Source organism: Elgaria multicarinata, chromosome 5, assembly GCF_023053635.1.
Source record: "Elgaria multicarinata webbii isolate HBS135686 ecotype San Diego chromosome 5, rElgMul1.1.pri, whole genome shotgun sequence".
NCBI classification, from domain to species: domain Eukaryota; kingdom Metazoa; phylum Chordata; class Lepidosauria; order Squamata; family Anguidae; genus Elgaria; species Elgaria multicarinata.
The window spans coordinates 132,415,861-132,560,039 of NC_086175.1; the positions used below are offsets into that span (position 1 = coordinate 132,415,861).

Consider the following 144,179-nt stretch of genomic DNA (forward strand, 5'->3'; position numbering starts at 1 on the left):
GCTTTTTATTATTTTTTTAAAGAGTCCTTGCTGCTGAATCGTGAGGGTTTAATTTCGTTCTGCAACGAGAACATCTCAGAAACCTGTCAAGGAAAATCTAGTTCATAACAGAACACACTGTACTGGTATCAAGTCAAGAGAAAGTCCATCAGTTTGAGGTTCATGCCTAGCCTGCTAGTTGACAGCGAACACAACAGATTTTTAAAATGCGCTATTATTTAAAATATTTATTTATACTGCCATTGAGAATTAGCGCTCTGTTAAATTGGTACAGCTGGTGACGGTTTTCTACTGCTTACTTCATAGTAGCTTCTGTTACTTAATGACTGTCTTAAGTTTCAAAATCAAAGGAAGTCTTCCCCACAAAATTGTAGCCCGATGGTAAACAGCTGTAATTTGGGGATGATGGAATGGAATATATTTTCAAAGTCTGCTAGGTGTTAACTCCAAGGAGATGCAAAGAGACCATACTTTCCTGTGTGAATTGGATAGCCCATATCTGAGGAAATGGCACTAGGAGAATGAGAAAACAATTAGGCAGGCTGTCTGCTGAAGAGACACTGTTCTGGTTAGAATCATAGATTTGGAAGGGACCTCAGAGGTCATCCACTCCAGCCCCCTGCTCATCAGTGCAGGATCTGCAATGAAGGATGCAACTACAATGCCCCTGCCAGATGGCCTCTGCTTATATATCTCCAGAGTTAAGCAGTGTGGTGACTCTTCTTTACTAGACGCATAAGGGATGTTCATTTTATATGCTCAATGAATAGGGAAAGAGTTTGTGTAGGTTCAATTATTCTGAAGCATGTACTGGGCAGATGTTTCACTGTGCAAGATGTTTGTCGTAAAGTTTTATGCCTGTTTTGACTTCTATTTTTGGCAAGAGCTGTAAATAAAGGGGACGAGTGGTCTCTTTGCGTCTCCTTGGAGTCAATGCTTTGCGGACTGAAGCCGGGAGTGTGTCTCCTTGAAGAGGGCTTTCCAAATATCCATACCAATCTCTGACAAAGGTGACCGTGACAATAAATGACGAACGCTGTCATTTGAGCAACTGAGCAAGTCTGTCTTTGGGTTTCGCTTAACAGCTGCCTATATCTGAGCTGAGAAATTAAGGTGCATCCGCTGGGAACGGCTCTTTCCGCCGGCCGCATCTTCATAGCAAATCTCTGGAACATCATGTTGACAAACCAACTTCATGCCCCACTTGGTTTTGCACCTCCGTGGAACAGAGGTGATATCTCTGTAACAAGGGCGCTGAACCTTCCTATGAGATCCCTTGTTCACATTTTAGCTCATCTGCCTCTCTCTCTCTCTCTCTCTGATGGGGATTCTCTCTTGTTGAAATGGCTCTACATTCCTAAATTATAATCACTGTTATTATTCTTTGATACGTGTGCGCAGATTGATGGAGAGCAATTAGACAGTGCTTACAGTCCAAAATAGGGGTGCAGACCCTCTCTCAGCCTGAGGGCTGGGTTCCATTTTGGAAAAGCTCTCAAGGGTTGCATTCCAGTGCCCAGTGGGGCCAAAGGCCAAAAGGGTCCAAATACCATCCTATTTTAGCTTAAATCTCTTACAGCCAGCAACTAAGGCTGTTTCTACACCTGCCTTTTCCCCCGGGATCGTCCCGATGCATCCAAATGACACACAGGGGATACTGGGAGCAGGCAGGGACAACCCATTTGCTGGGATAATCCTTAGGTGTGGAAAGGGCCTAAGGCTTAGGAGAGTTATTTCAAACTTTTAGAATGGGAGGAGGGAACTGCACGAGAGCTGGGGTGGATTTGGATGCCGCATGGGCCAGATTTTGCCTGCAGGCCCAAGACTGAAACCCCCACCCACCCCGGTCTAAAATGGGACACAGAAGAAGAGGCGTCCGATTCAACTGCACATACTGAAGCTGAGTTAGTGGAAGCTGGTGACTCCAGTTTCGTAAGGCCGCGGATCCATTCAATGTTTTAGTCAGAACTGTCATGGTATTTGAATAATTTGCAGAGTGCGTAGCAACCGCGAATAGCTGGAAACACACAGTTACTGGCTAGAGCAGCCTTCCTCAACCTGGGGCACTCCAGATGTGTTGGACTACAACTCCCGGAATGCCCCAGGCGATGCAGTCCAACACATCTGGAGCGCCCCAGGTTGAGGAAGGCTGGGCTAGAGAGTCTTACTTGAGGAAGAAAATCAATACTCACTTCGCTTTGTCAGTAAGAAAATAACTTTACTGAAACAAACTTTCCTTTACATATGGGCATAGATATATACAGCATACTTCACCAACGACAATGACAACAGCAACCTGACAAAGACAACTTGACAACAACTTGACAACAAGATGCCTTTAAACACGGACATCTTAAATACATTTTCCCTTTGGCTCAATTAACCAGTTGTCTCTACTCCAGGTCTTGCACGTAGGCCAAAACTGCCAGGCTCCGGTCTGAACACCTGCTGCAGTCCAGAGACAAATCTGCCAGGCAATTTAACTCTATAAAGTCCTTTCTTTCCTCTGTGGAGAAAATTCATCACAATTGAGAGGCAGAACTCTCAAGAGCTGTCCAAGGTACTGAACCTCGTTTGCAGATAGGGTTCAGCACCTTGGACAGTTCTTTTTAGGGCTTCACCTGGTTCTGACTAAAACCCTGAATGGATTCACAGCCCTACCAAAATTGGAGCTGCCAGCCCCCACTGCACAAAGGCATCATAATATTAGCAACAACAATCACCGACTGATATAAGATAGAAGATGCATGGCAGCATAAAGAGACCAACTGGAATATTATATTTATTTATTTATTACATTTCTGTACCACCCCATAGCCGAAGCTCTCTCGGCAGTTTACAAAGATGAAAAAAGTTTGGATTAAAAAGACTGAACTTAAAAAATCAATATACAAAAATTAAAAACATAAAAAACAGTTAACATTTAAAACAAATTTTAAACACTCAGCCAGGCCAACGCTATTGGAGTCAGTTAAAACTCAACATATGCTGTTGAATGCCTGGGAGAAAAGGAAAGTCATAACCTAGCACTGAAAAGATAACAATGTTGGCACCACGCGGGCCTCATCGGGGAGATCATTCCATAATTGGGGGGCCACCGCAGAAAAGGCCCTCTCTCATGTTGCCATCCTCCAAACTTCCCTCGGAGTAGGGACCCAGAGGAGGACCTTAGATGTTGAGCACAGTGTACGGGTAGGTTCATGTTGGGAGAGGCGTTGCATCAGGTATTGTGGTCCCAAGCTGTCTAAGGCTTTAGTTAAAACCAGCACCTTGAATCGGGCTCGGAAATGTACAGGCTGCCAATGCAAGCAGGCCAGAGTGGATCTTGTATCTTTGAATCTTCTGGTCACTGCTATCACTCTGGCTGCTGCATTTTGCACACGCTGCAGCTTCCAAACCGTCTTCAAAGGCAGCCCCACATAGAGTGCATTGCAGTAATCTAACTTGGAGGTTAGAAATGGTATAGAGGTTGGCAAATCTCGTTCAATAATAATAATAATAATTCTTGCCCGCCTCTCCATTTTGATCGAGGCTGGGAACAACAATAAACGATAAAATACATAATACTCAATTAAAACATAATATACATTGTTAAAAACATCCTAAAAAACATCCTAAAAACATTTTTAAAACCTTAAAATTCTACTGGATAGGCCTGCCGGAGGAGATCAGTCTTTATAGCTTTCTTGAATGCTAGTAGACCGTTAAGTTGACAAGTCTCCTCCGGCAGGCCATTCCACAGTGCATGAATTTCCATGAATTTCAGGGAACAATGCTCACCTTAATTTCATTTCATTTGTTTCTTTGTGTACTTATTTATTTATTTATTTGATTTGTATCCCGCCGTTCATCCAAGAAAAATGGCACTCAAAGTGGCATACAACCATAAATAAAAATTCACTAGGACAATAAAACAAATGCATTAAAGCACGAATAAAAACACAACAATAACAGAATAAAAACAACATCCAGCCCACAGGTCTTCTCCATTACGGCCCTCCTGCTTGACTGCATTTCTATGTTGAATGAATGAAACTTTATTGAATAAGTCTTCCGACCATTTTAAAAGATCACGTCATCGTTAAAAACATACAGGCATTAATTAAAATTCACAATTTAAAACAATATACAGTTCCTATATGATACATTATTTAAGACGAACAGTTAATAAAATCCCTTGTGTTGCAAGATTTAATAAAATCTACTTATTAAGCCATTTTTCTAATTCTTTTTTCCTTATGCTGGCTGCTTTAAGAGCAAAAAGGGCAACCCTCTGAGTCACGAAATAATTGGAACCACGTAGGAGGGAGGACAATTTATCCTTCACTGTCCAGTTTCTCATCCGTATTAAAAACATAGATAGATTTCTCTACCTTTTGAATACAGACATTCAAGTAAATAGTGAGCTAGATCTTCAATAGCAGAAATGCCACATATACACCATCTATCTTTTGATGGGATGCCTAGAAATCTACTATTATTATTATTATTATTATTATTATTATTTATTTATTTATATAGCACCATCAATGTACATGGTGCTGTACAGAGTAAAACAGTAAATAGCAAGACCCTGCCGCATAGGCTTACAATCTAATAAAATCATAGTAAAACAATAAGGAGGGGAAGAGAATGCACCAAACAGGCATAGGGTAGGGTAAGCAGGCACAGGGTAGGGTAAAACTAACAGTATAAAGTCTGCACAACATCAAGTTTTAAAAGCTTTAGGAAAAAGAAAAGTTTTTAGTTGAGCTTTAAAAGCTGCGATTGAACTTGTAGTTCTCAAATGTTCTGGAAGAGCGTATCATTGTATTCATCAGCTCGAGATGAAGCCGAGTAAAGGCTACTCTATGAACCCGTTTCATATCGAAGAACAGGTATTTTTTTCTTCTTTAAAATGGACTTTAGATGTTGCTAGCCATTTCACGGCCCTTGAATTTGCCACTGTGGCTATATCACTCTGACTTCTAATATCTTCTAATATGTTAGATTTGGTCTTATTTAGAATAGTTTCGCTTCCTGTTGGCTCTTTGTTTCTGTGTTACAATGATAGAGTTGCTGCATTTTAATCTTTTAGTAAAGTTATAGCAACTTTTCCCTGGACCGCAAGATGCTAGAGCGTGTTCAGAGGAGGGCAACCAGGGTGATCAGGGGTCTGGAAACAAAGCCCTATGAAGAGAGACTGAAAGAACTGGGCATGTTTAGCCTGGAGAAGAGAAGATGGCGGGGAGACATGAGAGCACTCTTCAAATACTTAAAAGGTTCTCACACAGAGGAGGGCCACAATCTCTTCTCAATCCTCCCAGAGTGCAGGACACTGAATAACGGGCTCAAGTGAAAGGAAGCCAGATTCCAGCTGGACATCAGGCAAAACTTCCTGACTGTTAGAGCAGTACAACAATGGAACCAGTTACCTGGGGAGGTGGTGGGCTCTCCCACCCTAGAGGCCTTAAAGAGGCAGCTGGACAACCTTCTGTCAGGGATGCTTTAGGGTGGATTCCTGCATTGAGCAGAGGGTTGGACTCGATGGCCTTGTAGGCTCCTTCCAACTATGCGATTCTATGTAGCTAGGCTGTCCAGGAGAACGGACCTGAAGGGCTCAGCCAGAGACAACCCCATCCGCCCTGCCCCCCTCAGTGTTCCTTGCCTCTGTCCCATCCATGTCTGGGCTTCGGATTCATTTGGGAACAGCTGGTCTTTGGAGGATCCTCTTAATCTACGAAAAGAGCATCTGTCAGTGTTTTCAGGGGGGAATTAAACATTACAAGCCGACAAGGGTCATTTTTATTAGATTAATGTAGAGCTTTTGAAAAGGAGGTCAGTTGACCCTGGAGAGAGAGGGGGGCAGCTGGAGCTGAGGGGGGGGAGCAGCAGTGAGGGAGGCAGCTGTTGCTCTACCTTCAACACGCACACACAGTTTACACGGGTGACCCAAGCTACTTGAAAGAAGAAAGGTGCTATCATTTTGGTTGAGTGGAACAAGGGCTAGATGTACGGGTGTGTTAAAAATATTAGACACAGAGTAAGACCTCTGGAAAGCAATGGGGGCTGTTATGACTTAGTTACCTGGAGTTTCCCAAAATCAACCTATACCATAGAGTTGTAGTTGGAAGGGATATCAAAGGTCATGGAGTCCAAACTCCCACCAGCCAGATTCTAGTCACAAACTAGGACCTCCATCAGACGAGCGTTTTCTTGCACATGCGTTACTGGGCACTCACGGATTTTCGCGGGTCCCTCTCAGGATGTCGTCTACCTCCTGCTTCTTCTAGCCTTCCTCACACCACAAAAACACACCCCAGTAAGTCCGACTTATTTTTAAAGACAGAAGTTGCTGCCACCTCCTGCTGTGTTGCAGGAGAAGCAGCGCGATCAGAACGGGCCACGTGCACGTGGTTTACTTCCTCTTTCGAAAGATGAAGTAATGAGGGACAATCGTGTTAGTGGAGAAGCGACAGTAAGGAAGTCAATTTCCCCGCACATGAGGACGCTCTAGAAGACAACCCACCCCAGGGTGCTTACATGAGCAAAGTAAACGTTTCAAGGCAAAAACCCTTACCTACAGTTTTGGAGGAGGCACACAAGGGTTGTCTCTGCAGAGGCCACCAGTGAGGGAGGAAGCAGCAGCCAGGCACCTCTCCACCGTGCCTGGGTCCAGCTCCAGCTGAGAGCCCCCTCCCTCCTGCTACCAACTGTCTCTGCAGAGGCCACCAGTGAGGGAGGAAGCAGCAGCCAGGCACCTCTCCACCGTGCCTGGGTCCAGCTCCAGCTGAGAGCCCCCTCCCTCCTGCTACCAACTGTCTCTGCAGAGGCCACCAGTGAGGGAGGAAGCAGCAGCCAGGCACCTCTCCACCGTGCCTGGGTCCAGCTCCAGCTGAGAGCCCCCTCCCTCCTGCTGTCACCTGTAACTGCTGAACTTTCCAACTAAGATTGTAGTGCCTGAGTTTGCTTTCCTTTCCTCCTCCCTGCCAATCCCCTTTCCTTTTGTGTCATGTCTTTTAGATTGTAAGCCTGTGGGCAGGGACTGTCAAGAAATACTTTTGTAAGCCGCCATGAGAGCCTTTTTTGGCTGAATGGCGGCATAAAAATCCTTAAATAAATAAATAAATAAATAAATAAAAAAGGGGCAGCTTAGCCAACCCATGGGATCCGTGACTCTTGCATTGGAAGGGACAGGATCCAAGAGCCCTCTTGTTATGGCTTCCTGAGGCTCTTACTTACACAGTTGGAAAAGGGAGGCAGGAAAGAAGTCACAAGCATTATATGTGAGGAAATGGTCATTTAATGGCCAGATTGGGTAACCTCTGCCAGCCCCAAGGGCTGAGTTCAATTTGACGGAGGCTCAAAAGGACCATGCTTGAATTGTGGGTGGAGCCAAAGGCAAGGGGCGGGGCTAAAAGCAAAAGAGGTGTGGCCAAAAACAACAACCCCAAAACAGCTTGTTGTAGGTTAAAGCTCTTAAGTGCCGCTAACTGAGCAGCATTTAACCCTTTAGAATAGAGGAAAAAACTGCACAAAGGTCAGGGAACCATCCAACATGGCAGGGGGTGGCTTTGCCTGTCACCTCAGGCAGAAAACAATTGTCTGGTCGCTGCATGGGAAGCAAAATGCAAAGGAGGACAGGGCTCCTGCATCTTTAAGTTGCATAGGAAAGGCAACGTACATAATCCTCCTCCTCCTCCTCCTCACCATTTAATCCTCACAACAACAACCCTGTGAGGTGGGTTGGGCTGAGAGTCCGTGACTGGCCCAAAGTCACCCAGTGGGTTTCCAAGGCCGAGTGGGGATTAGAACCCGGACCTCCAACACTCTAACCACTACTCCCTATTGGCTCCCTCCATCCCTCTCTTGAGATTTATTTATTACATACGTATATCCAAAAAAAAAAGAGTGCAGTGGCTCTAAGCATTAACTAAAAAGTTAAAATCCACTGATTTGGTACAGAAGACAATGGCATTTAAATTACTCCAGGAAACATGTTTTGCATCATCTGTTTCCCAAATGAGCTCATGCCTTCACAACACAGTCAGGGGATGGAAAGTCTCCTGAAATCTTATGTGCAGAGTCTTAATATTTAAGGGGCACAGAAGCCGGTGTCTTGAGGTCCAACACTTTCCCAAGAATAATCACAACGATAAAGTCAATCAGCTAAGACGTGGACCTCAGTGAAGGTTGTGGATAATTGTCCCGTCCCCCCACCAGCAAAGCAACAGGACCTGCTTTGGAATATTATTACCGAGATTATCCTGAATTCTTTGTTCAGCAAGGGGACGAAACGTGGTTGCGAACAGGACAAAGCAAACCGACGTGCGTTCCGTCGCTGCGGTTTACGTAAGGCAATCCACGAGGCAGATGTGTCGCCGAGCGCCAAAGGAAAGGGTTAATGAGGATGAAGGCATCCTTAGATAATCCCGCTCTGCCCTCCGGATCACTGCCTGGCCAATAAGCTGCCCTAATGATGTCATAATCGTGGCCTGTGTGTCACCGGCCGGCCGTATTCTTACTTAACAATCTGACGAGCGCCGAGTGAGTTTGGCAGGTCTCGAAGGGGATGTGCGTTGCTTCGTAGGCAGCAGTCAAGGTGATCTTGCTCCATCACATCTTTTTACAAGCCTAACAAGGAAGTTCTCCCCAGGGCGAAGGGTGCCCAACGGGGCAGGCCAGGGCAGCGTCAATTTGAACAGCGAGGCCGGGCGCCTGGCTTCGCTCGACAGCATCCCTTGGCAGTCTGAATGGTTGATCTGCTAGAACTGATTTCCCCCAATCGCTACAAACGGGACACAGGGATTAGTTCATTAACTAAATCACGGCCGCGGCAGCATTTTTCAGAGCGTGCACGTGCCAGGGAGAGGACAGGAATGTTCACGGGAAACGTGATAAAGGCAGCCCTTTGGGCAAGTCCATTGGGATATGAGATGGTGGAAGCTGGAATGGTGCCAAGAACGTCGTCACATACTGGGGGAAATCTCATTTCCTTACCATCGTTTCTCCGCCCGCGCGTTTGGCCCTCATTACTTCCTCTTTTGAAAGAGGAAGTAAACCACGTGCACGTGGGCCATTCTGATCGTGCTGCTTCTCCTACACACAGGAGAGAGTGGCAACTTCCATCTTTAAAAATAAGTTGGACTTACTGGGGTGTGGTTTTTTGTGGCACTGTCATGTAAATTTGGTTAATTTCCAATTATTCCCTTCGTCCATTTCTCCCGTTCCCTTCTTCTCCACAAAACCCTCCTTCCCCGCCTCGAATTACCATCTTTTGGTTTTAGATGAGTAGAGTAGACCCTCTACTCCCAGGTAGGGAAGAAAAGCCCCATTTACCTATTTGGGTAAGGTCGCTTACTCAAGTGTAAGGGATGAGTCCTAGCTGCTGGTTAAAATCGCCAGGCGCTTGCTTGCACAGCTGGCATACACACACATACCTCTTTTTCCTTTCCCCACGGCTCGGCAGGAAACCAGGGAGAGAAATAAGAGGTGGGAAACTCGCCCATCAAAAGGAATGTCAGGCGTCATTCCTTTCCACACACTCCGGCAGGAATTTGGGAAGGGATAGTGAATACTGATTGGATGGGGGGGAGGTGAAGCGGGAAAGTTTCTGCCATGTAGGCAAGGTGGGACAGAAATGTCCCAGGGGACATTGCGAAGGGGGTTGGGCAGGAAGGGAGACTAGGCAGAATTAACCCTTTCCCTTCCCAGCTTGCATGTCCGTGACGTAAGAGGTGATGATTTGGGCTAGCAGCCAATTGTATGTGTACAAATGGTTCTCTCTGTATAAAGCAAGAAGTAAACTTCCGTTCTGGGCCCTTTCCCCTCTAAATTGGCACAGGAGAGGGGACCTTTGCGCAAAGAGATATCTTGGTACCTGAAGTGGAAAATAAAGCTTTTTCTTTGAACCCGAAACGACGCATCCGGATTGCTTTTATTGGATTTCATTGGGTTGTAATCCACAGTTTTTGTAACAGCACAAAGAAGGCCAGAAGGGGCAGGAGGCAGATAACGTCCTGAGAGGGACCTGCGAAAATCTGTGAGTGCGCAGTAATGAGCGTGCAAGAAAACGCTCATCTGATGGTGCTCCTAGTTGGACGAGGCATGGACTGAGTCGCAAAACAGAAGCGCCCAGAGAGCTTCGGCTATTGGGCGGTATAGAAATGTAATAAATAAATAAATAAATAAATAAATAAATAAATTCAAAGAGAAGAGAACCTCTCCATAAGGCCTGTTGAATCTTAGGCCCGTAGGTCAAATCTGCCCCAACTGGGGTCCCAATCCAGCCCTTCCCGTGGCCCCACTTCTCCCTCCCTGACCACCAATTTTTTTAGTGGTTTAAGTGTGGACTTTCCCCCCATTCTAAATGGCTGAAATGTCTCTCGTAAAGTTACTGGCAGTTAAGAGCGTTAAGCTACAATGTGCTTGTGTTTGGTAGGGTGACCCTATGAAAAGGAGGACAGGGCTCCTGTATCTTTAACAGTTGTATTGAAAAGGGAATTTCAGCAGGTGTCATTTGTATATATGGGGAACCTGGGGAAATTCCCTCTTCATCACAACAGTTAAAGCTGCAGGTGCCCTGCCCTCTTTTAAATCTGGTCACTCTAGTATAGCTCCTGCAGCTTTAACCGTTGTGATGAAGCGGGGATTTCACCAGGTTCTCCGTATATACAAATTACACCTGCTGAACTTCCCTTTTCTATGCAACTGTTAAAGATACAGGAGCCCGGTCCTCCTTTTCATATGGTCACCCTAGTGTTTGTATTTGGCCTCCTTTGCCTGCCTCCTTTGCCTTCCTCCCCGCCCACTACTGGAATATAGTCTCTCCCCCACCCCCCGGTGAGCTCTCCTATGAAATGGAATTCAGCCCTTGCATGAAGAGATTCAGCACCGCTGCTCTATATCTTCCTGTGGGTTCCAGCGCCCTTCTTGCACCCTCCACAGAAGGGGCGTAGCTCAGTGATAGAAGTACATGATTTGATAGGGTGACCCTATGAGAAGGAGGACAGGGCTCCTGTATCTTTGACAGCTGCACAGAAAAGGGAATTTCAGCAGCTGTCATTTGTGTGAATGAAATTCCCTCTTCATCACAACAGTGAAAGCTGCAGGAGCCTTGCCCTCTTTTGCATTTGGTCATGCTAGGCAGGGCTCCTGCAGCTTTAACTGTTATGATGAAGAGGGAATTTCATCCGGTGCTGCATGCATACCAATGACACCTTTCTATGCAACTGTTAAAGATACAGGAGCCCTGTCCCCGCTTCCATAGGGTCACCCTAACTTTGCAAGTAAAAGGCTCCAAGTCCCATCACTGGCACCGCCAGGTAGGGCTGGAAAGGGTCCTGGCCTGAAATCCCCGAGAGAGCCACTGCCAAGCAATGGATTCAATACCAACTTAGATAGAATAATGAAGTAACTCTGCATAAAGACACTTCCTATATAAACCATTCCTTAATTTAGAACCATAAGGACTAGAGTCTTTATTTTTAGGGGAAGGCCCATAGGATAGTGACAGAGCACATACTGCGCAAGCAGAAAGGCCTCCATTCCTGGCCTCTCCAGACAGAGCTGTTCGTAGATGACAGTGGGGTGTAAGTAGCACCTGTCCCAAAATACTGCAATGTATTATCTTTTCTTAATAGTCATAGGAATACCAACAAAACTCATAGCTTCTCTAAACAAAACAAAAAATGAACAAAAAACATAAATGAACCACCACCACTGCCGTTTTCTGCTTCCGTTTTCATTCTGCGGTTGCAATCAGCTCAATTACACGGGCGGCCACAGGTGGCCACGGCAGCCATGCGATTTGGACTGAATATTTTCCATCCCTATGTTTTCCATTCAACTCAATAAAACACCGCCATCTAGTGGCAAAATTATAGCACAATGCCACCAATACGCGTGGTGATTTTGTGGATTATTATTTTTAAAACGCTGATTAACTCTTGTCTTTTCTGACAGTGGGATAAGGGGGCAGATAGAATCATAGAATAGCAGAGTTGGAAGGGGCCTACAAGGCCATCGAGTCCAACCCCCTGCTCCATGCAGGAATCCACCCTAAAGCATCCTTGACAGATGGTTGTCCAGCTGCCTCTTGAAGGCCTCCAGTGTGGGAGAGCCCACAACCTCACCAGGCAACTGATTCCATTGTCGTACTGCTCTAACAGTCAGGAAGTTTTTCCTGATGTCCAGCTGGAATCTGGCTTCCTTTAACTTGGGCCCGTTATTTTGTGTCCTGCACTCTGGGAGGATCGAGAAGAGATCTTGGCCCTCCTCTGTGTGACAACCTTTTAAGTATTAAAATAGCGCAGGAGACATCCTGGCTGTTCACAACATCATGTAATCGGCCCGCAAACTTCCATGAGCGGCCAGTCATGAGCGTGCTGTGAATTTAGAGAAGCCTTCAGAACTGCATGGTTTGTAAATCAGATCTATTACGCTCATTCTTCCTGAATGCGCTCCGGGTTTCAGTAAGAACTGCCTCACACCTTGGACACCTCCTTTAGAGTTCTGACTGAAACCCAGAGCGGATTCACTGCCTCACTGATGTCGGAGCCACCAGACTCTATTGAGGGGGTTGCAGGTTGAGATGCGGTAGGTTTTAGAAGGTGGGGGATTGTGCCAAAGGCTTCATGGAAAAGTTAGGCTAAGAGGAGGATTGGAACGAAGGAAGGAACCTTTTTCAGGGGGGAATTCCAAAGTGGCGGCTTTTGACCTTTTATGCTCTACCTGGCATAAGGCCTGCAGATGAGGGTCACCTCGCCCAGGACAGCTGTACCTGTTGAGGTGCAGAGGCCCACTTTTCAGCTGTAAGGTTTTTTGGTTTCGGTTTGCATCTGGCTGATTTTATTTCATTTTTTGCAAGCTGATGCTGGTTTTAAGTAACAGGTTGGGTGAGTTTATTGTGCTGTCCTATGTTCTGTTGGGGCACAGTGACATCAGGTGCACTGTGATGGGAACTACAAGTGAAATCAGACAGAGTGATGCTGATCTAATATGTCCTCAGGCATTCTGTTTAAATTTTAAATGTATGTATTTGCTTTAAGATTAAAGTATTTTCTACTAATATGATTTTATTGTAATAAGTATAGTTATACCTAATTTGATATATTGTTTGGGTCAGTTTTCTTAAACTTCCTTGGTTTTCAGGTTTGGTTTTGGTTTAAGATAGCACTTTTTCACATTTCTCTCAGGCATTTTTAAACCAAATTTTTGAAAAGGTGGATGCTGCAAATGTGTTTGTTCATTTGTTTTGATCATTAAGTGTTTTATAGCTTGGTTCTAGTCCATTCGATATCTAGTATAGAACCATGATTTCTCACAATCTATTCTGTTTTGGTCAGATGACCTCACCTGGAGTACCGTGTCCAGTTCTGGGCACCCCAGTTTAAGAAGGATATTGAGTCAAAAACTGAAACATGTCTAGAGGAAGGTGATGAAAATGGTATGGGGCCTGGAATTGAAATACCATGAGGAAACATTGAAAGCACTGGTTATGCTTTAGCCTGGAGAAGAAACAATTAAGGATCAATATAACATCCATCTTCAAATAAATGAAGTGATGTCATATAGATGATGGAACACATGCTGCATTCTGCTGCTCCTAATGGTAGAGCCTAATCCAGTCATTTCAAATTACAAGAAAGATTTTTGAAGAACTTCCTGGAGCTACAAGCTGTTCCACAGTGGAACAGCAACATTACCAATATGGGAAGAAGAAAATGCAAACATGACATCTAAGGAATGGCGTTCATTAGGGCTGTGCACGGACCCCCCGATCCGCTTCGTGGCCCAATCCGGAACTTCCGAATCAGGCCCGATCCGCCCGTCCCCCGCTCCGCTCCATGGACCGAGATCCAGCTCCACTGCCGCCGTCACTGCCAGGTAAGCCAACCTCCCCACCCCCTTACCTGTGTCCATTATCGTGGGCTTCAATTGAGGCCCCGGCTTGAAGCCGGAAGAAGCCGCGGCCTTCACTTCCGGCTTCAACTGGGGCCTCAATTGAAGCCCGTGACAGACCGCGATGGACGTAGGTAAGCCTCCCTCCTCTCTGCCCCCTCACCTGATGGCAGCGCCAGGTAGGCCAACCCCCCCTTACCTGCGTCTGTCGGGGGCTTCAATTGAGGCCCCAGCTTCAAGCGGAAGAGGACTCTTCCACTTGAAGCCGGGGCCTCAATTGAAGCCAGTGACGGACCACGAGGGACACAGATAAGCCTCCCTCCTCTCTGCCCCCTTACCTGGCTCCATCGCCGTCGCCGCAGGGACTGCAGCGGTGGCGCCAGCACCAGATGAGTCCCCCCCCACTTAGCATCTGGAGCTCCGGATTGAGGCAATCCTCTTCGCCTCGATCTGCAGGCCCCCTCGAACCGACCCGCCTCCACCTTTTCCGGAGGCGAATCAGGCTGCCTCGCTATTGCTTCTCCGATCCGAAGCGGAGCACAGCCCTAGTGTTCATGCTGGTGGTTCAAGTAATGATACGATTTCCAATTATTCCGGTCCATTTATTTTATTTGGTCCATCTTGGCAAATGTCAGCAAATGTCAAAAGGCATGAGCATGCTGCAATCTGGGCGGGCAGAGTGTGAGGGGATGCTGTTGCTTGGATGTGACAAATATGCTGTTTCTGACACAGGGAGGGTCACTCGTTCTCCTTCTGGCTTGGATTCCTCCGTTGAACATCACCTGGGGGCAGCCATTCCATCAGGCTGTAGCTGAGGGAGAGACAGGAAGCACGACCACTCCGTCGGCTCAGCTGAGGGACCAGCAAATTGTGTCTCCTCCTCTCCTTGAACTGTTTTAATTGCAGCTGGTCATTATAAGAACTTGGTAACTTAAGAACTCGTACCTGGGTTTGTTTTTCCCCTCCTCCCTCCCAATCCCCTTTTCTTGTGTGTGGTCTTTTAGGTTGTAAGAGTTCTCGATCTTTGTAAGCTGCTCTGGGAGCCATTGTTTGCCTGAAGAACAGAGTAAAAATACTTCATAACAACTGGCCTGCTTCACTGCATAGTCTCTCAATTTCTCGTTGCACTGGGATCAGAAGCTTAAAGCAATTTCCGCAAATGGCAGCTATTCCATTCTGGCTGGGACAGAAGGGCTATTTTGCATGGAGCCCTTTGGCAGCCTTAGGTCTTCTAAAGTGCTCCAAGCACAGGCAAAATGGCAGTCCCATTGGGACGGGGGTCTTCACCACTCTTGGGGCCCACCAAAGCCCAAATTCACCATCCTTTGACACCAGAGAGAAGGTTTATTCAAGAGTACAGTTCACGAGGTTTCAAAAGCGGCCCGGTCCCTCCCCGAAAAGTCTACCCTATTTTCATAGCTTTCTGCCAACTTTGCTTAGCTTAGATTAACTTGAATTTTGAATTTATATATTTATTGCAAAACACACGCAATCCTGAATATAGGGACAGATGTTACTGCCATGGAGTTGTCTCCCCACCCCAATTCTTTTTAGAAGGCTCAACTTAGAATCAGGACAGAGGAATGCTCCTATTCCCTTTCCCCACTTAAATGATAGAGCCATGGAGGTATTTTGCTTTCCTCTAGGACAGTAGCCGTTAGAATGATCTTACAGGAAGCTGAACAAACAAGACTTGGAAGTACACTCTATGAAGAGAATGTTTTATTAACTTAACACTTCATTCAACTAAATCCATGTCATAATCCAGACACAAAAATACTTCCAACAGAATAAAAGTGCAATTTTTCAGTCCACACTTATAATACACCCATTGTCTCTTAGGCAGAAAAGCACATTTGAAAGTACAGAAGGACAACAAACAGTTTCTCAGGAACAAACTCTTAAAAAATTTAGTTGAAGAGTAGGCTGAGACTGTAATAATTTGCTCATCCTGGAAAATATATATATATATATATCCACCAATGCACTAAAAAGCATGTTGCAGATTGGATGGTGCAGGAATTAAGTGAACCCCCACATTTCAAGCTAAGAGAGTTACAAAATGAATGTGGAGAATGATTATGTTATTAACATAATAGAGGAAGTCTTACTTTGTCTTTTATACACTGTATTTTGTAGTTGGGTACGTGCACTACACACCCCATTACAAATGAAGGGAGCATGTGTGTGTAAACTTAGCCAGGAGTATTTTTTTTTTTTTTAACAGAGAACCCATTAAGCAAAGCTACATCCGTCACAAGGCGTAGCTTGCGACAAGACAAACAGCTTCTTCTCCATTTGACAGAGGGAGCCCAACTGCACAAATGACCATTTTGAAGCAGCAACAGCCAACGCCTCCATTCTGCGTAACGGAACCCTCCTTGGGCAAGGTGCTTGAGGGTCCAGCCAAAATGCCATCGTCAACACACACACACACGCCACCCCTGCAAACACTTTGGCCCAAAAATGGTTCAGCTCCCCAGGCTGAAGGAGTCACAGGCGCCCTTCCCAGCACAAAGGGAAGCTGGCTGGTTAGCAGGGCTGCCAAGGACCAATGGCTCATGGGAGAATCCTGCACGCCACTGCCAGACCTGGCACCGGCAGGGTCTGGAAGGAATTGGAGCAGAAGGCCGGATTCAGCCTGCCGGTTTCAGGTGCTTATTTCCAGACACACTTGTTGATGTGAGTGAAAAGCTTAGTGTGACTTGGAGCCCCAAGTATAGAGGAGACTCCTGTACCCCCTACAGCAGAAGGTGTTTTCTCCGGCCACCATTTCCTTGCACATGAGGACCTCCTCTACTGCACATCACCCACCAGTGCAAGTGTTCACTAAGAGACCGTCTACTGCATAATAGAGAAACTGGAGTTTAGCTTTCTGGTCATTGGTATGATGAGAGAGAGAGAGAAGGCTGACAGCAGAGTAAAGACAAGGAGACCCATTAAGACATTTTCTTATTGAGTGGGAAAGTGGACATCCGCTCAAACTAAGCTCAAGTAAAGCAAATCGCCAAGGTGTATTATAAATATTCTCAACCTGCAAGCATTGGGTGTGGGGTTTATGTTTTTTAAGTCAGTTTTCCTAACCACATGGAGATCAATAGGAACCTATGCTACAGAATTTCATGAGACAAAAGATTGTCTTAACAGTCCGGGAAAAGAATATTAAAACAAATAACGGCAAGTTTTAAGAACAGCCACCCAGTCAATTGTCATCATTACATCAAACTGGTAAAACCACTCCACACCAACATCTTAGAAAAGAAGAGGCATCATCAACAAACCACAATGCCTTTCTGGCGTCGTAGCTTCAAAGAACGTTGTCCTTCATGCCAGGTTGTAAGTATTCCTGCCATCAAACAAGGAGGGCAATGGGCACACAGGGCCAAAGGGCTCCCATGCTGCTCATCACTGAGGTAAGAGGACGATACGATTTCACAGTCAGGGGCCAGGGGGCAGGGAGAGGAGGAAAACAGCTTTCCCCAAATGGAATCGGATGGATTTTCAAGCATTCTGATCCGTGGAAAACACACCAACAGCAGCGGTTAACTGCTGCCATTACTAAGCCCTTAACCAGTCAGCTTGGGACACTAAACGAAACTGCGCCCACGTTCCTCCTTCCCGCACAAGGGGAGGACGGGTGTCATTCTGCCTATATTAAACCATTGTCCCAGGAAAGAGCTGAGCTGCATGCGATAGTGAATCCACCTCACCCTGTTATGTGAGCTAAGAGGACCTGGGCTCAATAGCAGCCTTCCCCAACCTGGTGCCCTCCAGATGTGCTGGACTGCAACTCCCATCATTCCCAATCACCACTGGCTGGGGAACTGGGGAAGTTGTAATCTCGCACATCTGGAGGGCACCAGGTTGGGGTAGGCTGCTCTACAGAGCTTAACAAGAAAACAAAAAAAAAGGAAGTTCTTCCGTTACATTTATTTGTTCAAATTGCATTAGAGAATGTTCTTTTCCAAAATTAGTAAGAGATCCAGAAAGAGCCTGAAAGATTCTGCTTCCTCTATACCTAAACCCCATGTTTTAACGAGATGGGAATCAGGTCTTTAAAAGTGAAAACAGAACTTCCAAGAGGCAAAGATTTACCCCAAATTTCTTTGGATGCCTCCCAGGATCTAAACTGAGGCCGCCATGTCTGGCTTCCTCAGAATTTCTCTTCTCTACATTGCAGCAGTTTCAAATATACAGTAAATGAAAAAGGAAAACAAAGAGTAAAAAAACAAGGCTTTAACATACAATACATTTCCCACAAATGTATGGACAATCTGGAAGGCATTGAGCTTTAAATAAAAATAAGAAATAAATAAACATTGCATGTAAATCAAGGACAAAATCCACCAGGAACATCCCTTGCACGTGCCCCACTGAAATGTCAAGGGAAGGTTCCTGCTGAACAGTGCCCCAAAAGTCTCGTGCAATACCAGCAATTCCGTGCCCTCCACATACAGTACATTCAGATACAGCGAAGGTACCTTCATGAGGCCAGAGCAAGCGCTCCAATCGGCATCAAATCCCGCCTTCACCCCCAAAGCCCCACCCAGGTGTACAAGAAACTGGCAGCATTCGCACATAACGCTAAGCCAGAATTGCTGGGCTATCTTGGTTTACTGTGAACAATTAGCATGCTGATCCCTGATGCTCATTTGCTGAGGCTTCACTTCTCCCTTTGCATGAGAGTGTGAAACAAACAAGAACTGGGAACCTGTGCATGATGTCCAAACCCAGCTTCCTGGCTTGTCACTCCCAAACAAGCCCGGCTTGCGAGTCAAGAATAAGCCAAGGGTTACAAATCCTGGTTTGTTTGGGAGCCCAGGTTCTCGCATCATGCAAAGCTTCCGATTTCTGGTTTGTTTACCTGGTTGTGCAAAGGGAGGACTGACGCTCACATCCGGTGTGCACCAGGATGCTGCTCGTTCACAGGAAATCCAGCTAAGCCGGCAATTCTGACTTACTGTCACGTGTGAACGCAGCCACTGAGTTCCTGGTCCCGATGGCCTTGCTGGGTCATCAGTACAGAAGTTATCACCTTCAGCTGAAAAAGGGTAGAAGGAAGCAGAGGAGGATGCAGTCAAACGATAGTGGCAAGGCTAAACTGGGATGCCTAACTCCACTTTCACACTGTGCCTGCTCAGAAGAGGCTTGACCTGAAATAAGCCTCTTGATTTGAAAGTTATACTTCGGAGACATTTGTAGTGCCGGACTAGGAAGTTTTCTAGAATTCTCCCTAACCCAAGGGTAGCCCAGACACAGGTTTTACCACTTCACTTCAGTAACAACTGGGCACAGTTCTAAGTATTATTTTCAAAGGATTGGCATAAATCAAGCATGAACAATGGAATAAAGTAGGTTAAATCCAAGCATAAGCACAATTTGCCAGACACCCGTAGAGGCTGCATCTTGACCTATCTTCTCTATCTTCTCAGACTCCGGTCTTGAACTGCAGCTAAGTCTCCCCTCGCCTGTCTCTCATATCCTGGATGGTATGTCACCAAGGTGCAGCCTGGTACCACGGAATCTTTGCCACTGCAAAAGGACTCAAAGTCGCATGCATGTGAAGCAGCACACGGATTGGGGTCTACTTTCACTGGGCCTTTCTGGAGTCTGAGTCTGCAAAGATTCTGCAGTTGAACCAGGCGGCCCCATCATTTCCAGGCCTTCTTCCAGTGGTGGCCAAGGAGCAACACTCTGTGCTAGATTGAAAAATGCACTCAGCTATGGCATACTCAACTAGAAAATGAGGAAACAGGCTCTATCAGATAGTTTGTTAAGGCCTTGATCCATAGCCTTCGCCCCTCCACACCACACACCGTCTTCTGGAGGCTCTTAGCCCAAGAAGAGATCTTCTACTCTGTCCTTCAAAAGGAGCCTTCCTCAACCTGGGGCGCTCCAGATGTGTTGGACTGCATCTCCCAGAATGCCCCAGCCAACAGAGCTGCATTCTGGGAGATGCAGTCCAACACATCTGGAGCGCCCCAGGTTGAGGGAGGCTGTTCAAAAGCTTTGCCTCTCAATTTACAGTGCAGCAAGAGTGATTAAGGTCTCCGAGATCCTGAAAGCAGTCAAAGTATGATCTTACGAAGCACACACATTGACATGTATCGCTGGGAAAACCTAATATAACACACTGCAGGAAGAGAAGCTTAAAGAAACTACTGCTGAAGCACAGCTTCTTCATTTTAACAAGCAATTAACAATATCCATTACTAGTTATTTTAATTATTGTACAACTTTAACTACTGTTGGAGACAGAGATGGCTGTAAATATTTGCAAATAAACGAAGAAGGGAGTCTCTCTGTGGATGCAATCCAAAAATCAAACAATGGAAATTGGCTTATCATAACTGTCTGAACTGAAGGGTCTTTCATGGAGGTGAGCGAAGGCAAAATTGGCACAACGACATTCCGCAATCCTAACGTAGTCTGCATCCCCTAGACCCAAAAAGCCTGCATGCCGGCTCGTTTTGTTGTAGCCCAAAAGCCCAGCGGGCCCAGCACTCTCAGGGCCAAGAGAGACAGGAGGTGGGCAATTGTGCCTGGTTTTGCCCTGAGATGTCAAACCTCAAGTTACGTTGCTTGCCACTATGGTTTAACCATTGAGTAAACTTCAGTAAATATACACACAGATAAGAATTCAATGCACAAAGAGCACCTTTTAGAATAGGAGATTTAAATAGCAGGAACCATTATGACTACTAAACCACTTGGACTGAACTAGAAAGTCCTAAGTACTGGATTCTACTGAACAGACCGATAAAAATTAAGACTCAACAGTACAGTAAAGATTCCGACACTCAAAACAGCTACAAAGAAGCAGGACCCTTTGTCAGTCCAAAACAATCATCCGTTTCCCCCATGAGGCAGTTTTCCAGCTGCCAAGGGCCTACGCACATCAAAGAATTTAGATACCAGACATCCAAGATGCAGCCTGTGAAAATTCACTGGGTTTGTGTTTGTTAAGAAGCGTGCCGGTGGCACAAACTGGTACCCCTATCAGCTGGCGATTTTTTTAGAATCTGTCCTACCCCCTTTAGGAGACCCTAGCCCTTTCAAAGAGCTGCCTAGTAATCTATTTACCACTTTGGAAAGAAAGCTGACAAAACAATACTGCTTCCATATAGGTACGCTGGCTAGGGAACACACACGCGCGCGCACACACACACACACATTAAATTAATGCAAACAGAAGTTCTCATCTTGGTTCCTTTGTTCCACATGACACAGTGCATGGAGTGACATCTCTAACAGCCAATGGCAAGAGGAAGGCTACACCGAGCGCCAGATTAGTCCATTTTTACTGGGCTCCAGGAAATCCTCCACGAGGGCTTCAATGAGCTTCCGCAGGTCCTCTTCCAGGAAAGCTGTGTCACTGAAGAGCAGAGAAGTCAAGAGTCAGGAAGAGATCCCAACACAATCCAGAATGCCAACCCTCATTCTGAAACAAGCGCTGCGCCAGCGTCCGTGAATTGCTCCTTATTCCCAGAGTTTCTTTGCTATCAAGCCAGCGCGATGCTCCAAGCTGCTGGGCTTTGCAGGAAGGAAGTGAGATGGGGTAGGGAAGCCAGGTTTCAGCCTGCTTCTAAGGGCCAAAGGGCCCCCCTGCCTCGTATATTTCCACCCATTTCAGACACAAAACAGAATCCGTTTAGGCACAAGCCTTAAGAGGCATGATGTGGCTGCGCTGACTGAAAAGCTTAGCCACCGTCAGCGTAAAGGACAAGATGAAAGAGAGAGTTATCGGCCAGTCTGTGGTGGCAGTTAGGGGTGCTGGTCTTAGACCAGGGAAACCCACGTTCCCTGCTCAGCCATTGTTTCGTAGGTGGCCTTGGGTCAGTCACTCTTCCCTGAACTAACCCACCTCACAAGTTCTTGCTATGATTCTATAGGGATGCTATAGGGGTTCTATGATTCTATAGGGATGCTTTAGGGTGGATTCCTGCATTGAGCAGGGGGGGTTGGACTCGATGGCCTTGTAGGCCCCTTCCAGCTCTGCTCTTCTATGATTCTATGATCATAACATAAGAAGCACCATACTGGATCAGACCAAGGGTCCGTCTAGTCCAGCACCCTGTTCACACAGTGGCCACGGACCCACAAAGCAGGACACGGTGCAACAGCACCCTCCCACCCATGTTCCCCAGCAACTGGTGCACACAGGCTTACTGCCTCGGATTCTGGAGATCGCACATAACCATCAGGGCTAGTAGCCATGGATAGCCTTCGCCTCCAGGAATTGATCCAACCCCCATTTAAAGCCATCCAAATGGGTGGCCATTATTACCACATCTTGTGGAAGTGAGTTCCATAATTTAACTATGCGCTGTGTGAAGTGCTTCCTTTTATTTTTCCTGAATCTCCCACCAAACAACTTCATGGGATGAGCCCACTGGGTTCTAGTATTTTGAGAGAGGAAGAAAAATGTCTCCCTGTCCACAGTCTCCGCACCATGCATCATTTTGCACACCTCTATCATGTCTCCCCTTAGCCTCCTTTTTCCATGCTAAACAATCCCAGTTGATGTAACCTTCCCTCGTAGGGGAGATGCTCCAGCCCCTTGATAATTTCAGTTGCCCTTTTCTGCACTTCTTCCAGCTCTATAATATCCTTTTTTAGGTGTGGGGGGAGGCAGGAGGAGAGACCCTGTTTGTTGCCCTGAGCTCCTTAAAGGAAAGGAGGGATTTTTAAAAAGGAGTAAGGAAGGGTGGCCACCTGCTGCCCTGCCATTTGGCTAAGAGCCATCCAGCATTTTCCAGCCTCAGGGTATCTGGTTCAAACCAACCATTCTCTGGACCAGAGGCAGGCACTGAACCCAGCCCACCCAAGGGACGACGCAAAAAAAGGGGGGCCCACCTCTGTTCTGGCGGCGCACACATCTCTGCATAATATTTGATCTTTGGTTCAGTTCCACTTGTCCGAAGAGTGGCAACACAGCCATTTTGAAAGGTGAAGGTGATCATCTGACTGGTTTTACTCACAGGCAGCACCTGCCGGAAAAACAGCAGCAAGAGGATTTAAACCCAGGTATTGAGGTTACATCTCCCACCTTGTTCTCTGTGTGTGCCTGCTAGAAAAGCAAATTATTTAGAAGTTATTCATCGTCTTTATGGCCAGCAACCTATATGTTCTCTCTGGAAAATGAGGAGACAGGCTGGGCAGTTTCACACTAGCTTTGCAGGGGCATTGGCAGCTGCCAACTTCACTAGATGCACTGAAACGCTTTTACTGGACATATAATAGAAGTAGTAACTGCCAATGTTTCCGCAAACAGCATTGGTAAGCAGCACGTTTCTAGGGTAGAAGAACATGTTGGTCTTCAGCAAAAAGCCTGCCCCGTCCCTACATATGTGTGTGTGTGTGTGAGAGAGAGAGAGAGGGGGGAGGGAGAGAAAGAAAGGGGGGACATAATATAGAGAACAGATGTGCATCACCGTTGTTCCACCCCCAAGTGTACATTTTCTGCTTTATTTCTTTAAAGTGCCACATGAACATTGACACATAAAAGTTTTTTAAATGGGAACTTTCATTAAAAAGCAAAATTGCTCAAGGGAGGCACGGTGACCTCACTGGGTGGAGGGACGACCAATCAGCACTGTGCACAGCCAGCTTCTGCTTCAAAAGAACTCAACCCTGGAGAGGAACAGGTATGGCTGGATTGAACGCAGTCAGGGTTCTTCCAGAACACCTTTTGTCTTCAGTTGTTTTGCCTTTGGCCACACCTGCCCAGGCCTTAGTCCTCCTGCCCAAGCCCCATGCAACAGGAAGTCAGGCTACAGGAACATGGGAATAGCACAGAGGCTCCTGCAGACCATGAATTAAACATCAAGTGCACCTCTTTAAGTGGCTTTCTGTGAAAAGCTGCAATCTCCCCGATGAGGCTCGCCGGGCGCCAACATTGTTATGTTTTCGGCGCCAGGTTAAGACCTTTCTCTTCTCCCTGGCAGTTAACAGCATTTAACAACATGAGCTGAGTTTGTTTGTTTTTAATGGTCCCCAGAATAGATGTTTTTATGCTTTTTATGTTTTTAAACTTCGTATATTTGTTTTTAATGTTCACTGTTTTTAACTTTTGTAAACCGCCCAGAGAGCTTCAGCTATGGCGCGGTATATAAATGCAATAAACAAATAAATGCTGAAAGTAGCTTTAGGATATTATTATTAATATTATATTTATATCCCGCCTTTTGCCCAATGCTGGGCCTCAAGGCGGCCTTACAAAGCTTAAAATATACATGGGGTGGGTGGGAAACAAACCCATAAACATTTAAAATACACAAGAAAATTATAAGACAATAACATAGATGGAGGGCCAGATTATTCTCCAAAGGCCTGCTGGAACAAAAAAGTTTTAGTCTGCTTCCGAAAGCCCATCAAGGAGGGAGCCAGCCTAGCTTCCCCGGGAAGAGAGTTCCAGAGCACCGGAGCAGCCACCGAGAAGGCCCTCTTCTCCCACGTTCCCACCAAGCGTGCCTGTGAAGAAGGTGGGACTGAAAGAAGGGCTTCTCCAGAAGATCTCAAAGCACGGGCAGGCTCATAAGGGAGAATACGTTCTTTCAAATTAAAAACGTATGGATCTGAATACACTCTGTAAAGCCCGACGCACACGGATGATGCCATGTAAACGTTTGTTATGTCTTGCACATTCAGAAACATCAATTCCGAAATGCAGTTGGACCTTGTTCAAAGTAAAGACAGCAGTATTTGTCAACTGCAGTTTGTTTGCAGAAAGGTTCCACCGACCCTCAATTTAGGACGGACTGTGCTGTTTCCTAAACTCTGTAAGAGCGGGCCTGCTAATGGATGGTCAAATTCAGTTAGCATGATCTGTATCAGCCTTCTGCAACTTGTTACCCTTCAGATGGTTTAGGCTACAAGTCCCGTCAGCCCCAAGTCAGGGATGATGGGAGCTGTAGTCCAAAATATCTACAGGGTGCCATGTTGGGGGATGCAACTTTATATACTGCTATATTGCTTGTTTTTTTTAAAAAAATGTTTACCACTGCGTTTTCCATGTTTTAGCTGCTTTAATGGCTATTTCTTTTATAAACTACTTTCAATTATTGCTGCTGCTTTTAAATTAATTTACATTATTTTAATGTGTTTGTCATTGCTTTTATTGCATTTGTTTTTTTAAATCTAATAAATAGCAATAATAAAATAATACTGGTTAATAATCTGTATTCTATTAGGAGTTTCAGAACTGTTGTTTTTTTAAATGGATACTGTTGTTTTTATGCTGTTGTTTTTATGTTTCTGATGGTTTTTAAAGTTTGTATACTTTTTAATGTTTACTGTTTTAACTTTTGTGAACTACCCAGAGAGCTTCGGCTGTGGGGCGGTATATAAATGGAATAAATAAATAAATAAATAGCAGCTACTTTTGAGACAGGCTGAATCTAGATAGGAACTCGGGGTTTGCTGGGGAAATACAGGGCACTCATTCAATTTTAACATGCAAGTTGAATGATAAAAATGAATGATTTTGAAGCAATATGGAAACAGTTTTTAGACTTTGTATTATTAAAGGGGAGAGGGAAAACACCTCCAGAGGAATTAATGAGATTTTGGAAATCAGAATAAGATCCCAGGGTTGGGGGGAGCACGTTAATGTTAATCAATGATTATATTAAATGGAATTAAGTTAAAATAGATGTTTATTAATTTGTTTAGTATGTACTATGGGGTAGTGTTTTATACTGTATTGTTTGTATTGTTTGGAAGTTTAGAAAAATTATAAAAAACAAAACAAAAAACATGCAAGTTGAAAGCTGACTTGTGTTTTCCAAACCAGGATAAAAATCTGAAGCAAAAATGTAGAAAACTCTGCAGTGTATTTCTCCGCAAAGCTGATGAAGTTCATTGCTAAGGGGGTCTTTTAGAAGTGTCCACCCATAAGCACAAAACCCAGTTGCTGTGAATTCAAGATGTCAGAGGGAATGAACCCACCTTTTCTTTCAAGCCTACAAACCTATCTTTGATTTCACCTTCTCTGGTGAGAAGCTTGAAGAACAAATGACGCCTCCTGAAAACTCTGCAAATGGCTGCAAGTCAAAAGGGTTCAGGTGGAAGCTATCAAACAGATCGGCAAAGGTTCCCACACACTACTCACCGACTTCTTATTCAGCTGGCTGCTGTCGTACCCAGTGGTAACATCCCGGACATCCAATATACTGTAAGTGCCGCAAAACGTGGGGTAAGAATTAGGCAAGTCAAAGTTCCGGAGCCTTTCAAATATCCTTTTGATGGTAGAAGGATCATAACACAAGAAATAGGAGGTCTTCGAAATGTGATAACCATACCTGCACAAAGACAAGATACACTTAGTGGCAGAACTCTAGAACTTTGGTACGTGGAATGTACCAAATCTCTTCTCGATCCTCCCAGAGTGCAGGACACGGAATAATCATGATCAGGGGTCTAGAAACAAAGCCCTATGAGGAGAGACTGAAAGAACTGGGCATGTTTAGCCTGGAGAAGAGAAGATGGAGGGGAGACATGATAGCACTCTTCCAATACGTAAAAGGTTGTCACACAGAGGAGGGCCAGGATCTCTTCTCGATCCTCCAGAGTACAGGACATGGAATAACGGGATCAAGTTAAAGGAAGCCAGATTCCAGCTGGACATCAGGAAAAACTTCCTGACTGTTAGAGCAGTACGACAATGGAATCAGTTGCCTGGTGAAGTTGTTGCCTCTCCCACACGAGAGGCCTTCAAGAGGCAGCTGGACAACCATCTGTCAGGGATGCTTTAGGGTGGATTCCTTCATTGAGCAGGGGGTTGGACTCGATGGCCTTGTAGGGCCCTTCCAACTCTGCTATTCTATGATTCTATGAATGCTGTCACTAGAAAAGCCCACGGGGAATGAATAACACCCATACACAAAAAACTTACAATGCTCTAAAATGCCCGGGTAAACCAAAAGCAATCACTGACATCTTGAATAGGGCCGGGGAACAAGCAGGCAGCTCACAGAGTTCCTTCAAAGTTGGTGATATATACATTAACCTGGCTGTGACAGCCAACAATCTGGTGGCTGCATCCTGCAGTAGCTGAAGCTCTAAAGCCCTTTTCAAGGGCAACCCCGTGCATTGCAATCATCCAACCAAAATGTTAACAGAGCATGAACAGATTATCCCTGTTATGAAATGGCTAAAGGCACTCCATGCCACTAAGGCTACCTGGGCCTCTAGTGACACAGCCCCAGCCAAAACAGGATAACCACTAATTTTTCTGATCTAAGAACCAGCTATTCAGTGTCTCTCTGTTATCAGGCTTCAGGTTCATCCAGTCTTTTATCTTATCCAGGCACGAGTTCAGCAGCTTCACACACTCCCCTGACTCACAAAAAACAGGAGAAGTAGAGCTGAGAGTCAACATAGTGGTGACACCTCATTCCAAAACCCCATAAGGTCTTCTCCCAGAGGCTTCACAAAGATCACACATGGACAATCCACAGGTCATATGCGGCACTAGCTACTGCCCTGAAGGTCCTCTCATTAACCTACCATATTTCTTCGATTCTAAGACACACTTTTTTCCCATATAAACATCTCTAAAAAACAGGGTGCGTCTTAGAATCGCGGGTGCGATTATTATTCTTAGAATCAAAGCTTTTTTTCTGTTGGTAGTACTGAAATTAGTGTGCGTCTTACAATCGATGGCATCTTACAATCGAAGATATACAGTATTTGTAATTGCTACTGATTCTGCAGGCGGTTCCTGGGATCCTCTCTGAGCCCTGTTCAAGGACCAACCAGAGAGAGCGCAACTGCTAGAGCGTCATTCTCTCCAGGGAGAATCCCAGTAGCAGTCACTACCTGCAAAACCAGGGGAATTAGTGAGAGGGGTAGGGAGGAGGTTGTCTGTCTGCTCCAACAAGATAATAAAAAAATGACTTCACTGTCCGCAATTCAGGGATCCAACCTCCACAGGTAAAGCACAGGACTTACGTTTTATATATTTCCGTCAGTTGTTGTGCCAGCGTTTGGCTTTTGGTGTCTAGGTACGCAGCCATTTCCGCTATCACCACAGCTGCGCTCACACCATCTTTGTCCAACACAGAAGTGCCACACATGAAACCTGGAAACCAGAAGACGTTCTCATTCTAAGAACAGCATTGCAATTTTGTACATTTTGTGCATATGTCAGCTTAAATCCAACTTCTCACTCCTGTACACTATGGTCGAAAAAAGAAAGCTAGGAAATGAAACCAGTGTAAAAGAGCGGGATTTTGGGGGGGGGGGTTTCCTAACAGCAGCTCCACTTTCTGCCTGGCATAAGCGACAGGTGGAGTATATGGCTTTGGACTCCGATCTACCACTATCCAGACCAGCATTAAGGAGGAAATTCACATGCCCACTGCGCCCCATCAAGAGATTATTTTTTAGCAGCCATCACTACTAATGATTTCCCACAAAAACACAGCCCAGTTTCTTGTGATGCATGTATGTGTGTGTGCCGGGGGGGGGGGGGAGGCATTGACTGAAAGACATCTATCCCCAGTGTACAGTCCCATGTAATGGCAATGCTGCAAAAGGGCAAGGCTCGGACCATTTGAGCTGAGGCCTTAGAATTATCTAGCTGTGCCCCAGGTGTGAGCCAAAGGCACCACTCACTTTCCCCAATAATCTCCTAAGCCATTTGCAAGGTCCACCAGTGGCTCTACTTAAAATTAAGCTCAATATTTAGTATCACCACTGCTTTCGGTGGTCTAGCCTAGAAGGCTACGCCCGTATCGTAGCTTGGGTCTGCCATCTGCTCCAAGTTCCTGTGCAAGTTCACTGAAAGGAAAGGGGGTTGGGTTGGACGCCGATGCGCTCTCATACGGGCCCCCACTTTAATTCAATGCAAGAGCACACAGGAGTGTTTCCCACTGCCCTCCACTAAGTGTCAGCCTTTTTGAAGGCCCATATTAATAAATCAAAACAGGAAGGAGGCAGGTATTAAAGATTCTAAACATCTGGGAGAAATTCAACACTCATTTGCACTGCAACAGCACCACCCAGTGGTGAGGTCTGCACCTCTGCCCAAGCTGTGACTGTGCTTACCAATGGACTCTTCAAAGGCAAAGAGAACTTCTTTGCCGTTGTCCAGGAGGTCTTTAACTCTACTGCCAATCCATTTGAAGCCAGGGAGTGTATCCTGAAACAAAATGGGAAGGTGGCTCCTCTTAATATCGATCGCCTTTGTGGTGGAAGCTGACTGCAAGCAAATTTCAGTAAGGTGTTCGCTCCGGGAGCCCTTTGGGTGGCAAAACTCTAGCGTGCAACCCTATTATTATTATTATTATTATTATTATTATTATTATTATTATTATTATTTATATAGCACCATCTATGTACATGGTGCTGTACAGAGTAAAACAGTAAATCGCAAGACCCTGCCGCATAGGCTTACATTCTAATAAAATCATAGTAAAGCAATAAGGAGGGGAAGAGAATGCAAACAGGCACTGGGTAGGGTAAAACTAACAGTATAGAGTCCAAACAACATCAGGTTTTAAAAGCTTTAGGAAAAAGAAAAGTTTTTAGCTGAGCTTTAAAAGCTGCGATTGAATTTGTGGATCTCAGATGTTCTGGAAGAGCGTTCCAGGCGTAAGGGGCAGCAGAAGAAAATGGACGAAGCCGAGCAAGGGAAGTAGAGACCCTTGGGCAGGTGAGAAGCATGGCATCAGAGGAACGAAGAGCATGAGCGGGGCAATAGTGTGAGATGAGAGAGGAGAGATAGGAAGGAGCTAGACCGTGAAAAGCTTTGAAGGTCAACAGGAGAAGTTTATATTGGATTCTGAAGTGAATTGGAAGCCAATGAAGAGATTTCAGAAGTGGAGTAACATGATCAGAGCGGCGAGCCAAGAAGATAATCTTAGCGGCAGAGTGGTGGACCGAGACCAACGGACTGATGTGAGAAGAAGGAAGGCCAGTGAGAAGAAGGTTGCAGAACCCTAAAGGGGCTTCGAATGGCACTTGTGCGTCCAAGCCACTGCAAGTTTACTCAGAAACAAGTCCCACCAAGTTCAATGAGGCCCATTCCAAGTGAGTGGGCATGATGGGTGGGGAAGATTTTTCAGCCCAAGGGCCACAGTCTCTTGTGGCTAGCCTTCCCAGGGCCACCTACCAGTAGTGGGTGGGGCTAATATAAAAGGTGGGCAGGGTCACCTCACTCTCTCTCTCATACACAACTGCACACATGCACAATCATTCCTATACATCACACACACACACACTGCACACATCATATGCCAAACCGCCCTCCATCGCTACGCAATTTGGCTTGAAGAAAAGCCTGCCACTAGAGCCAAGGAGGTTCAAACTTAACTACTGGCTGGAGGAAGGATGACCTTTGTCAGCATTAGAACATGAGCAGAGGGGAGACTTAACCCTTGCCTTCCCAGCTAAACCTCTGGGCAGATCTCTCTTTACTCCTGGCATGGCAATTAGCCTGGGGGTGGAAAATCTCGTTGGCTCCAATGAGAGTTTTTAAAAAAATAAAATAAAAGCATAATTCTACATGGGGAGGCAGGGAGGGGCTGGGGAGGGGGGAATGCCAGAGGCTGGGGATCCTATGGCTTAGCCAAAAGTAGTCCCTCAGGCTGCCTCACAAATGTCACTACCTTTGCTCCCTGGAGAAAATGTACAAAAAAGGGAGGCCGACACTGCAGAAATAAACCAATCAAAAACTGAAGGCTGAAAGGGAGAAACCCTAATGAATGAATGGATTCTCTCAGAAAAAGGCCACAGCAGCAGCAGAATGTCCACTAGATGGCAGTAAAAGTCACAAAGATGAGCAGGAGTCAGCCAAATTCCTACAGCCATTACCTTTCCAGCCCTTGCAGTTTAACTACATCGCAGTCTAAAAAAACAAATAACACATACAACTTCAAGCCCAACTGCAGCAAGATAATTTACCTAAAGGGTCAAAAAAGTCAGGGATGTGTTCAGTCCAAACCCAAACTTAGGTACCTGCACACATTCGGGATTGATTGAATATTTCCCAATTCCATTCCCCCTGTCAAAGATGTTAATCAAAGGCCAATGGCCATGCTGGCTGGGAATGATGGGAGTTGAAATCCAACCCATCTGGAAGAAGGCTGTCGCACAGCATAACCTCGAAGTCCTATCTCTGTCTTATCTCATAATGAATGTGGGAACATTTCAGATCCCACAACGAATGTGACATTGGAGTGCACCCCTGATAAAAGAGGGATGGAAGCGACCACGTCAAAGCCTAAACTGCCCTTTGGACCAGCTACGAGCATAGGCAATCGTCCTTACCCACAAGTAGCCAAAATATAGAGTTGGAATGTGTCTAGACTCTGACGTAAAGGGATGGTTCCGTATCGTGCGCACGCGAAGCCAGCAGAGATTATGAGAAAGAGAAGATACTCTACAGGCACTTACTTCAAAGTGAAATCCTTCCTTGAGCGCAATGGCCTTCAGGATCTTAGAGGAGACGGTAGTTGCCAACATGTAAACATTCTTGACATCGGCGTCTTCTGAGCAGTTCTCCTTCCAACAAGTAAACATCCACCACCCAAACAAAGCAGCCAGTTCATTGCCAGTGAAGACTTTCCAGGGGCCACTGCGGAAGTAGGAAGACGGCGTCAGAGGTCAAGAGGATACTGTTAGAGCAGTATAACAATGGAGCCAGGTATATACCGTATTTCTTCAATTCTAAGACGCACTTTTGTCCCATATAAACATCTCTAAAAAACAGGGTGCGTCTTAGAATCGCGGGTGCGATTATTATTCTTAGAATCAAAGCTTTTTTTCTGTTGGTGGTACTGAAATTAGTGTGCGTCTTACAATCGATGGCATCTGACAATCGAAGAAATACAGTAAATATTCTAAATAAATAAATAGATGTATAGATATTTATTTATTTATTACACTTTTATACCGCCCAATAGCCGAAGCTCCTGGCCGAAGCTCCTTATTCCTGGCCTAAGGAGGGATCTGAGGATTTACTGGCTCTTTCTAACCATTGGATTCTATTGCAGAAATACTTGAAACAAGAAATTTATATGTGCTTTAAGTTCAAAACCACAGAAGGGCCCCAATTCTAATCCAGATTGATTTTTTTTTAAAAAAATTAAACATCCAAACTGTAATAGATGCACCTCAAGGAAAACCCACAAAAGGGGCCTCTCTGCCTTTCTCCTTTCCCAGCGTTGCTAGCAAAGAGCCTCTCACTTACTTCTCCTGTAGCTCCGCCACAGCCAGCCTGTCTGCATCAGGATCCGTTGCCACCACCACCCTGGCACCTTCCTTCTCCGCAAGCCGCAAAGACAATTCCTGGAAGAGGCCATTTATTCTTTTTAATCCATTCAAAACGGTCAACTGGGTCTGTCCAGTGAGGTTAACACTGACAGCTCACGTTATCCGTTCATCGCTTGTGCAAAACGTGCACGCAGAACTACTGGTTAAGCTGCACAGCATACTTACCAGCACAGACTCCCCTTCTTCGGGGTTGGGGCATTTCACAGTGGAGAAGTTTGGATCCGGGTCTTTTTGTTCAGGAACTGGAATGGGAGGCTGGAAGCCAAATGCCTGAAAAGCCAGCTGCACATAGTCATGGCCGACCCCGTGAAAAGAGGTATGAACGAATTTCAACTTGGTCTTTGTGTTCAGCTCCCTAGAAGGAAAGCAACAGAACGTATTAGTAAGAGACCGGTGATTCCTTAAAAGGAGCTATAACATCACACGAGATGGTGACGTGCCAAGGCCCGAAGGAAGACACAACAGGAAAGCAGCTCACAGTGTGTCCCTCAGCTGGAGGGTGAGCCTAGCTTCCTCTTGGCTTTGCTGCTGCAATGAATCCCAGCCAATCGAATGCTGGCTCAGCCATCAGCCCTGGCCCTCCTTCATGCTTCACATGAGCTATCCGCTTTTTAAATTTTATTTTTAAAATTACCAATTCCAAGAAGGATCTTGGAATTGTTGTAGATCGCAAGCTGAATATGAGCCAACAGTGCGATATGGCTGCAAGAAAGGCCAATGCTATTTTGGGCTGCATTAATAGAAGTATAGCTTCCAAATCACGTGAGGTACTGGTTCCTCTCTATTCGGCCCTGGTTAGGCCTCATCTAGAGTATTGCCTCCAGTTCTGGGCTCCACAATTCAAGAAGGACGCAGACAAGCTGGAGCGTGTTCAGAGGAGGGCAACCAGGATGATCAGGGGTCTGGAAACAAAGACCTATGAAGAGAGACTGAAAGAACTGGGCAGGTTTAGCCTGGAGAAGAGAAGATGGAGGGGAGACATGATAGCACTCTTCAAATACTTCAAAGGTTGCCACACAGAGGAGGGCCAGGATCTCTTCTCAATCCTCCCAGAGTGCAGGACACAGAATAACGGGCTCAAGTTAAAGGAAGCCAGATTCCGACTGGACATCAGGAAAAACTTCCTGACTGTTAGAGCAGTACGACAATGGAATCAGTTACCTAGGGAGGTGGTGGGCTCTCCCACACTAGAGGCCTTCAAGTGGCAGCTGGACAACCATCTGTCAGGGAAGCTTTAGGGTGGATTCCTGCATTGAGCAGGGGGTTGGACTGGATGGCCTTGTAGGCCCCTTCCAACTCTGCTATTCTATGTTTCTATAAATCTACTCCAGCAGGCCATTCCACAGTCTGGGGGCGACAGAAGAAAAGGTCCTCTGGGTAACAGTATATAATCATGTTGTCATTTTTTAAAGGAAACTTTCAAGGCGGGAGACAGCCCCAGGGACCGGGGGGGGGGGCACAGGTTTCTTAGTGACTTCACAGGTCCAGCAAGCTTCAAACTTGCAGATGTTTTTGCCCTATAGAGCAGGGCTGGGGGAACCTCCAGACCTCTCAGCCTACACCTGCAGACTCTCCCCAGGCCATGCCTCCTTCCCAGCCCCACTCTGGCTTACTGATATTATTTACTCTGTCCCCACAACTACAAAAGTGATGGAGGGAGTCTTGCGCAAGTGGAGGAAGGAGAATCGCTGGGTGTAAATTTCTTTATTTTTTATATTTTATAAATTTCTTTATTTTATACTGAACAAAGGCTAAGAGTCACATGCGTAATTCTGCCCACTTTGGGCTCTAGCACCCACACCCTCCAACACATGGCTGTACAGCCCCCTTGCTATTTTATCGTCATATTGTTTTTATACTTTTACGTAAACTGCTCTGGAATCCTTGGTGGCTGACAAGCAATCTATACATTCTGATGCTGATAATAAAGTGAGAGCCCTTCCAGAGCACTGCTCACTGCTCTAAACATTTTGTGTCTATCTTCGTTATAAATCAGAATCAGTGCTGTCTTGTGAGACAGAAGGCAGCTTCACCAAATCATATTCAAGAGTGAATATTTGAAATTCAGTTTCAGGGGGAAGAAGAGGATTCCGTACCCAACAACTGAAATCTCTTATTTGACTGCTCATTATTTGGACATGTCTGCTCTGAGGGACTTCCTTCAAACTTTGCCAAACTCCAAAGTATCAACCAACCTATGCTCAAGGTATGATGCCTAACTGCCATCTTCACCCTGTGGGGAAGAAAATGCGAGGGAGACTGGAGCAGGCAGGGACCATCGGAGCCTGCTTCAGTTGGACCCCACCCCCCAGGGCTAACATCTTCACCCTGTGGGAAAGATGAAGGGGCTGTCGGTTTGCCCCTCCATTGGGAGATGAGAGGACGGAGCAGGGCCTTCCCACCAGCCTAAACAGTCTCCTTAATTTCTTTTTATTTTCTCCCTCTTCCCTCCCCATCCACTTTTCCTTGTGTGACTTGTCTTTTTTAGAATGTAAGCCTGAGGATAGGGACTGTCTTCTTTATCTCTATTCGGCCCTGGTTAGGCCTCCTCTACAGTATTGCGTCCAGTTCTGGGCTTCACAATTCAAGAAGGACGCAGACAAGCTGGAGGGGGTACAGAGGAGGGCAACCAGGATGATCAGGGGTCTGGAAACAAAGCCCTATGAAGAGAGACTGAAAGAACGGGCATGTTTAGCCTGGAGAAGAGAAGATGGAGGGGAGACATGAGAGCACTCTTCAAATACTTAAAAGGTTGTCACACAGAGGAGGGCCAGGATCTCTTCTCGATCCTCCCAGAGTGCAGAACATGGAATAACAGGCTCAAGTTACAGAAAGCCAGATTCCAGCTGGACATCAGGAAAAACTTCCTGACTGTTAGAGCAGTACGACAATGGAGCCAGTTACCTGGGGAGGTTGTGGGCTCTCCCACACTAGAGGCCTTCAAGAGGCAGCTGGACAACCATCTGTCAGGGATGCTGTAGTGTGGATTCCTGTATTGAGAAGGGGGTTGGACTCGATGGCCTTGTAGGCCCCTTCCAACTCTGCTATTCTATGATTCTATTGATAAATTGTAAGCCGCTCTGAGAGCCTTTTGGCTGAGGTGCAGGATAAAAATACTCTAAATAAATAAATAAATATATATATAATGCCAAGCCGCACACTTGCATTCTACCACTTCCAATTCTGAACCTCCTCCTCCACAGGCCTCCAACATACCAAAGCAATGCTCGCGGGGTTTGTTTTCGCTTGGCTTTGATCTCTTACCTGTGATAGCAGATCTTTTTCAGATCCTCCATGTAGCTTGCAGAGATTTTCTGCAGAGGGTCTCGCATAAGGGGGCTGCTGTCCACCAGATTCTCATTCCAGGAGTCATTCCATGGCTCAACACATTCGTCTATACATTTCAGGATCTCTTTATCATGTGGAGAGGTGATCTGAGCCCCATTTTCCCAGTATACCTGGAGCGGGTGTTCAGGAAAGTTAAACATTCATCCACTGTAAGCAGGACCTGAGTTACTTCTTCTAAGTCCGAAGCTGCACCAAGACATTACCCTTAAATATACAGTAATAGTCACAGTAATAATCTGTAGTGATACAAACTCAACAAAATATAGGGGTGACACACTATTTACAACATTTCATTTATTTAGAGTATTTATATATGGCTTTTCTATACAAGTATTCTCAAAATTGTTTACGTTATTTAAAAATAAAATAAAATGTAAACTATCATAAAACCTAAAACCTAATCTGTGCACTACAGTTCAGTTATGGTATCAAGAGAGAGAAAGGTTATTTGAAGGTACGCCTCCTCGCATATGTACCTGCCCGGACCTTAAGATCATCTACAGGGGCCCTTCTCCGTGAGCCCCTGCCAAAGGAAGTGAGGCAGGTGGCTACCAGGAGGAGGGCTTTCTCTGCTTTGGCACCCTGGCTGTGGAATGAGCTCCCCAGAGAGGTCCGCCTGGTGCCTACACTGTACTCCTTTTGTCGCCAGCTGAAGACTTTTTTATTCTCTCAGTTCTTTAACACTTAATTTTAACTTAACTTAAATTTTACTGTTCTAACTCTGTATTTTAATCTTATATCAATTTTGCTGCGTGGTTTTATCCTGGTTGTGCTTTTTATACTGTATTTTGTATTTGTGTTTTTAACCTGTTGGTTGTTTTATTATGGTTTTAATTTTTGTGAACCACCCAGAGAGCTTCGGCTATTGGGCGGTATAAAAATGTAATAAATAAATAAATAAGATAGGTAAGTCAATATTTGGTAGTTTGATAAATAATAATAATCAAGGGTTGGGAATCAGTATTTTGTTATTTACTTTTGGAAATACATGCTAAAGGTGGAAATTAGTTAGATCAATAGTGGGGGAGGGGAAAAGGAATCCATCTCTGTTAGAGCAGGGAACTATTTGGAAAGAGAGGATTAACTCTTGATCAAGCAGAGATTCACTTCAAGGCTGGCCTAAATGGTACCCAATGACAGGGAGAGTGAAACACATCTACCGTGCCAACTTTGAGGTGTGGAAAGGGAGGAGTTTTTTTATACAAAAAAGCTAGAACGTCCCTTCATCCACACCTTCAGCGAAGACATGCAAGGACAGTAGAAGCAGGTATGTTTTACTTCTAAATTCAGACACCTAGACAATTCATTGAATGCACAAACCAGCTGGGCCAATGACAACAGAATCATCATCCAAGCAAAACAAAAGACGGCCTGCATTTTCTTGAAACAGTTTCCCCACTAACCAAACACACTACGATGCGGTGTTTCGTTCCAGAACACTGTTCTGAATATTACAGCCTGCGACAATGACTACGCACTCTTGGTTAGGAAGAAGACAATGGTTGAAAAATTAACAGGCATTTAGAGAGTGCCCCAATGTACCTAACCAAGAGTACTTCGTCGCACAGAGCATAATTAAATTATGGAACTCACTACCACAAGATGTAGTGAGGGCCACCAATCTGGATGGCTTTAAAAGGGGGTTGGATAAATTCCTGGAGGCAAAAGCTATCCATGGCTACTAGCCCTGATGGTTGTGTGCCACCTCCATTATTCAAGGCAGTAAGCCTTGGTGTACCAGTTGCTGGGGAACATGGGTGGGAGGGTGCTGTTGCACCATGTCCTGCTTTGTGGGTCCCTGGCCAATGGCTGGTTGGCCACTTTGTGAACAGAGTGCTGGACTAGATGGACCCTTAGTCTGATCCAGCAGAGCACTTCTGATGTTCTGATGTACCTTGTAGCCATTGTCTTCTTTACGGTTATGGGAAGCAGTGATCATCACACCAGCTACAGCTCTGAGCTGCTGAACAGCGTAGGGCTGCAAGACAAAAATCACATTTGTTCCAGCATGCCAAGATTTCTTACAGAGCCTCAGGAAAGAGCAACAGATATTCCACACATCTGTACAACTGGACCCCTGAATGCCAAATGCCAACTATTCAATATTTTAAATTTAAAATATCTGTTAAAAATAAAAATGAGCAAACCACCATTTAAACTTTTGTAAACCGCCCAGAGAGCTTCAGCTATTTATTTATTTATTGCATTTTTATACTGCCCAATAGCCAAAGATTCCCGGGCAGTTCACAAAAACTAAAACCATTCAAAGTATAAAACTATGGGGCGGTATATAAATTTAATAAATAAAACTGCTGGGAGATATTTTAAATAACTCTAAGTCTTATGGAAGCTGGTAAATAAGGCATGATTAAATCCAATAAATACAATATTTTAAATTATGGGTTGCAAGAAGGAATGCATTGACTTAGCAATATTATGATGTTAAAGCAGCATTTCCAGATATTCCCAAAGACACATCTTCTAAAAAAGCAACATCAAAAATCGAAAGGAGCTGTACATAAGCGAATGACCTCACGGCATTCATGAAGCCTGTAGCAACTTTCATATAGATCAAAGTTATTTAGGAACAATAACACAAGTAACTGGGCCCAAAGATGACAGCTCATAGGTGTAATCCAGAAGGAAGTTAGTGCTGCATTTGTCTGTTATTTCAAATGGCCTTAAAAATGCTCAGCTTTCTCCTTATTCCACTCAAGGGCTTCAATCTGAAATTGGTGCTATATAAATAAATAAATAATAATAAATCCCACTTTGGCACCAGGAAGACAAGGCTTTCGTCTTGTTTTTATCTCAAAGCACAGGCGCCTCCCCCTTGTCACACTACAACCTCCATAACTATTTATTTATAAGTGATACTTATATACTTAATAAAATTCCTAAGTAACAGTGATAAAGTGTAAATTTGAGAACAACACATCCAGCGCACAGACACATCCAGCGTGCAGGTTTCATTTATGGCACGAGCAAATGAATTATTGCTACTTGAATAAACCAAGATTCTGGCTTACACATATTCAGCAATGAAAGACATTTGCCTTGCATACATTGATGCTAGTTAAAAAAGAGAACTTTAAAAAGTTTCTGGGAAAGGGTACAAATCGTCTACTCCAATTCTAGCATAGGACCACTACAAAACATATCATACGATCAAGAGTACAGAGGGCTGACATTTGCTCTGATTTCTAATTCCTTAAGCATCACATATACCACTTCATTATTACTGCATTCAGATGCTGGCGTTATGAGAACATGCCCAGTATGTTCAATTCAGCAGAAAGCAACTTTTGCTGAAGTCGTACTGCCTATGAATTCAAGTAAAGTTGCACAGTGGAGATATGGAACCGACTTAGAAGAACCTGCCGTCTAGAAGTTCAGTCTTAAAGAGAAGACAGACACTTACCACAAAAGGAGTGGGAACATATCTGGAGAACAAGTAGACAGGGATGCCCTTAGCAAGCAGGACTGCAGCGGTGAGCTTTGCAAGCCTGTGGAAGACAAGGAATGATCAACCAACAATATTGCCCACACCACTTCCCCCAAAGTCCTAAGCCAAGAAACAGCTCCCAAGGTGAAGCGAGACAGCTAACTATGGGTTAAAAGTCCCCTGCATGCTTGGGGCTTCTGCTTTACATCCAGCCTTGTAAACAACTCAGGAATGCCCCCTGAGCAGTTTTATATTACGTCTTTCTGCATCCTAATTCTGTCATTGCTCATTTACTCCCTTTCGCAGGACATACTTCAATTACTTGAAAGTGCTGAACAAAGGAAACATTCCTAAGTTACTATAACTCAAAGAAAATACAGCAACGTGCACAATGTCAGAACTTCTGTCTTAAACTGGTCTCATAACCATGTTGTTGTTGTTATTTATTGCATCTGTATACCACCCCATAGCCGAAGCTGTCTGGGCGGTTCACATAAGATAAAAACAGTTAAAAACAGTATACAAAGATTAAAAGCCACAGAAACAAGCAAAATACACATACGTTTAAAACCACTATAACAACTTTAAAAACGATGATCCAAAAAACCAGACCTTAATTAATTCTTTTAATTAAGAAGGGTTTCCCTTGGAAGTTTGGGGGGCACCTTCTGCGCATCTGTTGGATCCCAGACTATTTCTATAGGGCCAACAGCAAATCATGCCTTTATCGTTAATGAATAGTATCATAAGATGACCTTCTATGGTTTTATCATCACATGATGTTCAATAGCTTGGCCATGGGAAGAGCCAGGCCTGAGCAACAGCTATGGCACCAAGAGAGGGATCAGATCGGTGGCTTGAGTTACTGGGCACCAGACCTAATCCAATCTGCTTTACTCCTGCTCCTAGAGATTGAAGTGAGATCTGTAATATGGCAGCATTGAGGTTTATTCTCTTGCACTGCAAACAACATAATGTAGCACCACCATATCCATCTGCATATGGGACAGGATACATCAAGTTATTTCCCATACAGTTGAGCATAAGGGACACTTCCATGTATGAATCTGTTTGTCCTAGAAGAGCTGCCTCCTTAGAGGTCAATAGGGGATGCTTACTTTTATTGGAGTACCTCTGGAGTTTTGGATCAGAGGTCTAGGCAAGAGAAGAATGTGGAAAACGTGAAAGAAAGTGATAGTGTCATATATCACTCATGGTACCACTCTTTCCTTTCTCTTTTTCTCTCTTGTTCCTTGCCCCAGGGGAGAATGAAACCCCCCAAAAGGTAAAGTTTGAACCGTCTGAAGTTCATTTTGATTAGGAAGCTCTGCTCAATTATCTTAAACATATTTACCTGGGAGTAAGTCCTGCTGAACCCAGTGGGACTTACTTCAGAGTAGGCATGCATTGGATTGTGATGAAAATTTAAAGAGTATCTCCACTGGGGAGTTTAGAGCTATACTGTGATGAGGTAGAGTTGAGAATCAGGTGTGGGGTGGATGTCGGGGCTTCTACAAGCCCCCTAATTTCCTGTGACTGTGATTAAAAAGACAATGTGTCAGAGTTAGGACAAAAGGTGAAAACAAAATTGTCCACTGTGCCTATTTGGTGCATTCTCTTCCCTTTCTTATAGTTTTCTTATGGTTTTATTAGATTGTAAGCCTATGTGGCAGGGTTTTGCTGTTTTATTCTTTTACTATGTACAGCACCATGTACATTGATGGTGCTATATAAATAAATAAATAATAATAATAATAATTGCAAACAAGAACTTCCAGATTTTTTTCTCACCCTCAAACAGTTAAGATTTGGTTCTCCAACAGAAAACCTAGCTATCCCAAGCCAGTCTTTTGTACCTAAACTAAATTCATACCTTAAGCTGCTGCAACTGCTGGTCACCTGACCTCGTGTGTCATATCCAACAACAAAACCTCGTTGCTTGAAGTCTGAAAAACACTTCTCAAGGTATTTGTACATCCCCTGCAGCAAAGTAAAAAAGAGGTAGCATGTATAAATGTCTTGTGGCCTTCTAAGACTTTTAGACCTTCCCTATCTCAATGGGACAAGACAGATGGTGACAGTGTGCAATTCAAATATAAAGAATTACCTGTCCCAAGAATACAATCAACATTAGACGCTGGCAAACTATATTTTTCATTTAGATTTCTTTCCTACTTTATTCAACAGTCCCAGAGGAAGCTAACTACAAATACATTAACATCTCTTTTGCAACCTTATATCAGTCCTGCAGAGTGAATTTCCCAGCCTTGTATTTAACAACTCACTTGGTGCAGGGTAGATTGATTTAAATCAATTATTTAAATGAGTAAACGAGAGGGGTGCTGATTTATTCATTTACTGTTTTTAAAGCTCAATTGAAAACTTTTCTTTTTTTCTACAGCTTTTAGAACTTACTTTCCACACTGTTAGTTTTATTGTCCCCTGTGCCTATTTGGTGCGTTCTCTTCCCTCCCTTATTGTTTTATTATGATTTTATTAGATTGTAAGCCTATGTGGCAGGGTGCTGCTGTTTTATTCTTTTACTATGTACAGTACCATGTACATTGATGGGGCTATATAAATAAATAATAATAATTTATTTCATTTATATCCCGCCTTTTTTCCTCCTTAAGGAACCCAAGATGGTGTACATAATCCTCCTCCTCCTCCTCCTCATTTTATCCTCACAACAACAATCCTGTAAGGTAGGCTAAGTCTGAGTGGCCCAAAGTCACCCAAGTGAGCTTGCATGGCCGAGTGAGGACTACAACCCAGATCTCCCAACTCCCAGTCCAACACTCTAACCACTACACCACACTGGTACTCACTGATTTAATTTAAGTTAGATTTTTCACTGGTTTTTATTTTTTTATTACATTTTTATACCGCCCAATAGCCAAAGCTCTCTGGGCAGTTCACAAAAATACATCTTCAGCGTGGTGGCCCCCCTCTTATGGAAATTCCCTGCCTGTGGAGGTCAGGCAGGCGATCAACTTTGTACGCCTTTCAGCGCCTCCTGAAAACGGCATTGTTCCAGGAAGCCTTTCCTTAATGACCAGCCACAGTTCACCTTTCATTTTGCTTTTAAAAATCTATTTTAAGGTGGTTTTATTCTGTTTTATTCTTGTACACCACTCCAAAATTTTGAATGGGGAGTGGTATATAAATATTGTAAATAAATAAAATAAAAAATTACTAGCTGTACCCGGCGTAACATACGCCGTTGTAGCATATCTTAAAGTGTATTAATTAAATATCATTGCATTTTATTTATTTATTCATTCACAGCAGGCGAGCGGCCTCCCACCCGGCCGTGCCTCGCTCATGCTCCGGATCGTGGCGCTGCCCTTTGTGGGGGGGAGGGGGAGCGAAGAGGCAGAAAGGGGGTAGGATTACCTTGGAAAGCCCGGAGGAGTTGGGTGAGGGGCTTAGCAACCTGTATCAGCTGACGGTACACATTGTTACTGTTGCTTAGCAACCTGTATCAGCTGAAGCCATTCTAGAATCCATGAAGGCAAAGTGGGCGTGGCAAAACGGTAACATACCTAAGCGTTTTATAGATAGATTTCTAAATAATGATGCAAATCTACTAAACCATGTTAATTTATAACTAGAACAATATTTCTTTTACATTGTCTTACTCTTACAACCAGTCTTTGGATCTATTTCTTGGGCTGTATGTTTTGCAAGACCTCTGTGAGATCTTTCTTATGACAGTAACCATCACATTTTCAATAAGAATAGAGATAACTTATGAGAATAGAGATAACTTAGTAATGGACTATTTTGCCTTTTCCTTTTCTTTCCAGTGTTGATCCTTTCTGCTTTACTCTGCCTTAGGCCAACACCACCCTCACAAAAACAAAGCAGAAAACAAAGATGACAGGCTCACAACTGATGGGTTAAAGCAAAGTCTGACAACTACTGGACAGACTAGAGCAGTTTACCTGAATCAAGGGACATGCCTATGTTTGTTAGGTAGCATGTAAATAGTCACATCTGAGGAATGATCAATCTGGTCAATTTATCAGACAGCAGTGATTCAGTTTAGAGATGTAACTGTATGGCCAGCAAGCTTATATTCAGATGATTTATTAACCAAATTATTCTTTTAGGGTTTATCCATTTTTCAAATCAGAAAAATCTGGTTTTTACCTTTTAATTTTCTTAAATTAAAGAAAATTAATTTCTTTAATTAATTGGGACCACAATACCTGACGGAACGCCTCTCCCGACGTGAATATACCCGGTCACTACATTCAACATCTAAGATCCTCCTCAAGGTGCCTACTCCGAGAGAGGCTCGGAGTGTGGCAATGAGGGACAGGGCCTTTTCAGTGGTGGCCCCCAGACTATGGAACGATCTCCCTGACAAGGCTTGCCTGGCACCAACACTGCTATCTTTCCGGCACCAGGTTAAGACTTTCCTGTTTGCCCAGGCATATGGCAGCACATCTTAATCACCATTTAACATTTAACGGGTTTCAATGCTTTATGTGTGTATGTTTTGTGTTTTAGAATTTTAAATTTTGTATACTTGTTTTTATCTCAATTTTAGAATTTCTGTAAACCGCCCAGAGAGCTCTGGCTATAGGAGCGGTATATAAGTGCAATAAATAAAATAAATAAAATTATCTATTCTGCCCAGCAGCCATCGGCAACCAGGAATTCCATGCAGGAGAGTGGGCTGGCAGAGGAAGAGGAGGAGATCTCTCCATTCCTACTTTGGCAGTCAGCATGGAAACCAAACGGATTGGCAAAGGAGGACGCCCATCCCTCCGTTTTCTCCTGCTCCCGCCAGCCTGTTTGGTAGAACATAGCTTTTAAACTAGCTTCCTAAGAGGCTAGTACCCTGCTTTGCCATGCTGGTCTGAGAGGGCTAATAAAATGCAAGCTAGTTTAAAAAAAGGCAGGCTACTAACTTTTGTGGGTTTATTTATAAGGCTGGATTCGCCCAAGGCCTCCTAGTTGACATCGTTCATCAACCACAGTCCTGAATCCAGCACTGATCATTGTATTGTAAGGGCAAGGGAAACAAAAGGAAAGTAACAAATATGACCTTAAGCCATCCTCAACAACTATCTCCAGCATCATTCAACAATAAGAATCCCTGTATACTAAGGCAACCTTTACAAGGATCAATATTTCTCAGTAATCAGCTACGTTTTCACGCAGCGCATTGTTCAAGTACAGCATTCACTACCACAAGATGTAGTGATGGGCACCAATTTGGATGGCTTTAAAAGGGGGTTGGATAAATTCCTGGAAGAGAAGGTTATCCATGGCTACTAGTCCTGATGGCAAAGTGCAACCTCCAGTGTCAGAGGCAGGAAGCCTGCATACACCAGTTGTTGGGGAACATGGGTGGGAGTGCTGTTGCACCATGTCCTGCTTGTGGGTTCCTGGTCGACCGCTAGTTGGCCACTATGTGAACAGAGTAATGGACTAGATGGATTCTTGCTCTGATCTAGCATAGCTTTTATGTTCTTCTTTGAAAAATGAAATTATTTTTTTCATATTTTAGCATAATGACACATTATATCAATGAGGCTTTCCTCCTCAGCACCACAATTAACCCTGGAACCCTTCAATTAATCATTGTTTCCCATTATGTCTGAGCCAGGAAACTATAACTACCATGTTTGGAACAAGCCAGGATCTTAACCCTAAAACCATGATTTAAGTTTTAACTTTCAAATACTTAAAAGGCTGTCCCACAGAGGAGGGCCAGGATCTCTTCTCGATCCTCCCAAAGTGCAGGACACGGAATAACAGGCTCACGTTAAAGGAAGCCAGATTTCAGATGGACATCAGGAAAAACTTTCTGACTGTTAGAGCAGTACGACAATGGAATCAGTGATCTAGGGAGGTGGTGGGCTCTCCCACACTACAGGCCTTCAAGAGGCAGCTGGACAACCATCTATCAGGGATGCTTTAGGGTGGATTCCTGCATTGAGCAGGGGGTTGGACTTGATGGCCTTGTAGGCCCCTTCCAACTCTGCTATTCTATGATTCTATAAGTTCCTGGTTTGTTCCAAACCCAATAACCATAGTTTCCTGGTTCAGATGTAATGGGAATTGATGGTTCCTGGCTCATCACAGCATGCTGAGGAGGGAGGAGTTAGCATGAGAATGGAGCCACGGGGGCAAATGTCTCATATGATCAACCAAATCAGGCTTCTGCAATGGGGAACCTCAAAATAGTCCCAAGGAAAAAATGTGCTAGCCCAAATGTAACTGATTCAAATGCTAGAATCTTTTATAGTACTTTGCAGCTGGGGGGTCTCCAGTTTTACAGCTGATCCCACAGGCAAGCAAATAACATGCCACCGTTTTTAAATGCTTAATACTCTAACTTGCTGCTTTACGTGGTCTTGGAGAACTTTAGAACCAGTTCCATTTCAGAGAACCTGAAATAATGGCATCATTCCCGCTTCATGCCTGCCTGCACTACATACAGAGAAAGCCATTTTTCTTCAACTTCTCACATGTATAGCATGGTTGGGGCTCAGCTCATTTCATTTATTACATTTCTATACTGCCCCATAGCTGAAGGTAGTTTACAGAAATTAAAAACCATTAAAACACATTATACAAAATACTAAAAGAAAAGTATTTCCATAAAACCACAGACAACATATGCCTAAAACAATCTGTTAAATCATCACATTTATTACATTTTTATCCTGCCCCATAGCCAAAGCTCTCATGCACCATCAGCCATATCTTCTCTGATTCAGCATAAAGCCAACATTGACTGGGGCTCAAAACCTAAATGCTGATTAAGCTCCTGGCAATTCAGCCAGCACAAATCTCAGTCATGAGATTGCTGACCATCTAGTTAACATGCTTATCTGATGCTCAGTGCGACTACACTGCGAAATCTTTCCCTTGTCATTCTGACTGCCCCATGGATTTAGCTGGGATTCCATGAAGGGACTGTGGGGTTTGTGAATTCTTACCAGAAGAACTGTGGACCTGGTTTCACATCACTTTCATTTTCCATATGAAAGAGTTAAGCAAAGCAAACCCAGAAGTTCAAGAACTGCTCGTTTCCATTCGGATTTTAGGTAGGAAGGCCTCTGGGGGGTGCAAGTCACTTGTTATCTAGGTTTCTAAGGGCTTCAATCTTACACAAATGGACTTGGGAATAAGGCACACTGAACTCAAAAGATCTGGCCTCAGCCTATCCATGAAGCCACTAAGTAGAATCAACCAAAGAGATACAAGGAGGAGGACCTACAGAATCAGAGTTGGAAGGGACCCAAGCCCTCCTCCCCTCCTCATCTACAGCTCAACCTGCCAGATGCAACCCACAATGGGCCAAAAGGCAGAAAACAGGTGTCCCGCCGTAAATGCAAAAAGAGCATACAGTTCCAAATGATATTAGCAAGCCAACCAAGATATGCTACAGAAGGGTGAATACAACCCAAAGCTGTTCAATCTTTCCCAATCTAATCAATCAATACACTGACTAAGATAAAAAAACGCATCACTTGAGTCTTCCAAAGTAAACACATGAAGCTGCCCTATGGCAAGGATTGAAATTTTACACGGACATCTCTCTCAAGTTGTGGCAGCCTCTGTTGCCCTAAAGCAAGGGGGGAGAATCCAAGATCTTAGATGCAGGTAAATAGCCCAAGTGAGATACAGCTAAGGCATCAAAATAAACACTGGAAGTTATCGTCATAAACTTGAGTTGGGTTCTGCAAGACTACAGCTGAGCTTGTGTCATTTCAAGAAGTCTTCCTGAACCACTATATCCTGCTCGAGAGAAAATGCACATCGGAATTCTTCCTGTTCTTTTCTGCCTCTGACCTCTGGGATGGGCGGGGGTTGTACACGCCTGTGGAGATGGACATCTGCCTGCATGCAAGGTTAAGGGAGATCTCTGTTCCTCTCCACACATGAGGAGCAGAGCATGACCAGGAACACACATCCTCAGGGCAGGCCATCTAAACAAGAGCTCTATGCAAGTACAGAGGCACCACTAATCTTGCTTACAAGGTGGCCAAGGCAAGTGGGCCTAGCACGCAACCCGGGATGTGTGCCTCAGAACCCTCTGCTTTGGTGCACGCTGTAGCGGAGTTGGAACAGCCCTGTGCACATTTATTTTCTCTTCAAGTCCATGCAAATAGAGGTTAAAGTCAATTTAAATCCAGCAATGTAGTTGGCAGCTTCCTCAAATTATTTCCCAGACTTAGCGTTCGACCCAATGCAATCTGAAAGTAAGGGCTAGTAAAACACAAACAAGCAAGTATCCACAAGAAGTCTTCTGGTTTAACCTAGTTGTCAAAGAATGCTTACTTATGCAACCAAAAATAGTTACTAAAGTAAACAACTACCAGTACAGAATGTAACCTACGAAGCAAGCAAAACGGTGCAGTTTCAAAGACTCCCTGGTGTCTGAACTGGAGTTTTCTGCCAAGAATGCGTATTGCTTCTTATCAGCCAATCCAAAGTTCCTCATGCTTTTTAGCAGACCAAAACACAAAGGAAGCACGTGCCCTTCAGGCTGTCAGCGCATGAACAGCTCCAAAGTCAATAGCATAAACAAGTAAGAAAGGGAAACGCTCTGTCTGCTCCCTACACAGTTCAATAAGACACACTAACTTGCTCCGTTGCCCCTTAAAGCCTGCCCTGCTAGCAAGAACACACGTTCTCTAGAACAGAACGTTTACAACTAACCCTCGCCACAGGAGATCCGCTCATACATACACAATTTTGTATTTGATATTTAGCATGTTAGTCACTCACACCTACAAAGCGAAGTACGTTACAGAGGAGGGTGAAACAGGCTCAATTTATACCTGCAAATAGGAGAGGGTTTGCCTTTTGTCTGAAACAGCTCTCCACGGGTTTCCTGAAATTTCAGCCGTGCGAACATAAACCATGGAAAGAGAAGCCGTGTTGGCATGGTTCAGTCTGTAGGGCCGGCTTTGGACACTGGCTCACAAGTTGGGTTTCTCCTTAGCGCAGCAGCCTCTCCAGCAACATTAGCAGCAACAGGGTATCACTATCTGGTCACCCCAAATAGGTTCCCTAGGTGCTTCCACCCTGCAGATAAACTCTTACAGTTCAGGCAGATCAGTCATTGACTTGGTTCACACAACACAGCTTAATTTACCCACACGGGTTGTGTTGTGTTGTGCCAGGTACCCATGGGTGCCCGGCTTGCCAAGTCATGTAGACCTAGGCAGCAGGGGTTTGAGGGTTAGACAATCCTCAAATAACCCATGGGTTGTTTTAGGGTTATTTGAGGGTTGTCTAACCCTCAAACAACCCCTGCCACAAGGATTTGCATTACACAGCAAGCCGGGTGGCACGCTTGCAACCACATACTACTTACCTGGTTACCCCTGCCTCCACTTCACTTCCCGTCCCACTTCCTTCTGTGTCATGTCTTTTAAGCCTGTGGGCAGGAGCTATCTTATTTGTTACTGACCCAATGTATGGTGCTCTAGAGCAGTGGTTCCCAAAGTGGGCGGTACTGCCCCCTTGGGGGCGGTGGGATTGCATAGGGGGGGGGTTAAGAGGCAAGAGGGTGGCAGGGGGACACTCGAGATGGTCTTTTCCGAGAAGCGCCTCTCCAGAAGGTCTTAAAGCCCAGGGACATTTTTATGGGAGAAGGTAGTTTAGTCCCAAGCCATATAGGGGAAGAATCCACACATGTAATACCGTTTAAGAAGAGTCCTTTGAACGGTGAATTGAAATGTTTCAAAAGCACCAAAATGCTAATGAAGAGACATTTCCCTGCTTGGTGTGCCCCATCACGCCGGCTGCAAAACAGAGGCGTCCGCTCTCTTTTCCCTCCTTCCCTCTGCAAGCCTGCGGCAGGTGCTTTGGATTTTGAATAAATATTCAATTAATTGTTACTGGTTTGAATTTTATTGTTATTATCTTCCTTAGTGGGTCATTGAAAACCGTTATTCTGAATAATTATTTTTATAGGGTAGGGTAGGGGGCACTGGGCATGAGTTTCTGGAACCAAGGGGGCAGTTACCTGAAAAGGTTTGGGAACCACTACTCTAGAGCCTGTTTAGCTGAAAAGTGGAGTACAAATGCTTTTAATAAATAAAGTGCCATGCACAAAACATGAATTTTTCAATGGCTATGATAATACATGCCATGGCACTCATACTCTGTGGGGCAACTGCACCAGAAGGTTATGAAAGTTTACGACATCCAATTGAAATTTTTAGTTCGTAAAACAAGATTGTATATGAACTTGAGGGACAGAGGACAGCACATATCTTGAAAGCACCTGAGTTAAATTACAGGGAAGCTTTTCTGCCTTCTCCCTGAAACTCACCTGTGTTGACTGGATCACAGTAAGATCGTTGATGTAGCAAAAGCCAGCCCCCATGGCAGAGCGGAGTCCAGCAGTCCCAAATGTAAGTCGGCGGCATAGACGGTCTCGTAGTTCCTTATTCCTTCCATTTCGTAACAGGTTTTCAATCTGCTCCTTCGTTTTAGGATTCTGCAAACAAAAGAAGTCATTCTGTTGTGTTTCGCAGACATGGGAGTCAGAATTGGGCAGTGCTCTTGTAGTGTGTTATGCAAGAAGACAAACATTCTGCAAATGGGATCCTGTCAACTCCCAATACAATAGCTTCAACTGGTACAAAACACAGCAGGTAAACTGCTAACCAGTGCACAATATTGACATCATAGTACACTAATACTCAAAGACTGTCCTAGTTGTCAATGGCTTTCCAGGCTCACTTCAAGGAGTTGGCTTTAAAGCCCTAAAAGGCATTGTCCATTGTTTTTAACTTTTGTAAACCGCCCAGAGAGCTTCAGCTATGGGGTGGTATATAAATGTAATAAATAAATAAATAGGGCCTGGCTACCAAAGGACTGCTGGTCTTGCTACAAACCAGTCCTGTAGGTAAAATCTTTTTGAGTATATCCTCTCACAGAGGCCCAAAAGGCTCTCTCTCGTATTGCTCCCAAACTGTGAGATGCTCTCCCTTCAGAGTTGTGACTGCCCCCCGCCACTCTCTCAACTTTGAAAAAGGTATTAAGATGCATCTTTTCAATCTGGCCTTGAAAACTCTACCTGTAACTTGTTCAGCTGTTAATCAAGCTCCAAGTCTAAGGGGGGGGGTCTGTCTGTCTGGTCTCCCCCACCCCAAGATAAATTGATGTTTTCAGCAAGTGGCGGATCGGTCAGGAGTTTTAGCAAGATGCAAAGCATCTGGCCTCAGCTCTCCATATTCTGGTAATCCTCCAGGTTAGACTACTGTAATGAGCAGTATGAGGGGCTGCCATTGAAGACTGCTCAGAAACTGCAGCTGGTGCAGAATGTAATTGCAAGATTATTAACTGGGACTGAGCATTATGTTCATACTATGTCTCTGGCTAAGCCAACTACACTGTCTCCCTTTCTGTGTCTAGGCTTAATTCAAAATGCTGGTTTTGATATTTGAAGTTGTTCATAGCTTAGGACCAGTTTTCTACAGATGCACCTATCCGTACATTATGATTTCTAAAGAATAGCTCCCTATAAGTGCCCCCAATACCTGAGATAAGGCAGGCAGTTACCAGAAAGAGGGCCTTTGGAGTGGTGACATCCCAGTTGTGGAATGCTCTCCCCAGAGAGGTTTGCCTGGTGTCTACTTTGTCCTTTTTCTTTTTTTTTGAATATTGTTTTACCTGCAATTTTACACCTGCTGGTGCTTTTATGCTGCTTTTATACTTCTGTGGCCCTTAGCTTAGTTTTTTTGTATTTACATTTGAACTGTTCTGTTCTTTTTGAAAGCTGGCTTGTGAATATGATTGAGAGGTAGCATAAAAATACTTCTGATGAATAAGAACAGGATGCAAGGGGTCTAGGGTTTAACACCCACACTTCCATACAGATCATAACATGCAGGATCTACTTCCTTCAAAATAAACATGGTGGAAAAACATATATACTTAGGGCATACCAGAGCCACATTCTGAAGCCAGAGATCTGGAAACACAGATAGGTAGGATGTTACCGGAGCACCTTAAATGCCCAGAAGACATATCCTCTGCCCAGGAGGACCCACCCCATAACTGAAGCATTCCGTACATAGACACATTGTCTTTTATAGAGTTTTCACGTGACCTGTTTAATTGCACATTAAAAGGATGACCCAGAACTATGAAAAAACTGAAGCAAGGCCTGAAATTATAAAAATAATAATCAGAAGGCCCTCAACAAGAAAACACTGGATATAGGTGTTTGAGAGTTACACAGTAAAGGCCAAACTAGATGCAAGTTAAATGCATCTTCTACATTTAAACAAACATGCACATTAAATCCAAATAGTAGCTGCGGGGTTGGGGATGGTGAATCCATTTCTCCCCTGCTGCAACCCTGATGAAAATTGCTCCTCTAAAGCTGCTATCTACATTGAGAGGAAATCAGTCACTGTAAGCCTGAGAGTAGAGACTGTCCTGTGTACTTTTTAATTGATCTATAAGCCACTCTTGGGAGCCTTTCCAGCAGAAGATGGTCTTACACTCAAGCCTAATTTGATTCCTGTACGAACAACGTTTAAGCCACATGTTTGGACTATTATACAAATAAGACATTTTTATGCAAATTAGGCAAATTAGTACAAACTGACTTTTTTTTTTTTTTTGAAGAAAGCAACCAACCTGCATTCAGATTTAATTTTTGCATAAATTATTTGGCAAGATGCAGTATAGCAAACGGATAAGACACCTGAGCTGCAGCAGTTGTATGTGGATAAAAGTATAACGGGAGGCCATGAATGAGGGGGGCAACCCTACAAAACACAACAATTTAACTATAAACAATAGAACCACACAGTGCCCACCTACAGCCAAGAGATCTAGAAACTTGCTGCTAAAGGAGACATTGAACTACATGATTACATCTATATCTCACCTTTTCCCTTCTTGCAAGAACCCAAGGTGGCTCAAATGGCCCCTCTCCGCTCCATTTTATCCTCACAACAAATCCCGTGAGGTTCGTTAGGCTGAGAATCAATACAACTGACCTAAAGTCACCCAGTGAGCTTCATGACCAAGTGGGGGCTAGAACCAAAATCTCCCAGTCCAATGCTCTAACCACTACACCACACTGGATGCAGAGACATTGAATTCTGTGTCTTTGTAGTTCAAAATATAATCCTAGACAAGTCCTGGACAATTCCACAACAGGACATTTCTATTGTTCTCCAATTCCTGTGTTGCTTGCCTAACTCTTTACTGAAGATACTGAAGTAGGAACAAACTTAAAAACAGAATTAATCCTCACAAAACAAGTGAGCAACAGGCTCACTAGAAAGCTGCAGTTTCTTACAATTTAGAGTGATTTTTAGTGTCAGAATGACCTATTCAGATCTCGTTTATATTACTAGCTACTACAAAATATCTTATAGAACAAAACATTATACAGTTACCTGGGGAGGAAAAAACTACAGTGTTTTTTTTCTCCAATTAACTAATTCAAATTTCACTCTTCAGATTTTTTCCAACCTGTATATGCATAATTCTGTGGCACCCTGGCTGTGGAATGAGCTCCCTAAGGAGGTTCGCCTGGCATCTACACTATATTCTTTCAGACGCCAGGTGAAGACCTTTTTATTCTCGCAGCATTTTAACAGTCTATAAATTCTATTTTAAATTTGTATTTTAAATTTGTATTTTAAATTTGTATTTCTGCACTGATGCTGATTTTATCCTGGTAGTGCTTTTATATTGTATTTTATATCATGTTTTGTACTGTTAGTTTTATACTTTGAATGGTTTTAATTTTTGTGAACTGCCCAGGGAGCTTCAGCTATTGGGCGGTATAAAAATGCAATAAATAAATAAATTATTCTCATACAGGTGTCCCAAGGGCACATATATAAAGCACCAGCCTAGTAATCTATTCCAAACATAGTCACTAAATGTTAAAAGCAAGACAGAACCTGTCTGTCTGGAGATGGAGAAAATTCCAAGACGACTTCTAAAAGCCTTGCACACATAATAACATTTGTTCTGCAAGATTCTCTAAATAGGGTATATAATCAGAGCAACATGCACAAGATACAAGTTATCACTTTCAAGTATCCGCCAGAACTTGGAGTTGGCTGGCTGACAGTGCAAAATGATCTGGAGTGCAATTTGTACTACATAATAAAACCAGCACATTTTGATTATGTATAATTACTGAACAATATGCATGTATAATGGAGCACAGGCTGGATCTCAAGTTGTTCTCCACAGCGTGCAGGGTAAACCACACTCCTCAGCAGAGGTTTAAAAAAGGCAATGGAATCTAAAGTCTCAAGGGTGAGTGAGCAACACTGACATTTACCACAAAGAGGTCAGCCAGCTCCTAGGTCCAGCAACTATCAGGCACCGATCAGCTTTTGGAGATTGAATATTCCATATTTCAAAAAGAAGGGTAGCCAGGGGGCCACTTTTGACATAAAAGACATTTCAGCAGATTCAGAGAAAACCCTGAAAGACACAGGAGAAGCTTAATAAGTTTCATTTCCTGTTAAGACCAAGGTAGCTATGCAGCACTATGGAACTGAATACCAACATATGATTCTGCAAATCATTTGCGCGCTAGCCAGATCCTGTTGACATCAGTGAGGTTTCTCACAGTAAAGTCATGTTATGATTACATCTTAATACACTGTATCACATTTCCATTAAATCAGAGGATTTGGATCCAACAAAATTTACTGCTGCTGAAGCCAATGGTGATAAAATAAATTAAAATCAAAACACTCCAAGACAAGTGTCATGATGTGTAGGCAATGCCCTGAGTTGGCACAACCCTTGAGACAACAGCCTGTAGGGTGGGGTGGGGGGATGTCACTAAAATCACCATGAGAGAAATAACTCTTAAAAGCCAACATTTCCTCCAATATGGTAACTTTGCCCATGTCTGAAAATCTGCAATTTCAGACACACATCGCCCTCCATTCCCCACCAAATACAGAAATTGTCCATCATAGCTAAACCCCTCAACCCACATAACAAACACAAATAACTAGAAAATAGTTATAGGGTCATTTTCGGTTCAGGAGAAAGTACACGTTTCAGTGGGGGTAACACACATATTTTTGCTTTTATCATCACATCTTAACTAACCCAATGCACAGTGCAATTCTACGCATGTCTACTCAGAAGTAAACCCATCAAGTTCAATGGGGTTTACTTCCAGGACTGTGTGCATAGGACTGCGGCCTCCGACTACTAGCAATAAGAAGCCAATATTTCTATTCAGAGTTTGGTTTTATGTGACTATTTTACAGAATACCAATACATTTTACATGTCTGCTCAAATAGTAAAATATTTTTATTATGCCACTAAACCACTTAATTGAATTTTAAGCACTTTTAAAATGCAAAAAAAAAAAAAGACGCAAAGTTTTGAATACATGGAAACAGGTATGGAAAAATATTTTGAAGTCCAAAATGCCTCTGCAAAGGCAGTTGGTAGCAGGAGGGAGGGGGCTCTCAGCTGGAGCTGGACCCAGGCATGATGGAGAGGTGCCTGGCTGCTGCTTCCTCCCTCATTGGTGGCCTCTGCAGAGGCAGTTGGTAGCAGGAGGGAGGGGGCTCTCAGCTGGAGCTGGACCCAGGCACAATGGAGAGGTGCCTGGCTGCTGCTTCCTCCCTCACTGGTGGCCTCTGCAGAGACAGTTGGGAGCAGGAGGAAGGAGGGCTCTCAGCTGGAGCTGGACCCAGGCATGATGGAGAGGTGCCTGGCTGCAGCTTCCTCCCTCACTGGTGGCCTCTGCAGAGACAGTTGGTAGCAGGAGGAAGGAGGGCTCTCAGCTGGAGCTGGACCCAGGCACGATGGAGAGATGCCTTGCTGCTGCTTCCTCCCTCATTGGTGGCCTCTGCAGAGACAGTTGGTAGTAGGAGGAAGGAGGGCTCTCAGCTAGAGCTGGACCTAGGCACGATGGTGAGGTGCCTGGCTGCTGCTTCCTTCCTCATTGGTGGCCTCTGCAGAGACAGTTGGTAGCAGGAGGGAGGATGCTAACCTATACTGCATGCTAACCTATAAGTCTCCAGGGTCCAGAGCTTTGCTGATCTTGCTGTAAGGAAAGGCAAGTGACTGGTGAACGTACAGCTTCTGGTGGCACCACTCAAGATGAACTCAACTCTTTCTCAGGTCATTCCTCTTCATGTTTCTATTGCCTTTCTGCTTCTCCGTTGATTATGAGAAGGAATCCCTGGCCCATGATCCAGATTGGGATAACTGCAAATTAATGGAGGGGCCCAGGCTGAAGGACCTATATTTTGTAGTCCATGAAGGGTGCAACTGAAGCCCTTAAAAGATCACTAACTGTTCTGATATTACTCACTTCCGCTTCCATTCACTCTGGCATAGTATGGGTGTTTGAATTATCTTCCTCCCACCCCTAAGAGTCAATATGCGATATCTTCTTGCTTGCTGTCTGTCCAGTTGTCTATTTGTGCTCTCCCCACACTTTGCTTATCTTTCTTCCAATTCCTCTTTCCTTGACTTTTCTTTTACTTTCTATTTCTCTCCTCTCCAGGCCCTCCTCCAGGTCTCCTTCTAATTGTTCCTTCCTTGCATCTCCATTCCATCTCCTTCCTCCCTTCTGGCACTCTGCTTTCTCCCTGAGGACCATTTACGTGGCCCACGTCTCTCCTGGTCTTTCTCCTTTCTAAATGTTTCCATGCAGATTGAAAATAAACTTTATTGCTGGATTCCAGAGAACAGTGTAGCCTATTCCCTACACCTAAGAGGTTTTTGGCATCCCCGCCACCACCACAAAACAACAGCAGCACCCCTCAACCACATGGCACACCACTTTTGAAACAGAGGTTTCTCTTGCTAGAAATCATGCTCATGTCATCTCACATGGAAGTTTGCCCTCCCCACCCCTGTCATTGAAAGCATGGAGAGGACACTGTGCACATCTTAAAGGCACTCTGTCTTTTATATATCATGCACAAGGGAAGGGAAGGACGGGGAGCTTAAAAAAAATTAAGGTCCACTAGAAAACCTTCATGTTTAGAGTAAGTACAGCTCCAACTGTCAGATACCAGGAACAAGTGGAGGACAACAGTTTTCACGTTCCATTTGGGATCTTTGAGAGGTATCTGGTTTATTTATTATATATTTATTAAATTTATATACCGCCCCATAGCTGAAGCTCTCTGGACGGTTTACAAAAGTTAAAAACAGTGAACATTAAAAAAGCATACAAAATTTAAAACCATCCAAAATATAAAAACAACAGTATAAAGAATGCTGTAAAGAATGTTGTAAAGAATGCTGAATTACTTGGGCCTTTGGTCTAATCTGACCAGACACAGAGGAGGGCCAGGATTTCTTCTCGATCCTCACAGAGTGTAGGACACGGAATAATGGGCTCAAGTTAAAGGAAGCCAGATTCCAGCTGGACATCAGGAAAAACTTCCTGACGGTTAGAGCAGTACGACAATGGAACCAGTTACCTAGGGAGGTTGTGGCCTCTCTCACACTAGAGGCCTTCAAGAGGCAGCTGGACAGCCATCTGTCAGGGATGCTTTAGGGTGGATTCCTGCATGAGGGACGGGTTGGACTCGATGGCCTTATAGGCCCCTTCCAACTCTACTATTCTATGATTCTATGATTCTATGCCATCAATACTCTGAGTCTACACATCTTTGCATGGAATTGAGTTCCAGTGATTTCAATGGAATATAATTTTAAGAAGATGTGCTTAAGGTAACTAATTTAGAGACCTGTAAACTTATCAAATAAGGACACCTTTGGGATTTCTGATATTTGCAGCACCAGGCAAGGTCAAACTACAGTTTCAACAGTTAAATGACTTGTGAGAATTGGTGAAAGAGCAGCAAGCTCTTGAATTGTTTACCTTCACCATTATCAGGCTGGTGGACTAACAAAGTGAGACTTTTCCAGGTGTTGTTCTAATCAACTTAACAGGTGTACAGCAATTTAGTAATGAAGGTCAAGTTCTAAGATCCATAACGTCACAAACTGTAATCCACAGCTAGCCGAAGTCAGTCGCAGACCTCCATACTAATGAGACTACTAAAATAACTCCAGTCAACATGTTATTTTCAACTAAGGGATGCTGCAATAAAACAATGTTAAACCAGTAACTAATTCCATAGAAAGAGAAAAATCTATACCTAGAATCAACATACAACCAATTTGGCATACTGAGAGAATAACACCAGATTTTGGACTGTGATAAAGTACCTGTTTTGACTGCTACAGCATCTACTCAGTTCACTTTTCGGCTGCTTTGTGGCAATGCTATATACATCCAAATTCCTCTGATATGAGAAACCATTTCTTTACAGTTCTACTACTTTATCAACCAATGCAACTAAGGCATCTGGTGACCAAGTTTTGCAAATCTTCTTCCCACCAACCTGGCTCCAATTGGAGCTGTTTGTACCCAGCAATTCCACAATTGAATTATGCACACATGGAACTGAGTTTTGGGCCCAGAACAAAGCATCCGAGGACTCAACATTTTCATTTTTAAAAAGGAGGAAGTGTCTAATGTGGTTACAAAAGCAGCCTAGAAAGCAAACCTGGTGAAACTACAAGAAAGGGGATGAAACAGGATTTCCAGTGGCTAGGGGATGGAGCTTTGTACCTGCAGGCCAAAGGCTAAAAAAAAAGCAAATTTGCTTTTTTAAAAAACTGCAAACTATGGCTGATATCAATAATTTAAAAAGGCTAAATCAGTCAGGTCTGCATAGAATTTGTGGAGAATTCAGGTTCTTTATGAGGGGGGTATATAGATTTGGTTAAACAAGTAAGCAGAGTTTGGGGTAAAAAATACTTATGACTTTAGGACAGCCTTCCTCAACCTGGGGTGCTCCAGATGTGTTGGACTGCATCTCCCAGAATGCCCCAGCCAGATGGCTGGGGCATTCTGGGAGTTGTAGTCCAACACATCTGGAGCACCCCAGGTTGAGGAAGGCTGCTTTAGGATGACAGCAGGCAAATCATTCCCACAAACTGCCTATCACCCTGCTTCTGGGTGGTTAAAGTTCTGTGCATTTGCTGAAGTTGGCTGTTCACATGAAGGATGAAATGGGCAAAGATGTTTTTAAACGGTTGAGAAATGCAGGCACAGCACTGACCGCTCCCTGCACCCCAATTGCCAATTCACAAACACCGAAGTTCTCAAAAACTAGCTAGCAGAAGTGTAGTACCATTATCATCATGTTTCTTTCTTTAAGATGTGGGCAATTTCAAGCAATTCATTGCAGGGCAGATGGATGAATCATGGGCAGCAGGAAATTAACCTTGGCTGAACTCCACTATTATCTAAGAATTCATGCTGCTTTCATCATGATCACCACAGCCTGACAAAAGAAAGTCTTGCATCACCAAAAAGCTTCCTACTATACAGCTTGACAGTGTGCCTTAATTTAGAGATCTACAAGCAAAACAAAGTTTAATTTCACCTCTAAGCTCTATTTGGAACATAGGAAGGATAGAAGGCATACATTAATATTTGTAAAGTGGATAACAAAATAGAAAGGGGGCAGTGACGGTATAGTTCTCTAAAGGTAGTATTCACAAAGAGAAGGTAAGCAGTACCTTCTCTTTGTGTTTTAAAATTTTAAATTTTGTATACTTGTTTTTATTTCAATTTTAGAATTTCTGTAAACCGCCCAGAGAGCTCTGGCTATGAGGGCGGTGTATAAGTTTAATAAATAAATAAATAAATAATACTTGAAAACTGTCCTTTTGCAAAGATCTGCTGCTTGTTTTATCATTCACTCACTAGCTTGATCTTTTTAAAAACTTTATAATTTTGACAAAAGATAGTTTGAAAAGGGATCAGCAACACTTTGGAATGACAGATAAACAGATAATATATGAACATGCTCCTTCACCTCAGTTCACAGGGCTCTTGCAGCATTTTGTTTTGTTTTATGAGACGTATTACTCTTTTATTTCTACAAAAACATGTATTATAATGGATAATTCATTCTTATTTTTATATTTAAAAAAAGGAACCAGCAATTTATGTTCCACTCAATTAAGCAAGATTCTACCCAAGAGATGGAGGAAGTGATCTAGTTCAAGAGCTTGGTAGAAGCAAAACAGGGGCTTCAGTTATTTGTTACCTCCAAATCCAAGTACCTGAGCAGAAGTTTCCCTCTTCTTTGGACAAATACTGAACCACCAAAACAAAGGCATAAATTGCTGCTCTTTAGGGAAATTATCCTTCACAAGTGGCAGAAGGAAATAAATTTCTTCCTTACTATACTGTTCGCTTGAAATTGTAGCTGCTTTTTTCATGGTACAACATACGGCAGACTATTTTATCTATTTATGCCTCATCACTCCAGATTTGTTTTGAGGCTGTTCACAACTGCAGAGGACTGGACTGAGTAGAGGGCTGGACTAGATTACCTCCAATATCCCTTCCCAACCTATGACTCTATGAACAACTGCACTCAGAAAAAATATAAAATGATCAAAGATGAGAACTACCATCACCAAACAAAATAAAATACCCACTAAAAAACACAAGAGCACCAGCCCAAGTCCCAAAACCTGAAGGAACGAGTTTCCTTTGCATTTCCAAGAACGAACAAGACAACGCACTGACACACATCCTCTGGCAACTTATTCTTCAGCCTTGGGGCCATGGTCCCCAAAAAGAGCCCTTATTGCCGTTCTAATATTGCTTGATTACGGAATCTTGAATGGGAACCGGACCCCTGATCTTAAGAGGGAAAGAAGGAAAGGCAGGTAGGAGACTACAAAGGGCTTTAAAGGTCAATAGCAGCACTCTGAATAGACCCCAGATGATAACTAGAAGTCAGAGCGTCTGCCTGCCAGTGCAAGGTTGGTAGACCAGCTTGGAGGCTGCATCCCTGTGTTACCGCGCCAGCTTCCCCACCCATAAGAACATAAGAAGAGCCCTGATGCTGGATCAGACCAAGGGTCCATCTAGTCCAGCACTCTGTTCACACAGTGGCCAACCAGCTGTCAACCGGGGACCAACAAAGCAGGACCTGGTACAACAGCACCCTCCCACCCATGTTCCCCAGCACACAGGCTTATAGCCTCAAATACTAGAGATAGCACACAACCATCAGGGCTAGTCACCATTGATAGCATTTGCCTCCAGGAATTTATCCACCCCCCTTTTAAAGCCATCCAGATTGGTGGCCATCACTGTATCTTGTGATAGTGAGTTCCACAATCCAACTATGTGCTGTGTGAAGCCATGCAGCTCTTAATTGCACACTTTACTTCTGTCCCAGGTCCTGTATATCTTTTCGCCAGAACAACACCATCATCTCTAGTCTGAAATCACTGGACCCACACAATCAGACTTTTGCAACCCAGACAAGTTGGAAGAAGTCTTTCAGTGCAGTTTCAAAGGCATCCACTCAAATACCTCTTTTTAACAGAGAAAAGCATACTGTGGTTATACACAATTATTTGATCAATTAGATATCTGAAATGGTCAACTTCACAGTAATTGTTCATTTTGATTTATATTTAAAATTGGTAAGTGATCTATTCATCTCAACATTCCAAGGATCACCGAGAAGTAAGGGCTGATAAAGATGAGGTGGACCTGTATTTTTCCATTCCCTGGAAAGTTTCCACAGTAGGTGTAGAATTTTAAAGCTAATAGAGGAGCTGATCTCAGCTCTACTGGAAAACAATTTAAAAAAATGTGCCTTTACTATGTAGATTCAGTGAACAATCCTGATGAGACTCCTATAATTTATTTTATTTATTTTAAAAAACATTTATATCCCACCCTATATCTCAAGGATCTCAGAGTGGTGTACAGATACAATTCTGAAACAAATTAAACCATTAATATGTTAAAACCAATATGAAATTCTAAAACCGTAAAATCCAATTAAAACAAGAGAGTGTGCAGGCTAGTGGATTTCGCCATCAAGGGCTTTGTTAAAAAGGCATGTCTTAATCTGGCACCAAAATAAAGCCAGTGCTAGTGCCAGTCAGGCCTCCGGGGAGAGGGCATTCCACAGCCAGGGTGCCACAACAGAGAAAGCCCTCTCCTATGTCCCACAATAGCGTACATCTCAAATCAACGTTATGACTAGAATGTTATAACCCAGCAATACAACCCCAGTCCCTCATTGGGCTAATCCCTTTAACAGAGTGCCCATGACTTATTGGCGAAGAAATTTTTGTCCAATTATCTATACATTTATACGCCCAAGAATTAGATGTACCCTGAATAAGGTTCATCTCCTCCCAACTACAGTTCATTTAGCCAGCACAAACTTCCAAGAGAGTCTTATAGCGAATTATAGCAGCAGTCAAGCACTTCAAAAGACAGCTGCAAATTGTAAAGTGCATTCAGTTGTGTTTCTTTTACATGTTAATGAGTTGCTGACTGGATCAGCCAGTGGAACAGAAATCAACATGTCAAAGATAGGACAGAGGATCACTTGAACCAGAACGCAGGGAGTTCATGCAAGAGAAATCTAAGGTCTTGTTAAAATAAGTGCGCACATGAGCTACATCCATTCTTTACATCAAGAACCAGGACTGCAAGGGTTTTAGTATGGAGTTAATGTGGGATTTTTCTGCCAAGTGCGGGAAAGACACTTGAGCTAACCAGACAGCAACAAACATAAGATCGCTTACCCTGGGCCTAGGGTCTAGTTCTAAGACTTACAGCCTTCTGCTTATGTTACTCTGTAAAGCATCATGTGCATTCAACCTGCTATAAATAATAAAGCTCACTGTATTCAACAAGGCATATTCCCTGATAAGCGCACATATGATTGCAGCTTTGGAGGGTGGGGGATATGTTTGCTTGTTTATCCCCTCACCAACCAAAATTAAATACAATGAAGTTTGCTTCTACATCCAGATAACCAACAGGAGAACTTTTCAGTGAAATATACAACCTAATATTTTTCTGCCCAAATTAAATGCCTGATTAATGCTTCCACCCTATTACAATCACTATACATATCCATCCTACTTCTCTCAATGCAAATAATGCATACTCTATATGCACAGATGAATTAGCAATTTATTGCAAATAGCAGGCATGCTCCCACCCCACCCTGATCTGAATGTGGGCAGTGGCACAGGCAAAGAGTTAAAGCTACCCTCCTTTTTCCATAGCCTCAAACCAGTTTAAAAGGGGCTCGCATCAGCTATTTATTTAAAAGAAAAAGAGCAAGGCCTGAACATTTAGCCTTGAAATCCAGTGTTTCTAGGCTGACTCCAACTATCTGGGAAACTCAGTCACCTGCCTGTTGTACAGACTCCATAAATCAGCCTTCCCCAACCTGGTGCCCTCCAGATATGTAGGGCTGCAACTCCCATAATTCCCAGCTAGCACAGTCAATAGGAATTATGGAAGTTGCGGTTCAATGCATCTGAAGGGCACCCGGTTGGGGAAGGTTGCTTGTAAATTATAAACTGCCCTACAATGGTATTGAAAGCTCTTTTTACCCCAATTCTAAGTTTTCAAACACTGGTACAGACCTTGGTTGTTCCATGTATTGTTCTGTCTGCTTCATAAAACCATCATCAGCTTATCTACCAAATCCCTCAGCAGACTTGCATTGTGCCTGAATTAGGTGTTAGTTGGGAACAGCAAGTGGCCTTCATACATCAAGTATTCAAGCATAAAAGTCTTCCAGGATAAACATAACCACATATGTACAATGTAAAATCTCTTGTGCAAAACTCTAGTCAATGGAAAACTTTTCCAATTAGGCCAGTTTAAAAACCACAAGAAAGGAAATGCCTCAATAACTATTCACTCAGATTATATCAAGGAGACTGCTTGAACAAGTTTTCTTTTTCCCCTTTGAGGAATGATATGAACCTGTGTTTCTGGCTAGACAATTGACAGTACATTTCATAACAAAATCACAGCTGTCGAGGCCCTGGGATTCCCCCCGCCCCACCATACCTACAAACAGACACCATCAGGCTGCATGGATCTATAGTATGGGGACTGTATATTCCTATTGCCTCATATCACAGTTAAATGTGAGAGCCATCCACCAAGCAACGGGGGTTCACCCAGCAGCAGAGGAAACGAAGTTACAGAGCAGCAGCATGGCGCGCTCCCAGCGGCTCCTCAGTTCCCAGGATCTTCGGTGGGAACTGCTGCAGCATTCAAACAGCATGAAGCCCTTCCTTCCTGACTTAAATCCATCTTGAAGAAACTGACGAGAAAGTGTTAGAAGCTGAACTAGGCCTTTGCTAGACCAGGCTATATCCTGGGGTAATACCCGGGATCATCCCTGTGCATCCAGATGACACACAGGAGATCCCAGGCTCAGGCAGGGATCAACCCTCCCTGGCCCCAGGATATAGCCTACCCCTTCAAGGCCGTTTTCTCCCGCTGTCTCGGGACCACGAGCATCTGGCCCGTTTTCGTGGAGCCGGGAGCCCTGCGCCCATCAAGGCTAAGGTGAGAGGAGCAGGGAAACCCTTTTTTTTAAAAAAAACCCAACACCTTACCTTGGTGCACGAGCATTCGTGCGCTTTGTTCCTTTAAAAAAAAAAATTAAATGGTGGGCACAATGCCTCTCCTCCAGAGGTCGCCGCACCTGATGTGTAAATGAGGGCAACATCCTGCGATACTCACAGCACGGGATCTCCCCTCCTCCTTCATGGATTTACTGGTAGGCCTCAATCTATGATTCTATGGCCCTGTTCAGAAGACACCTTAAACCCCGGCTTTAACCACAGTAAAGCTTTTTGCCTTATCCACTATGGTTAAAGCCATGGTTTAAGGTGTCTTCTGAACAGGGCCTATGATTGTCAGTAAACAAAAGAGAGCAAAGCAGTAGTGATCTTCCAGGGTGATATATATACTTTTGCAGAAACAAGATATAAATCCTGGCTAAGAAAAGATCAATTTCTCTATTTCGAGCTGGCATATCTCCAGATAGGCACATTCGTTTCATTTGCATGCCTTCATCTGTTCCTAGAACAAGACTACAATGTATCCATACACAACACTTTAACAAAATCCTAACCCCCAAATCAGCTGGCTTGAGGGGGTTAGGATGGGGTAGGTGAGTCATCTCACTCAATGCCCCTCAGGACCACTCTGCCCACTATCACATAATACTGTCTTGAGTCCCATTTTTCTTCATACAAAGGCAAGGCACAAATAAAATAAATACCTTGATCGAAGTTAGGGCAACCTGTGGCCCTCCAAATCTTTTGGCCTAAAACTTCCTTCAACCCTAGCCAATTGTAAGAGATCATGGAAGTTCTAGGTCGAAACATCTGGAGGGCTATAAGTTGTTCACCCTTGCCATAGTCTAAACTTTTATATCCAAACATGAGGAATGTCAAAGAACCTGCATGTTTCTTCTTTACTATACTGGATTCGGCCACGTTACACAGCTGGATCCACAGCCCAATTAAGCAGAAGTAATTCCGTTTAAATTGGGCTGTGAATCTAGCCATTTGTGATTTCCAATAATTCAAGACAAATTCAGAATGTGGGCAATTACATTTGCGTAGGATAGGAAGTTGTGGTACCAAGTGGAAGGCTCCTAAAGCTACCAATGAAGAGATAGCTATTCCGTCATTCCTTCTTTTTTAATAATATATTAGTTTTATATTTTTTAATCAATTGTATTTTATGGTGTTTTGCATTTTTGTTGTACCCCGCCTCAACCCAGAGGGAGAGGTGGGTAACAAAAATATATTACCTTAACGGATCTTATTCTGGGGGGGGGGGGGGAATGGAAGAAATAGTGGGGAAACACAAGGTGGGCTCAAATTGAAGACGACACCTGGACTCTATCCCCCATAAAATTCTATGAATGAAGCAGGCCGTATTCACAATAAAAGTTTTGACTGGAAACACCTTCTTTGTCCACCTAGTCCAGAATTGACTACCCTGACAACAGCATCTCTCCAGGGTTTCAGGCAGAAGTCTCTCTCGCCACTTGCTACATGAACCTGGAATCTGCTCCATGCAAAGCACACACTCTACCACTGAACTGCTGCTGCTCCCAGCACCATCCATTGCATCCCAAATGCAGGCAATGCTTTCTCTTCTCCTCACCTATACATTTGGTGGCAGACATTATTAATCATTTCCCATATCCCACCCCAGAGGCAGCTGCTGACTAAAATACCTCATAAGCCAATCTGCAACATCAGCAAGCTACACAGATAATGCAGTATTGATGCATGCTCATTGTTACCAGAAAGAGCTGCAGAACCTGGGTACAATTAATTTTAATTTTACATGTGGGGGCTCAGGTGCTGCCTGTCTCTGTGCAAAATCCAACATTAACAAAGGAACCAAAAGCAAGCAACGGCTCACAGCATGCCAAATACATCACCAACCAATATTCCCTGCTGGAAATGATAAAATGTAAACACCACAGAGAATGTAATTCCGTAATGCTGTTCTACTGTATGCAAAAAAGAAATGTTTTAGCATTAGGAAGACGCAGTATAGAAAATCACCTCACTATAAGAATACCCGCCCAGAGAGCTTCGGCTATTGGGCGGTATAAAAATGTAATAAATAAATAAATAAATAAATACCCAGTTATCTAAACATTTAAATTCACACTAACTGGCAGCAACAGAGTGGTTTTAATGAATACTGATTCATCAGGCTTGTCTGCCATTACCAAAAGCAGCTAGGCAATGTTTCCAATTTGTATTGAAGTATATGCTGTCTTTAGAGCTTATTTGAAAGGGAGTGATACCAAAATGTCCTCCTTCCTTAATGGGGGAAACGCATTCATAGTCTCACCTCCCAGATCCTAAATTTGCTTCTAATATTGGCTTCTGTTTCTTTTCGTGCTAAAACAACAACACTGTTTTACACAGAACCTTTCCATTGAGTGAATTCCAGAGACAACTCCTGTCAATCCCATATTACAGACTGTGGTCTTTCAGACACCCTGTTCCACTTCACATGGTTCTCAATGCTAGTAAGATTCCCTATGATATCATCAAGCTATGTGGGCTGGGGAGAAATTTCGAACAAGACATCAGGGAACCAGATCTGATGTTCCTGGTCAAAACACATAAACACTACTGATAACCAAGTATAAAAACAAATTGAGGCCAGATTGAAATAACTTCCCAGAGGTAGCAAATGTTGATTACAACATTGCAAAGATTAAAAAATGGAATGCTTTTAAGATCAAACAAAACTGTAGCTTGCAAACAAATCGTGCCTTGAGGTTTTATGTTTTTCCAGGAATGGGTAGTCAAAGGATATTATGAGAAGCTTAACCAAAAGCAGCTCACCCAAGCAAGTTGCTTAGGCTTATCCTTGGTATTATTCTGCAGTGCAAAGACAAAATAAAATCAAAAGAGCCCCTTGGTGAAAATATACATTTTAAGGCAGGACAATGCAAAAACATCCAGCTCCCTAGAACACTTTCCTTCAACAACATACCCTTACAACATAGATGAGTCATACTGCTTCATACTGTCAATGTTTATTAAGCACTGCTGCTTCAGGATAGCAGTACATGGTGATGAAATAAGGGAGCAGCGTCTCTCTCTCTCTTTCTCTCTCTAGGAGCGAGGTAAATAGATACGCATTCATTTTCCTCCAAACCCAACAGAAGATGTCAATACTCCCACTCTGACCCAGAATGAGACTTCACTTAATTTCAAATCATGGTCTTCTTCCTAATTAGGGCTCCCGAAACCATTTTTTATTATTATTTTTAAAAGAATGCGAACGTAACGGTTCAATGGACGCTAACGGGAATCTTTCACAATGCTGTTGAGTATTATTAGTTTTTTGCAAGAGGGGGAAAACGACAGAGGAAAGGGAAGCTACACACCAATACCGCTTATGGCACATTCAAAAACGCATTCAGGAACGAAACATTGCGGCATCCTGCCAAAATGTATCCACCCTGCAAAAGGAGAAGGACCCGGATTTCTGTGAAACATTCCTTTTCCAAAATATGTGCAATATATGTGTATATATATTAGTTTTTCAAGGGAGCACGCCTCAGCAACCTACATGGCAAGACCGTGTCTCCTATTTCTGGTGTTGGCAACACAGCGAGCAGAATTTATAGCATCGCTTAGTATAGCATAGCATATATGGCAGGTACCTCGCAGGCTTTCAAGGGAGCGGAGGTCTCAGGCGATCCCTGTGATATAGGGCGGGATAGAAATGCTTAATAAAACAAATCGAAGAGGGGCTTGACAGCCAAGGCGTTGGGCAAGCCGAGGGAGGGGGATCTGCCCATCCGCGCCCTGAGACCCACCTTGTCCCAGGTGAGCCACTGCGAGATCGCCTTGTCCAGCTGCGAGTCCCCGGTGTTGCAGGTGATGAGCAGGTTGGAGTTGACGTCGCCGACGTCTCGGTGGTCTCCCATGGTCTTGCCCAAAGGGGTCCGGGTCCGGCGCAACCTGGGGCAGGTCTGGCAGAGGATGCTGCGAGGTGCAGGCGGGCGAGACAGGCAGGGAGCAGAGGGGGCGGCGCCGCTCACACGTGCGGGGGCGGGGGGCGGCGACAGGCGAGGTGCCCCTTGCGCACCAGGGCCGCCCTAGGGGGGCGGGAGGGGCTTAGTCTAACATTGGGGAGGGGGGAGGGGCAGAGGGGGAGGGGCCGGTCAGCCTCCCCAATGCAGTCAAGAGTTTTTCCTCTCGCCTGACAGAAGCTGCCCAATATTGGGCGGCGGGGGGGGGGGAGGGGCAGAAGAAGGCAAAATTGGTTTTTTTTTTTATATATATATATATATATATATATATATATATATATATATATATATATATTTCAAGTCTCCCCCCTTACATATACCCCTCCCCCACTAGTGAAGACCCTCAACGTTTTCCCCACACACACACACAAACAAAGGAGCCCCCCCCCGCCCCTCTCTTCTCTCTTTCCCTCACAGCAGCCCTGCGCGCGCGCTCCCAAGCTCCAGGCGCGCGCCCCAACCTAACTGCAGGACGCCTCGCGCCGGCCGAAGAGAAACAATCAACAACTGCCAGGCGGGGCCAGGCCACGCCCTTCCCGGCTTCCCTCCGCCCACTTTCGCTCTCAACCGCCGCCCGCACGCGCCCAGCGACAGGCCCCGCCCCTCCCGGCTTCCCTCCGCCCACTTTCGCACTCAACCGACGCCCGCACGCGCGCCCAGCGACAGGCCCCGCCCCGCCCCTCCGCCCCCTGCTTCCCTCCGCCCATTTTCGCTCTCAACCGACGCGCGCCCAGCGACAGGCCCCGCCCACGCCGTTTCGCCGGCCTGAATTTAAAAGGGAAAAAAAGAAGGGGAAAACAGGCCCCGCCCCTTACACCATCGAGGCGTTTATTCCCTTCGGCTCGGGCTTAGCTGCGCGCGCAAAACGCCTTCCCTTTCCCCCCCCACCCGAGAGACCTGCTGGGAAATGTAGTCGTTCTCTTTCGCGCCCTCGTTTCGCTGCAAGGAGAAAGGGACTCCGTTTCCCGGCAGCCCCTTGGAGGCATTTTAGGGTGCGATCCTATGCGTGTTCAGACCGAAAAAGGTCTGCGTTCTGTTGCATTAGAGAACATTCTAGTCTTTTAAATATAATGTATTTTATATTTTTCACTGTGATAAGGAATTTAGTTTTCTTAAACTGTTTGTAACACGTCCTGAGAATATTAGTTACTTGAAGGATTAGAAATGTACTGCAAAGAAAAAGTGCTACAGTGTTATCATTACATTCTTTTAATTGCATTTAAGGTCTTTATTATAATTATTTTATATATCACATTTTTGTAAACTGTTGACCTATTTTATCTCATTTGTTAGAAAATGCTCTATAAATTAATATTGTTACTGTCATCATCATTATTATGTTTGCCCTGTCCTGGACGGGGTTGCACTCCCCCTAAAGGATCAGGTCCATAGTTTGGGGGTGCTCTTGGATCCAGAACTGTCACTTGAGGCACAGGTGAACTCAGTGGCAAAGAGCACCTTTTATCAGCTCAGGCTGATATACCAACTGCGCCCTTATCTGGACAGAGATAGCTTAGCTACAGTTATCCATGCTCTGATAACCTCTCGTTTGGATTACTGCAATGCGTTATACGTGGGGCTGCCTTTGAAAACAGTCCGGAAACTTCCGCTGGTACAAAACAGGGCAGCCCATTTACTAACAGGGACTGGCCAGTGAGATCACATTACGCCAGTCGTTTTACAACTTCATTGGCTGCCAGTCCAAGGTCCGGGCCCGAATCAAAGTGCTGGTATTGACATTTAAAGCCCTAAATGGTTTTGGGCCAGGTTATCTGAAGGAACGCCTCCTCCCACATGTACCTGCCCGGACCTTAAGATCATCCACAGGGGCCCTTCTCCGTGAGCCCCTGCCAAAGGAAGTGAAGCAGGTGGCTACTAGAAGGAGGGCTTTCTCCGCTGTGGCACCCCAGTTGTGGAATGAGCTCCCCAGAGAGGTCCGCCTGGCGCCTACACTGTACTGCTTTTGTCGCCAGCTGAAGACCTTTTTATTCTCTCAGTATTTTAACACTTAATTTTAACTCAAATTTAAATTATACTGTTTTAACTCTGTATTTTAACCTTATATCAATTGTGCTGTGTGGTTTTATCCTGGTTGTGCTTTTTATATTGTATTTTGTATTTGTATTTTTAACTTGTTGGTTGTTTTATGATGGTTTTAATTTTTGTGAACCACCCAGAGAGCTTCGGCTATTGGGCGGTATAAAAATGTAATTAATAAATAAATAAATAAAAATAATTTTAACTTAAATTTAAATTTTACTGTTCTAACTCTGTATTTTAATCTTATATCAATTTTGTTGCTTGGTTTATCCTGGTTGTGCTTTTTATACTGCATTTTGTAATTGTGCTTTTAACATGTTGGTTGTTTTATTATGGTTTTAATTTTTGTGAACCGCCCAGCGAGCTTCGGCTATTGGGCGGTATAGAAATGTAATAAATAAATAAATAAAAATAAATATTAATTCCCAGCATTCCCCAGCTAGCTATATGCAATCCTATGCATGTTTACACCAAAAAAAAGTCTGCTGCTTTTTGGTGGTATTATAGTTTATTTTAAATCTCATAAATACATGTGTATTGTATTGTATGTTATGTGCTGACTAGGGAATGCTGGGAGTTGTAGGATTTATATATTGCCCCCTTTAGCATATATAGAGAAATTGTAGGACTCTATATATTGCCCCCTTAGCATATAGAGAAGCTTCATGGTTATAATAGGTTACTTTAGGGTGACCTATGTAAAGGAGGACAGGGCTCCTGTATCTTTAACAGTTCCATAGAAAAGGGAATTTCAGCAGGTGTCATTTGTATGTGTGCAGCACCTGGTGAAATTCCTGCTTCATCAAAACAGTTAAAGCTGCAGGAGCTACACTAGAGTAACCAATATAAATTAGGGCAGGGCTGCTGCAGCCTTAACTGTTATAATGAATGAGGGAATTTCACCAGGTGCTGAATGCATGCAAACAACACCTGCTGAAATTCCCTTTCCTATACAACTGTTAAAGATACAAGAGCCGTGTCCTCCTTTTCATAGGGTCACCCTAGGTTACTTACGACTCAGTTCTAAATTATTGCAGGGATTGCCATGGTCATGCGTCCATCTCTAATCAAATATTTTGCACTCCCAACAAGCCACCTTTTGCAGAGTTTTAATTTCTTTGGCTGCAATCTCCTTGCCTGGGAGTTCGCTCCACTGAACTCAGTGGGACAAGCTTCTCAGTAGGTATTTGTAGGATGGCCAGTTTAGTACTTAGTTATTCAACATACCAATGTTTTTAGGGCCAAGCACATACAAGTGACACACAAGAATGATGCAAGGCTTTCCCAGCTGCATGTGTTCGGCTTCAACTCCTAGCTGCCCCAGGTTGGGGAAGGCATGAGGCAGCCCCATTCTGAAGGGAAGGCTGCAGTGAAGAGATAAGTTTTCAGTCCCTTCTTGAACTATATTTTCAGAGCTAATCGTCAATCAGCCTTCCCCAGTTCGGTGCTCTGCAGATATGCACTCTAAGGCTACAATCCTACGCCCACTCATCTTGGAATAAAAGCTCCATCACACCTCGGAAGAAACTCTGGCTACCGTCTCCGTGGACACTCAATTCCTGTTTTCAAACAGGAAGTAAACATATGATCCAACAGTGCGATATGGCTGCAAAAAAGGCAAATGCTATTTTGGGCTGCATTAATAGAAGTATAGCTTCCAAATCGCGTGAGGTACTGGTTCCTCTCTATTCGGCCCTGGTTAGGCCTCATCTAGAGTATTGTGTCCAGTTCTGGGCTCCACAATTCAAGAAGGATGCAGACAAGCTGGAGCGTGTTCAGAGGAGGGCAACCAGGATGATCAGGGGTCTGGAAACAAGCCCTATGAAGAGAGACTGAAAGAACGGGGCCTGTTTAGCCTGGAGAAGAGAAGATTGAAGGGAGACATGATAGCACTCTTCAAATACTTAAAAGGTTCTCACACAGAGGAGGGCCAGGATCTCTTCTCGATTCTCCCAGAGTGCAGGACACGGAATAACAGGCTCAAGTTAAAGGAAGCCAGATTCCGGCTGTACATCAGGAAAAACTTCCTGACTGTTAGAGCAGTACGACAATGGAATCAGTGAGCTAGGGAGGTTGTGGGCTCTCCCACACTAGAGGCCTTCAAGAGACAGCTGGACAACCATCTATCAGGGATGCTTTAGGGTGGATTCCTGCATTGAGCAGGGGGTTGGACTGGATGGCCTTGTAGGCTCCTTCCAACTCTATTATTCTATGATTCTATGAAACCCAGAAGGAGGAGGAGGTGGTGGTTAGCCAGCCACAGTATCAAAATTTGAACAAGCACAAATAGAGAAGCTGAAGAGCAGCAGCAGCAGCAGCATATTGGATCAAGGCGGGGAATAACAACAGCATAAAAATACTGATTTAAAACATGGTATACACTGTTTAAAAACATACTAAAAATATCCTAACCCAGCATGGGATGGGTTCCAGGAAATGGGTCTGTCCCTTTGTTAGGGAAATTCTCCTAACCCGGTAGGAAAGGGACGACTTCACAACCGGTCCAGAAACAGAGACTCCCTAACCATCCTCCACATCAGCATACATTTATACTCATCAAAGTTGCTGTGATGAAGTCATACTTTTCACAAGTCCCATACATGTTCCATAAACAGAAACCCATTCTTACATAAACAATGCCATATTTTGGCAGCCTATGACCGATACAAAATGTTGCGTTCTGTTCCTGGATAAGCACCTCAAGGAGAGAGAAAAATTCTAGAATACGCTCTGACCCTTCAAAAATCCCTGGTCAGAGGGCTTCTTTCAATGGTAAATAGATTAAACAATGCGCTTCTCCAAGTCTGCGTTCTAAGAGATCCTTGGAGTTTCCTATATCTTGATCTTGGTGGGTGCTACAGGGAAAGTGTCAGGAGTGTGTTTCAGCAATTTATTCACATTAAATTGAGGGGGCTTCAAAAGGGGCATTTTCAGATTTCTCTGCCACCTTGTAAAAAGGGACATTTGGAGTGTATGGGACTCCGATATCCCAAATGGATCCCAAGGCAGAGGTTTGCAGCCCCTTAGCTCAAAAATTCCGGGAATGTATGTGGCACAGCTCTAAGCCAGCCCTCTTAGCTACAAGAAAAGAAAGCATCTCTGAATCAATGATCCAGTCCTCTGTTACCATGGTGATCGCAGCCACTGCAGAGAGATGGGACCATCTGGAAAAGGAGGTTGCAACACCAAGAGTGGGTGGGTGCAGTAGCTATTAATGCCATTCTCAGGCTGATAGGAAGCGTAAAACAAAAACCACAAATGCTGTTTGTGATTTGGAATTAAATCGTATGACATATTTTAACCACCCCTTTCATTCCCCTGACAGATCTTTCGTGGCTTTCAACAGAGTTTTGAATGGTATTTAGACTGATGAGGTTGATTTCAATCTGGATTGGGTGTTTTTAGAGGTAATATTTATTGTTTATCGACGCAGGTCACCTCGTGGGTCCATCAGGCAGAAAGGCATGGTCAAGGAGACATAAGATAAACTGAATAAACACGTTCATCCCTGGAATGTCTGAAATATCTCTTGAGTAAGGCTGAAATCCCAAATACACTTGGCTGGGAGTAAGCTCCATTGAATACAATGGGACTTACTTCTGAGTAAATACATGTTGCATAGTCTATAATTCGTGCAGTGCAGTGAGCACACGTTTACTCAGAAGTAATCCCATTGAATGCCAGTGGGGTTTATTACTTAGGAACTGTTTGAATAGGATTAGAACCTTACAGCACAGGCGTATGCGTGCTTATTCAGAAGTAAGTCCCAATGAGTTTGATAGAGCCTATTCCTAGGTAAGTGGGTAAGAACATAAGAAGAGCCATATGATGTCCAGATGGTTCCCCAGCTGCCTCTTGAAGGCCTCTAGTGTGGGAGAGCCCACAACCTCCCTAGGTAACTGATTCCATTGTCATACTGCTCTAACAGTCAGGAAGCTTTTCCTGATGTCCAGCTGGAATCTGGCTTCGTTTAACTTGAGCCCGTTATTCCGTGTCCTGCACTCTGGGAAGATCGAGAAGAGATCCTGGCCCTCCTCTGTGTGAGAACCTTTCAAGTATTTGAAGAGTGCTCTCATGTCTCCCCTCAATCTTCTCTTCTCCAGGCTAAACTGGCCCAGTTATTTCAGTCTCTCCTCATAGGGCTTTGTTTCCAGACCCCTGATCATCCTGGTTGCCCTCCTCTGAACATGCTCCAGCTTGTCTGCGTCCTTCTTGAATTGTGGAGCCCAGAACTGGAGGCAATACTCTAGATGAGGCTTAACCAGGACCTAATAGAGGGGAACCAGTACCTCACGCAATTTGGAAGCTATACTTGTATTAATGCATCCCACAATAGCATTTGCTTTTTTTGCAACTACATCACACTGTTGGCTCATATTCAGCTTGTGATCTACAACAAGCATGGCTTTTCTTATGTTTTTAAACATCTTCCTGCCCATCAGTCTTCCCCTATAAAAAACGAAACCTTAGTTGGGCAGCAGGTATGAATGGGACATGTTTACTTTGAGGAGCAGGAAGCGAAGCTTCACTTTCTACTGGAAACAGTGACTGGCTACCAAGCCTAGTCAAAAACTGTGGAATCTGGGGGGGGGGGGTGGAGCTGGACACTATGATGGGTAAGATTTCTCCTTGAGACTCCCGTACGGGGAGATCTGAGAACTTAATTATCTCATTCAAAAAGGCATGGGTCGTCAATGAAAATGAAGGGAAATGATTATGACTTTTAAGTGAGGGTGAAAATCTTGTTTTTGGAAGCAGAATCAGTATAAGGAGGGAGAAAAGCAGCCCGGTGTTTCTGGCTGTAAATTAGTCAGACGGAACGGAGGGGGGAGCGATGAAAATGAAACTGGCTTTGTGAATGTCAGAGCTCTTTCGTATCCTAGTCTGATAAAGACGGTGAATTACACTCCTTATCTGAGAAGAATGTCTAATTGGCAGTAAATTCACCCTTTAAAAAGCATCGAAGGAGGAAGTGTTTATCTGCATAGAAAAAGAGACGGTGCGGAGTGTATACGGGACATTAAGTGAGAGTCAAAAATAGATCCATGCCGAATGTTAGAAAATAAAGAAAATAAAAACCCTGGGAAGGCTACAAAACGCCCCTCTAATCATAATCTGGCCCGTCTTGAGAAACTGTCTACAGAAGAAGTTACACAAAGTAGTGGAAGTGAAAGCAAGAGCGGCAGTTCTGTCAAGATGGCGGAGAAACCTGGCACGGTGCCAACTTCAACTACAATGGAAGATCTGAAGAGGCTGATTTTAGACAGTACAGCAATGCTGAGTAAGAAGATGGATGAAAATGCAAAGAAGGCAGATCAGAGGATGGGGGTGCTCGCTGACAAGATTGCCCAGAATGACAGAGCTATAAAGATGCTAGATGCTGAAGTAAAATTAGTGGAGAAAAGGCAGGATGTCTTTGAAAAAGGCTGTGAGGTGAAGTTCCAAGATCAAGAATTAAAGTTGATCCAATTGCAGGATCAGGACCGACGTTCCAACCTACGAATTAAACACTTTGTTGAAGAACCAGCAGAGGATTTGAGAAAAATAATTCTGAAATGGTTCAATGATATGATGCCTGATCTGGATATAAAAGACTGTGACTTGGAAAGGATCCACAGAGTGGGAGGAGCAAATTACAGAGGAACCAAGGACATTCTTGTGAAATTTGGCAGTTATTACAAAAAGGAGCAAGTGATGAAGAAATTGAGGTCCATGGCCATGATAAAATATAAAGGCAAAGCAGTGCAAGTATTCAACAATCTTTGTCAGCAAACACTCCAATGGAGACACAGCGTTAAGCAAATAACTGAAACGTTAACAAGAAGCGCAATAAAATATGCTTGGGGTTACCCTGTTTTCTTAAAGTTTTCATATGGTGGGAGTCAATACAGAGTAACCTCTTTGGATCAAGGCAAGGAGTTGCTGAAGAGTCTGGGTTTATCTAAGGAAGCAAGTCTTGGAGCTGAAGTTGGAAACGGAGCTGAAGCGGGGGCGTCTGGGATGGGGTACAATGTTGAATGGTTATGAGCTAATAATACATAAAAGCTGTTAAGTATAGAGATCTTGCTGCTCAGGCGGAACTCCGCCTCCCCCCTTCCTTAAGGTAGTTAATGGCCGGAGTGGTAGACTTACGGGGATATGGGGGGGGGAGGAGGTGGGGGGGATGGGAGATTGGGGGGGGTTAATAGGGTGGGAGGGAGGGAGTTGAAGGGGGGTTCAGGGTTTGTGTTTTTTGTTGTTTATGTTTATGAGATGCAGAGCACACGGGATCGGAAGAAGAATCAACAGAGAAAATATGGATAAAAAAATTAAAGCATCAACGCTTCATGTTAAAGGTCTGGGGGCAGTCGTAAAAAGGAGGAGAATAGAACAAATGTTAAATAAAGAAAGATCTGATATTATTATGATGCAAGAAACACACCAAAAATTTGATGGCATAAACGAAATACGGACAAAGTGGTCAGTCTATTATGAAAAGTCATTGGGGACATCAAAAAAAATGGAGTGGCAATTTTGATTTCAAAAAAATGTGGATTTATATTAAAAACTATAAAAAAGGATGATAATGGTAGATATGATAAAGGGACAAATTGAAAATGAATCATATACATTAGTTAATGTTTATGCCCCCAATGAGAGACATAGAGAGTTTTTTATGGAATTATTTAAAGAAATAGAGGAGTTTAGGGAGGGGCATCTTATTTTAGCTGGAGATTTTAATATGGTAATGGATAATAGAGTGGATAGGTCAAACCCCACTAATGCGGAAAAGAGAAATAATATTACTATATTAAATAAACTAGTAAAAGAAAAAGATTATGTAGATTGCTGGCGTTTACTGAATGGGTTGAACCCGGGCTTCTCTTACTACTCCTCAGTTCATCATACATACTCTAGAATAGATTATATATTGGTTTCAAAAGAGTTTGCAAGTAAGGTATGTAAAATGGAAATGGGGGTAATAAAGGTAACAGACCATGCATTGCTAAGTTTAGAGTTCACAGTTAGAAAGAATTATAAAGAAGCGTTTAGGTGGAAATTAAACACAAAACTTTTGAAGTACAATAAAGTGGTAGAAAAAATGCAAAGAGAACTGACAGAGACTTGGGAAATTAATGAGAAGGGAGGAACGTCAAGGGCAGTAGTTTGGGATACCATGAAGGCAGTAACAAGAGGGATATGTATTAGAGAAATGTGCAATTTAAGGAGGCAACAAATAGCAGAGCAGGAAAAATTGGAGGAAGAGATTAAGAAATTGGAGAAAGATTATTGGCAATTTAAAAATAAATATAAATTAATAGAAATACAAGCAAAGAAAAAGCAATTAGAAAATTTAAATTTAGAGGAAGTTCAGAAAAATTTAATATATATGAAAAGGGAGTATTTTGAAAACAGCAATAGAAACTCTAGATTGCTTGCCAGACTCACACAAAAGGAAAAAGCCAGGAATGGGATAGGAATATTGAAGGATAAACAAGGGAATTATTGTCATATAATGAAGGGTAAAATAAAAATTTCCCAAGAATTTTATCAAGAATTGTATAAGGGTAAGGACACTCAAAAACAGAAGTTGGAAGCTTATATAGAAAAGTATATAAAGAAGGGAATAAAAATAGAACATAAAGAGTTAATGGTGAAGGTAATAACGCAAAGAGAAGTAGAAGAAGTAATTGAGAATTTGAAAGTGGGTAAATCACCGGGGGTAGATGATTGAGGCTAAGAATATTATAAGGTTTTTAAGACTTTTTTAGTACCAAAATTATTGAAGCTGTACAACTCCATATTGGAAGGAGAAAGAACACCAGAATCATGGGAACATTTTAATTAAATAATTTTAATACCAAAACCAGACAAAGATTTGACTGTCCCTGATTCATATAGACCTATTTCATTAATAAACCAAGATGCTAAAAAATTTTCAACTATTTTAGCAAGGTGGTTGAACAAATTTATAGATGAATACATAGGGGAGGATCAATGTGGATTTGTAGCAGGCAGACAAATGCACAATTTAGTGGGAAGAGTTTTAAATGTAATACAGGTGATAAATAAGTCTAAGGTTAAAGCTGGAATTTTGGCATTGGATATTTTTAAGGCTTTTGACTGTTTGAGCTGGCAAGCTTTAAAGATGGTTTTAAATAAAATGGGATTTGGAAATAAATTTAAAGCTATAATAGAACAGTTGTACTCTCAAAATACAGCTGTAGTGGTAGTGAATGATGGTGTGACGGATAAGATACGACTAGCCAGAGGGACAAGGCAAGGATGTCCACTCTCGCTGGTCCTGTTTGTAATGATAATGGAATTATTGGCGAATGCAATACGAGAAGATGAGGAGATTGAAGGAATAGGTAGTATGAAAAAAATTAAACTGAATATGTTTGCAGATGACACGCTGCTAACTATTAAGAATCCAATAGAAAAGATGGGGAGAATTAAATAGCAATTGAGAGAATTTGAGGATGTTACTGGGTTAAGAATAAACTGGTCCAAATCAGAAATGATGTTGTTTAATTATACTAAAAAGGAAGATAAGGATTGGGAAGAAAAGAGAAGAGAAATGAGAGTTAAGAATCAGATTAAATATTTGAGAATAAAAATTACGCAGAAGTTAGAGAGTTTAGAGAAAGAGAATTTAAATGTGTTAAAAATTTGTTTTACTGTGGTTTTAATTTTTGTGAACCGCCCAGAGAGCTTTGGCTATTGGGCGGTATAAAAATGTAAAAAAAAAAAATTTTTTTTAGCAAAATTGGAAAAATATAAAAGATTAAATTTATCCTGGTTTGGAAGAATAGCATTAATAAAAATGAAGATTTTAGCAAAGATTAATTTTGTGTTTAGGATGCTACCAATAAAAATTTCAGAATTAGAGATAAAAAGTTGGCAAAATATTATAAATAGTTATTGTAATGGTGATAAGAAAGTGAGGGTAAATAAAAGTAAATGGTATTTAAGTCAAAAAAAGGGAGGATTGGGTCTCCCAAATATTAAACTATATTATGTAGCTAACAGATTAAGACATATTGTGGAGGCACTTACAGGAATAGGAGAATTAGATTGGATGGAGGATAAAACTACAAGTAATATAGAGATTAATTTGGAAAATGTTTTTTTTTTAGGGAAGGGGAAAAAAATGGGTAGAAAGTATAGATAACCCGCTTTTGAGGTCTCACTGGGAAATTTGGAGTAAATATAAAGGGGAGCTGCTTCCGAGCAGCTCCCCTTTGTCACCGGTAATAATGTTAAAGAATTTCCCGGAGGAATTAAAGAGTAGATTAAGTAAAGTTTTAATAGAAAAAAATAAAATGAAATTAAGGGAATGGTTAAGAGGAATGAATACAAGAGAGGATATGGAAGAGGTCCTTAAAGATAAAAAATTAACTTGGTTAAATTATTGGCAATTAGAACAGTGGACTAAAAAGTGGGTAAGAGATAACGGAGATTGTAGAGAATTGACGAAGTTTGAGGAATTAATAGTTAAGAAAGAAAATGATAGGGAGAAAAGAACAGTGTTAAAAGGGTTGATGAGTGAAATAAATAGAATACTGGTGGGAAAGGGTTGATGGATAATTCAGGCAAAATGGTTTGGGAGACAGATTTGAATGTGCAAATAGGACAACAGGGCTGGGAGGGACTATGGAAACAAAGAGCGTTGAGAAATATGTCAGTAAGAATAAAAGAGAATTATTTTAAAATTATATGGAGGTGGTACCTAACTCTGGTTAGATTGAATAAGATAAATAATCAGCAATCAGCAAACTGTTGGAGACTATGTGGGGGTAAAGGAACGTATTTACATATGTGGTGGGAATGCAACTATGTTCAAAAATTTTGGAAGATGGTGTTTTTGGAGATTGAAGAAATTGTGGAAATGAAGATAGAACGAACACCAAAAGTTGCATTACTGTCACTATTTGAAGATTTAAAATGTAAAAAGGAAATCAAGGAATTGATAACGAATTTGCTGACTGCAGCAAGATTGATTGTAGCTAGGAACTGGGAGATTCAAGGGGAATATTCTATTGAAGAATGGTATAAAGAAGTATGGCATATAGCTATTAATGATAAATTGACATGTAATATTAAATGGAGAAGAGGTATAGCTAAATCAAATGATTTTGAAGGAATTTGGAAACAGTTCCTAATATTTGTGTTTTCTAAGGGAAGTGGGAAACCGCCAGCAGAAGAAAGTATGAGATTCTGGAATCAGGAATGAGATCCCGAGGTGGGGGGTGCACTTGTATGTTAATTTTGATTATGTTATTTAGATAAGATATTATGTATTCAACATTTCAATATTATGTAGTATGTTATTTTTTTTGTGATAATGTAAATAAAAATAAAATAATAAAAAAACCTGTGGAATCTGGAGGACAGATAGGTATTTCTCCCTTGGCAAGAGCAGGGTGTAAATCAGCCTTCCTCAACCTGGGGCGCTCCAGATGTGTTGGACTACAACTCTAAGAATGCCCCAGGCAGCTCTGCTGGCTGGGGCATTCTGGGAGATGCAGTCCAACACATCTGGAGCACCCCAGGTTGAGGAAGGCTGGTGTAAATAAATAAGGCTGCAATCCTAGTTGGCTTTAATCCTTATTGAACTACATAGGACTTACTTCTGAGTAGGCATTCATGGCACCTCCTGGGGAGAACCAGCCTGCTAAACTCTGTTTGGAATCCAGCCAACGGCTTGGGGCTTATTACTGGTACAACGCAGATGGAAACCATATGGAGGGAATCCAAAGAAAGGTGATAAAAAGACAACAGAAAGCAATCTTTGAGCAAAAGGAGGCAGGGCAGTTTGTCGTATGTCGCTGAAAGGCAATAGTTGCTGGGGGCAAAGAGTGGAGAGGAGGGCAACCAGGATGATCAGGGGTCTGAAAACAAAGCCCTACGAAGAGAGACTGAAAGAACTGGGCCTGTTTAGCCTGGAGAAGAGAAGATGGAGGGGAGACATGATAGCACTCTTCAAATACTTCAAAGGTTGTCACACAGAGGAAGGCCAGGATCTCTTCTCGATCCTCCCAGAGTGCAGGACATGGAATAATGGGCTCAAGTTAAAGGAAGCCAGATTCCAGCTGGACATCAGGAAAAACTTCCTGACTGTTAGAGCAGTATGACAATGGAATCAGTGACCTGGGGAGATTGTGGGCTCTCCCACACTAGAGGCCTTCAAGAGGCAGCTGGACAACCATCTGTCAGGGATGCTTTAGGGTGGATTCCTGCATTGAGCAGGGGGTTGGACTCGATGGCCTTGTAGGCCCCTTCCAACTCTGCTATTCTATGATTCTATGAAAGAGTTGAGAAAGGCCACTGACTCAGTGCTCTGATTCTTCTGGCCTTCCCAAAGACATCTGGGCAGCCATCATTGGGAACAGAATGCTGGATTAGATAGATCCTTCATCAGATCTAGTAGGGTCGAACATAGGTTATGTTTTTATCATCACCTTCTTCTGGTTGACCTAGCTCAATCTTCCCCAACTTGGTGCCCTCCAGACGTGTTGGACTGCAACGCCTATCATTCTCAGCCAGCATGGCCATGGGCCATGCTGGCTGGACATGATGGGCGTTGCAGTCCAACACGTCTGGAGGGCACCAAGTTGGGGGAGGCTGCCTGAGCTCTCCAGGGTCACGCAAGGTGACCTCGGTGGATTCTTGGAGACCAGCCTGCTCAATCACTTGGCATTTTGTGGCCCCGTATCCATGTCCGTGTTTTCCAGGACACCTTTTGTCCGATCATTACTTATTTAACTCTGGCACGCCATGCTTTATCTGGTGCTCTCAGATGACGAGGCACGGTTACCTCATCTTTCCAGCCACTGTGTCTTTCCCCCCCAAACTCCGGTGCAATCTTAAACCTGGGCCTTTATAGAAGGGCGTCTCAGTTGAATGGTCGCCCGTGCTGGAGAGATAAGATGGGCAGGGGAAAAAAAGAGAAGCTGAATTAAGTTTCTGATCTGACCTGGGGTCAGGGAGGGGAGGAGCAGATGGCGGTGTGTGTGCGCGTGCGCATGTGCAAAGCCCCAACAAAGAGGAGAGAAAATGATGCAAGTTTGCAAAGGAGAGTCAGCTACAGAAGTGGCCAGAACAGCTTTGGAATTCTGCAGCTTTATTATTATTATTATTATTATTATTATTATTATTATTATTATTATTATTTATATAGCACCATCAATGTACATGGTGCTGTACAGAGTAAAACAGTAAATAGCAAGGCTCTGCCGCATAGGCTTACATTCTAATAAAATCATAATGAAACAATAAGGAGGGGAAGAGAATGCAAACAGGCACAGGGTAGGGTAAGCAGGCACAGGGTAGGGTAAAACTAACAGCTTCCCACTGATTGGCTGCTGGTGATGTCATGGCTTGGCCACAATGTTCGGGTCCACTCGGCGTGCCTTGATAACAATGCTAAATCTTTCCTGGTTCGCACTGGATGCACTGTCGGATTCAATCTTAGCAGCATTTTCCAAGGCTTTGCTGGATCTCGCGACGCAGAGGTCAAGCAACTGGATTAGTCTTGAAGCATCACATTCATAATCCCGCCCGGCTAAAATTCTCTCCACCCCATGCTTGGGTCCCAGAGCCGCTACCAGAACTGAGCTAGATGGAGCATTGTTGCATGCCTTCTATCCAGCATGGTGTAGCACTTAGAGCAGTGGTTCCCAAACCTTTTCAGGTAACCGCCCCCTTGGTTCCACAAACTCATGCCCAGTGCCCCCTACCCTACCCTATAAAAATCATTATTCAGAATAGCGGTTTTCAACGACCCACTAAGGAAGATAATAACAATAAAATTCAAAACTGTAACAATTAATTGAATATTTATTCAAAATCCAATTACATTTTTTTAGTTTATTCAATTAAACATAATTGAAGGGGCCGCACTCCTCTGGATCCTGCTGGTCTGGGCGCCCGGGCTGAGCAGTGGTAGCTGGGCAGAGGAGCTGAGAATGAAAAAGGGGCCGTGTTGCGTGCGTCCCCTTTAAATCGGAAGCACACACCACAGGCTTGCTGAGGGAGGGAGGAGAAAGAGAGCAAACGCCTCTGTTTTGCAGCCGGCGTGGCAGGGCACACCAAGCAGGGTATGTCTCTTCATTAGTGTTTTGGTGCTTTTGAAACATTTCAATTCACCGTTAAAAGGACTCTTCTTAAACGGTATTAATACATGTGTGGATTCTTCCCCTATATATATGGTTTGGGACCAAACTACTTTCTCCCATAAAAATGTCCCTGGGTTTTAAGACCTTCTGGAGAGGCCCTTCTCGGAAAAGACCACCTCAAGCGCCCCCCTGCCGCCCCCTTGCCTCTTAACACCCCCCTATGCAATCCCACCACCCACTTTGGGAATCACTGGTTTAGAGTGTTGGACTGAGAGCTAAACATTTTGAGTTAAGCATTATGATTTAGCTTTAGCGTGTCGTGTGAACCATGACTTAGCATGACGTGTGAACCATTCCTAACTGTCGTGGCTACATAACCACAGTTTAAACATGCTCACTAACCATTTGCTGAACCTTGAAAGAAAAGTTAGTTACTTGTTTTATGCCCCCCTAGTTCACAGCACACGGTACATTCAAAAAACACAATGACTGAGCTCAGCTTAGCGCCCCCTCAGCTCTGCGCCCCAGGTGACCGCCCAGTTCACTCTAAGGCCAGCCCTGGTCACAAAGTTCAATGAAGAGTGTATTGTTGTTAAGAATTCATTGAAGATAGCACTCTTCAAATACGTGAAAGGTTGTCATACAGAGGAGGGCCAGGATCTCTTCTCGATCCTCCCAGAGTGCAGGACACGGAATAACGGGCTCAAGTTACAGGAAGCCTGGTTCTGGCTGGACATCAGGAAAAACTTCCTGACGGTAAGAGCAGTACAACAATGGAACCAGTTACCTAGGGAGGTGGTGGGCTCTCCCACCCTAGAGGCCTTCAAGAGGCAGCTGGACAACCATCTGTCAGGGATGCTTTAGGGTGGATTCCTGCATTGAGCATTGAGCAGGGGGTTGGACTCGATGGCCTTGTAGGTCCCTTCCAACTCTACTATTCTATGATTCTATTCCATAAGGAAGTTTCCTGTCTATCTCTCTGGTATTGTCTTCCCTGCCTGGCACTGGTCCCCAAGGGTCTCACGAAAAGAAGGACCTTTCTTCTCACTTGCTACCTGATCTTTTTAAGAGATATTGGGGATTAAACCTGCGACCTCTGGCATGGACCCCAACCTGTGGTGAGATATGTTTGCATAAGAAACACTAATAGAGACATGGGTGTTTACCAGAATACAGAATTATACAAGGGAAAAATTGGTAGTGGTGAAATCCTAGTTGCTAGGCGTAGGCCCCTCAACAGATTAACGGACAATTCACACTTTCCTGGCTGCTTTATCTTGTTTCCCTGCCATTTGGCTAAGTGGCACCTAACAAGCTTTTGCTAGGATGCTAATCCAAAGCTTAATTAGGTACTGCCCATGTAAATCCAATGGGTGAGTTCATTTAATACAGAGGGGGTAACTAGGTTAGTGGGTTAGCGTAGGGTCATGCACAGACTGGCGAATAACCAAGGGTGCTGTGTCTCATGTCTAGCCCTGCTCCCCCTGGGTTGGAAGAAGGTGTTTCAGGTGATCGATCAGAATCAGACTCTGAAGTAGAGGAGACGGCGCCAGAAACAGGCCAGCCTGTACCAGTGGGGGAGAAAGCTCTCACGGGCTCTTCACCAGCTGGCAATGAACCTTCTCCAGAGCTTATCTCCTCAAGGGTAAACAACACAAGTCAGTGGGGAGCCAGTATTCCTCCGAAGGGGAGGGCATGAAGAAGTTAGCCGATCCTAGAGTACCCTGCAGACTAAAATGTGCGCAACTCAAGGAAGGTGAGAGAAAGTCAGCCCGACTGGCATCTCGTCAGAAGCTGCATCAGAACCAGTCTCCCTGAAGTTAGCGCATTCTGGGAAAGGATTTTCCCTTTTTCTTGAAAGGACAATTGTCTCGCTTAGTTTGCATAGTTTTGCCTAGAGGAAAGTTCCTAGGGATTAGACTCTCTTCAGGCAGGAAGAGGTGTTTATTGCTTAAACAAAGCTTTGTGGATTACTTAGCAGGCCCGTTATTGTCTCCCAAGAAGGTCTTGGGAAACATGACACTGTGGACCAAAAGCTTAGTTGAGATTCCAGGGTGGGCGGTGATGGCAGAATGTTACCTTGTATTGTGCTCGTTGATCATCAATGCTGCATGTGTGTCCCCAGAACTGCCCAGAATTGGGTAACGTCCCTTGTGGACTGTGGGAATGCTGTGGACGTCATATATCTTGGGCCTACAAGGCCATCGAGTCCAACCCCCTGCTCAATGCAGGAATCCACCCTAAAGCATCCCTGACAGATGGTTGTCCAGCTGCCTCTTGAAGGCCTCTAGTGTGGGAGAGCCCACCACCTCCCTAGGTAACTGATTCCATTGTCGTACTGCTCTAACAGTCAGGAAGTTTTTCCTGATGTCCAGCTGGAATCTGGCTTCCTTTAACTTGAGCCCGTTATTCCGTGTCCTGCACTCTGGGAGGATCGAGAAGAGATCCTGGCCCTCCTGTGTGTGACAACCTTTCAAGTATTTGAAGAGTGCTATCATGTCTCCCCTCAATCTTCTCTTCTCCAGGCTAAACATGCTCAGTTCTTTCAGTCTCTCTTCATAGGCCGTAGCTAGACCTAAGGTTTATCCCAGGATCATCCCGGGTTCATCCCTGCCTGAGCGCTGGATGCCCTGTCTGGCACTTAGATGAACAGGTTTGACCCCAGGACAATCCTGGGATAAACCTTATGTCTAGCTACAGCCATAGTCTTCCTTCTCTCATGAGATTTGTCAGTTTCGGTCTCAATCCCATGCATGTTTAGACAGAAAAAGTCCTACAACCCTCACTATCCATCAGCCATGACTTTTTTCTGTCTAAACTTGCATAGGATTGAGCCCTTAATTATATATCCCATTGATTATTGAGCCATTCATCAACTGAATGTTGAGTTATTTTTTAAAAACCACTCTCTTCTATATCATGATTGGATAGAAGGACATAAAACATGAATTACAGGTGCCAGACCAATGCTCAGGGCCCCATTAGCTCTCCATGGCATAATATTTCAACCTTGAGAGGGGAAAAACCCTGCAAGTTCCTATCATCATTAAGGCGGAACTGGACTTTGAAAGTCCTCTTAAACCAGCATGCTCAATAGCGGCAAAAGCCTTATAAGCCCAGGGACCACTTCACCTGGCCCACACACATCTTGGTGCTCCCTTTATTACCTGTGTGTTTTCATAGCAACTCTGCCAGATGGTTTCCGGGGTGACCCCATCTGGCTGCCATGTAAACCCTTTGGTTCAGTTGACACCCCAATAACAGGCATCAGCTGTGATTCTTTTGAGTTAGTTGCCTGGGAGTGAATTGGAGAAGATCAAACCTTCTCCTAGCAGAAAAGTAAGTGCTGCTAAATTACCACCATAGATTACTAGCTCCTTGGTCCTCTCGTGGAAACAGAGCCCGGTCACATTGTTTCAGTTTATTTGGAAGGATGTGGTCACCAAAGGCTATCTATCTCAGGGGTGGGCATTCTGGTGACCTCCAGATGTTTTGAACTATAACACCCATAAGTCTGTCAGCACAGCCAATGGTCAGGATTTCTGGGAATTGTAGTACTGGAGGGCAATTGCCTATCCCTGAAGATTCTACCCGCTCCACAGATTCTACACGGAATTAACAGCCATTCCTGGTTCCCAAAGACTGCTGAGAATTGCAGTTTCGAACCAGGTGGGTGGCGGCTAAGTTTTTCTGAGAATTCTCAGCATCTTCATAAAGCTGCAATTCCCAGATTCTCTGGAGGTAGTCATGACAAGATGTCGGCATTGGAATCCACTGTTTAAAATCCCAAACATTTTCAAATGTTGCATTTCAATTTTGATGTTTAATTTTTCAAAAGCTGCACTTTTGCTGATGAACGTTAAGGCAACAGAACTGCCAACAGCACGATTTCCGTAAGAGCCTTTCCCCACTAATTACAGCAATATTTATTTATTTATTTATTACATTTATATACCTCCCCATTGCCGAAACTCTCTGGGCGGTTTACAAAAGATAAAAACAGTGAACATTAAAAACAAATATACAAAAATTTAAAAGCATAAAAACAGTACAAAAACAGCAACACCCTTAATTGGCATTTTTTTTAAAAAAAACAAAAAAAGTGAAATTTTGTATTTGAGAATGTACCTACCCCCATCTACTCGCATTTGTTTAACCAGGCTTCTCCAACAGGGCACCCTCCAGATGTGCTGGACTACAACTCCCATCATCCACAAGCTGTGTGGCCAACATGAACTGGCAGGTGATGGGGAGTTGTACAGCTCCATCACACCAGGGGGAAACACGCTTCTCCACCCGTGTTTTCGTTCCTTGGTTACTTCCTCTTTCAAAAGAGGAAGTACGCAATGAGCACCAGGCCCATTGAGTCCGCTGCTCTAAGGGCGCTGCTTCTCCTGCACACAGCAGGAGAGAGCAGCAATTCCGAGTTTTAAAAAATCGGACTTTGTGGAGAGTTTTTTTGTCACGCAAGGAAGGCCAGAAGGGGCGGAAGGCACGCGGGAGGCAGATGACATCATGGGAAGGACCTGAGTGAACTCCGTGAGTGTCCAGGAACTAGAGAACATTAGTTACTGAGCAGAAAAGAAACAGATTTGAATGAGAAAATAGAGCAACAGGACTGGGGGAGGATATGGAAACAAAGAGTGTTGAAAAATACATCTGTAAGGATAAAAGAAAATTATTATAAGATAATTTGGAGGTGGTATCTAACTCCAATAAAACTAAACATAATAAATAAAGAGAACTCGATACTTTGTTGGAGAGGATGTCAGGAGAAAGGAACGTATATACATATGTGGTGGAACTGTGAACATGTACAAAAATTATGGGAAATGGTGTACAGAGAAATAAATGAAATAACGAATGGATTTAGAAGAAACACCAAGTGTAGCATTATTATCAATGTATGGAAATCTCAAATGTAATCAGATGGAAAAAGAATTAATAATGAACCTGTTAACCAGCTGCAAGGTTAATGATTTCCTGAAATTGGAAGGTTCAAGGAGATTATGATATAGAAGATTGGTATAAAGAAATATGGGATGTTGCTATAAATGATAAATTAACATGTAATATTAGATTTAGAAGGGGATAACAAAAAACGATGATTTTGAAGAGATATGGAAATTGTTCCTAGAACATGTATTGTCAAAAGGGAGAGGAAGAACACTTCCAGAAGACTCAATGCAATTTTGGAAACTAGAATAAGATCCCGAGGGTGGGGGGCACTTATTAATGTGAGTTAGTTAAGAAGTATAATGTATATCTAAGAAATAAGAGGAATGTTATGTTATGTATGTATATGATTTATCATGTGTTGTTGTTGTTAGATAATAAAAATTAAATAAACCCCAAAAAAGAGAACATTAGTTACTGAGCAGAAAAGAAAAGAAATAAATAAAAAGACATTTAAACTATATGTGTGAATAGTACCAAAATAAACAGCTCCTACAGGAGAACTCAGTCGCCTTTAATATCATCAACAACAGACCCTTTTTCCTGTTGCAGAATGGATTTGCAGAGCTACCTGGGAGAGGATGGCGACATCCTTGGCGGAATTCCTGCCCACAGCTGGGAAGATTCCATTTCCGACATTTCTCTCGGTAGCCCAAATGGCCTGGACCTGTGCCAAGGGGACATTCAGGATGAATCAGCGGATTCCATTGCTGATGACAGTGGCCCACTCCTGAGATGCCTCAAGAGAATCTACCGAAAGGTGAAGAAGGAAAAGACAAGGCGACGTAGAACCATGACTTCCGGTCTGTTGATTTAATTGCGGGGCGTTAATTGTAGCTTCATCCCATGTCCCTGCTTCCCTCGGATTATCCCTGTAGCGCTAAGCTTTCACGGTTGTTGTTGTTTTTGCTACCGGGCGACAGCGATCCTTTGCGTGCCAGGAAGTGAGTTTAAGGTGGGAAATGGAAAAAAAATCATAAAAAAATCAACGGATGGCCCAATTCCATTCAAATTTGGTATGCTTAAAGCCCTCCCTAATATCTATTACTGTGCCAATTTTGGTGTCTTTATCTTTAAAGCTTACGCAGATGTAAGCATTTCTTTAAAATCCTGCTCCTGCACCCCAGCGGCGGTTTGGAAGATACGCTCAAAAAGTAGGGGCTAAATATGGCGAGTCTTTTGGCTTTATAGTACAATCAAGACAGGACGCCTGGGAGTGCTTCACAATCAAAGCGGATTATAAGGTGGTAAACTTCTGAGTCCTTTGCATGAAATTCGCAGTGACTGCACAGTATAACGCTGGTGCGATAAAGCTCTTACTTGGGTACCGCCTTCCAGTTTTATTGTTGCGTTTTTAATTGTGTTTTAATGGACTTGTTTTAATCTGTATTTTATTATCATTAGTCACCTGGAGCAGCATTTTTTTGGCGGAGAGGCGGGATCTAGCTAACATATATAAATAAATAATACAATGTTTTTTGCAACTATATGGGCTACAAACTTTGAAACTGGAAGCTGAGAGAATCAAACCGATATCTGTGATTCAGATACTGGGGAGAGACCATAGCTCAATGGAAAAGCACATGTTTTACATGCAGAAGGCCCCTTATTTCAATCCCACTTAAAAAAGGATAAGGTAGCAGGTTATATGAAGGACTTTTCTGTCTGAAACCCTGCAGAGCTGCTGCCTGTCAGAGTAGGCAATATTAACCTAATAGCCAGCTTTCTACGTTCCTCGTCCCATGCCAGATTCTGCACTTAATGCCAAGGTTGTGTAACTGGAGAACCTTTCAGCCACGCAATAAGAAAACTACCTTTGGACCAAGCTGTTAGTTCCTTCGCATGGGGCACATTTATCCACATTGGGAAGGGAAATTAATTTCTCTCTGTGTGTGTGTTTTTTTTTTTAGTCCCTGATCTCTCTGCGATGGCAACGATTTGGGAGGAAAATGAGCAACCTGGTTCTGCGCAAGAACCTGAGCTGTTGCTGTCATCCTGGAGAAGCACCATGGACTATTTCAGCAGTAAAAAAGAGGTATGGAAAAGTCTTCACCTGTGCTGTAAAACAGCGCTCTGTCTTGCTGTCTGGAGAGCTCCCAAAAATCTAAGCATGGGGCAGCCCAAGAGCTCCATCTGACCCCCCGGGTGCTTCCCATGTGACTCTGCTCTTGATCCAAGGTAGGGGGACACCCCAAGCGTTTTGGGGTCAGTAGGAATTTTGTGAAGAGTATTGTGGATACTCTCACAAAGTGCCTGGTATAGTAGGCGTGGCCAGTCACAAAACACCTAGGTCAGCCTTCCTCAACCTGGGGCGCTCCAGATGTGTTGGACTACAACTCCCAGAATGCCCCAGCCAGCTGGCTGGGGCATTCTGGGAGTTGTAGTCCAACACATCTGGAGCGCCCCAGGTTGAGGAAGGCTGACCTAGGGCCTGTCTTGATTCAGAGTGGCGACAGGTCAGCCGCCATTCCGAAGCCATCCAGGGGCAAACCCAAGAAACTCCGCTCCAAAAAAGTCGGGCACTTACTTTTTTGGACACGGAGGGGTGCCACAGCTGGAGGAGGGCCAGTTCGGGATCAGTGCATGCCTCTCTTCTTCCCCCTCTGGGTGCCTTGTTCCTTCCCTTCCCATTTTTATTTTTTATTTATCTATAGATGCGATCCTTCACATCTATAGACAAAAAATTAAAAAATGGGGGAGGAATGGGACAGCCAGGGGGGGAGGAAGAAAGGTATCTTCCCCCTGACCGCCCTCTTGCTGCCCCGTTTCTCTCCCAATATATAGATATAGCTATATTCTTATCTATAGATGCAATCCTTGGCATCTATAGATTAATGACAAAGAAGGAGGCAAACTATGGTTGCTCAGGACAAAAGGAAAATTTATTAAGCCCTATGGGTTGTCAACAACGGGGAATTCCCCCGGGGGAGAATTTTAGGGTTCCAGGGGGGGAATTGGGACCAATATTCAACAAAGTATGATGTCCTGTAGATTATGTCTTTCTACACATGTTGTTAAAAACGTCCCAGAAAAGTGTCATGTCGTCTGCAAAAGCCAGGCCTTTGCTCTTTTTTCCCTCCCTCCCTCGCAATCCTAGAAGTTTCAAGCTTCCCATTCAAAGGGGCAACGCAAAGCATGGGAGCTGAGAATGTAAAAGGGGCCATGCTTTGCGTTGCCCCTTTAAATAGGACTAATAAAGAAAAAAATAAAAGATTTTCAATATTATATGCATATTATTTGGAATGCACCTTTTGAGTTAGACCATCTTGGGAAGGGGGGAATTATATTCTGAACAATGGTGAAAGGGGGGAATGGAGCAAAAAAGGTTGAGAACCACTATGCATTTTGGAGGGAATACCTCCTTCTTCAGCAGCTGTAAAACAAACAAATAAACCATATTTGTGGACAACACCTTCATTCTTCTTAACAAAGTTTTAAGGGGCTTTCCAACACAAGAATGCACTTAATACATTTTCTTAAACAACTTTAAAAAGATTTTTTTAAAAATAATAATCATAAATTCCCACTTTTTATACACATTGTTTCCATGTTTTTTCTCCTATTGAATTCTTAACAGTAGTGAAAACATTCCCTTTTTGTTTCACTTTCAACATACTCTTATGGTCTATTTGTTCGTTTTACAGCACCAGAAGAATCATAGAATCATAGAAGAGTAGAGTTGGAAGGGGCCTACAAGGCCATCGAGTCCCCCTGCTCAATGCAGGAATCCACCCTAAAGCATCCCTGACAGATGCTTGTCCAGCTGCCTCTTGAAGGCCTCCAGTGTGGGAGAGCCCACCACCTCCTTAGGTCACTGATTCCATTGTCGTACTGCTCTAACAGTCAGGAAGTTTTTCCTGATGTCCAGCTGGAATCTGGCTTCCTTTAACTTGGGCCCGTTATTCCGTGTCCTGCACTCTGGGAGGATCGAGAAGAGATCCTGGCCCTCCTCTGTGTGACAACCTTTTAAGACTTTGAAGAGTGCTATCATGTCTCCCCTCGATCTTCTCTTCTCCAGGCTAAACCTGCCCAGTTTTTTCAGTCTCTCCTCATAGGGCTTTGTTTCCAGGCCCCTGACCATCCTGGTTGCCCTCCTCTGAACACGCTTCCTCCAGCTTGTCTGCGTCCTTCTTGAAGTGTGGTGCCCAGAAATCGCTGGTGTGATGGAGCTCTTAATTGTGAATTCATCATCACCTGTGCTTCAGTGAGAATGATTTAACTTGAACTGCATCCTGCTGGCATTTGGCTCACCTCCATTGATAGTAATGATATACTTAACCCCCAAGTTCAGGTTGTGTCTTTCCAGCAAAGAGTTGGTCCACCATCATGGCATCATCTCATCCTGCATAAAGGGATTTTAAATGAAAGGGCAGAACTGTGCAATTTTGCCTTTTCTTTCTTCCCTCTCTTCCTTCACTCCCATTTGTTTTAGGATGACATGATGAAGAAAAGTTTTTTGAGGTTCTTGTCCATACTCAGCAAGACCATCAACTGGAATAACATGACTGAATTCTTCATGGATAACTTTACATCAGATGTGGTGGGAGCCATAACAGTGAGTTAGTTTCTTGTTTGCTTTCTTTCTTCCCCTTCCTGCTCCCTGGTTTGGCTTCAGATGCTTGAGTCAGACTTGGAGGCAGAATTAGAAGCCCATCCAAGACAGGAACTGGGGGAGGAAATTCCCCAAGACTCTCCAGGAGTCAGGGAGGAATCTTCCCAGGAGCTTATCAAACAGGTTGAGAGATGGTCTTCCCCCCTCCTCATCCTTGGAAACTGTCTTAATCGAAGGAGCACCGGAATTGAGAGATCCCGGAGTCTGCAGCAGGATTAAGAGGGCAGAGTTGAGAGTGGGTGGGACGCAAGCCACCAGACTGGCTGCGTGTCAGAATTTGGGTCAAGAGGACCCTCTCCTCCTTCAGAGCTTGTGGACATGGTGGGAAACCATCCATTTAATTGATAGGTAACTGGACAGCTCCTAGCATTCACAGATGCTACAGGTGTGAAGAGTTGTTTTTCTCCCCTTTTTTACTAAATGAAGACTCTGTAGTCTTGCATTTTGGTGGGAGGGCTTGGAATCCTGGCACTTCCCCCCCCCCACACACACACAAAAAAGGTTCAAAGCAGTTTAGGGTGCAATCCTATGCATGTTCAGATAGACAGGTTTTAATTTTTGTGAACCACCCAGAGAGCTTCGGCTATTGGGCAGTATTAAAATGTAATAAATAAATAAATAAATAAATAAGCCCTATAACTCACTGGGAGTTACAGGGTTTATTTCCATCTAATCATGCGTAGGATTGTACCCTAAAGCTCTTTTTGCTGGTAACTAAGCCTTAAGAGATCACATCCGGCGAGATCACATTATGCCAGTCCTTTTCCAGCTTCATTGGCTGCCAGTCCAGGTCCAGGCCCAATTCAAAGTGCTGGTATTGACATTTAAAGCCCTAAATGGTTGGGCCAGGTTATCTGAAGGAACGCCTCCTCCCATATGTACCTGCCCGGACCTTAAGATCATCCACAGGGGCCCTTCTCCGTGAGTTCCTGCCAAAGGAAGTGAGGCAGGTGGCTGCCAGGAGCAGGGCCTTCTCCGCTGTGGCACCCCGGTTGTGGAATGAGCTCCCCAGAGAGGTCCACCTGGCGCCTACACTGTACTGCTTTCGTCGCCAGCTGAAGACCTTTTTATTCACTCAGTATTTTAACACTTCATTTTAACTTAAATTTAAATTTTACTGTATTAACTCTGTATTTTAATCTTATATCAACTTTGCTGTGTGGTTTTATCCTGGTTGTGCTTTTTATACTGTATTTCGTAATTGTGTTTTAACCTGTTGGGTGTTTTATTGTGGTTTTGGTTTTTGTGAACCGCCCAGAGAGCTTCGGCTATTGGGCAGTATAAAAATGTAATAAATAAATAAATAAATAAATAAATAAATAATAAATAAATAAGAGAGCCGTTCCAACCTTTTAGAATGGGAAGAAGACTGCTAGAAAGACTAGAAACCATCAAACGATGGGTGGTCAGGAGAAAGAGGGTGAGGCCGGGGGAACTGGGCATGGACACCTGGAAAACTCTGTAGGGCTGGATTGGGACCCCAGGAGGACTGGATTTGGCTTGCGGCCTTCAGCTCCCCACCACCACCACCGCTGCCGCCTTATATTCTTGTCTCCTTCCCTTCAACTGTGCTGCCTGTTTCCAGTCTCAGTTCTAGGCCTAATTCCATCTAAGACCAGATCCTGCCAAAGGTTTCCTGGTGCCCCTCACATACAGTATTAGCTTGCTCTGAAATTTGCTGTGCTGGCCCACGTTGGTTGCGTGTCATTGAAGTGTGAGGCCCGTCCCCTCAGTACATCCATGTGGGTATTGTCTTGACAGTAATCCCTAACAGGGCTTTCTCTGTGGTGGCACCCCGACTGTGGAATACCCTCCCCTTGGAGGCCCGATTGGCGCCAACGTTGATTGCATTTCGACGCCAAGTGGAAACATGGCTTTTGAACAAAGCCTTTGATGGTTAAACTCACTGGCACATTGTTTTCACTGTTTTAACTGCATCTATTGCTTCTAAGTTTTATATTGTTTTAACTTGGATTATGGCTTAATTTGTTTTTAACTGTGTATATTTATTGTTTTATACTGTATGTTTTTATCTGTACACCGCCCTGGGATCTTAGTGATAGAGGGCGGGATATAAATATTTTAAATAAATAAATAAATAATATAATATATATTCCCGCATCTCCCTCTGGATTGAGGTGGGGAACAACACCAAACACAATATAATACATAAAATTAGTTAAGAGAGCATATAAAACCAATTGTTTATTCGTTCAGTCGCTTCCGACTCTTCGTGACTTCATGGACCAGCCCACGCCAGAGCTTTCTGTCGGCCGCTGCCACCCCTAGCTGCCCAAGGTCAAGCCTGTCACCTCCAGAATATCATCCCTCCATCTTGCCCTTGGTCGGCCCCTCTTCCTTTTGCCTTCCACTTTCCCTAGCATCAGCCTCTTCTCCAGGGTATCCTGTCTTCTCATTATGTGGCCAAAGTACTTCAGTTTTGCCTTTAATACCATTCCCTCAAGTGAGCAGTCTGGCTTTATTTCCTGGAGTATGGACTGGTTTGATCTTCGTGCAGTCCAAGGCACTCTCAGGATTTTCCTCCAACACCACAGTTCAAAAGCATCTACCTTCCTTCGCTCAGCCTTCCTTATGGTCCAGCTCTCGCAGCCATAGGTTACTACGGGGAATACCATTGCTTTAACTATGCGGACCTTTGTTGTCAGTGTGGTGTCTCTGCTCTTAACTATTTTCTCGAGATTTGTCATTGCTCTCCTCCCAAGAAGTAAACGTCTTCTGATTTCCCGGCTGCAGTCAGTGACTGCAGTAATCTTTGCACCCATAACTATCGCAGCATCTTAAAATTCTTAGGTTTAAAATTCATCTGGGTAGGCCTGCTGGAAGAGACTGGTCTTTACAGCTGTCTTAAACACAAGAGAGAGCTTTAAGCTGATGCATCTCCTCTGGCAGGCCGTTCCACAGTCTGGGGGTGGCAGAAGAAAAGGTCCTCTGGGTAGGGTGACCATTTGAAAAGGAGGACAGGGCTCCTGTATCTTTAACAGTTGTAGAGAAAAGGGATTTTCAGCAGGTATCATTTGTATGCAAACAGCAGCTGGTGAAATTCCCTCTTCATCGCAATAGTTAAAGCTGCAGGCGCCCTCCTCTCTTTTGTATCTGGTCAAGAGGGCAGGATTCCTGCAGCTTTAACTCTTATGATGAAGACAAAATTTCACCAGCTGCTACATGCATTCAAATGACACTTGCTGAAATTCCCTTTTCTATACAACTTTAAAGATACAGGAGCCCTGTCCTCCTTTTCACATGGTCACCCTACCTCTGGGTAACAGTTGCCAGCCTAGTTGTGGCTGACTGGAGTAAACCCTTCCCAGAGAACAGGTTTACACCTGGGGAATCGACCTGTCTTCCTGAGGCTCTTTCAGAACATACTGGAGGATATCTCATTGTTTTTTGTTTTTTGTTTTTTGTCCCTCTTGTCTACAGGAAATGGTGAAGAGAGAACTTCCAGCACCCAACATCATTTGCCTTCATGCAATGAGCACCATTATTGACTTGAGGTAGGTTGACTTCCTGTTTATTTGACTTCTGGATTGACTTCTAACTCTAGGGTGACCATATGAAAAGGAGGACAGGGCTTCTGTATCTTTAACAGTTATATTGAAATGGGAATTTCAGCAGGTGTCATTTGTATATATGGAGAACCTGGTGAAATTTCCTCTTCATCACAACATTTAAAGCTGCAGGTGCCCTGCCCTCTTTTAAATCTGGTTACAGTATAGCTGCAGTATAGCTCCTGCAGCTTTAACTGTTGTGATGAAGAGGGAATTTCACCAGGTTCTCCATATATACAAAGGACACCTGCTGAAGTTCCCTTTTCTATGCAACTGTTAAAGATACAGGAGCCCTGTCCTCCTTTCCATATGGTCACTCCATCTAACTCCCCACTCCCAATAGTTACGCTGACGACCTTTGAGCTTCTTCTACTGTTGTTCATGAAATGGAAATCTGCTCTAGATTTGTAGCAAAATGTTGCAATACATGCAAATGTGTGGTGGATAGGTGGTATTTTAGAGGTCATGTCTACGCTACAGGTCCTATCTAGACTGGGGCGAAATCCATTCGATTGGCATTTTAATGTAAAATGACCTAATTTCACAACAGGCTGTTTGTGAGAGTGTTTTGGAGGAGGGGGTTCGAATCAGGGCCGGTGCCAGACTATTTTGCGCCCTAGGCAAGGTGAGCTACTTTCAGCCCCCCCACCCCCACCCATGCCAACTTTGATTTTTAAGAACGTATGTTTCCTGGAAAAAATAAGAAGCACAAAACTTGAAACTGCTAAATTTGTTTTAAAGTGCAAGAAATATGTCATGCCAATTATAGCAAACAAATTGGAAAGGAACGTCTAAGGGTCTAAAATGCATTATTTAATAGGAATTCCACCTCCAAATCATCCCCCCCAACTCACACGCATGCGCACACACACACACTCAACATCACTCACTCCAAACAAACACACGCATGAACACATGCATTCACTCAAAGACCCCCTGCACCCCATTCACCCAGACATTCTCTCTCTCTCTTCTGGGCACTTTCCGGAAGTCCGAACATGGAGCCGCCCCACCCCAGCGTCCCTGGCTTCACTTCGGCTGGGAGGTCGTGGGGCACCTCTTGCCTGCCCAGGCCCTGCTGAATCCTCAGGCCGGGCCAGCTCACAGCCAACGCGCGTGAGTGCTGCGCTCTGCCCGGTGCCCCTTTTAGCTTGGCGCTCTAGGTGGCCGCCTGAATGGCCTCTATGGTAGCACTGGCCCTGGTTAGAATAAATGCAGGCGTTCGGGGAGAAAGTGGATGGAGAAGCATATAAGAACAACAGGGAGCTCCCAAGCCAAGGGATTTTTGAGTTTGGAATGGGGTGGAATATTAGGAAAAAGGGAGGGAAAGAGAATAAATGGAGTATGGAATAACTGGAGTATGGACCTCCTTTAGTGATCCCTTAACTCCATTGTCATCCAGCGGTCCAACTCCTTCCCTAGCTGGGCCAGATCTACACCAAACAGGATATGACACTTTGCAAATGGCTTGAAAACGGTATGTGGACCATGTCCTGGGCCCCAACAGTTGTCAAATTCAGCTGCTCCACACCCCGCTTCTCCTCCGGAAGGCTTTTTTCACCGGTGCAGCCGCTGCCCACTCGTTCGCTCTTTCACTCACTCAGCCGCTCCCTGCTCCCCTGCCTGAGCTCTCATGACAGTTGCTGAACAAGGTGGGAGCAGCAGCCACGCTGGGGCCAGGAAGCAGCACGTGGTGGAGCCAAGGAGGGGACTGTTTCTGTAAGGAGTAAGATTGCCCGAAGCTGCGGATTGGGGCCCTCCCCCCTTCGGAGCTGCTGCCCTCTTCTCATACTGTAATGTTGGGGAGAAAGAGAGAGAGAGAAGCTGTCTGTTTACGTGCCTCCTCTCCTCATCGCTGCCCCACGGCCCACCCCAGTCTGGACTCCAGCAAGAGAAAAGAAAGGGAGAAGGGGGGAGAACTGCAATGCTCCCCAAGACCTCCTGGCTAAGGAGGGTTCATTCAGCAGCACCTTTTTCAGAATGCTGGCTGAAACAATTCCTATCTGCCCTTGCTTATTTTAGGGTGTCCAACCCCCTTTTTGCAAGCCGTTCTTTTGGCAAACATGGGATGTGTGTATCTTGTGCCACTTTAAAACAGAGCTGCAGCACAATCCTATGCACGTCTACTCAGAAGTAAGCCCCACTGAGATCAATCAAACTTACTCTGAGGTAAATGTGCATCGGAGGCAGCCTGAAAACAAAGAGAGGATGAATAAAAGACAGGAGAAAAAGAATTGTAGAAATAGAATAGCAAGGTAACTGTGGGATATTTAACCATATTTAAAGACAAAAAGTACAGTAAGATTAGTGCTCCTCTACTTCAGTCCCAATCAAATAATTACAACAGTGCAGTACAGATTACTTGTTAATTAAAAAAAAAATACAGTTTACTTCAGTTTTCGTTTATTTCGTTTGTTTGATGAATGAAAAAAAAGTCCTTTATTACTGTATATTCAATCAAGGTTTACCTGGGGAAAAAAATCCCTGGCCGAACCACCTAATGAAATGTGCTGCGCATGTTGGCCTTGATATTGTTACCATATGCTCATCAAAATGCTTTTTGGCATCTCTTATTGTCTTGTTGTATCTCTTGTGCTCCCTTTTATTTTCCTCACTTGGGCAAGACTTCCATTTTCGGAAGGAAGCCCTCTTTTCTATAATAACTTTTCACGGTCCTTTTATCTGCTGCCTTGAGGTCATTTATTATTTATTTATTTATTTATTTATTACATTTCTATACCGCCCAATAGCCGGAGCTCTCTGGGCGGTTCACAAAAATTAAAAACATTCAAAGTATAAAACAACAGTATAAAACCATACTATAAAATACAATATAAAAGGCTCAACCAGATAAAAACAGCAGCAATGCAAAATTACAAATTTAAAACACCAAGTTAAAATTTATTTATAGACTGTTAAAATGCTGGGAGAATAAAAAGGTCTTCACCTGGCGTCTAAAAGCATATAACGTAGGTGCCAAGCGAACCTCCTTAGGGAGCTCATTCCACAGCCGGGGTGCCACAGCGGAGAAAGCCCTCCTTCTAGTAGCCACTTGCCTCACTTCCTTTGGCAGGGGCTCGCGGAGAAGGGCCCCTGTAGATGATCTTAAGGTCCGGGCAGGTACATATGGGAGGAGGCGTTCCTTCAGATAGCCTGGCCCCAAGCCGTTTAGGGCTTTAAATGTCAATACCAGCACTTTGAATCGGGCCCGGACCTGGACTGGCAGCCAATGAAGTTGTAAAAGGACTGGCGTGATGTGGTCTCGTCGGCCAATCCCTGCTAGTAACCGTGCTGCCCTGTTTTGTACCAGTTGAAGTTTCCAGACCGTTTTCAAAGGCAGCCCCACGTATAACGCATTGCAGTAATCCAAACGAGAGGTTATCAGAGCATGGATCACTGTAGCTAGGCTATCTCTGTCCAGATAAGGGCGCAGTGGGTATATCAGCCTAAGCTGATAAAAGGTGCTCTTTGCCACTGAGTTCACCTGTGCCTCAAGTGACAGTTCTGGATCCAAGAGCCCCAAACTACGGACCCGATCCTTTAGGGAGAGTACAACCCCGTCCAGGACAGGGCAAACATCACCTCGCCGGACAGATGAACCACCCGCTAACAGTACCTCCGTCTTGTCTGGATTGAGTCTCAGTTTGTTAGCCCTCATCCAGTCCATTGCCGTGCCCAGGCACTGGTTCAGAACAGCCACTGCCTCACCTGGGTTTGATGAAAAGGAAAGGTAGAGCATTTTGCATCCAAAATGCAGTATTAAGAAATGTTGCAATTCAATAAAACAAATGGAAGACTTACCTGTGCTTTCGGTGTCTTCCAGCAAGAAGCATGTAACAAAAACGATGGGGTCTTACAAAAAGGGTATCTTACTCCGGACATTCTTCAAGAGTGTCTTCTCCCTTTCACCTGTGAAGCCAGGACAAGAGGACGGAGGAGCCGATGCTTCCAGCATTCAGTACACGAAGGTAGACACTTTTTGCTCTTTGGATGGACACGGCGGCTGCGTTCAGACGTCACTTTAAGCCATGATGGGTTAATAAGCTACTCACAGTATGTGATGAAGAGGGAATTTCACCAGGGGCTGCAGGCATAGAAATGACGCCTGCTGAAATTCCCTTTTCTACACAACTGTTAAAAGATACAGGAGCCCGGTCCTCCTTTCCATAGGGTCACTGTACCATAAAAGTATTGTTTCGTGGTCTACATTTCTACATCTGTTGTTCCCTGGTATCCAAGATCCTGTCAGACCATTTTGAATCTCCCTGGTCAAAGGCCGTGACAAGTAAAATCAACTCAGTAGGCCTATCATCCCCTATGTTCCTATCAAGGGATCTAACTAGTGCCAAATCACTAGTGAAACAGAGGCTGCTTGATATAGACATACAAGTCCTCCAGAGTGCTGCTCGGGGCCCACGCTCCCCCCAGTCCCTAGGACTACCAGGGCCCTTCCACACGTCGTCCCCAGAGCGCATCTATTCGACCCCAGTGCACTCTGAGGACGATCGTGAAACTTCCCTGTAAAAGAAACGACGGAAAGACGTCCTCCGCGCCGGCACTGGCGCCGCCGCTACCCAGCTTCCTGCTTCCCGCCCGGGACGATAGCTCGGCAGAAGAAGGTGGAGGAGAGAGCGGAAGAAGCTCTCTCTCCCAACGTCTTCAAAAAAAGCTCTCCGAGCCGGCCGGGGAGCAGGAAGCTGGGTGGCGCCGGCAGCGGCAGCGGCGCCGAGGACGTCTTTCCCAGCTTCCTGCTCCCCAGCCGGCTCGGAGAGCTTTTTTTGAAGACGTTGGGAGAGAGAGCTTCTTCCGCTCTCTCCTCCACCTTCTTCTGCCGAGCTATCGTCCCGGGCGGGAAGCAGGAAGCTGGGTAGCGGCGCTGGCGCGGAGGACGTCTTTTCATCGTTTCTTTTACAGGGAAGTTTCACGATCGTCCTCAGAGTGCACTGGGGTCGAATAGATGCGCTCTGGGGACGACGTGTGGAAGGGCCCCCAGTCTCCTTTTGTAAAGATGGGATGCCTTACCTGCGCTGGTTAACAATCCCCAAATACAGGAGATCATTCCCAGTAGCCAGGCTTAACGTCCTTCCCTCTAAACTTTTAGATGGCAGATACAACAAACCTCACTGCTCAACAGATGCTGTCCCTGTAACACAGCCTTCCTCAACCTGGGGCGCTCCAGATGTGTTGGACTACAACTCCCAGAATGCCCCAGCCAGCAGAGCTGGCTGGGGCATTCTGGGAGATGCAGTCCAACACATCTGGAGCGCCCCAGGTTGAGGAAGACTGCAACAATACTGAGGTGGAAACCGTATCACACGTGTTACTGTTCTGTAGGTTTTACCAAGGGGCTAGGAATGATCTTCTGAACCCCATTTTACAATCTTTTCCTGGTCACCCAACTGAATTCTTAATGTCCCTTCTACTTCGGAACTCAGACAAATCAATCACCGAGCAAGTGGCCAAGTTTTTGAACTTGGCCATTTCTATTAGATCCTCTATGATTACTTGTCTTTTTAATAGCTAATTGTATGCTCAGTCCTTTTGTATGTAATTTTTGTTGGAATGGTCTATTGACTGCAATAAACTGTTGTTGTACATCTGTTGTTGCCCCCAAGAGACTGCTACGGTTATATTTGCCCAATCGCTCTGTCCCTGCAAATGGTCGAGTTGTCTGATGTGACCTTTTCTGAGGGACACATATTCGATTCGAGGTTTTCAGCATTTCGTTTTCCAAAGACACAGTTTTTCTTCTCCTCTCCGTTCAAGGCCTGTGTTTTCAGCCACCTCTTCAGGCAGTTTACCTGGGGTGGCCCACAGGAAGGCATCATGACTTCCAGGCTCATTGCCTCCCTGGGGCCTGAGCCCACCCGTAACTGCTTGCCGTTTTTCCCCAGAGCCTCTTCATCGGGACATACCAGACCTTCAGTGAGATGCTCCAGCAGCTGATGGTGGAAAATCCCATTCCTTTGGAGCTGGAGAGAATCTTACAGGTGAGCACCTTAAAAGGAGGCAAGTAGTAAAGGTAGGGGATTTGAAGCGCTACGGGGGAAGGCAGGTTTATTTGATTTTAACTTATTTAGTTGAGATACTTCCGGACTGTCCTTCAGCCTCATGGATACCAAGGCGGGATGCAATAAGCCTGAACGAAACTAGTCATACCGAAACAGAGATACAATAACGCAATAGAACAAGCTCGTACAAAAGAATTTAGAGGCAGCTAAAATGCACAGGGCAGAATGAACAATTTAACCCACTTAAGAATGCCTGAGCAAATAAAAATGTTTTGTCCTGGCTGATGCTGAATTGTAATGCTGATGGCTGTCACACCTCTATGGCAGTGGCGAAGGCTAAATTCCGTTTTGGAGAAGCGCTCGACGGTCTTCCAGCGCTGGGCAAGGATGAAAAATACAACTGTGCCCTCAATTCCATTTTTACCAATTTATAGTAGGAAGTATGACTACTCAGAAGTAAGCATGAGCAACAGGTCTACTCACACGTAAGCAGGGAAAGCCTCTGCTTGTTTACTGAGAAGCAAGCAGGAAAGAATCACTCAGCAACACTTTGAAAAAGCATCTCAAACTCCAACCTTCTGCATGTCTACTCACAAGTAAGGGGGAAAGCCTCTGCATGTCTACTCACAAGTAAGAGGAAAAGCCTCTGCATGTCTACTCAGAAGGAAGCAGGACAACCCTCTGCCTGATACCACTGAGAAGGAAACAGGATTGAAACTTTCAGCAGCGTCTTTCTCTGGCTCTGCCTCCTGTGCTAAGCAGTGAAAACCTCTTATCTGATCGGCAGCTGTTCGGAGATAAAAGCTTTTCTTGCTCAGCGCTGAAAAATGCTCCCTTAGCAGAGGGAAGCACTGATCTCCAATCAGCAGCTGATCAGAAGTAAGAGCTTTCCTCTCTGTGGAAGAGGGGGAGAGGTCAGGGGAAGAAGAGGGGATAGTGTGTATCTAACATCCCAGGTTCTCTTAATTGTGCATTTTTTTTCTCCTCAATAGCTTATGGTCCCTTGGCTGCAATCCTCCGAGGTCGACCTCCGTGAGAGGGCCATATGGAGCAGCGCTTCACTGCTCAACTTTGTGGCCAGCAAACTACAGCTAGATGTGAGTAGCCTTTGAAACATCACCTCCAACCCCTAGCCATAAATCCGTGTGTTTGCTGATGCTGGAAAGAGGGGGCAGAGCTCAGTGGAAGACTACCTGGGGCCTATTTATTTATTTATTTATTTATTACATTTCTATACCACCCAATAGCCGGAGCTCTCTGGGCGGTTCACAAAAATTAAAAACATTCAAAGTATAAAACAACAGTATAAAACCATACTATAAAATACAATATAAAAGCTCAACCAGATAAAAACAGCAGCAATGCAAAATTACAAATTTAAAACACCAAGTTAAAATTTATTTATAGACTGTTAAAATGCTGGGAGAATAAAAAGGTCTTCACCTGGCGTCTAAAGGCATATAATGTAGGTGCCAAGCGAACCTCCTTAGGGAGCTCATTCCACAGCCGGGGTGCCACAGCAAAGAAGGCCCTGCTCCTGGTAGCCACCTGCCTCACTTCCTTTAGCAAGGGCTCACGAAGAAGGACACCTGTGGATGACCTTAGGGTCCGGGCAGGTACATACAGGAGGAGGCATTCCTTCAAACAACCTGGCCCCAAGCCATTTAGGGCTCTGAATGTTAGTACCAGCACTTTGAATCGATCCTGGACCTGGACTGGCAGCCAATGAAGTTGTAGAAGGACTGGTGTTATGTGTTCTCGCCGGCCAGTCCCTGTTAGTAAACGGGCTGCCCTGTTTTGTACCAGTTGAAGTTTCCGGACCGTTTTCAAAGGCAGCCCCACGTATAACGCATTGCAGTAATCCAAACGAGAGGTTATCAGAGCATGGATCACTGTAGCTAGGCTATCTCTGTCCAGATAAGGGCGCAGCTGGTATATCAGCCTAAGCTGATAAAAGGTGCTCTTTGCCACTGAGTTCACCTGTGCCTCAAGTGACAGTTCTGGATCCAAGAGCATCTACACGGGGTATTTACTCCAGTCCTGCTGCGACCCATGATGATCGTGGCAGATGACGTATGGCCGCTCCCGTAGCAAGCGCGCTGTTCCTTGCTGTAAAATCCGGTGTTTTGGAAACTGGTTTTCTGGTGGATTTTCCTATCGCAGCAGCTTCAGCGCGGTTTGGCCGTCTGAGTTGTTGACCCCCAAATGGGGTGGGGAGGCTCGTTACCCCAGCGCGTAATTCCCAATCAAAACATGAGAGGCTGGAGGGTTGAACTTAACCCATTTACTTCCGATACTGCAGTATGGGGGTGCTCTCCAGTGATTTGCAAAATGGAGGCACCCGGAACAAAGGAATTCGCATACATTTATAGGCTCTGAAGAAAAGAGGGTGTTAGTCTCTTTCCAGCCCTTTGATTGGTTTGTGCTGGCAAGCCAGGTTACAATCAATCACAAGTTAAGGTGCACGCTTTCAGATGAGATCATAGGTTACATTCAAAGCCTCATTGGTTGAAAGTTTTTCTCTTTGTCTGCTAGCACATGGTGTTGTAAAAACTAGAATGCCCACTTCCCCCTGACACGCAGACATGCAATCAGACACGTGTGTACACGCAAGCACACGCACCCCCTCTACGACACCCTGCACAGGAGCCCACCCAGGGACACCTGGAAAAGGTGGATGGGTGCATAAGCCAGGGGAGGGGAGTGGCCTGATGCCCCACAATAAAACCTCCATTTACCCCCGTGCAAGTGGCACGTAGGCTACAGGCACAAAGCACATGGTGATGGCGGTGACCAGGTATTTCCAGTTGCAATTCTCCCCCTGGCCATTGTAGGGAGGTGTTTTGAACAGGCTTCAGGGACGTGATGGGTGATGCAAGCCAATGGGATGTGGGCTGATGACGTGTAACACCTGGAAGTATATAAGCGTTTGTCTTGCCTTGGCACAGTGTGACTCTTTTTTGCTGTGTGAGCTCCAGGTCATCACCTTATTCTAGAGAATAAACGTTTGGTGCCCAACGCCTTGCCTGTGATCTTTCGCGAGTGTTTCGATATTGGACCTTGGTACACTCGGAATCTGCATAATTTATGCAACAATGATGTCCACCATTAAGGATGGTTTGGCATGTGGCCACTTTTCGGCAGAGGGGCGGTTCTTAACTCTTTACCTGGTACATTACATTCTTTCACAAGATGAAATTCCCTCTCGGCTGACATCAGAGTGAGCCTGAACTGCCCTTGATGTGGGCTGCTGGGATCAAGGACGCATGGAGGGGGCGTGTGGGCTGAGCAGAGGGCTAAACACGTGTACCTGGAAGTAATTTCAATTACACTTTGTAAAATACAGGTGCAGAGCATTCCTTCACCTGTTGTTTTAAATATTGATTGAGCACAGGAGTGGGGAGCAGTCTCTGCTGCAAGAAGCATGTGCTGGAGAAACATGCTTACTCAGAAGTAACTTTCTCCAATTGCACCTCACTGACCACGGGAGTGAGGAGGGGGAGTGGTGGAGAAGAAGCCTCAAGCCTGTCACTTTAAAACTACGCTGTCTTGAAAGTGCGATGGCCTGCCCTTATGGGGGTGTGCAGGTACGCAGGGTTGGATGTAATCCACATCAACTGTCCAAGAAACTCAGCCTGAGAATCTCTCTTTAATCTGAAGATGAAAGAGTGTCCCGTGATGCAATTCTCAGGCTCGCTTCCCAGTTCTAACTGCTCAGTTATGTTTTTCTGTTGACAGTTGATAAGAAGTCTCCAAGAGTAGGGTGACCATAGGGAAAGGAGGACAGAGCTCCTGTATCTTTAACAGTTGCATAGAAAAGGGAATTTCAGCAGGTGTCCTTTGTATGCATGCAGCACCTGGTGAAATTTCCTCTTCATCCCAACTGTTAAAGCTGCAGGAGCTATACTAGAGTGACCAGCTATAAAAGAGGGCAGGGCTCCTGCAGCTTTAACTGTTGTGATAAAGAGGAATTTTCACCAGGTGCTGCATGCATACAAAGGACACCTGCTGAAATCCCCTTTTCAGTACAACTGTTAAAGATACAGGAACCCGATTCTCCTTTTCATAGGGTCACCCTATCCAAGAGGTCTTGTTTTGTTTATCTCTCCACTACTCCTAGGTTTATTAATGTTTCAACATTTGTTATAAGTATAAAGTAATTCACCATTTTATTGTTCTCTACCATTAAAGATTTGTCTCTAATATTGTTCTTTAAGAACACATGAATTTAGGGTTCTGCCAATACACAGAACTAGGGTGACCATATGGAAAGGCGGACAGGGCTCCTGTGTCTTTAACAGTTGCATAGAAAAGGGAATTTCAGCAGGTGTCATTTGTATGCATGCAGCACCTGGTGAAATTCCCTCTTCATCACAGCAGTTAAAGCTGCAGGAGCTATACTAGAGTGACCAGATTTAAAAGAGGGCAGGGCACCTGCAGCTTTAACTGTTGTGATGAAGTGGGAATTTCACCAGGTTCTCCATATATACCTGCTGAAATTCCCTTTCTATGTTAAAGATACAGGAGCCCTGTCCTCCTTTTCATATGGTCACCCTAGCAGAACCACAATGGTTTCAAAAGCAGACAGCCCCCGAATGAATCCCAATCTCGCAGGCGACAGCTGGAGGTGGAGGAAAGCTCATAGAATCATAGAATAGTAGAGTTGGAAGGGGCCTACAAGGCCATCAAGTCCAACCCCCTGCTCATTGCAGGAATCTACCTTAAAGCATCCCTGAAAGATGGCGGTCCGGCAGATAACTCTCCAGCTCTCTGACAAACAGTGCCGTCCGCCCTCTTTGCTTACATCCTGAACGCTGCCGCTAACTCTCACACCTCTTTTGTCCCGTCAGACGATGTCCAAATTCTCGCGGCTCGGCCATCTGGTCGCAGTGCTGGGGATCTGCTGCGGGGACCCCGTCAGGTCGATCAGCTCCAAGGCGGCCAAGGGCATCCACCTCCTCCTCACCGTGGTGCTGGGCCAAAAGAGTAAGAGACTTACGCTGCTGCGCTCATGGCTAGGACTCTGTGCAGAGTGGGAGGAGCCGAGAACTCTGTCTGCCGTCTTCCTTCCTGACTTACACTGGTGGGGAACGGGGGCCACGTTTCGGGGAGGTTCAGTTTTCATTGCAAATCATTTCTGGGAACGCAAGAAAAAACACCATTTGTGGTTACAGATAGATTTATCTTCTGTGAATATCCTCTAAAGACACCATCCTGTGCATGTTTATCATAGAATCATAGACTAGTAGATCTGGAAGGGGCCTAAAAGGCCATCCAGTCCATCCTTGCTCAATGCAGGAATCCACCTCAAATAGGGTGACCATATGACCGGATTTGCCTGGATTTGTCCGGGTTTTTGATGACAAATCCGGGAGGGGGAGGTGAAATCCGGATTTTTCCAAAGAGCAGCTCTAATGGGAATTAACAAAAATGCTTATAACTCCATCGGTTTTGGGGGGCGGAGCTTGGCAGCCATGGCGGTGGCAGGTTTCTTCTGAGGCTCTGAGCGGCGTTGCCGGAAAAAGCAATTATCTATTTTTTAATGGGCATAAATCTTTGAGCAAACGACAGGAAATGATTATAAAAGCTATCGGAGCTGGAAAGTGTTGAGAAGAGCTGATGGGATGAGGTGAGCTTGACGGAATGTCTTTATAAACTGCAGAGGCAAAACCGAAAGTAAAGTAACATGATTGATGTCGCAGTTTGAAAAGAAAGAACTTATGCTTGTTAGACGTTGATCTGATTTACAGCGATCCTCACTTCTCATCCTTTATCTTAAGTTGGAAAGATTGAAATACTGGCTTTGAAGTTGTTTGCTGTAATCTTTGTAAAGTGGAAAGTGGAAGCTGTTTGCGGTGTGCCGAGAAGGGGGGGGTGAAGGGGAAGAAACAGCATTCTGTGAGGGAGATGTGGGATTTTGAGAAACTGTGAATGATTGGATCTGATCCCCTCTAGTGAATGCTGTTGTGAACTGAATATATTTCCTCCCCCTCGGGAAGAAGGTGGTGTGTTTGGCACATAGAAGAGAAGCCAGTAAAAGTTGCTAAGGAAGTGGGGGCTCTAAGATTTATGCCCTACTCAGAAGGGTCCTATGTCCAACATTAAAAAAAAGATTAAGAAGTGGGAAAAGTTGAATATACAAAAAAAGAAACCTTCAAATCATAATTTAACCTACCTCTCCCACCTGGAAGATACAGCCCCTGGAACAGACCAGGAAGACGAAGTTATAGACCCAGTTTCTTTGGATACAGTACCAAATAAAGAAAAGAATATGGCTGAAGGGGGAAAAGCAATGGACAGCAACTTTCCCTCCCTAGCAGAAATTAAGGCAGTTATTGTAGAGAATAATATCATCATTTTTAAAAAAATGGATCTGCAAATGAATGAATTTAGACAACAAATGCGTGTTCTTTCGGATAAGACCGCAGAAAACTCGGATAAGATCAAAGAGATAGAGGCAAAAGCGGAATTGGACCAGAAGAAGCAAGAGGCTTTTGAAAAATCAACAAATATTCAATTTAAGGAATGGGAATTACGTCTGATCGCCTTGGAAGACCAATCTCGTAGATCTTCAATTCGAATAAAGCAGCTGAAGCAGATACAAGGAGAAGATCTTAGAGAAATCATTCTGAACTGGTTCAAAGAGCTGATGCCTGACATACCAATAGATGGATCGGATCTGGACCGAGTCCACCGCGTGGGGGGGCAAAACTACAAAGGGACTAGAGATATTTTGGTGAAATTTGGTAACTATTATAAAAAAGAGCAAATCATGAAAGAATTGAGATCTTTGACCCAGTTACAATATAAAGGCAAAGCAGTGCAAATTTATAATGATCTTTCTCAACATACATTAAATTGGAGACGGAGTATTAAACCAATAACTGGAATGTTAATGCAGAACAAAATTCCATACGCATGGGGTTACCCGGTTTTCTTAAGATTTACATATGGGAGGAGGGAACACAGAGTAACCTCATTGGATCAAGATAAAGAATTGCTGAAGAGGCTGGGTCTGGATGGGGAAGCAAATGGGGCTGGAGTGGGTGGGGGAGGGAATGAGGCTGGGACATCTGGAGAGTAAGAGAATTGTTAATTATGTTTGGAGATAATTGCAAATAGAAATGCTAATATAGAAACCTGCCGGCCAGGCGCAGCACTGCCTCCCCCCCCCTTTAAAGTAGATGGCTGGAGTACTAGACTCACGGGGATATGGGGGGGGATTAGAGTGGGGGGGTGGGGAGGGGGGGAAGGTAGGAGAGGAGGGATTGGGGTAGGAGGGTGGGGGTTTTATGTATGGAGTTTGTTTTTTTATGTAAGCAAGTTTGAACTGCTGAGCACAAGGGATCGGAAGAGATTTCAAAAGGGTGATTATGGATAAAAAGATAAAGGTATCAACACTCAATGTTAAAGGTTTGGGGGCAGTCGTGAAAAGGAAGAGAATAGAACAAATGCTTAATAAAGAGGGATCAGATATTATAATGATCCAAGAGACACACCAAGGCTCCGAGAATTCGAATATGATAAAATTAAAGTGGTTAGCCTATTATGAAAAGTCATTAGGGACATCGAAAAAAAATGGAGTGGCCACTTTGATTTCAAAAAAAAGTGGGTTTATATTAGAAGAAGTAAAAAAGGATGATAAGGGCAGATATCTTATGTTAAAAGGTAAAATTGAGGGAAAGGTCTATACTTTGATTAATGTTTATGCCCCAAATGAGAGGCATAGAGAGTTTTTTATAAAGTTGTTTAAAGAAATAGAAGAATTTAAGGAGGGGTATGCTATATTAGCGGGGGATTTTAATATGGTTATGGATAATAAACGGGACAGGTCAAATCCCACTAATGCTGAAAAGAGGAACAATATGACTATATTGAATAAATTAGTAAAAGAAAATGATTATTTAGATTCGTGGCGTTTACTTAACGGGAATAGGCCTGGATTTTCATACTTTTCCCCAGTTCATCATACATACTCCAGGATAGATTATATATTTGTTTCAAAAGATTTTGCAACGAGGATCTGTAAAATGGAAATGGGGGTAATAAAAGTAACTGATCATGCCTTGTTAAGTCTAGAATTTACAGTTAAGAAAGATTATAAAGAGGCATATAGATGGAAGCTGAATACAAAGATATTGAAATATAATAAAATAGTAGATAAAATTCGGAAGGAACTGTCGGAGTCATGGGAAATTAATGAAAAAGGAGGAACAGCTGGGTCAGTCATTTGGGACACCATGAAGGCTGTAGCAAGAGGAATCTGTATTAGAGAAACATGTAGTTTAAAAAGACAACAACGTGCAGAACAGGAAAAGTTAGAGATAGAAATTAAAAACTTGGAGGAAAGATATTGGCGAGTTAAAGATAAATATAAATTAGTGGAAATACAAGCTAAGAAGAAACAATTAGAAAATTTAAATATAGAAGAGATTCAAAAGAATTTAATGTATATGAAAAGGGAATATTTTGAAAACAGTGATAAGAACTCGAGGTTGCTTGCCAAGCTCACACAAAAAGAAAAAGGGAGGAATGGGATAGAAACGTTGAAAGATAGCCGAGGGAATTATTGTCATGCAATGAAAGCTAAAATAAAAATTTTTCAGGAATTCTATCAGGAATTGTATAAGGGTAAAGAAAGTCAACAAGAAAAGGTGGAGGAGTATATTGGAAGGTTTATAAAGAAGGGAATAAAATTAGAATATAAGGAGTTAATGGAGTCAGTAATAACTCAAAGAGAAGTTGAAGAGGTTATTGATAAGTTAAAAGTTGGTAAATCACCGGGAGCAGATGGTTTGGGTCCAGAATATTATAAGGTCTTCAAAGACTGTTTAGTTCCAAAATTAATGGAACTTTATAATAGGATATTATCAGGAGAGAAGATACCTGAATCATGGGAACATTCAGTGATAATTCTGATCCCAAAACCAGATAAAGATTTGACTAATCCCGATTCTTATAGACCTATTTCTTTAATAAATCAGGATGCTAAAATTTTTACATCTATTATGGCCAAACGGCTAAATAAATTTTTGGCAGAATATATAGGAGCAGATCAATGTGGGTTTGTGGTAGGAAGGCATATGCATAATTTAGTGGGTAGAGTTTTAAATGTAATAAATGTAATTAAAAAAGCAAATATTAAGGCAGGTATTATGGCATTAGATATTTTTAAAGCTTTTGATTGTGTGAGCTGGCAGGCACTAAAGAGTATTATAGATAAATTGGGATTTGGAAATAAATTTAAAAATGTAATAGAACAGCTATATTCCCAAAATACGGCGGTAGTGGTGGTAAATGACGGACTTACTGAAAAGATACGACTAGCCAGAGGAACAAGACAAGGATGTCCGCTCTCGCCGGTCCTGTTTGTAATGGTTATGGAAGTTTTGGCGAAGGCACTAAGGGAGGATGAAGAGTTAGAAGGAATTGGAGAGGTAAGGGAAATAAAGTTAAACATGTTTGCGGATGACACTTTATTGACCATTAAGAATCCATTAAGAAAGTTAGAAAGAATTAAATATCAGTTGAGGGAATTTGAGGAAATTACAGGGTTAAAAATAAATTGGTCTAAATCAGAGATGATGTTGTTTAACTATACCAAGAAGGAAGAAAAGGATTGGGAATTTAAGGGAATGGAATTGAAAGTTAAGAATGAGATTAAATATTTGGGAATTAAAATTACAAAAAATTTAGAGAATCTTGAAAAGGAAAATTTAACGAGGTTAAAGAAAGAGGTATTAGAGAAATTGGAGAAATATAAAAGATTAAATTTATCTTGGTTCGGAAGAATAGCCTTAATAAAAATGAAGATATTAGCTAAAATTAATTTTGTATTTAGAATGTTACCTATAAAAATATCAGAAACCGAGATAAAAAGTTGGCAAAATATTATTAATAAATATTGTAATGGAGAAAAGAGAGCAAGAGTGAATAAAAATAATTGGTACCTAAGCCAAAAAAAGGGGGGAATGGGTCTCCCAAACATAAAATTATACTACGTAGCAAATAGATTAAGACATGTTGTAGAAGCAATTATGGGAGTAGGAGATTTATATTGGATGGAAGAAAAAACCATAAATAAGGTAGAGATGAATTTGGAGAATGTTTTTTTTAAAGACGGAGGAAGAAAGTGGGTTGGAAGTATAGATAATCCACTCCTGAGGACTCAATGGGAAATTTGGAGTAAATTTAAAGGGAAGCTGCTTCCGAGCAACTCTCCCTTAGCACCGATAATAATGTTAAAGAATTTCCCAGAGGATCTAAAGGGTAGATTATGTAAAATATTAAAAGAGAAAAATAAAATAAGATTAAAGGATTGGGTAAGAGATATTAAAACAAGAGAGGATATGGAAAATTTGTTAAAGGAGAAGAAGCTATCTTGGCTAGAATATGGTCAATTAGAGCAATGGAATAAAAAGTGGATTAAAGATAATAGAATGTGCAGAAAGATGACGAGGTTTGAAGAATTAGTAGTAAGTAAGGAGGAAGGGAAAGGAGGGAGTATAGTTTCAAAAGGATTAATGAGTGAAATATATAAAATATTGTTAGAGAAGGAGTTTAGAGAGAATACAGAGAAAATGGTTTGGGAATCAGATTTGAAGATACAAATAGGGCGACAGAGCTGGGAGGGACTATGGAAACAAAGAGTGTTGAGAAGTTTATCAGTAAGAATAAAGGAGAATTATTTTAAAATCCTATGGAGGTGGTACCTAACCCCGGTTAGATTGAATAAGATAAGTGATCAACATTCAGCAAATTGTTGGAGAGGTTGTGGGGAAAAAGGAACGTATTTACATATGTGGTGGCAATGCAAATATGTACAAAGATTATGGAAGATGGTGTTCTCAGAAATTGAAGAAATAGTGGGAATGAAAATAGAACAAACACCAAAAATAGCATTGCTGTCACTATTTGAAGATATAAAGTGTGGAAAAGGAACTATAGAGCTGATATCGAGTTTGTTGGTTGCAGCACGACTGATGGTAGCTAGGAACTGGAAGATCCAAGGGGAATATTCTATTGAGGAATGGTATAAAGAAGTATGGGACATAGCCATTAATGATAAACTGACATGTAATATTAAGTGGAGAAAAGGCGTAACTAAAATAAATGAGTTCGAAGGAATCTGGAAACAGTTCCTAGTGTTTGTGTTTACTAAGGGAAGTGGGAAACCACCAGCAGAAGAAACGATTAGATTTTGGACTCAAGAATGATCCCGAGGTGGGGGGTGCACTTTTATGTTAAGTACGAAGATGTTGTAGTATGATAAGGTATATGTAATAGTTTTTGATATTTGTACTCAACAATTATTCAATATGTATGCAGTAGATATTTGATGTTTTTTTTCTTATTGTGTTTTGTTTCAGTTATATTTTGGTAATGTTTATCTATGTTTATATAGTGTTGAAAATGAATAAAAATTATTAAAAAAAAAAATAATAACTCCATCGGTTTTTAAGATAAAGACATGAAACATGGCACGATGGTTGCTCTTAGGAAGGGCTTTAGTCATACCAAATTTGAAACATGCGTTCATCATTGATTTTTTAGGAATTTTTTAAAAATTGAGGTTTTTAAATTATTATTTTAAAAATTGTCATTTTTAAAGATAAAGAGATGAAACTTCGCACCATGATGTGTGCTGTAAAATCAGACATGTGACCAAGGCTATGTTTGGGTGGGCACGCCCCCTTGGTGCTGGACACATCCCCTTGGGGGCCGACCATGTTGTCCTCCTTTTTGGTTTCCAAAATATGGTCACCCTACCAACACGACCTCTTCAGCTCTCTTTTGACTAGCCAGGCTCCCACAGCAGCCATTATATGACTAGCCAAAGCCACCGGGGAACACGTTGTGTGGTGCTGGGGGCTCACAGCATTTTCTCAAAATCCCAGATGTGCCCACATGTCTAAAAAAAAGGTTGGGGACCCCTGTCCTAGAGTGTCTGAGCATGTACTAAAGGATACTAAACTTGTTGTTTTTCAATTCTGGTGTGTGTTAGTTGCAAGGTTGGATGACAAGAACGCCCATACCGAAGCCATCAAACGGAAACACAAGGAATTCTTGGAAACTTGGAATCCTCTGGTGTTTCTCAAAAACCCTTCCAGAGTTGCAGAGGTAATTGGGACAGACAGACAGACAGACAGACAGACACATGCGGTATTAGCTGAAATGAAGGATTAACAGAAAATTATTGAAATATCAGTCATTATGAGGAGTAGGATGTATATTAATTTGGAGGAGAAGTAGGCACGTTCTATAACATCTGGCTATATTTTTGGAAGACGCGCTCCTTCACATCCTATGGCCCCAAGCACTTAAGGGCCCTGCCCGTTAACACCAGCACTTTGACCCTCGCCGCCGTATTTCTGCACCGTGTTCAAGGGCAGCCCCCCCCCCCATACAACCCATTGCGGTAATCTAACAAAGCTAATGTTAATAAATAAATAATTAAATGAATGAATGCAATTTGCGCAAATTAAAGGTATGCAGTTTTTAAACACAAAGAAAGAATGGCATTGCAAAACAAACGTTTCTCATGCAATTTATTTTTTTTATTTATTTTTTAATTAATTTATAAATTTATTAATTTATTTTTTATTTATTTTTTTGTATTAATACTTTTATTCATTTTCCACATAAACAGAACACATAAGGAAAGGTAAAACGACAATACAAACTATACAAAATACATCGCAACATAAACAACTACTAAAATAGTCACAAATACATAAGGCCATATTCCAATTAAAGCGATCTTCATGTCAGATGGCAAGTATCATATTTCTAGTTTACCAGATCTGGATTTCATAAGAGCAAGCAAATATATTTATCAAATGCAAGAATACAAGTTATATATAAAATCCACATACAAATAAGTCATCCTTTTGCAGATATATATATATATATATATATATATATATATATATATATATTATACTGTTGTTTTATACTTTGAATGTTTTTAATTTTTGTGAACCACCCAGAGAGCTCTGGCTATTGGGCGGTATAGAAATGTAATAAATAAATACATTTCTGAAGAGCTGAAGGCTCTTCCCCTGGTGGACTCCAATCGGAGGATGGGTCGAGGTGGTACCACCAGGAGCATGACCTCAGATGACTTCAGTGACTGGGCAGGTTGGTAGGGGAGAAGGCGCTCTCTCAGGTATCCTGGTCCCAAGTTGGGCAGAGATGGCTGTTCTAGTTATCTGTTTTATCAGAAGAATTACTATATCATAGAATCATAGAATCATAGAATAGCAGAGTTGGAAGGGGCCTACAAGGCCATCGAGTCCAACCCCCTGCTCAATGCAGGAATCCACCCTAAAGCATCCCTGACAGAGGGTTGTCCAGCTGCCTCTTGAAGGCCTGTAGTGTGGGAGAGCCCATGTCCTCCCTAGGTAACTGGTTCCATTGTCGTGCTGCTCTAACAGTCAGGAAGTTTTTCCTGATGTCCAGCTGGAATCGGGCTTCCTTTAACTTGAGCCTGTTATTCCGTGTCCTGCACTCTGGGAGGATCGAGAAGAGATCCTGGCCCTCCTCTGTGTGACAACCTTTTAAGTATTTGAAGAGTGCTCTCATGTCTCCCCTCAATCCTCTCTTCTCCAGGCTAAACATACCCAGTTCTTTCAGTCTCTCTTCATAGGGCTTTGTTTCCAGACCCCTGATCATCCTGGTTGCCCTCCTCTGAACACGCTCCAGCTTGTCTGCGTCCTTCTTGAATTGTGGAGCCCAGAACTGGACGCAATACTCTAGATGAGGCCTAACCAGGGCCGAATAGAGAGGAACCAGTAACTCACGTGATTTTGAAGCTATACTTCTATTAATGCAGTTCAGTTGTGGTTCTGGTTGCTTTTATGCTGAACTATTTTGTTAGTTCCTGTGGCAGGGATGAACAGATCTCTCAGTTTCCCTTTCTCTCAGATGTGAATTTTTAAAATTTCAAGTGAATTCTCTCCCAAACATAAAGATCTTTTTATCCTGAATATGGAAAAGTTTGCATATTTTGGTAAATTCTCATCAAAACCAAACTGACATAAAATGCTCACCCATCCCTAGCTGTGGGCATCTCAAGTGAAAAAGCAGCCTGTGCAGCCGTCTCTGCCACCCGCTCCAACGGCATTGGCCAAACGCCTCCCTCCCTTTGCCTCCTGTGTGCTGCAGGTCTTTGGTGTCTACTTCAGCCCCAGAGAGAAGACGGACTTCATTCTGACCGCCCTGGACGGCCTGACGGAGCATTGCAGCAGCGCCTGTTGTGTGACCACCGAGGGCCTTCTGGCCAGCATAGCAAGGAACTGTGGTGCCGAAATAGAGAAGGTGCGGGAGTTCTGAGAGCAGGTGGGAATTCTGCGGGCTGAGAGTTGCGGAATTCTGCTGGGATGTTGGATGGGGTGGATTCCTTTGTAGCCATCGATCCTCGTATGGGTCTGGAGCCCTTCCCAGATAGCATGGGAGGCTGCAACCTTGAGGAAGCTAAGCGGGTCTAGGCCTGGTCAGTTTCTGGAAGGGTGACTACCTGGGAACCCCATGTACATTGTTTCCTGCATTGAGCAGTGGGTTGGACTCGATGGCCTTGTAGGCCCCTTCCAACTCTACTCTTCTATGATTCTAGGTATGCTTTAAAGTGGATTCCTGCATTGAGCAGGGGGTTGGACTCGATGGCCTTGTAGGACCCTTCCAACTCTACTCTTCTAAGATTCTAATATCCTTCCAAGGTCTTCTCTCTTCCAAACTGTCTGACCCTTCCTTCCAGGTGTCTGACATTGTGGATGGGATCTGCAGCCGGCTGGACTTGATCCACCGTCCCAGCGCCCGGAGGCTGGTGATGAAGTTGGTGGGCTTGCTGGCTGGCAGGACCGAGCACTTGGACACAGTCATCTCAAGTCTTCTGGAACATTCCTTCCCAGCTGACAGGTGCTGAGCTGCTCCCCGCATCTCTGCTGTGAAAACTGGACCTGCCTGGCAAGGCTGCGTTTACACACGAACGTCCAGTGCTTCTGGTCTGGTGCCTTGAGATGTAATCCTAAGCATAAGTATTGAATAGGAAGCAAGTCACATTGAACTCGGTGGGACTTCCTTCTGTAGGGTGACCCTATGAAAAGGAGGACCGGGCTCCTGGATCTTTAACAGTTGCATAGAAAAGGGACGTTCAGCAGGTGTCATTTGTATATATGGAGAACCTGTTGAAATTCCCTCTTCATCACAACAGTTAAAACTGCAGGAGCTATACTAGAGTGACCAGATTTAAAAGAGGGCAGGGCTCCTGCAGCTTTAACTATTTTGATGAAGAGGAAATTTCACCAGGTTTCCCATATATACAAACAACACCTGGTGAAATTTCCTCTTCATCACAACAGTTAAAGCTGCAGGAGCTATACTAGAGTGACCAGATTTAAAAGAGGGCAGGGCTCCTGCAGCTTTAACTATTGTGATGAAGAGGAAATTTCACCAGGTTTCCCATATATACAAAAGACACCTGCAGAAATTCCCTTTTCTATGCAACTGTTAAAGATATAGGAGCCCTGTCCTCCTTTTCATAGGATCACCCTATCCTTCTGAGTAAAGTTGTCTAGGATTGTGGTGTTAAAATGGAACCCAAAGGCACAGGAGTCACTATCTAACATACGATTGTGCGGTGGGAAATGGGGGTTACAAACATAGGGGTGTACCAGGACTCCTGGTGTCCTGGTCCAGCCCTCCAGATGGCAATAATAATAATAATAATAATAACAACAACAACAACAATAATTCTTACCAGCCTCCCCATTTTGATTGAGGTGGGGAACAGCAGTAAGTATAAATACATAAAATACTGATTAAAAACATAATACACGTTTTTAAAACATCCTAAAAGCATCCTTCTTTAGACCCCAACAGCTGATTCTTTGCAGATCCCCCCCATTCTAAAGTGTTAGAATGTCCCCCCCCCCAATACTTAGTTACTGGCAATGAAGGCCTTAAGCTAAAATATGCTCCACCCACTTTTTCCTCTGGCCCGGTCCACAAATGAAATGCAACGCCACCCCCACCCACCCCAAGAGCTTGTCTCAAATGGAATTTGGGCTAAAGGAGGGTCCTCACCCCTTTCCCCTTACAGTTAGAAACTTCTCCATAAATCCCCACTGACACGGTTTTTGTCTGCCATTAAGAGCTCCATCAGATGAGTGTTTTATTGCACGCTCATTACTGGGCACTCACAGATTTTTGCGGGTCCCTCTCACAAAGTCGTCTGCCTCCTGTGCACCTCCCGCCCCTTCTAGCGTTCTTCTGATGGTGGTCCTCCGATTTATACCACTCTCATGTATACAAGGATGGCAACAAGGGAGAGGGCCTTTTCGGTGGTGGCCCCCCGACTGTGGAATGATTTCCCTAATGAGGCTCCCCTGGCACCAACACTGTTATCTTTTAGGCGCCAGGTCAAGACTTTTCTCTTCTCCCAGGCATTTAACACCACTCGCCAAGTTTGTTTTTTAACGGACCCCCTGAACTGTTGTTTTTAAATGGATACTGTTGTTTTTATACTGTTGTTTTTATGTTTTTAAATTTTGTATACTTTTAATGTTTACTGTTTTTAACTTTTGTAAACCGCCCAGAGAGCTTCGGCTATGGGGCGGTATATAAATGTAACAAATAAATAAATATAAATAAATAAAAAAACCGCCCCAGTAAGTCCAGAGGAGGGCAACCAGGATGATCAGGGGTCTGGAAACAAAGCCCTATGAAGGGAGACTGAAAGAACTGGGCATGTTTAGCCTGGAGAAGAGAAGATGGAGGGGAGACATGAGAGCACTCTTCAAATACTTAAAAGGTTGTCACACAGAGGAGGGCCAGGATCTCTTCTCGATCCTCCCAGAGTGCAGGACACGGAATAACGGGCTCAAGTTAAAGGAAGCCAGATTCCAGCTGGACATCAGGAAAAACTTCCTGACAGTTAGAGCAGTACGACAATGGAACCAGTTACCTAGGGAGGACATGGGCTCTCCCACACTACAGGCCTTCAAGAGGCAGCTGGACAACCCTCTGTCAGGGATGCTTTAGGGTGGATTCCTGCATGGAGCAGGGGGTTGGACTCGATGGCCTTGTAGGTCCCTTTCAACTCTGCTATTCTATGATTCTATGACGTATTTTTAAAGGCAGAGCCACCCAGACAGCTTCAACTATTGGGTGGTATAAAAATGTAATAAATAAATGTAATTAATAAATAAATAAGTTGCTGCCATCTCGTGCTGTGTGCAGGAGAAGCAGCGCGATCCGAATGGGCCACTGAATGGGCCACGTGCAGGTTGTTTACTTCTTCTTTCGAAAGAGAAAGTAATGGGGGAGAAATGCGTGGGTGGAGATGCGACGGTAGGCAAATGCGATTTTCCCCTGTAGGCACATTACTTATTATTTGGAAGGACTGTTTTTTTTTTTTTTTTTTTTTAAAGAATCAGACACATCAGACGAAGTCCCAACATTCAGAGGTACTTGAGTGGTAGGCCCAGAATAACAGAGACTGGGAAATCCAGAAGGCTCCCAGCCACGGGCCTTCTCCCACCTGTCTTGTTTTTAGCAGCAATTCATCGGAGCTGTGGCAGTCCCTCTCGACCGAGGAAGTCGTTGAAGAACAGCTGCTGGAGAACCTACTTACCAGGCTAAAGAACCACCACAGCACTGAGTCACAGGCCTCCTCTGTGTCAATTGCCGTGAGTTGGACCATCCTTCTCTATGGAGAAAACTAAGCTACGGGTCGCTGTTTTACATATGGGACTGGAAGTGGCCCAAGACAGAGGCTGGGTCACTGTCAGACGCTGAGCTTCATCCCCCGTACCTGCTTCCCTCGGATTATCCCCGTAGCGCTAAGCTTTCGCGGTTGTTGTTGTTTTTGCTACCAGGCGACAGCGATTCTTTTCATACCAGGAAGTGAGTTTAAGGGGGGGAAATGTAAAAAAAATCATTAAAAAATCCACAGATGACCCAATTCAATTCAAATTTGGTATGCTTAAAGCCCTCCCTAATATCTATTACTGTGCCAATTTTGGTGTCTTTATCTTTAAAGCTTATGCAGATGTAAGCATTTCTTTAAAATCCTGCTCCTGCGCCCCAGGGGCGGCTCAGAAGATACACTCAAAAAGTAGGGGCTAAATACGGTGAACCTTTTGGCTTTGAAGCACAATTAAAGCAGGATGCCTGTGGGAGTCCTTCACAATCAAAGCAGATTATAAGGCGGAAAACTTCTGAGTCCTTTGCATGCAATTCGCAGTGATTGCACAGTATAACCCTGGTGTGATAAAGCTCACTGTCACGTTGGCGCCAAGGCCTAGTTTCTCCAAGCGAGCGCAGGTCTTGAGAAAAAAAAAAAGAATATGCCTCAGTTCAGACAACACATTTCTCAACGGTGGTTTTAGAACTTCACTGTGTTGTCTGAACTGAGCCTCTTCCTCTCTCTGCAGGCTGATATATTGTCACGGAGGACCACAGTATGTCTGATGCTCTTCCAATCCCTGCAATTCCACATATTGGATCTGATGCTGGTCCTCCCATTTATACCACTGTCATGTAAACGATTAGTTCTGAGGCAGAGATGTATCAGCAAACCGAACAATTTAGAGACTGGGGGAAAATGGCTCTCAGTTACTTGAGACGGGAGCCTCTCTGGACAGAATCAAGCGACAGTACAGTAAAAGAAGGGCATAAAAGAAGGGAGTTGAGTAGGGATGTGAAGCAGGTTCAGAGAAGCAGGAGCGAGGTGGCTTGATTCGCCTCCGGAAAAGGCGGAGGTGAAGAGAGTCAGGGGGGCTGCGGATCGAGGCGAAGAGGATCGCCTCAATCCAGAGCTTCGCCTGCAGGTAAGTGGGGGGGGGAGGGTGACTCATCTGGCGCCAGGTAAGGTAGCAGGGAGGAGGGACGCTTACCTGCGTCTGTCGCGGGCTTCAATTGAGGCCCCAGTTGAAGCTGGAAGTTCCGGCTTCAACCGGGGCCTCAATTGAAGCCCGTGATGGATGCAGATAAGGAGGCGGGGGTGGTGGCTTATCTTGCGCCGCTGCCGCTGCCGCCGTCCATGTAGCGGCAGCGGCGAAGCCAGATCTCGCTCCGTGGAGCGGGAGACAGGCGGAGCAGCGCGAAGAGGATCGGGCCTGATCCAGATTTTCCAGATCGGGCCACGAAGCGGATTAGGGGGTCCATGCACACCCCTAGAGTTGAGGTCTATTCTTTCACTTCAGCTCTTTTATTATTTACAAAAATAGAATTATATCTCGTATAAAAAAAATCAATACATTAAAAGAATAAAAACAAGTAATTCAGTTAAGGGGGGGGGACACCCGCCTGTTCATCCCTCTCTATTCAGTCTCTTTGGCCTCATCATCTATACCAAGCAGGATATTCCACTACGGAAGCGGTATATGAAAAGGCAGGAGCCACACAACTGCTTTATTGGAGCAGTGCAGAATTTAATACAGATTTAAAATACAATTTTAAGTTAATAGGCTGTGAAAATGCTGTGAAAATAAAAAAGGTCTTCACTTGGCATCTGAAAGAGTATAGTGTAGATGCCAGGCGAACCTCTTTAGGGAGCTCATTCCGCAGCTGGGGGTGCCACAGCAGAGAAGGCCCTGCTCCTGGTAGCCACCAGAATTCACAAGTCCCTGCACAAAAGAGGAGCAACGACAAATACAAATTCGCCTGTTGTTGTTATTATTATTTATTTATTTATTTATTTATTTATTTATTTATATATATAGCACTATCAATGTACATGGTGCTGTACAGAGTAAAACAGTAAATAGCAAGGCCCTGCCGCATAGGCTTACATTCTAATAAAATCATAATGAAACAATAAGGAGGGGAAGAGAATGCAAACAGGCACAGGGTAGGGTAAACAGGCACTGGGTAGGGTAAAACTAACAGTATAAAGTCAGAACAAAATCAAGTTTTAAAAGCTTTAGGAAAAAGAAAAGTTTTTAGCTGAGCTTTAAAAGCTGCGGTTGAACTTGTAGTTCTCAAATATTCTGGAAGAGCGTTCCAGGCGTAAGGGGCAGCAGAAGAAAATGGACGAAGCCGAGCAAGGGAAGTAGAGACCTGAAAGCCTTTCCCCACCCCCTCACTCTTTTCTTGCCCACGCGTCTCCCAGATCATGCAGGCTCTGTACGAGGTGATCTCCGTGCCCGAATCCAGAGACGCCATTCAGCGCCTCTACCCGGATCTTCTGATGTCTTTCCTCGTCGAACTCTACTTCAGCAACCAGGCTGAAACGTTGCCAGACGTGAATTCCTTCTTGAAGCGGTGTGGACCGGGGGAAAGACTAACGAGGTACCGACCTGTGGAGGGAGAAAGTACCAACGTCACCATTCCGGAGTTCCGCGTCACCCTTCAGCTGCTGGTGCCCTCCAGATGTGTGGGCTAAAACTCCTATCATCCCCAGCTGGCATGGTTTTGTAGGAGAAACCCTCTGGTCAAGGCTCAGTCATAGGCACTGCTCGGAGCCAGCTGGGGACCAGGCGTTGAGTAGGGCGGCTGATGATACATCACCCAAAAAAGTGGACTGAAGAGGATGCAGATTTGCATAAAATCTGCAGGGGTAAATCAGTGAAGGCTGGTGGCTCCGAGGTTAGTGGGGCGGTGAAACTGCTCCAGGTTTCAGTCAGGACTCTGAAGGAGCTATCCAAGGTGTGGAAGCTCCTTTAGAGTTCCAGCTGGCTCAGACATAAAGCTTCACCCCACCTGTCTGCTTCCCTCGGATTATCCCCATAGTGCTAAGCTTTCGCGGTTGTTGTTTTTGCTACTGGGCGACAGCGATCCTTTGCATACCAGGAAGTGAGTTTAAGGGGGGGAATGTAAAAAAATCATTAAAAATCAACAGATGACCCAATCCAATTCAAATTTAGTATGCTTAAAGCCCTCCCTAATATCTATTACTGTGCCTTTTGGGGTGTCTTTCTCTTTAAAGCTTACGCAGATGTAAGCATTTCTTTAAAATCCTGCTCCTGCGCCCCAGGGGCGGTTCGGAAGATACACTCAAAAAGTAGGGGCTAAATATGGTGAATCTTTTTGCTTTATTGCACAATTAAGGCACAATTAAGGCAGGTAGAGTACTTCACAATCAAAGCAGATTCTAAGGTGGAAAACTTCTGAGTCCTTTGCATGCAATTCACAGTGATTGCACAGTATAAAGCTGGTGTGATAAAGCTCTGAAACACAGAGCGGATTCACCACCCCACTGACCTCAGAGCCACCAGCCTCCACTGGGGTAGCTGATCCAGGGACAATTTTGTATTTATGTGTCCATCTCCTCCCACGTGGCCTCTCAGCTATGTTTCCCTCCTTATCTCATTCGGTAGAGCAGAGGTAGGGGAACCTCAGGTCCAGGGGCCCTAAATCCTGCTGGGGTCCCAGTCCAGCCTTCTGGAGCTCCATCTAAGCTTTAGCTCATTCATGGTCATGAATCCAGATTCAGAAGGACATTGTCACTTGCAAGGCAGTTAAGCCACGGGACACAGATGGCTATTGAGGCTGAGCTGAAATGGTCCATTATTTCGAAACCTACTTTGAAAACCCAATAAAGTGATTTTTTTTCAAATGAAAAAATGATGTCCGGAGCATTACAGAGAGTCAAAAAGGTCAAATCTAGCATGTTTCAACCTAGATTTGACCTTTCCAGGGCTCCGTTTGGCGCTCTAATAGGGTCTAATTTCACTTGCATATAAACAAGGTTTGACCCTTTTGGTGCTCTGTAGACACCATTCCTTGCATTAACTTTTAAAACTTTTTTTTACGAGGGGGTTGCCTAGGATACTGCTGCTCATCAGGAGAATGAGAAGGATCTTGGAACTGTTGTAGATCACAAGCTGAATATGAGCCAACAGTGCGATGTGGCTGCAAGAAAGGCAAATGCTATTTTGGGCTGCATTAATAGAAGTATAGCTTCCAAATCACGGGAGGTACTGGTTCCTCTCTATTCGGCCCTGGTTAGGCCTCATCTAGAGTACTGCGACCAGTTCTGGGCTCCACAATTCAAGAAGGACGCAGACAAGCTGGAGGGGGTACAGAGGAGGGCAACCAGGATGATCAGGGGTCTGGAAACAAAGCCCTATGAAGAGAGACTGAAAGAACTGGGCATGCTTAGCCTGGAGAAGAGAAGGTTGAGGGAAGACATGATAGCACTCTTCAAATACTTAAATGGTTGTCACACAGAGGAGGGCCAGGATCTCGTCTCAATCCTCCCAGAGTGCAGGACACGGAATAACGGGCTCAAGTTAAAGGAAGCCAGATTCCATCTGGACATCAGGAAAAACTTCCTGACTGTTAGAGCAGTACGACAATGGAATCAGTTACCTAGGGAGGTTGTGGGCTCTCCCACACCAGAGGCCTTCAAGAGGCAGCTGGACAACCACCTGTCAGGGATGCTTTAGGGTGGATTCCTGCATTGAGCAGGGGGTTGGACTCGATGGCCTTGTAGGCCCCTTCCAACTCTGCTATTCTATGATTCTATGACTGGGATCCAGGAGGCCCCTTGGTCCCCCTCCTCAAAATTGCCCACCCCAGTGCAGACCAATCTAGCAATGCATTAACCATGACCTTCAGCAGGGAATCTAGAAGGGCACCCCACAACCTCAGGATTATGGGAAGGGTGAGTGAGGCTGCAGATTATCGTCTGTCTTGTTAATAGGCGTACGCAGCAAATTTCATTAGGGTGCACACCCAGGGTTTGTTTTTTTAAAAAAAAGAAAAGAAAAGATGAGCATTTATTGAATACTCAGTCATAAAGGACATTATTTTTATTCATTTATTTTTTTAAACACTGTAGACACTGGTGATTTACTCCGCGTTCAGCTTGCCTGACTGTGGGAAGGCCGTTGCAAGTGGTGGTGGGGAATGAGGAGATGTGGTGACATTGACCTTTTCATTCCTGCTGCCAGGAGGAATGACAATCAATGGAGGCAGGGCAGCCTGAGGGTCATTCCCTCTGTGTCTGGCTACACCTCTGGATCCCTACTCAATGGCCCCCTCAATTCAGCACTTATTGCTTGAGACATTAGGGTGTGCCTGGGCTCACCCAGCACACCCCTTGTGCACTCCTATGGTCTTTTTGCAGGTCAAGAAGGCTATGAAGAGGGAGCTGGGAGGGGAAGCAGCTCTTCTCTTCTTATAGGGAGCAGAGCACATGCCTTAACATCCCAGGTTCTGCCTCTAGTAGCAGCTCTAGGGAAACCTCTGCCTGGAGAGCCGTGGCCACCAGACAGTGCTGGACAAAGTGGTCTCACTCCGTTTTGACTTACTGCTGCCTTCTGCATTGTTGCATCGCACTCCGTTTTGAGCCACTTGAGATTAGGGCTGTGCATGGACACACACACACCCCGATCCTCTTTGCGGCCCGATCCGCAACTTCTGGATCGAGCCGATCCGCCCCGCCACGATCTGCCTGTGGCCCGGTCCGCTTCATTACGGAGCTCCAGATCAGAATCGGAGCTCTGTTTCCCTCCTACCCATAGACTTACCTGGCTGTGCCACTGTCGCCACATGAACTGCGGCGGCAGGGCCAGGTAAGCCCCCCCTCGCCCACACCACTTACCTGGTCCGTTGCAGCCTGTCACCGGCTTCATTTGAGCCCATGGCTCAACCCGGAACTATAGGCCCCGCTTAGGGCCTACACTTCCGGGTTTAGCCGCGAGCTCAAGTGAAGCTGGCGATGGGCCACAACAGACCAAGTAAGACCCCCCTCCCCCCTGCCCCCTTACCTGGCTCTGCCGCCGTCGCCGCACGAGCAGCGCCAGGTAAGGCTCCCTTACCTTTTTTTTCAGAGCTCCGGATCGAGGTGAAGGATCCGCCTTCATCTCGATCCACTCCGCGACGCTCCGCTGCCCCCCCCGATCCTCTTCGCCTCCGCCTTAAGGGGAGGCAAAGCACCCCGATCTGCTTCTGCTTCTCCGACCCGAAGAGAAGCGGAGCACAGCCCTACTTGAGACCTTCCTGTGACTCCTTCCAGGCTGCAAACCGCCCTTTCCAACCGCTGCAGCACGGGGCTGTCGGCAGAGCAAATTAACCGGGCTGTTTCGTTCATTTAGCTTCGTAGCCGAGGCGATCAAGTTGTTGCTCATTCGCGTCGGGTGCCGCTACGAGGTCACCTTCATGGAGAAGATGCGGGGCTGGACCATGCTGCGGAGCCCTGGGGAGGTGCTCCAGGGGGCCGCCCTGCTGGCCAGGTGAATGCAGCTCTTTCCCCTACCCCGCTCCCATCCTGCACAGCCGGGTTTTTTATTATTTCTTGTATCCACTTTGTATGTTTTTTATCTTGTGTGCCGCCTTAAGAGGCTTAAAGACAGCCAAGAAATAAGTTTAGGTAAGAGATTTGGACAGTGGAGGTGGGTGGAAAACGGGGAGACGAAATGACAGAGTCTAAGAGATGGCTTTAAACAGAGGTTCATAGAGGAGCGGGTTGTCCAGTGGAGGCTGGTGGCTCTGATGTCAGTGGGGCGGTAAATCCGCTCCGGGTTTCAGTCAGAACCAGTTGGAACTCTAAAGGAGCTATGCAAGGTGTGAAGCATGTTATATAGCTCCTTTAGAGTTCTGACTGAAACCCGGAGCGGATTCACCGCCCCACTGATGTCGGAGCCACCGGCCTCCACTGGATTTAGATAGATAGATGAGAAGCCATTGAGAAGAGAAGATTGGGGTTAAGGCTGTACGGCTACATGTTCTGCAATTTGGAAATAATTATAACCCTTCCCCCAGGTACCGGAGGTTCTGTGCCAAGAATGAATGGATTCCATTATCTCCGGGTGGGGATGCTAATAATAGCATTGTGCAAACAGATTAAATGTCCATATATTCTATTATTTTGCACATTACTAGCTCTTGCCTCAGCTAGCTGTAGGAAGAGGAGTACAGGGGTGTCTCATTGCTTTGTGTGAGTAGGGCAATCCCAATCTGGATTGGTCTCCATGTGCGTAAAGTAAGAAAGGGAGAGAGAAAACAGGAGTGGACATGTTTTCACTCGTGCATAAGCAAATTTAACATTAGCCTTCCCCAACCTGGTGCCCTCCAGATGTGTTGGGACCACAACCCATCTGGAGAGCACCACGTTGGGGGAAGGCTAATTTTAAATGTTTGCATTACAGCTGTGCTGCAGAACCTCTTTCAGCCCAAGGACCAGATTTAGGGTGACCCTATGGAAAGGAGGACAGGGCTCCTGTATCTTTCAATTCACGTTCTGTAGATAAAGAAAACAGTCAGGCCAACAGCTGCCATCATGGTTCTGGTCACTTTGCTGCTAAGGGTAGAGTGACCCTATAGAAAGGAGGACAAGGCTCCTGTATCTTTCACAATTGCATAGAAAAGGGGATTTCAGCAGGTGTCCTTTGCATGCATGCAGCACCTGGTGAAATTCCATCACGACAGTTAAAGATGCAGGAGCAATGCTAGAGTGACCAGGTACAAAAGAGGGCAGGGCTCCATCAACCAGGATGATCAGGAGTCTGGAAACAAAGCCCTATGAGGAGAGACTGAAAGAACTGGGCATGTTTAGCCTGGAGAAGAGAAGATTGAGGGGAGACATGAGAGCACTCTTCAAATACTTGAAAGGTTGTCACACAGAGGAGGGCCAGGATCTCTTCTCCATCCTCCCAGAGTGCAGGACACGGAATAACGGGCTCAAGATAAAGGAAGCCAGATTCCAGCTGGACATCAGGAAAAACTTCCTGACTGTTCGAGCAGTACGACAATGGAACCAGTGACCTAGGGAGGTGGTGGGCTCTCCAACTCTGGAGGCCTTCAAGAGGCAGCTGGACAGCCATCTGTCAGGGATGCTTTAGGGTGGATTCCTGCATGGAGCAGGGGGTTGGACTCGATGGCCTTGTAGGCCCCTTCCAACTCTGCTATTCTATGAAGGGGGAATTTCACCAGGTGCTGCAGGCATACAAAGGACACCTGCTGAAATTCCAATTATCTGTACAACTGTTAAAGACACAGGAGCCCTGTCCTCCTTTCCATAGGGTCACCCTACCAAATTTCCTTCCAGTGAAGCTCTCGGGGGAGGGGGGCATTCCAGTGGTGGGCATAGCCAAAGGCAAAAAGGGGAGGAGTTGAACCTGCCAGCATTTTGTAGCTTCAACTTCTTACAGTCAGTGACCTAAAGCTTAGCAGAGACATTTCAACCTTTTCGAATGGGGAAGAAGCTGTACAAAAACCATGGAAGCAACGAACAGTGGTTGGCCGAAAGTGGTGGGGCCCGGACGGAGGGGGTGTGGCCATCTGTGGAACCCTGGAGGGCCGGGCTGGGACCCTAGGTAGGCTGCATTTGGCCCACGGACATTAAGGTTCTACATATTACAGGAAGGAATCTGGACGAAAGTTGTTCAGGAGAATGTGAGAGAAGGGGAAATGGCAGGCTGGGTTCTTGGGCTGCCCTTAAGGGCGGTGGCAATGTAGCTTTTGTAACGAAATGGCTGCCTTCTGCTGTGTGTGTTCCAGAGCCATGCTGCACTTTTCTTGCCCCGAAACCTCGAGGATCCTGGACTTCTTGTTCTCTCTTCTCGGCAAAGGCAGCGAGAAACTCAAGCCAACCACCATTGCCTTCTTCGTGGAGGTAAGAAGCAGAATTGCCGGAATCGCAGGGCAAGGAAGTCACGGGCACGTAAGAAGCGTCTGTCCAGATCAGACCAAAGGCCTGCCTAGTGGCCAACCAGCCAACCAGGGAAACCCATAAGCAAGGGTGATGTGGCTGCAAAAAAAGCAAATGCTATTTGGGGCTGCATTAATAGAAGTACAGCTTCCAAATTTCACAACGTACTGGTTCCCCTCTATTGGGTAGGCCCCATCTTGAGTATTGCGTCCAGTTCTGGGCACCACACTTCAAGAAGGATGCAGACAAGCTGGAGAGGATTCAGAGGAGGGCAACCAGGATGATCAGGGGTCTGGAAACAAAGCCCTATGGAGAGAGACTGAAAGAACTGGGCATGTTTAGCCTGGAGAAGAGAAGATGGAGGGGAGACATGATAGCACTCCTCAAATACTTGAAAGGTTGTCACACAGAGGAGGGCCAGGATCTCTTCTCGATCCTCCCAGAGTGCAGGACACGGAATGATGGGCTTAAGTGACAGGAAGCCAGATTCTGGCTGGACATCAGGAAAAACTTCCTGACTGTTAGAGCAGTACGACAATGGAATCAGTTACCTAGGGAGGTTATGGGCTCTCCCACCCTAGAGGCCTTCAAGAGGCAGCTGGACAGCCCTCTGTCATGGATGCTTTAGGGTGGATTCCTGCATTGAGCAGGGAGTTGGACGATGGCCTTATAGGTCCCTTCCAGTTCTACTATTCTATGAAGACATGAATAGCACCCTCCCATTCATGCTCTCCAGAAACTGGGGTACATAGTCAAATCGCCTCTGATACTGGAGATAATAGATAGCCACTCTGACTAGTAGCCATTGACAGCAATATCCTCCATAAATTTGACTAATCCTCCTTTAAAGCCATCCAAGTTGGTGGCCACCACTACATCTTGTGGTCTCAAATGCTTTAATCGTTGCCTTAAACAAAGACTGCTAATCAGATCTGGTTCTTGGCCAGATCTGGTTGCCTGTTGAGAAAAGGGGAAGCAAGACGCACTCCAGCCGTTGATATTTTATGATTTTTTACATCCCCCCCACCTTAAACTCACTTCCTGGTATGCAAAGGATCGCTGTCGTCCGGTAGCAAAAACAACAACCGCAAAAGCTTAGCGCTATGTACAGGTGTGCGCAGCACATTTTATTAGGTGGTTCGGCCAGGGATTTTTTCCCCCAGGTAAACCTTGATTGAATATACAGTAATAAAGGACTTTTTTTTCATTCATCAAATAAACGAAATAAACAAAAACTGAAGTAAACTGTATTTTTTTTAATTATCAAATAATCTGTACTGCACTGTTGTAATTATTTGATTGGGACTGAAGTAGAGGAGCACTAATCTTACTGTACTTACTGTCTTTAAATATGGTTAAATATCCCACAGTTACCTTGCTATTCTATTTCTACAATTCTTTTTCTCCTGTCTTTTGTTCATCCTCTCTTTGTTTTCAGGCTGCCTCCGATGCACATTTACCTCAGAGTAAGTTTGATTGATCTCAGTGGGGCTTACTTCTGAGTAGACGTGCATAGGATTGTGCTGCAGCTCTGTTTTAAAGTGGCACAAGATACACACATCCCATGTTTGCCAAAAGAACGGCTTGAAAAAAGGGGGTTGGACACCCTAAAATAAGCAAGGGCAGATAGGAATTGTTTCAGCCAGCATTCTGAAAAAGGTGCTGCTGAATGAACCCTCCTTAGCCAGGAGGTCTTGGGGGGCATTGCAGTTCTCCCCCCTTCCCCCTTTCTTTTCTCTTGCTGGAGTCCAGACTGGGGTGGGCCGTGGGGCAGCGATGAGGAGAGGAGGCACGTAAACAGACAGCTTCTCTCTCTCTCTCTCTCTCTTTCTCCCCAACATTACAGTATGAGAAGAGGGCAGCAGCTCCGAAGGGGGGAGGGCCCCAATCCGCAGCTTCGGGCAATCTTACTCCTTACAGAAACAGTCCCCTCCTCGGCTCCATCACGTGCTGCTTCCTGGCCCCAGCATGGCTGCTGCTCCCACCTTGTTCAGCAACTGTCGCGGGAGCTCAGGCAGAGCAGCTGGGAGCAGGGAGCAGCTGAGTGAGTGACAGAGCGAGCGAGCGAGCGAGCTGGGGTGGGGGCAGCGGCTGCACCGGTGAAAAAAGCCTTACGGAGGTGTCGCTCTTTCCTACAGCTGGCACCGGCCCTGCTACCGCAACATGGCGGTGGCGGCGGATTAGGGTGTTCAGCTGAATTCTTTGAACCTGTTGTCCGCACGCCAATGGTGCTACGGGGATAATCCGAGGGAAGCAGGTACGTGGGATGAAGGTTTCTCTCTCTCATGTGATGGACCATCCTTTTTGTCCTTCAGCTACTCCACTACCAAGAGATTGAGCAGCTCCCAGCCGAACAGATTTTTGAGAGTCTCGAGGAATGGAACAGGGACCCCAGCCCGGACATCCGTTCTCTCGGCCTGCGAGCGCTGGGCATCTTGGCCATCCATCCGGATAAGGTGAGAAAGCAGCTACAGAACCCCAAACCGGGGAACGACGTCTCTGTTCAAAACTGCCAGCAGTAAGCTTCGATGCCCCCAAGGAGAGGCGGAAAATCGCAGGCATCTGTGTCGATCCCGATCAACAAACCAGTTCTCATCGAATCATAGAACAGTACATTTGGAGGGGTCCTGTAAGGCCATCAAGTCCAACCCCCCGCTCAATGCAGGGATCCACCCTAAAGCATCCCTGACAGAGTTTTATCTCCCCCAGGTGTGGGTTGTTTGTAAAGCTAGTGGGTCTTCACTGTGCATTCAGGGCCAGGCCACCCACGACAAGGAACAAAATATTGTTGATGGGAAGTTCATTCCTCACCCCACCCCACCTACTGTGAAGATGGCAGCTGAGCTCAGAGGGAACAGGGTAGAGTGACCATATGGAAAAGAGGACTGTGCTCCTGTATCTTTTAACAGTTGTATAGAAAAGGGAATTTCAACAGGTGTCATTTGTATGCACGCAGCACCTGGTGAAATTCCCTCTTCATTACAACAGAACGCTGCAGGAGCCCTGCCCTCTTTTGTATCTGGTCACTCTAGTATAGCTCCTGCAGCTTTAACTCTTGTGATGAAGAGGGCGTTTCACCAGGTGCTGCATGCATACAAAGGACACCTGCTGAAATTCCCTTTTCTATGCAGTTGCAAAAGATACAGGAGCCCTGTCCTCCTTTCCATATGGTCACCCTAGAACAGGGAAATCTGAGGGGGTGGCAGATAATACCACCATCCCTGCTAATAAAAAAGTGCCAGCAGTATATCCCTGTGAGGCCCAGTTCCACTACATCATTCGTTCATCATAGAATCATAGAATAGCAGAGTTGGAAGGGACCTACAAGGCCATCGAGTCCAATCCCCTGCTCAATGCAGGAATCCACCCTAAAGCATCCCTGGCAGATGGTTGTCCAGCTGCCTCTTGAAGGCCTCTAGTGTGGGAGAGCCCACCACCTCCCTAGGTAACTGGTTCCCTTGTCGTGCTGCTCTAACAGTCAGGAAGTTTTTCCTGATGTCCAGCTGGAATCTGGCTTCCTTTAACTTGAGCCCGTTATTCCGTGTCCTGCACTCTGGGAGGATCGAGAAGAGATCCTGGCCCTCCTCTGTGTGACAACCTTTTAAGTATTTGAAGAGTGCTCTCATGTCTCCCCTCAATCTTCTCTTCTCCAGGCTAAACATGCCCAGTTCTTTCAGTCTCTCTTCATAGGGCTTTGTTTCCAGACCCCTGATTACCCTGGTTGCCCTCCTCTGAACACGCTCCAGCTTGTCTGTGTCCTTCTTGAATTGTGGAGCCCAGAACTGGACGCAATACTCTAGATGCGGCCTAACCAGGGCCGAATAGAGAGGAACCAGTACCTCGCGCGATTTGGAAGCTCTACTTCTATTAATGCAGCCCAAAACAGCATTGGCCTTTCTTGCAGCCACATCGCACTGTTGGCTCATATTCAGCTTGCGATCTACAACAATTCCAAGATCTTTCTCGTTTGTAGTATTGCTGAGCCCAGTATCACAAGTATCTGAAGCTGCCTTAGGCCCGTCTAGCCCAGGATTCTGACAGGCAATAGCTCTCCGAGATCTGGGACAGAACAGAGTCTTTTCCCAGCAGCTGGTCCTTTTAACCAGAGATGCTGGGGATTGAAACTGGGACCTTCTGCATGCATAGAAGTTCCTCCCACCGCCGGGTCTTGCACACTCACCCTGCTCCACTGCGGTTCCCACCTCTCAGAGCGAACATTTGGGCTTCATTTGTGCCATGCTAAACAAGGCCTTAGACTTGGAACCTGTTTCCAGTGCCCCAGCTCAGCAATAGGCTTTTGAAGCAATGATGGAGAAGAGGGTGCATTGGGGCATGTGCAAAGTACGGGCCTACTCTACCATGGCAAGGCCTCTTAACCCTGGAGATCGGAAAACAGGGGTTCTATTTCCACTGCAAGCCGGCTTTTTCTGGGGTTCTCCTATGCAGCTCTCTGCCAAATGAGGGAATGCCCACTTAGAATCATAGAATCATAGAATAGTAGAGTTGGAAGGGGCCTATAAGGCCATCAAGTCCAACCCCCTGCTCAATGCAGAGATCCACCATAAAGCCACTTCTGTGCCCTTTGAATCTTCTCCAGTTGATCAAGAGCTATTCCAAGTTTATTGCCATTGATTCCTGCATTGAGCAGAGGGTTGGACTCGATGGCCTTGTAGGCCCCTTCCAACTCTGCTATTCTATGATTCTATGTGCAAAGGAGCTGAGATCTAGTAAGGAGCTCTTGTTTTTATCTAGCAGCTCAGCTTCTGCAAAGCTCATTTAATTAATCTTGCAAAGTCGCTCTTTTGCAGAGGACCTTGACTTATCCAGCCCCATGCTTGGAAAGCTAACTTGAATTGCTTAGGAAAGGGTTTTTCAGGAGAATGAAGGGTACAGCTGCCTGAGCAAAAGTTAGGAGATCAGATTTAAGAGAAAGATGAGGCTTCATCTTAAAAGTCTGGTGTTCATTAGAAACATTGGATGCTGCCTTACCCTGAGTCACACCCTGGGTCCTTCTAGCCCAGTATTGTCAGCACTGACTGACAGCAATGACTTTCTGGGATTTCAGGCAGGAGTAATTCCATCCCTACCTGGAGATGCCAGGGATTGAATCTGGGACCTTCTGCATGCAAAACAGGGGTTCTACCACTGGCTCTGCTCTGGGGCTTAGGGTAGGATGGGAGGAAGAGATTCAGATATGTTTATGCAGACAATACACCTGCTGCTGGTTCAGGCCAAAAACACATCTAAACCGGGATTCTGTTTCCAGTAACAGCCAGCCAGATATCTCTGTGAAGTGCGCAGGCTGTGCTCCTGTATGGACAACGGGCTCCCTGATTGTGCTTCTGTATGGACAACGGGCTCCCTGATTGTGCTTCTGTATGGACAACAGGCTCCCTGATTGTGCTCCTGTGTAGACAATGGGCTCCCTGATTGTGCCCCTGTATGGACAACAGGCTCCCTGATTGTGCTCCTGTATGGACAATGGGCTCCCTTATTGTGCCCCTGTATGGACAATAGGCTCCCTGATTGTGCTCCTGTATGGACAATGGGCCCCCTGATTGTGCTGCTGCATGGACAACAGGCTCCCTGATTGTGCTCCTGTATGGACAACGGGCTCCCTGATTGTTTGTTCTAAGCATCCAATATTCAGAGGCAGACTCCCTCTGAGTATGGAGGTTCCACTGAGATATCACGACTAACAACCCTTGATCTCCTCCTCCGTGAATTTTGGCTTATTGTCCTCCAAGGGTAGCGGTTCTCCCTCCCACCTTCCGTAAGTCCATTTCCCCCTGTGTCAAGAAGTTAGAAGAGATCCATGGGCTGAGCTGCTTGCTGTTTGCAGGTGGAGGAAGTCAAGGCCCAGATGCCCACCCTGTTGGGGAGCTTGGAGGAGACGGACGGTGGGGTCGTCGTCGAGGGCATCACTGCCATCCAGAACCTTCTGAAGTTTTTGCAGAGGAACGATATCGTCAGCCTGGCTGAGAAGCTGCTCCCGTTGTTCAGCAATGTAAGAACGGGTCCTTCCCAGCCTGGCTGTGCCTTCCGCCCTGCCTTGGGGGGTGCAAGAGGCTGGGCCAGCGGTCAACACGCCAGGCAGGGCCTGGGAACAAATCAAAGGGCAGCTTGTGGAGAGCAGCACAGGACCCCTCACACTCAAGCCCCCTCCCCTGAACAGGCCAGTGCTGGGGTGCAGAACCTCTTTCAGCCTGAGGGCCAGATGTCAGAGAAGCTCTCGGGGCGCGCATTCCAGTGGTGGGCGGAGCCAGTGGTGGAAGGGGGCGGGATCAAAATTACCAGCCTATTTTAGCTTAAAGCTCTTACTGCCAGTAACTCAGTTTTAGGAGAAGCATTTAGAATGGGGGGAGGGGAGGGGAAGGGAGAGCTGGGAAACCACCAAATGACTGGTGATTGAGGGAAGGGGCGTGGCTGGATTGGGACCCAGGTAGACCGGATTTAGCCCCCGAGGCCATAGTTCACTGCACCCCTGATCTAATGGGTGGGCAAATCCATCCATGCCTAGACCGGCCATTCTCCGCCAGGCCGTTCTGCTGCCTCCTTGCTGGAGGGTTTTTCCCTCGGACTAATCCAGGGAATGAGCATCGTGGGACTCAGAACCAAGATCACATCCCCTAAACTACAGCAAAGACACTGACCGGCTGACCCTTCAAGGACTCTGGAACTTTGGCAGGACAGAAACAGGTCCTACTAGATGCTGTTGTAGCTTGTCTAACGGACCCTTTGCTTGAGTGAACTAGGGTGGGGTGGTCAGTGAGGGTCAGAGAGTTGGTCACTGAGGGCAAAATGTAGAGGCTGATCAGTGAAGGTCAGATAGCGAGGTTCAGATGACCTGTCAGCGAGTGTGTAGAATAGAGTTCATCAGCAAAGCCCCGACTGTTGGGTCAGTGAGGGTCAACTGTAGGCATTGGTCAGTGAGGGTCAGAGAGTTGGTCACTGAGGGCAAAATGTAGAGGCTGATCAGTGAAGGTCAGATAGCGAGGTTCAGATGACTGGTCAGCGAGTGTGTAGAATAGAGTTCATCAGCAAAGCCCCGACTGTTGGGTCAGTGAGGATCAACTGTAGGCATTGGTCAGTGAGGGTCAGAGAGTTGGTCACTGAGGGTAAATGTAGAGGCTGATCAGTGAAGGTCAGATAGCGAGGTTCAGATGATTGGTCAGTGAGGGTGTAGAATAGACTTCATCAGCAAAGCCCCGACTGTTGGGTCAGTGAGGGTCAACTGTAGGCATTGGTCAGTGAGGGTCAGAGAGTTGGTCACTGAGGGTAAATGTAGAGGCTGATCAGTGAAGGTCAGATAGTGAGGTTCAGATGATTGGTCAGTGAGGGTGTAGAATAGACTTCATCAGCAAAGCCCCGACTGTTGGGTCAGTGAGGGTCAACTGTAGGCATTGGTCAGTGAGGGTCAGAGAGTTGGTCACTGAGGGCAAAATGTAAAGGCTGATCAGTGAAGGTCAGATAGCGAGGTTCAGATGACTGGTCAGCGAGTGTGTAGAATAGTGTTCATCAGCAAAGCCCAGACTGTTGGTCAGTGAGGGTCAAATGTAGGCATTGGTCAGTGAGGGTCAGAGAGTTGGTCACTGAGGGTAAATGTAGAGGCTGATCAGTGAAGGTCAGATAGCAAGGTTCAGATGATTGGTCAGTGAGGGTGTAGAATAGAGTTCATCAGCAAAGCCCAGACTGTTGGGTCAGTGAGGGTCAACTGTAGGCATTGGTCAATGAGGGTCAGAGAGTTGGTCACTGAGGGTAAATGTAGAGGCTGATCAGTGAAGGTCAGATAGCGAGGTTCAGATGATTGGTCAGTGAGGGTGTAGAATAGAGTTCATCAGCAAAGCCCAGACTGTTGGGTCAGTGAGGATCAACTGTAGGCATTGGTCAGTGAGGGTCAGAGAGTTGGTCACTGAGGGCAAAATGTAGAGGCTGATCAGTGAAGGTCAGATAGCGAGGTTCAGATGACTGGTCAGCGAGTGTGTAGAATAGTGTTCATCAGCAAAGCCCAGACTGTTGGTCAGTGAGGGTCAAATGTAGGCATTGGTCAGTGAGGGTCAGAGAGTTGGTCACTGAGGGTAAATGTAGAGGCTGATCAGTGAAGGTCAGATAGCAAGGTTCAGATGATTGGTCAGTGAGGGTGTAGAATAGAGTTCATCAGCAAAGCCCAGACTGTTGGGTCAGTGAGGGTCAACTGTAGGCATTGGTCAATGAGGGTCAGAGAGTTGGTCACTGAGGGTAAATGTAGAGGCTGATCAGTGAAGGTCAGATAGCAAGGTTCAGATGATTGGTCAGTGAGGGTGTAGAATAGAGTTCATCAGCAAAGCCCAGACTGTTGGGTCAGTGAGGATCAACTGTAGGCATTGGTCAGTGAGGGTCAGAGAGTTGGTCACTGAGGGTAAATGTAGAGGCTGATCAGTGAAGGTCAGATAGCAAGGTTCAGATGATTGGTCAGTGAGGGTGTAGAATAGAGTTCATCAGCAAAGCCCAGACTGTTGGTCAGTGAGGGCCAGAAGGCAACGGGAGCAGCTGGTTGCTCCCTGCCATTCTTCTCCATTGCAGCCACCCGTCAATCAGGGAATGCTTTCAGCCAAGCTCTGAACGCCAACGACTCCTCTGTGGTTCACAGGCAGACGCCAAGGCGCGCAACGCGGCCATCACCCTCTTTGCCGAGCTGCCCAACGTGGTGAAGAAGAAGGAGAAGTACCTCATTCAGGAGCAGGTGACCCAGAGTGTGATTCCGCTTCTCCTCCACCTACAAGATGAGGAGCCGGAGGTGGTGAAGGTGAGTTCTGCCCAAGGTTGCCTGTGCTAAATCCGGCTGGTCTGTGCTGTGAAGAACCAACTAATAATAATACTACTACTACTACTACTACTACTACTAATAATAATAATAATAATAATAATAAATATTTCTAACCCACCTCTCCATCCTGATCGAGCAAGTATAAAATACAAAAAATATTAATCAAAACACAATATACATTGTTAAAACTTCCTAAAAACATACTAAAAGCATCCTAAAATTCCCCTGGATAGGCCTGCCGGAAGAGATCAGTCTTTATAGCTTTCTTAAATGCTGAAAGACTGTTAAGTTGACAAATCTCCTCCGGCAGGCCGTTCCACATTCAAGGAGCAGCAGAAGAGAAGGTCCTCTGGATAACAGTTGTTAATCTAGTTTTCGTTGTTATTATTATTATTATTATTATTATTATTATTATTATTATTTATTTATATAGCACCATCAGTGTACATGGTGCTGTACAGAGTAAAACAGTAAATAGCAAGACCCTGCCGCATAGGCTTACAATGCTGAAGTAAATTCTTCCCAGAGGACCTGAGTGCATGGGGCGGATTGTACGGGAGAAGGCGATCCCGCAGGTAACCTGGACCCAAACCATGTAGGGCTTTCAAGGTGATCACCAACACTTTTTATTTTCTCAGCATTTTAACACCTAAATTTAAACTTTGCTGTTTTAATTCTGTATTTTAATCCTATATCAATTTCTGCTGTGTGGTTTTATCCTGGTTGTGCTTTTTATATTGCATTTTGTAGTTGGGTTTTTAGATTGTTAGATGTTTTATTATGTTCTTAATGGTTTTCATTTTTGTGAACTGGCCAGAGAGCTTCGGCTATTCGGCAGTATAAAAATGTAATAAATAAATAAATAAACTTTATATTTTGCCCAGAAACTGATCAGCAACCAGTGAAGGGATTTAAAAACTGGTGTAATGTGGCCACCCCTAGGTGTACCAGTGACCAGGCTGGCTGCCATATTTTGCACTAGTTGAAGTTTCCAGACTGGGCACAAAGGTAGCCCTATGTAGAGCGCATTGCAGAAGTCGAGCCTCAAAGTTACCAGCGCGTGCACGACCGTCTTTAGGTCTTCCAACTCTGGACAACCATCTGTCAGGGATGCTTTAGGGTGGATCCCTGCATTGAGCAGGGGGTTGAACTCGATGGCTTTATTGGCCCCTTCCAACTCTACTGTTCTATGATTCTATGAAGGGGCGCAGCTGGCGTATCAGCTGAAGCTGATAGTAGGCACTCCTGGCTGTCGCATCTATCTGGGCTGTCATTTGGAGTGACGGATCCAGAAGCACCCCCAAGCTGCAAGGAACTGCCTTACACCCAGGGCTGTGTATTTTCCTCTATTCTGCAATTGCACCACGCAGACGGCATCATCCTGAATATTTCATCATTTTTCTTTTTAAGCAACAAGTTTCGAACCCTGAAGCTAAAATAGGCTTGAAAGTAAATGGGTGATGCCTGGTGAAATCTCAGAATCCAAGCAGAGCTGTAGAAGTGCTTTAGGGTGGATTCCTGCATTGAGCAGGGGGTTGGACTTGATGGCCTTGTAGGTCCCTTCCAACTCTGCTATTCTATGATTCTAAGATTCCCAGAGGGTGGGTGGGGCCTTCTTGGCTTGCTTAAGTCTCTGTCTCTCTCTCTCTCCCTCTCTCTCTCTCTCTCTCTCTCTCTCACACACACACACACACACACACACCCCATTAGTAGAATAAAAAGTGCAAATGAACATCCGTTTACAGGTTTTCCTGATGCAGAATTTCTTTTTAGCTCAGAGCCCATTTAGATTAAATTAGATAAGTACCATTATTTATTTATCGAGCGTCACCAATGTGTAAGGCGCATTACAGAGTTCTTAAGTAGACAAAAAGGCGAGTCTCTGCCCCCAAAGAGCTTACAATATAAAATGAGGATGACAACACTTGGGGGGGGGGGAGCGCAAGAGAAGGACAAATGCAAGCTAATACGGTGGTGACGCTCGGTGGTTTCTATGCCCACTAATTTGCCCTCTTAGAGCTCCATCAGACGCGCATTTTATTACATGCTCGTTGCTGGGTAGTCACGGATTTTCACCGGTCCCTCTCACCACGACGTCTGCCTCTCATGTGCCTCCTAGCCTTCTTTGTGCCACAAAAAAACCCAAACAACCCAGTAAGTCTGACTTATTTTTAAAGATGGAAGTGGCCGCGCTCTCCTGCTATGTGCAGGAGAAGCAGCAGGATAAAAAAAGGTCCACTGAATGGGCCGCGTGCAGGTCGTTTACTTCCCCTTTTGAAAGAGGAATCATAGAATCGTAGAGTTGGAAGGGGCCTACAAGCCCATTGAGTCCAACCCCCTGCTCAGGGCAGGAATCCACCTCAAAGCATCCAGGACAGATGGTTGCCCAGCTGCCTCTTGAAGGCCTCTAGTGTGGGAGAGCCCACAACCTCTCTAGGTAACTGGTTCCATTGTCATACTGCTCCAACAGTCAGGAAGTTTTTCCTGATGTCCAGCTGGAATCTGGCTTCCTTTAACTTGATCCCCTTATTCCGTGTCCTGCACTCTGGGGTGAAGTAATGGGGGACAGGCACACGGGCAGAGAAGCGACGGCAAGCAAACACGATTCCCCCCGTATGAGGACGCTCTTACTGACCAAACTTTGGGTCCTCTTTTGACGCTGCGCTGCAGAGCTGCCAGGACGCCCTCGCCAAGTGCTTCAGGTTCCTGGGCTGGGCCCTCCCAAAGAAGATTAACAGCAAGAAAGCCTGGCACGACCACCCTCAGATCGCGGAGACCCTCTGCCGGCAAATCGTAAGTCAACGCCCCTCATTTTGTGAAAGCAGGCAAAGGTTCGTCCCTTTTACACAAATAGGCAGGAGAGAAGCCGGAAGATGGCAGCGTAGGCCCCAATCCGTGCCAATGAATTCCCATTTTGGATTTCAGCCCTGTAATTCCGACTTGTTGCCAAAGCCTTGATTCTTTTTAGATTAAAAAAAATGGCATTTAATTTTCAGCGCTCTGGGTTTGGAATCCAATATTGTGGCCTTCGGAGCCACCCTATCATTGATTTGGATCTCACATACCAACTTTTGTAAAAGCCAGAGCTATTCGCTTGAAAAATCAGGCAGCCGGGTGAAATTACACTCCCCTAATCCTGATTCCTCCATGCATACGGGAGAGAACCTTTTACTCCTAGTTGTCTGATGTACCATTTTTTATTTCTTGCATTTTTAATCCCACCCTTTCTCTTAAGGAGCTCAGGGAGCACCAATAGTTCTCCACAACAACCCTGTGAGGTGGGCTAGGCTGAGAACTAGCTACTGGCCCAGGGCCACTCAGTCCTAGAATGATGAAGGTGCCTAGCTCTTGCCGGGGGTGGAGTGCGGGAGGATTCCTAAACTTGCAGCCTTTGCAAGCCCACTGCCCTCCAGATGTGCAGGAGTACAACTCCCATATTCCCCAGTCATAATGGCTGGGGATTATGGGTGTTGCAGTTCAATTTTATTTATTTATTTATTTATTGCACTTATATACCGCCCCCATAGCCAGAGCTCTCTGGGCGGTTTAGAGAAACAAGTGTGGAAGGCAACAGATAGGGGAAGGCTGCACTTAGCTCTCCACCCATTATTCAATTTAAAAGGTATATTAGGAGCCAGTTAAAAGAGTTTAGAAAGCAACAGGTCAAAACAAAAAGATAATTTCTCGGCACCTCTGCATCGAGCGACCTTAGGCCTTCTCACAACACCGGAGAGACAAGGAGCGTCATCGGACAGAGCATTTTATAGCACGCTCATTATTGGCCACTTACGGATATTTGCGGGTCCTTTTGACAACCCCAGCCCCCCCCCCCGTGTGTCTCCTGCTCCTTCTGCTCTTTTTTCCGTGACAAAATAAGACCTAGAAAATCCGATTATTATTTTTATTGAAGCGGAACTTGCCGCCGTTTCCTGAAGTGTGCCGGAGAAGCAGCGTGATAAAAACGCCCACTGAATGGGCCACGTGGTCGTTGCTTGCTTCCTTTTTCTTCCCCATGTGAAGAAAGAGAAAGCTGTTTGTCCCCATTGTGGGAGAGAAGCAGGGGGGAAACCGACAGTATGGAAATGCGATTCCACCCCCCCCATCTGTTGAAGCTCAAGGGGATTGTCTATAAGCCCTCTCTATACCCCATTGTGGCTGCGCAGTGGCACTGCGTTGTTTATTTATTTATTTTATTTATTTATTTATTACATTTTTATACCGCCCAATAGCCGAAGCTCTCTGGGTGGTTCACAATAGCCGAAGCTCTCTGGGCGGTTGTTTAGGTAGGGAGACATTTTTCTCCCTCTCTCAAAATACTAGAACCACCCCTTTCCACCTGAGACGAGGCAGGTGGCTACCAGCAACGGAGCCTTCTCAGTGGTGGTGTCCTGTGGCCGGAATTCCCTCGCAACGCAGAGGCTTGCCTGGCAGTGTCTATATGCCCCATTTCCCCTGTCGTGGCTGCGCAGTGGCGCTGCATTGTTCCTGTGACGCAGCCGCCCACCCTCAGCCACATCGGGCTTTCCCAAAAACTGCGCTTTTTCGCGGTGTCGTTTTACCCCAGCTTTTTCGGTTGCTCCGAGGTCACTATGTTGTTTCTTTGTCAGCCCGCGGTGGCCTCGGTTCGGGTTAAGCAAGGGAGCATTGCTAGGGTAAGCGTGGGAAGGCAGGGCCGGGGACCGGGGTGGGCTTGACAAGCTGAATGGCTGCCGGCGCTGCGGATTTTTCCGGCTGGATCACCCACGCTCCCTCCCGCCTTGAAACTGTATCGATTCCGCTGTGCAGCAGCAATGCTGCAGGGATTTGACAGAACCAGATACCATAATGGTGTCGTATAGATGCCCCCAAGGTGTTTTTGAAGGTGCAGTTCCTAACAGTATTAGTGCCAAGGTGAAATTCTCTCCTGGAAAGGGTGACCGTATGACTGGATTTGCCCGGATTTGTCCGGGTTTTTGATGACAAATCTGGGAAGGGGAGGGGAAATCCGGATTCCCCCCCTCCCCCAAAGAGCAGCTCTAATGGGAATTAACAAAAATGCTTATAACTCCGTCATTAAATAAGAAAAAGACATGAAACTTGACATGAAAGTTGGCACCATGATAGCTTTTAGGTAGAGCTTTAGCCATACAAAATTTGAAACAGATCTGTTCATCCATTGATTTTTAGGATTTTTTTAAAATTTGAGGATTTTTTTTTTTTACAAATGTTATTTTTAAAGATAAAGAAATGAAACTTGGCACCATGATTGCTCTTAACAAGGACTTTAGCTATGCCAAGTTTGAAACAGATCTGTCCATCCATTGATTTTTAGGATTTTTTTAAAAAAAGTTTGAGGTTTTAAAATTATTTTTTTTAAATAATTTTAACATGGTGACCATGTTGTCCTCCTTTTTGGTTTCCATAATATGGTCACCCTACTCCTGGAGGCCCCTTGCCCTAAAGACGGATCTCTTCCAGCAGGCCTACCCAGTTGAATTTTAAGATGCCTTTTTAATAATGTGCTGCTTTTACATAATGTATTAGTTTTATGTTTTTAATCAATGATATGTATTTTACGGTGTTTTGTATTTGTGTTGTACCCCGCCTTGATCCAGAGGGAGAGGCGGGTAAGAAATAAATATATTATTATTATAGTAGTAGTTTTTGTCAGAAAATGTGCCCCCTTGCATCCTGGTTTTCCTTCTCTTTTTCCCCTCGTTAGTCATGGAAGGTCAAGGCCATCCCCGCTGTCTTGCTCCAGTGCCTGGATCACCTCCAGTGCACCCAGGTCTCCATCCGGAGAGCGGCCGCCATCTTTATCGGTAGGCGGAGGGAAGTTTCATTTGGACATTTCCCCTTGTCCGGGGGCTCCAATAGCATGGTGGAATCTTTGGGGGGGGGGGGGCGCAGCATGGCCGGAATGAGAGTCACCAAAAGGCCACAGCAAGCACAGAGCATAAATTGTCCATATTTTCTGCTCTTTGGACCAAAGTAGTCAGGATGAGGGAGGACAGACAGAATCATAGAATCATAGAATAGCAGAGTTGGAAGGGGCCTACAAGGCCATCGAGTCCAACCCCCTGCTCAATGCAGGAATCCACCCTAAAGCATCCCTGACAGAGGGTTGTCCAGCTGCCTCTTGAAGGCCTCTAGTGTGGGAGAGTCTACCACCTCCCTAGGTCACTGGTTCCATTGTCGTACTGCTCTAACAGTCAGGAAGTTTTTCCTGATGTCCAGCTGGAATCTGGCTTCCTTTAACTTGAGCCCGTTATTCCATGTCCTGCACTCTGGGAGGATCGAGAAGAGCTCCTGGCCCTCCTCTGTGTGACAACCTTTTAAGTCTTTGAAGAGTGCTATCGTGTCTCCCCTCAATCTTCTCTTCTCCAGGCTAAACAGGCCCAGTTCTTTCAGTCTCTCTTCATAGGGCTTTGTTTCCAGACCCCTGATCATCCTGGTTGCCCTCCTCTGAACACGCTCCAGCTTGTCTGCGTCCTTCTTGAATTGTGGAGCCCAGAACTTGACGCAATACTCTAGATGAGGCCTAACCAGGGCCGAATAGAGAGGAACCAGTACCTCACGTGATTTGGAAGCTATACTTCTACTAATGCAGCCCAAAATAAACATGAACCACAGTCGTTATCACACTCAAATTCTTGCAAAGCCTGCATTGTACAATACGTGTCATGCATATAGTTTACTATACTATTGCCAGCCCAGGACAGTTAAAACTGTTAAAAGTTTTGAGATTCAAAGGTTTTACAATGCAGGCTTTGCAAGAATTTGAGTGTGATAACAACTGTGGTTCATGTTTAATGCTCTAGTAAAAATCATTCGCTGCAATTTGTGAGAATGTATTTAATTTTTTTAAAAAAATTCAAAATTTCTTATAAAACTATGAATCAAATTACAATATATATATATATATATATATATATATATATATATGTATGTATGTATATATATAAAAAACCTCTAAATTTGAATATAAATTTGATTGTATAGGCAATAAACCGCTAATGAAATGTTAAGAATACCATAGGTGTTGAATCCCATGAGTTTGGTTTTGTAAATAAGTTTTAAAACTATTTATTTATTTATTTATTTATTACATTTCTATACCGCCCAA

The 144,179-nt window shown here is 44.6% G+C and overlaps 1 protein-coding gene across 1 annotated transcript; it reads right to left on the reverse strand.

The window, feature by feature from the left end:
- Nucleotides 1–19,882: 19,882 nt before the first annotated feature.
- On the reverse strand, nucleotides 19,883–67,276 carry PGM2L1 (phosphoglucomutase 2 like 1). Its single transcript, XM_063127245.1, has 14 exons — nucleotides 67,166–67,276; nucleotides 49,266–49,433; nucleotides 40,827–40,933; nucleotides 38,930–39,014; nucleotides 37,403–37,486; nucleotides 35,425–35,618; nucleotides 32,326–32,515; nucleotides 32,078–32,175; nucleotides 31,282–31,462; nucleotides 28,933–29,026; nucleotides 27,835–27,964; nucleotides 25,994–26,183; nucleotides 22,738–22,871; nucleotides 19,883–21,256 (listed from the first exon to the last, which is right to left on the reverse strand). The coding sequence occupies exons 1-14, from the start codon at nucleotides 67,274–67,276 to the stop codon at nucleotides 21,154–21,156; spliced, it is 1,869 nt and encodes a 622-aa protein (XP_062983315.1). The 3' UTR covers nucleotides 19,883–21,153.
- Nucleotides 67,277–144,179: the final 76,903 nt, after the last annotated feature.

Coding starts and splice junctions, on each gene's coding strand:
- PGM2L1 (XM_063127245.1), bottom strand. CDS start 67,276: ATGGGAGACCACCGAGACGTCGGCGACGTCAACTCCAACCTGCTCATC. Junction 32,176..32,325: donor AAGAAGGGGAGTCTGTGCTG/GTAAGTATGCTG, acceptor GGCCTCTTCCAG/GAATTGTCTTTGCGGCTTGC. Junction 27,965..28,932: donor TGCCTTTGAAGAGTCCATTG/GTAAGCACAGTC, acceptor TCTGGTTTCCAG/GTTTCATGTGTGGCACTTCT.